We start from the raw sequence: 144,179 nt of genomic DNA, 5'->3' as shown, positions 1-144,179 counted from the left end.
CTTGAGCCACTGATGTCAAGCAATTTGATTTATGAAAAAGGTGTGGACAGAACCTAAGAACAAGATAAAGCCCTTTACATGCAATCTAGAAATAGAATACGGTTTTTAGATAAATGGAAAGAAATGCATGCAAAGAAATTTAAAATGGTCCATAATCTGGGCACCTGGGTGGTTCAGTCGGTTAAGCAGCCGAGTATGGCTCAGGTCATGATCTCATGGTTTGTGAGTTAGAGCCCCACGTAGGGCTCTGTGCTGACAGCTCAGAGCCTGGAGCCGGCCTTGGATTCTGTGTCTGCCTTTCTCTCTACCCCTCCCCCACTTGTGCTCTTTTTCTCTCTGAAAAATAAATAGACATTCATTAAATAAAATAAAATTGTCCATAATCCTAAATCCAAGAGCTAACCACTACGGACGCTCAGCCATATTTCTTTCCAGTTTTAAAAGTAACATGCATATTTGCACACTTCTGACCCCACAGAAATATATTGACAAAAAGTCACCTTCCACATAAACTCCTATCCAAGTGAGATGGTTATGTCGTGAATCTAAACAAACCCGTACCTTTCTGTCTAACTCAAAGTCACGTGTTTAGTATTGTCTTTTTTTGCCTCGATAAGTGAGTGGCCCCCAAAAGGAAAGTCAGGGTGAAGAAGCTGATGTAAGAGACCCATTTGCTATGATTATAATGGTACAGATGTGCGGTAGCCTGCACGGATCAGGTTAAGGTCACTTGCTTCCACTTAATTATTAATAGTTCTCCTGTTTCCTGTTCAAAGGTGTTCCAGTGGAGACGATAAATTATATGGTCATCGTACATAAATGTCAGCCTGCTTCTAATGCGTCCACATACTTTGCGTGGGAAGTTAACTGCTCACCTGGGTATTGAATTTGCTTATCCAGGGGAAAACATTCCTTTTCTCCTATGCAAGGTTTTGTTGGTGGTCTTTTGGCCAAATTGTCACTCCTAATTGCCTCTCCCTAGAGCAAAAGACCCGTTTAGTCAACTTTGCTATATTCAGTGGTGGGTGGTGGGACTGGGGGCTGGGGAAAACTCACCCTTACTTAATCCAGAAGAGCCTTCTTGAGGTGGGAGATAGGAGATGTGTGGGGTGGGAGGGACGTTTCAACCTTCAAGTATATACACTGAGAAATGCATGAACTGGGCGACTTGTTTTGGAGAGGTCATTTTTCAGTGCTGCTGAATGGGCTTAGTCTCTTAGCCCCTCTCTTACTTTTGTCTCCACTTTAAATTTTTTATGAATCAAGCCAAGGGTAATGAACCAGAAAATCCTAAGGTTATTGTGTTTTTGTTATGAATTCCTGATCCTAGGAATTTGCAACTCAGGTGCACAAAGTTGTCTGGACTTGAATGACTTAAAAATTGAGTTTGGAGGTTCAAACTTGGGGGCACATGTTTCCTGAGAGATTGCGTGGGTAAGAGGGAGGACATGAAAATGACAGGAAAGAGTGTGGTTTCTAGTCTTTTGAACTCTAATAAAAACAGTTTGGAAGAAGGTAACGGAGAAGTGCTAACCTATCACTCTGCCGCCCACCCCATCATTGTCTAAATCAAGTTCAAGCTAAAGCTTAATTTGATTCACAAACTTACTTTCATAACTGGCTTGTTTTTTCCTTGTTCCACTTCTGTCTTTCTGCTCCAAAAACAAAGTTTCATGAAAGAAGATCATTTTCTAAATGGTTCTCTGTGGTGAGACCATGCCTACAAAACTGTTTGGCACATGTTTGCACATTCACTGAATGCTCATACCAGCTCCAGCCGAGATTCTTGACATCTTAGAAATTATACTTAGTTTCCATTGTCTGGTATTAATCGCCTGAACTTCATCAATTTCTGCGCATTCTCTTGGTCTTCTGTGGGGAGGGAAGAGAATCTCAAGTACTGAATTAACTATAATCATTCTTTAATGACATCTCAGCACACTGAAATTCTGAATTTACGCCTGGCCAACCCTCTTCCACCTATTTACTTCTTTGTATTCATTCATTTAATATAAGAAATAAACTCCTGTGAACTGCTACCTAATCAAACACCTTGAACATATATGCCCACTAACTTATGTGCTCTTCATATCCAATCATGCAGGGTAAAAAAATGTATCATTTACATTTATTTGCTTCAAGGTATTATCCTGCAACGTTCCTTCTGGTGTTTGCTTTTTCACTTAATGTGACTGTTAGGAGCTGAACATGTATACCCTCCCCAAATTCACATTCTGAAGCTTTAACCTCCAAGGTGAGAGTATTAGGAGTTAGGGACTTTGGGAGATAAGTTCAGGCAAGGGCATGAACGTTGGAGCCGTCACAGTGGAGTCCAGCGCCCTTGTAAGATGCGGAAGACATACCAGAGCTTCCTGTCTCTCCGTGACATGCACTGAGGAAACGCACTGTGAGCTCACATCACAAAGGCAGCTGTCTGCACCCTGGAAGACCGCTCTCACTAGAAGTCAAATTGCCAGCACCTCGATCTTGGATTCCTGGTCTTCAGAACTGTGAGAAATAAAATGTCTGCTCTTCAGCCATGCAGTCAATGGTATTTTGTTATAGCAGCTGGAGCTAACACAGCGACTTCACAAAGTTTAATCTATGTTGTGCTATGGACTGTCATACCTTCATTTTCAATGCTCTGGAATGCTCTCTGGTGTGTATATGTCTTAACTTATTTATAGTTTTTCTGAATTGGACATCTGAGTTATTTACAGTTTTTGGTAATTAAGAAAAGAGCTTCTCTTGGTGTTGTGGTTCTTGATAGAACATCTTTGGGTATATTCCTGAGTGTGGGATTGCTGGCTCACAGGGTATGCAGATGTCCAATTTCCCAAAATAATGCCAAAACGTTTTCTATGGGGTTGTGTACTATGCCCTCCCAATAGTGATGTATAGTAAGCTTGCATTGATACACATCCTTTCCATCATTTGCTGTTGCCAGACTTCTTTATTTTTCTCATTTACTTTTTAAAAAAATTTTAAGTTTATTGATTTATTTTGATAGAGAGAGAGAGAGAGAGAGAGAGAGAGAGCTGGGGAGGGCAGAGAGGGAGAGAGCATCCCAAGTAGGCTCCACTGACAGCGTAGAACTGGACATGGGGCTCGACCCCCAAAAAACCATGAGATCATGACCTGAGCAGAAAATGAAGTCAGATGTTCAACCAACTGAGCCGCTCAGGTGCCCTGGTATTGTCAGAGTTCTTAACCTTCGTAAAGTAAAGGGGTGTTTAAGAGGACATTTTATTTTACCTTGGCTTGCATTTCTTTAATTAGCAACTGAGTATCTTCTTAACATCCTTGGGTGTTTTCTCTTCTGTGTAATGCCTGTTCTTGTGTTTTGCTCAGTTTTTCTCTCACATAATTTTTTTCTTGTTTTTTTTCTACAAAGTATCTTGGTGGGTTTTTTTGCACATTCTTAATACTGATCTTTTGTTGGTTTTAGGTGCTACAAATATTTCTCCTCCAGTGTGTAGCCTGTATTTAAGATTTCCCTCTGATAAACAGAGTAAAACAATTTTTAATATAATCAAATGTATAATTCTTTTTCCTTATGTTTGACACGTTATGTGTCATGTTTTTAAAAATATTTCTCTACCCAGAGGTAATAAAGCTGCTCCTTTATATTTTATTCTAAAGGTTTTAAGGTTTTACTTTTGACATTTAAGTTCTTAATCCATCTGGAGTTGATTTTTGTGTATGTAAGAAGCACCATTTTCATTTTTTCCCCATATGAATAACCAATTTTTCCAGCAATATTTGTTGAGCTATATTTTTTCCTTTACCAGTTTTGTAGTAACTTCACACAAAAAAAGTCGAGAAAAATTCCCAAAAGCTTTTGATCCCTAATGATTTTTAAAAAATAGGTAAAAATGATGGTTTTGAATCCGTGTGGGTGAGGTAGTATGTAGGGAAATGCATAGCGATTTAATCACAACAAAGTTATTGATTAAGTACAATATTTATCGCTATTTTATAGAGAAGTCAAATAGGGCTAAGAGATGGTAAATAGATGTTGGAATATAATAAAAAGATGTTAAATGTTTCCCAAGGTCCTGCAGCTGATTAGGGGCAGAGTCAGCGTTCTAGAATAGACCTAACTTTGCTTTCACTACTTTACTAGAAAGGGAATTAAATGGGGCCAGCTGTTCTCGTGCTCTTTCTTCAACATTAAAAGTGAAAGAGAAGGATTGGCCCACTGGTAAATAAGTAGATTCATGTAGCCCTTGGGGAAATGCTTTTCCTTATTTTTCACAAGGGTCAGACGTTGACACCATCAATTTCTCTCTTTGCTACCACAGTGCTGTGTACCACTGGACGCATTCCTTTTTCTCGGAATAAGAAGGGAGTATTAAAATTAAGAAATTAAAATTAAGAAATTCAAGCACTGGGTAGAGCATTGCCTCCAAAAGTTACTGGCCCTTCCCCTGCTCTCAAGGATCTTTGTAGGATCCTAAAGCATGGATAACTGGCATTTGTGTAAGTGGACTATTTCCTCATTCTTTGTTTTATATCATAGCAATCTCTCCTACATATGATCTGTGATATATATCACTGATTTTGAAAGGAAGGCACAACTTTCACAAAATTGTTTTACATTATTCAACTTTCACAAAATTGTTTTACATTATTTGCAACTTTAAAGATGACACCAGATGTCATGGAGCCTGAGATAACATAGAACCAATTATTTCCATGTTAACTAACTGCGTCGGTTTGGACAAATGATCCAAATCCAAGGTTGCCACACGTTTTCTGGAAAGGACCAACTAGCAAATAGTGTAGGCTTTATAGGCTCTGTAGCCTGTGCCAGAACTTTCTGTTACAGCGCAAAAGCAGCCATAGGAAGATACGTAAACAAAGAAGTGTGCTCTGTGCCAATAATACATTCTATAGAAATACTGACATTTGAATTTTGCTTAATGTGCTATGAAACATTATTGTTCTTTTGACCCTTTTCCTCATCTATTGAAAATGTCCACTTTTCATGCATGGGTCATAAAAAAACAGGAATGGGCTGAATTTGGCCCAAGACAATAGTTTGCTGAGCCCTGATCTCAACTCTCTTCAGTTGACTCATATGTAAAATTCAAATCATGAGAATTGTTCAAGGTATTAAGTCGGGAATGGTGGGAGATTATGGACATATTTCACTCAAAGCCAGACACAAAGAAGAAACTCATTATTTTTTTTAGTCTACAAATTTGAAATTATTATTATCATTATTAACTTATCTGATAAAAATTTATTGTGTCTTTTCATGTCAGCTATTCTAAGTGCTGGGAATACAGCAGTGAATATGCTACAGGTTCTGCCCTTTTCATGTTTACATTCTAGAAGGAGAATGACACTAAGATAGAAAGGTAAAGTTTATAACATGTCAGATAGTGAGAAGTACTAGGGAAAAAAAAGTATAAGGGAAAGAATTAGACAGTGATTTTAATTTTTTGAGTCATCAGCACATAGATGGAATTTCAAGCTATTAAGGTTTTGTGAAGTCATCAAGAGTACAAGTGTAAATCACAAAGGAACGAGGTCTAAGGTTTAAGCAGGGAGCTGCTCTATTATTTAACAATCAGGGAGATAAAGATACTCAAGGATACTGAGAAGTGCAAGGAAAATCAGGAGAGAATGCCCTTCTGGGAACTTGGTGTTAAAAAAATGAGAAAGCTAAAGGGAAATGAGAGATCTTGATAATATAACTCCTATTTAGTCCATCAGGATGAAGCCTGAGGAGTGGCTAGTGGATTCAGTAACACAGAAGTCACTGGTGGCCTTGATGAGAAATAACTTTGGTAAGATGGTTGGAAATAGAAGGGACTTCTTTGGTTCAAGAAAACAATGGCAAAGGTGCCTGGCTGGCTCAGTCAGTGGAGGCTATAGCTCTTGATCTTGGGAGTTGTGAGTTTGAGCCCTGCTTTGGGTGTGGAGACTTACTTAAAAATAAAATCTCTTTAAAAAATGGGAAAGAAAAAAATCCAGCAATTGAAATGAAGTAGAGACATTGCTTTGAAGAACTTTTCCTGTTAAGCAAAGATAGAAATGCACCAATAGCCAGGGGGGGAATTGTGGGTTAGGGTGAGGGGCTGGGATTAAAGAGCCTTGTTTGACTTGGTTTAATTTCTCTTTTATGAGTGGGATAAATAACGTTATTAATAAGCTGACAGGAAAGATTCAACAGAGAAGGTGAAATGAATGATGCAGTGAGTGGAGAGGTCAGCAAACTGTTGGAGTGATGTCTTGGAGTGAGTGACGAAGGTTCTGAACCATTGTGTAGATTGAGGGGTTTACCTTAACCAGCAGCCAAGAAAACTGGTCCATGGAAACAAGACAGCAGTCAGAGGAGACACAGATATTCACAGGTGGCCGTACGTAGTGGCAGAAGCTGATGGAAATTTTCTTTAGGTTATTTCTGGCTTCTTAGTGAAATGGGGCTTTGGCTGATAGTAATATGGGTGCCTAAAGCTGGAGAAGAGAATATCTGAATAACCACATATAATTATTGTATTGTGATAATTGGATGGGATATAGAACAGAGTTTCTTAGTTGGGGCACATGGATTCAATGTTCTTTAAATTATTTTAAGCTTATTTATTTTGAGAGAGAGTGTGGGCGAAAGTGGGGAAAGGGTAGAGAGAGACTCCCAAGAAGGCCTCCCACTGCCAGCATGGATCCCCACATGGGGCTTGAACCTATGAACTGAGGTCATGACCTGAGCTGAAATCAAGAGTTGGACGCTTAACCGACTGAGACACCCAGGCCCCCCTGGATTTAAGTTTATGGATGGCCTTTAGCACACCCATGAATCCCCTAAAACTATACAAGTGATTTTCTTTAGATATACTTTTTTTTTTTCTGGGAAGGAGTTCCTAACTCCTTTTAGATGATCTAATGGGTTCATGACTCACACAAGATTAGAAAACAAACCAAGACATAGTGAACCTACTGCAGACGGAGTATAGCCAGGGTGTCACATCAGGATTTCTGCTGCATCCCTGACTCTGACCAGAAAGCTGGTGCTCCTTCCTGTGAAGTAGTTTCCTTAATTGCAGCAAGGAAATGAATTACGGCTGAGGCTCATATGCTGGGTCCAGCTATAGAATTATATTCAAAGTGAGTCATCAGATGGAGACAGGCCCTGCGTGAATATCGAGAGAAGTCAATACAGGGGAAAAACCAGAAGTCGAGCTCTGTTGTTCTCCAGATACAAGTCAAATTCCTTGCCACCACCCCTGACCCTCCGTATAGAGCTTATCTTCAAGGATATTAAGCAATGGTAAAATCATTTTCCAACAAACAATGCTCAAAACAATTTGACTTCCTCACAGTTATGACATACATTTATTTTAAATATGCAAATCTGAAAGAGGAAGGAAATGGGGGTTCAAAATTGGAACAAATTTCCTATTTCAAGAATATAATGTAGTATTGAATGTAGTATTGAATCTCACTGGAATACTCAAATTAAGGAACGATTTGAAATTTTAGGTATTTTTGAAATCCCTTAATTTATTTAATTTTGCATTCCCAAAAGGTATGATATAAACGGGCAAGGCATTTTATGTGGAATACTTAGCATACAGATAAAAATACACATCCAAATTGTGATGAAAGCAAATTATGTCACGTATAAATCGATCATTTGAGGAACTTAATTTTTTTCCCTTAAACTGGAAAAAATATGTATTACCTGTTTGACGAATAGTTTTAATTAAAAAAATTTTAAGTTATTTTTTTAAATAACTTGCACTGATATTTATTTGACATTGAAATATATCTTCCTAACTTACTTCAAAGCTGAGGAGGGGGAAAGCAGCTGTCTCACCCGATTTTTGCCTTTGGTATTATTAAAAAGGCAGAGAAAAGCCTGCCCCAGGCTGAGATGTTATTTACCAAGTTAAAGGCTAAAGCCAATTATCAAGTCCAAGTTATAAAGTGCCTATGAAAACAGCAACTTATAATGGAAATTTGGACCCACCTAAGCTCTGGTAAGGCAACATGCTTCAACAATAATAATAATAATAAATCTGGTTTTTCTATATTCAAACTCATACCACATTCTTGCTGTGAGGAAAATCAATTTATATTTCCAGGGAGGAATTCCAAAGTAGAATTGGGTATTTATCATGACTGAACTGAACTGACAGCTTCTTCGCAGATTTTATTTTGCAGATTTTCTACATGTTTACATTTGTTAGTTTTAATGTCTTAATGAAAAATACTTCATGTGAACATTGACCTTTCCTCGGAGTCCTAAAGAAAGCTACCACCCTTCTAATTAAATTAAGGTATGACTGCAATTCATTTTATTAAATATTCCATTAGAAAAACACTTTCTTTCACAGCAAAGTATGCACTTGCTTTAGTCTTGGCATTTTCCTTTCGAGCTGCCGTCATTCCGTTGAAGCATTTACTTTGAAATGCCTGCCAAATATTTTTGCCCAATACCACAATAACAATGCAGCAATGTATGAGTGATTTATTCTAGCAAGTTTACAATGGTTGAGGCTGCGTGAACACTCTCTGGAGTTCAAACAGGAGATTTGCTTTTGTCTCCTAAACTGCAAGTAGTCCGTCCACCAGTGTGCCGTGGGCCACTGGGCAGTCCCTTTGCAGACGCAAACACGGCCAAGTAATTAACCTGCTGCTTTAACTTAAAAAAAAAAAAAAAGAGGCAAGAGCACATGCATGTATGCGGATGTCGTCCACAAATGCACAGATAATGTACAAACACACATCCATGTATATGTACACTGGCCATTCTGTGCTCGTTCTTATTAAGACTTTTATGATGGACATATTTTTATGAAATAAATGAAAGCATCATTTTCTTGCTCTTGTGTTGGAAAACCCCACTTTTGTTTCTGCCATTAATTAACATAAGCATGTCTTGTTTGGGTTGCCTAACGATTAAACTTCACTCGAAATAACCGAAATGAATGTAGTTTCAAATTTGTCTCCAGTTTTACTTCTGCGTGTGGCTTTTTAAAAAGATCCACAACAAAGGGAAAATGCTTGTATGCCGCAGTTCCAAAGGCTGAATGCTTATTTAGAAAGGTCGCTGTAACCAAAGGACAGATTGCCAGTTCTTTTGAATTTTCCTTACTTGCCCCTTCTATGGAAACAGAAAGAAACACGAATCATCGTCTGGGAGGCAAGAGGTACAGACCACCCAGGACCGACCTCATTTAACGTCTAGTGACCTTCTGTTACACATGCAGCAAAGCAGTGAGGAAAAAATCCAGACACAATTCCTCCAGAGTCCTGAAGTATTTTCTACTTCATCGTGCTCTTTAAAGGCTTAAAAGATGCATAAGCAGTTGATGATTTTAAAAACAAAGCAACACCGAACTGGGACTGGCCCTCCTGCGTGCTTCGGCCACTGTTCTCTGACCTCCTCCCTCTCACTTGGCTTGCCCTATTTCTGGAGGGCCATGATCTGTTTTCTTTTCTGAAAGACTTGTCAAGAAAGTGGTCTCCTAAAGCATTTGATCACAGTGGTGGACTCCTAAGAAATAAAAATGCATGTGTGCACTCATTACCCCCATGCTCCAGGACAGCGGTGGTGAAGCACGCTTTTCTGCTTGTGCAGACGAATTTATGGGATGTGGCTGTGGTATGCCCACTCGGACATGAGCAAAGTTATCTCCTGTGTTAAATTTAGAACCCCCAAGACAAATGGACAAGCTTGGTAGTGACATCAACTCCAATAAGGCAATTAATTGGGTCACTTCAAACACATTTTTTTAAGGCTGTTTTGCAGGCATTTAAAAAAATTTAATTTGCGGGCTCCTGGGCATCTCAGTTGGGTAAGCATCTAACTTTGGCTCAGGTCATGATCTCGTGGTTCGTGAGTTCTAGCCCTGTGTTGGGCTCTGTGCCGACAGCTCTGAAAGCCTGGTTTCTGCTTTGGATTCGTGTCTCCCTCTCTCTCTGTTCCTCCCCCACTTCCAATCTGTCTGTCTGTCTCTCTCTCTCTCAAAATAAATAAACCACTTAAAAATTTTTTTTTATAATTTTGCTGCACACATGTTTGTGTTGCTGGTAGTGGTTGCTTTGTATGCTCCTTCATTTCCTACATCGCTTAGTCAGTAGAAATCGCTGTAAAGGGCTGGTTTGGGGCTAAGGGTGAAGAATACAATTGTCCATAGATGCAGGATGAGGAGAGGTGATATGATGGCAGCAAAAACAAAGCCAAATGGCCAAGACGTGAAGTGACTGGTGGAACCTGGGGATGGCACATTTAGATAAGCAAGTTTAAGATCGACATTCAGGGGCGCCTGGGCGGCTCAGTCGGTTGAGCGGCTGGCTTAGGCTCAGGTCATGATCTCACGGTTCACGGGTTCGAGTGCTGACAGCTCAGAGCCTGGAGCTGCTTCAGATTCTGTGTCTCCCTCTCTCTCTCTCTCTCTCTGACCCTCCCTGCTCATGCCGTCTCTCTCTGTCTTTCAAAAATTAGAAAAAGTAATAAGTAAATAAATACATTTTAAAAAGATTGACACACATTCACTGGGTCAGTAGTATTTATTGAGTATTTTGCACTGGTCAGACACTGAACTAGGTGGTAGGAATTCAAAAGAGAAACCAAGGCCGAGCTCTTATTGTCAGTAAGCTGGAGTCCAATGGAGAAGACAGGTCTACAAATAAATAGATTGTTCTCTTTAACACAATTAACATTTTATTACCAGGCCTGGAAAATAGTAGGTAATCAGATGTTTGTTGAATAGATGAATGAGTTGTCTAACGTGATGGGGGTTTGGCAGGCAACTAATAAATATAAGTTTCCTAAAACAGTTCTGTTTTGTTTTGTAATTTTTTTCCACGTGTGTGTTAAAATGTTTTTATTATTCCTCCAACCAAATCACTTAGTAAATTCCCTGAGGCTGGGCACTAGGGTTAATGTTTCTGGTCTTCTGGTCTGGGGCTCGGTGTACAGAATGAGGTCTGGGGAGAGGATTGCATTGTGCAAGGAAAGAAATTTCTTCTTGGTTTCGAGGTCTGTCTTTAAAAAGTTTTGTACATTTTGTCAATATGACTGGTTTAATATTAACAACCATAACTTTAAAATGCTAAATGATTCCTACATTGTTGTGCTAAGCTTTCTGATTTTGGAAATTGGGCAGAATTAGAATATACTAACTGTAAGGTTTGATAGATGGAGGCAGAGGCAGGAGGAAAGACAGAGACCAAGTTATGGAGCCAAGAAGGCCTTTATCGGGAGTCTGCAATTCCCGGGCGAGGTTCCCTGACTCTGGAGCGGCGTCAGGGAAGTCACACCAGGTATGGGAGAGCAAGGTGTTTTATGGGTGCAGGAGTTCTGGGTTTGAGCTCAGGTGGGCCGATAGCCAAGTAGGGGCATCTTTGGACGGTGGCGGGATTCTATTGGCTGTCCACTTCGGTGGGGAGGGGGATGCTGGAATTCCATGGTGAGGCTTTCCAGTTTGAGACAGTCCCGATTGAGAGTGGGGGGTCGTCAGTCTTGGTGGCGCCTGGATCTGTTATCTGACCTGCAATAAAATGGCTGCTGGTGCTCTTCAAATGGCTCGGGTCATCCCAGGTTTGCAAGTGGGGGTTGTCAGTGCTCGCAGCTCTCCACAGCAAAGTGGCCGCTCAGTTGCCTTCCCGTGGCAACTCTTACACTAACATCATATGTATCTGACTCAGTCTCTGGGCAAAGGCTCATCTCTAATTTGATGTCACAATAGTTTCTAAATTCATACATATATCTGCAAACATACATGTTCTCCTACAGGCTCTTCAGACTCCCCAGGCTTCCCTCACAAAATCTCAGAGTGTGTGTCCCAGGCATCGTGTTGCCTTGGATTGGTGACTTTGGGAATTCATGGATGGAGAGCAGTGTTGGTGTGAAGGTAGTATGGGTCATTCTCCAGTCTGCTCTTAGATCTACTCTCTCTTTTATTTGGCTCTGTGTTCAGGGGTCTTAACTCTGCAAGAGCTTTTTTTCTCTGTTCCTTTGCCAACTGGAACCCATCTGGTTTGTGAAATGAAAGGCTCTAGTGTAAAACTCAAGGTTGGGAAGAAGGGAGATTCCAAGGATACACCCCCTAGTTCTGCTCTGCGCCTTCTCTAGCATGGTGTGTGTCCTCTCTAGTCCCATCTGTTGCCGGGACCCCCTGGCTCTGGGATTCTGGTCCCTGTACCATTCTCCCACTCTTTGTTCAGTCTTTGGACTACTGATTGACTCCTACTGTCCTTGTTGCTTTTGGGCGCTTTTCCAAATAGATTTATAGCTAATTCTCCATGTTAAAATCCCTCTGGTGAAATGCCAGACATACGCTCCTTTTTCCTGACTGGATATCAATCTAGTCCAACTAAGACTTTGTTCAGAAAAACTATACCAATACTTGTAACCATTTACTCTGGTATCTGGCAAAATGTTCAAAGAATTTATTTTACTCCATACTATTCTTTTTATTTTTTTTCTTTTTTTAGGAAATAGAGAGAGATCATGAACAGGGGAAGGGCAGAGGGGGAGAGAGAGCAAGCAAGAGAGAGAATCTCAAGCAGCCTCAATACTTCCACACTCAGCATGGAGCCCAATGCAGTGCCCAATGCCCCGGGATCATGACCTGAGCTGAGATCAAGAGTCAGACGCCCAACTGACTGAGCCACCCAGGTTCTCCCACTCCATACTATTCTATTTCATGAGAATACATTTATAACTATTCACCAGCCTGCTCTCTCTACCTCCTTATTAAACATTGATGAAATAAGAACAATTTGGATAAGGATTTGCATTGGTCTGTTTGAGCTACCATAACAAAGTGCTATAGATTGGCAGGCTTCAACCACAGACATTTATTTTCTCATAGCTCTGAAATCTGGAAGTCCAAGATCAAGGTGCCAACCAGGATAGTGTCTGGTAAGGATGTCCTCTTGGATTGCAGGTGACCATCTTCTTGCTGTGTGTTCCCAGGGTCTTTTGTCAATGAACACCTGCAGAGTGAGCTCTCTGGGGTTTCTTCCTTACAAGGAAGCTAATCCATTCAGATCTTCTTGCCTGGTGTTAAGAACTTAACATAATTACTTTCTTACTCCAAATATAGCCATATACAGAGGGTTAGGGTTTCAATATATGAATGCTGTGGGGAGACAGACATTCAGTCCATAAAAGCATTCATTCAGAAGGTTATTTTATCCAGAGAATTTACTCCTTTATATGAAAAAAAGCAAAAGCCAAAATTTGTACCATTTCAGATGTGTGTGGCCAAAAAGTAAAGGTAGCTTCTTAGGGTACCAGCTCTCATATGTGCTATAATTGGTTATAAAACTTATGATGCATAACTTACTCATTTAAAAAATTAAATGTTAATTAGAGAAAAAATAATCAGTAAAATGATAGAGAATATATAATTTAAAACGTTATACATTAAATGGATCTTATTGTTATTTATAGAACATTAGATCCAATTAAACTGCAGAGCACACATTCTTTTCAGATGTCAAAGAAATATCTACCAAGACGAACCATATCAACCATATGCAGAGATATAATAAGGATCTCAATTTATATCAAAGATCTCAAAACTATCAAAGACTGAAACCTTACAGGATATATTCTCTTGCTAAGGGAGGATTAAGTAAATCATTGTGTAAGATAGCTATAAAATATCTACATGGTTGGGAACTAAAAAATGTACTTTTTTATTGGGTTTTTTATTGAGTTTATGAGAATAAACTCACTTTTCAAAGAAGAGACCACAGAGAAATTTTAAAAGGTTCCAAGCTAATTGATGATTAAAAAAACATACTGTATCATAATTGATGGGATGCAGCTAAAGCAATTCTTACACAAATATTTGCAGCTTTAGTTGCCTCTATTAGAAAAAAATAAAATGTTTTACAATCAATTGACTTTATCATTCTTTTTTTTCTTTTATAATCAATTGACTTTAAATTTCTAAGTTAAAAACTTAAAGAAATCAAGAATAAAATAAACATAAACCAAGAAAAAGCAAAGAAGTAGTATACATTAGAGTAGAAATCAATGAAGTAGAAGACACAAAGAAAATTAACAAATCCAAAAGTTGTATCTTGGTAAAGGTCAATAAAATAGATATATCCCTAGCAAGGTTAATTAAGGGGGAAATAAAGAGAAAATGCATAATTTCTAGGTACAGGAAAGAGAGGATTCTACCAGTTAAAAGAATAAAGATAGAATATTATAAATAACTTGTTCAAAAGGACCAATTCCCCAACAGACAACACTTACCAAAACTGGCTCAAAACAAAACAAAACAAAAGACTAAGAAGATCTTAATAGCCCTCTCTCTGTTAAATTGAACCAATCTCCAAAACTTTCCACAAATAAAATTTCAAATCCACATGATTTCACTCATGGGAGAAAACAAATTAAGGAAGACGTACCACCAATCTTACAAATATTAATTTCAATTCATGACCTTGATACTAAGATAAGATTAAGAAATTAAAAGAAAAAAGACCAGAACAATTATCCTTGAGACCATGGATGTAATACCTCAAAAAGAATAGTGGTAAATTTTATTCAGAATTATATAAAAACAATATTAAATGCAGGCCAAACAGAATTTAATCTAGAATACAAGGTTGGTGCATTATTGACTATCAATTATATAATCAAATTAACAGATGTAGAAAAGGTATCATACAAACTTCAACACGTGTTTGTGATCAAAATTCTCAGCAAACTAGCAATCAGAGGAAATATTCTAAAATGATAAAGGGTACCCAGGAAATATTTACTGTAAACAACATTACACATAATATTAAAAGAAAAAAATGTTTTTTTTTTAAGTTCAGGAGAAAAGCTAATATTTCACTATCAATCCTTACCAGTGCAATAAAACAAGGAAAGGAAATAGAAAGCAACAAGAATTAAAAAAATAAAAACTGTCCTATTTTTTTAAAGTCTTGATTATTTAAATATATAATATATAATAACATATTATATATTATAAGTATAAATAATATTTCTTATATATAATAAGAAATCTATGAAAAGACTTCCAGAATTAATGGGGGAGGCATGAATATAGTAAACAAGATCGATGACAAAAATCAGTTAAATGTATACACATGCTAGCAGCAAAATTTTGGTAAATATGATTTTATTTTTTAAATTTTTTTGTTTATTTACTTTTGAGTGAGAGAGACAGTGTGTGAGCAGGAGAGGAGCAGAGAGAGAGGGAGACACAGAATCCTGAGCAGGCACCAGGCTCTGTGCTGTCAGCACAGAGCCTGATTTGGGGCTCAAACTCATGAACCACAAGATTATGACCTGAGCCGAAGTCGAATGCTTAACCAACTAAGCCACCCAGGCGCCCTGACAAATATGATTTTAAAAGGCTATTCATAATAGCTTCAAAAACATGAAAAAGTTTATAATAAACTTAACCAAACATACACAAACCTAGGTTGGTGAAAATACGTGATAGTGACAGACAAAACACTGTTGAGATTTAAAAAAAAAGATCTAATTAAATAAGTATAACTTGTTTGGGGCACATGTGTGGCTCAGTTGGTTAAGCGTCCGACTTCAGCTCAGTCAAGACTTCTGCCCACAGGTGGTGGGGTATGAGCCCCACGTTGGGCTCTCCGCTGACAGCTCGGAACCTGGAGCCTACTTCAGATTCTGTGTTTCCCTCTCTGCCCCTCCTCTGCTCACACTCTGATCCTCTCTCTCTCTCAAAAATAAACAAACATTAAAACATTAATAAAATATATAACATGTCTGTGATTTGAAATATTCAAGATTGTTAAAGAGGGCAATTGTTCCAGTTTGATTTATAGATTTAACATGATGCCAATTAAAATCTTCACAGCCTGTTTGACTCATTGATGATAAAATTTACATAGAATTCTGAAGACCTAATTTAGTCAAAATTATTTTGAAAAAGTAAAAGGATGTTAACGAACATACACCACTTGATCTGAGAGCTTAGTACAAAACATCAGAAATCAGGGCTTTGTTTTGGTTTCCACGATATCAAACAGGGCCTTAGTCCAAACCGAGGTGTGTTATTGCAGCTGGTGTCAACGCGCATCAGAATCTGAAGATCATGTGAAGAAAGGAATGTAAAATATTTCATTTAAAAAAATGCTTATTTTTGATAGATATATACAGAGAGAGCGTGAATGGGGGAGGGACAGAGAGAGAGGGAGACACAGAATCTGAAGCAGGTTCCAGGCTCTGAACTGTCAGCACTGAACCCGACACGGGGCTCAAACTCACCAATTGTGAGATCATAACCTGAGCTGAAGTCTGCCCCTTAACTGACTAAGCCACCCAGGCATCCCATCTCAGTGATAATTTTTATATTGATTATATGAAGAAATAATAATTTGTGGGGTGCCTGGGTGGCTCAGTCGGTTAAGCATCCGGCTTTTTGCTTGGGTTCAGGTCATGATCTCACGGTTTGTGAGTTCGAGCCTTGAATCAGGCTCTGTGCTGACAGCTCAGAGCCTGGAGCCTGCTTCAGATTCTGTGTCTCCCTCTCTCTCTGACCCTCCCCTGCTCACGTTGCCTCTCAAAAAAAAAAAAAAACATAAAAGAAAAAGAAATAATAATTTGGATATATTAGGCTAAATAAAACATTTTGTTAAAATTACTTTCATGTTGGGTCACCTGGGTGGCTCAGTCAGTTAAGTGTCTGACTCCTGATTTTAGCTCTAGTCATGACCGGATGCCGCATTGAGATCAAGCCCCTCACCAGACTCTGCACTGACAGCATGGGGCCTGCTTGTGTTCTCATTCTCTCAAAATAAATAAACTTAAGACATTTAATTTTGTTTATTTTTACTCTTCAATGAGGCTAGTAGAAAATGTAAAATTACATATGTGACTAACATTTATACCTTGTATCACAGTTCCATTAGATGGTGGTGGAATAGAGTCAAAAGTATGATCATCTGATTTTCAGAAAGTTATCAATTCTGTTGGGAAAGGATAGCATTTTCATTTTTTAAAAAATTTTTATTTATTTTTGAAAGCAAGGGAGAGACAGAGTGCTAGCAGGGGAGGGGCAGAGAGAGAGGGTGGGACACAGAATCCAAAGCAGGCTCCAGGCTCGGAGCTGTCAGCACAGAGCCTGACACAGGGCTCAAACCCATGAATCGTGAGATCATAACCTCAGCTGAAGTTGGGTGTTTAACCAACTGAGCCACTTAGGAGCCCCAAGGATAGCATTTTCAACAAATGATACTGAGCAACTGGATATATGTGGTTCAAAAAAAAAAAAAAAAAAAAAAAAAAAAAAGGACTCTGACCTCAGCCTCACACCAGACTCAAAATTTAATTTGAAATAGATAATAAAGCTAACAGTTTACACTTACTTCTATAATGCTTTTGGGAAGAAAAGAAACAAGAAAAAAATCTTTGCCACCTTTGTGTCATAAAACTATACAAAAAGTACTAATGACAAAAGAAAAAATAGTAAATTAAACTTCCTTAAACTTAAAACCTCTATTTTTCAAAACAGATTGTTGAAAAAAAAAAAAAAAGGAAAGGGCAAGTTAGAGACTGGAAAATATATTGTCAGTGCGTACACCTGACAAATAACTTGTTTTCAGTGTGTACAAAGAACAAAGAATCAGATAAAATGGGGAAACAAAAAGATTTGAACTGACCCTTATAAAATATATGAATGGCCCGTAAGCATGGAAAGAAAGGTGGTCAACACTACTAGTTTTTCCGGAAGAGTAAATTAAACCACGATGAATGGTTGAAATAAGCATGATTAATGACGCCACGTACTGTGGGAGGCGGAGCTACTGGAATACTCCGGAATCCTGTGGTGCAGGGCTGCACAAAGAAACAGTGCAACCACGTTGTAAACCAGTTTGGCAATTACTTATGACGAACAAGTTCGCTCCTTTATTTATCCAAGTGAAAAGAAAAGTAGTTCACAGAAAGAATGGTACATAAAAGTGTTTACCAGCTTCCTTCATAAGAGGCTGGGCACAATAGAAATGCTCATTAAAAGGTGAATGGATAAACATTAATTTATCCATGCTCTATTCATAGAGTAATAATATTTAGCATAGAATAGCAACACACTACAGATATATGTAGCAATTTGGGTGGACCTAAAGAACATTATACTGATTGAAAGAGTCAAGACGCAAAAGACACATTCTGTAGGATTTCACTTGTGGGAAATTTTCTAATCTACAAAATTAATCTTTTAGTCAGATCAGTGGTTGCCTCTGGGGGAGGTATTGAATACAAAGACATTGACAAAGGGGAGTTTGAGAACAACATAACTCTTTCATAGCTTGTTGAGATTATAGTTACAAAGTTGCATTGATTTCCAAAACTTATTTTACCAAACCCTCAAAATGGGTGCATTTTATTGAATGGAAATTATTTTTCAGGAAAGTTCATTGGATATGCGTCTAAAGCAGATTACGGACAGATGCATTTTCTTCATTGTACATCTCTGTCGAAATGGGAGAGCAGAATTAAAATCCTCCAGAAAGCATTTTCAGACATTGCCTCATCTCTGTTCATAATTGATCATGAGTTACGTGATTACAGATATAACGTATGCTGAGTGTTGAGTCACTAAATTGTGCACTTGAAAATAATATTACACTGTATGTTAACTAACTGCAATTTAAATTAAAACATTAAGAAAGGAAACAAAAGAAAGGAGCAAAAAGATTAAAAAGAAAGAGAAAGACCATTCAAGAAACAGTTTTAACCATAGAGAGCAAACTGACGGTTAGCAGAGGGGAGGTGGTGGGGGGATGGATGAAACTGGGAGGTGGGGGTGGGAATTAGGAGCACACTGGCGGTGATGAGCACAGGGTGAAGTACGGAAGTGTTCAATCACTATATTGTACACCTAAAATTAACATGACAAAGTATTAATTAAGTGGAACATAAATGAAAACTTAAAAGACCAAATATAACTAAAATATAGAGTCTCTTTTTCTAGAATTTGATACTTTTCTTTTTACGATTTGGAGAAAAAAATTGCCTTTAAGCATTAGCTATCTTATGAGCCTTGGACTGTTTGTGAGTATTTTATTTCTTAAAAGTCTAGAGCTCCAAAGGAAACCTCATAGATTTAAATGAAGGCTACTCATATTTGTAGCGATTACTTACTCGGGCTCAGCCTGTTAAAAATATGTGACAGAAAGATTATTTTTGCTTCTTCCTCAGCAAGGCAGATGTCCTGACACTTTATCTTCCACCACAAGCACAGATCCCTTTACAAAAATAACACCTTCCTCTAGGGAAATATTTGCGCATTTAAAATAATTCAGTAGCATTTTTTTGTGTCTTTGGGTGTTTGATCATCTACTGGTTTGTTTGTTTTGTCTTTCCTGGTTTCTGATCCAAGACCATCTGACGCGTGCTTTGGTTTGCTCAGTTGGAGCCGTGCATATGGAGAAAAGTACGAGGCATGAGCAAAACAGTTTCTCTTGCCCTTAAGATATGCCTTCTTTTAGAAAAAATAAAATCAGAAAGGACACACTGGAGACTCCGCCCTGTCCAGACAGGGAGTAACAAGAACCGGGCGGTGGAGAGATGCTTACTGGGAACTCGGTTCTGAATCTCCCTGGGAAGTTGTTTCAGGCAGGAGCCCCGCAGCCAAAGCTCTATCTTGTGGAATGAAACACGTCAAACCCATGTAGACCTTTCTTCTGGTCTGTTTCCTTTCATCACCTTCCTGACAGGGGCACATTCATTCTGCCTAGTTCTTAGAACAATTTTTTATTAGCATCCAGCCTCCATTCTCTGCCTGGCTCTGGAGTGAGCCCCTGTAGCATTGTGTTTTCTTTTTCATCCATAAAACCCTTTGTAAATCTGGCTCTCTGACTTTGATGTCAGTGGGAAGAGATGGCCAACTTGAGAAGAGAGACATTTTATTAGCAAACGTGCACTTACAGCAACCGCAGGCACATTCTGAAAAGCCGGGAGGGATTTGGAGTGGAGGTGAGAATCCCGCGTTTCTAACTCTACACAGAGGGTGATGCGTTAGAGGTCTTTTTCGTCTCTGCTTTAAATGTTTAGAATCAAGATCTCTTGGGCAGGTAGCAGAAACATTCTTTAGCTCCAAAGTATCATTTGAAATATGATATCAGTAAACTGCCAAGACAGCTATTAGCTTGAGCTTGGTACAGATCAGCATTGACAGGGAGGACTTTTCTGCCGACAATGCATGAGGAGTCTTGCAATTTTATAACCCTTGCTACCGGCTAGCGACCGTGCCACCTCTATTTGTGGAGAATGAGACATGGAGGTGAACTAAGTTGCCTAAGCTGCTTGCCAGTCATCGGTGAAGCAGGGCCTCTGACCTAGCTCCAGCATCTGTGTTTGCGACTATACTACACCATCTTGCATCCAAGGCAAGTAAACTCCATATAAACTTCTATTAGTTTTAACTGAAAAAACATAACAAGTCATTAGGTTAAGCCAAACTTAAAGCAGTTGCAGCAATCTACAGTAAAATCCAGTCACTAGTGTACAAAATTCTAAGGAGTGGATATACTTCAAACAAAGGATTCATAAGTTTTGGTGAGCTCATTCAAGAATACCAGTTAAAATAGCATGGTGTATGGTAAGCACTTGATAAATACAAGGTAAATGTAATGTTGATAAGAGGAAAAAAAACAAATCAGCACTGGTCATAAAAATTACCTCTTAAGATAGTAGAGGAAAGGGCATCAAGAAACAGACCTACTTGATGATAGATGTGCAAACAGGCAATTTAGCACCAAATCTGGAGGGCACAGTTGTTTTGGGTTTCAATACAGAATTAGTCAATATCAGGCTGTATAATCAGGACTTTACACAATAACAGAGGGTGAAATTTTAAGATGTAAAATGTGAAAACTTATTTTCCATGCTCTTTTTTTAGTCTGTAGCCTACAGAGATAGTCTGCAGAAAGAAACAAGAATAAAGCATTGTGGACAGAGAAGCCCAGACAAGACTAAAAGTCTCAATTTTATGGGGATCCAGGGTTTAGCTCATTTCCGAGATGTGGCTGTGTTCCTGTCATCCGATTTTTTGGAACACCCGAGCTTCTTTTCTATGTATGGGAGTCCTTCTCTGAGCACCCAAGTCAATTTTAAAATCTGTATATATATTTATATATGTAATATGTATATTTATATATACACATATATGTATATTTATATATAACATATTACATATACACATATATACACATATACATTATACACATACACACAGATATATATATATATATAAAACTTCTCTCTCTTTTTTGTATTATACTATATATTTATTTGTTTATTTTCTGAATCCCCCATAAAAGGTTAGGAGCTTGGCTCACTCCTCTATCGCCAGAACATGGGACAGTGTCAGGCACATAGTCAATGGTTTTTGAATAAATCAATAGTATGAATGGATTTTTCCTGTGCTTAAGCTAATTTCAGATGAGTTTATGTTTCTTACAAGTCGGAATTGTAGCCTAGCCACAGAAGCGCAGTTTGATTGAAATGCATGGACAGGGAAGATTACCCAGGCTGAGACTGTGAGAGGTAGGAGAGTGGGCAGAGAATATGCTGGAATAAGGAGTTGCACATATCTTGGTTGTTTGACCAAGAAGCATCAGATCCTGGATCTGCCCAGCACTGTCTTATGAAAACACCTGTGCCAAATAACGACCTGCATTCTGGTAAATGTGGGGTCCAGAAACAGCATGGTTCTGTTTCAGTAGACGTATTGGTTTATCTACCTATTTAAGTGGTAAATGGAAGATGCTTGTGGGGAAGAAGAGTCTGGCATTGGTAATCATTCACATTCTGCCTCTCTTGGAAATCATCATAAAATAAGGGCATGGCACCCATGAATTCTGATCCCAAGATCTGGGATAGATAGAGAAGTACAGCCACGTTATTGACTACACTATTTCATGCTCATTGATGGCATAACCCTGAGTAACTGAGTTTGGCTGACAAAGTCTGGAGCTTCCCAGATGAAATTGGAAACTGGCCCGAGTATATGGAGGGCAAGGATAGACTGAAGAAAGAGACAGACTACTCCAGATTGGTAGGTGTCAGTTCTAAGAAGGGAACTGATATATGAGGGTTACCTCAGTGGCTGCAAGACAAGTAGATTTCAGCATTTCCCCACTTGAATCTTAAAAGCTTTTATGGAGGCCTTAACTGAGTTCAGTCACATATTCTGTCCAGGGGGTCTAAACAGCACTTTGTTCTCTACATCCTTGAAATAGCTTTGGCTATGGGAATGGTAGGTGGAATGGACATCTCAAGGAGGAGGGAGGAGGCGAGGAGCCTCCAATTGCCTGGGTCCAACTTTTGGGTCAACCTGTGATCACTTCCTCTCCATGACCTCCTCCACCTCTGAGAAATAATGAAATCATGTTCAGCATCTGCTGCTTAATTAGGAAGTACATAAAAACTGGTAAAGAATTTATAAAAGAGTAAATTTATCAATGTGAATATTGTTGTATGTTCTCTAATACATTTCCATTATTTTAATATGGAAATTTCAGATTTCTAATTTCTAATATGGAAATGTATTAGATGACCTCCAAATTTTAGCTGGCCACATGATCATCCACCAAGAAAGATACTTCCCTTTTGCTCTTGTAGCTGAGTGTGGCTATATTACCATGTTATGGACAATATTATGTAAACATGGATGGTAACTTCTGGAAAGTACCTTTAAGGGAGAGAGAAGCCATGTCCTTTATCAACTCCTTTTCATTTCTATTTGCTGGAATAAGGACATAATGGCTCTGGTCGCCATCTTGGGCCGCAAAGTGATCTTGGGAATGAAAACTCAAAAAGCCTAGGTCTCTGACAATTCAAATCTTCAGTAACATCTATGGACCATCTTCCTTCAGAATAACATATGGATAAAATAAATTTCCAATTTTGCTCAACCCATTACTGACGCTTTTACTTGTGACCAAATCAAGTAGGGGAATTTATTCATTTGCTGAGGTTGCAAACAATGTATGTAAAGTATCTTGAGCACAATGAGTGTTAAATATCAATATTATAGTAATATGCTATTAGTCATCATTATTATTATAAACCATTACATTTGTAAAGTACTTTAGAGATGATCTAAATATGTAATTCTATCATATGACGGAATATTCTTTTGTTTCCCCATTCTTCGGAAAAGTTTGATATCCTCCTTCAACTTAGAATGTTTGCTATATACAAAGAGTCTGGGTAACTGGGAAGTGGTCTTCTATACTTTCCCTACCTCCACACTCTCCATGTATCATATCAGAACCCATGATTTTAGGCTAAGACTAAGAAGTCTGGAGGAGATGCCAGAATGTACAGTGACAATGGAAACTTGGAACCCAGAGAAAAGGCTAACAAGTAGACAGATTATTGTTTAATACACCAGAAAGCCAGGAAATTTGGATTGGAGAACGCAATCATGAGAACATAAATACAATTTAAAATGCATGAAAGAATTTAGGAATTTCTCTGAAAGTTATATTATTAGCCCCACATTGTGCCTAATAATGGACTCCATGTCCTTACAGATCTTGGCAACCTCAAGAATGAGTCAAGAATTTCAATATCCAAGATAAGCAGAAAATCATACAATAACCTCAATATAACATGAAAAACCTGTCTTCCAATAAGATAAAATCAAACAATAAAAATGGAACAGACTTTTGCTTCTTTTGTGGTTTATTTTTTAGAGATTTTTAAAATATTTTTTAAAAGTAATCTCTATATCCATCCAACATTGGACTTGAACTCTGAACCTTGAGATTAAGAGTCACATGCTCCACTTACTGAGACAGGCAGGTAACTTGAGGATTTTTCCTTCTGAGTAAGATGGAGAAAATAACAAGCAGCTCATCCCAACTCATATAGCAACTAGGAAGAAAATGGGTAAGTTATATTTTATTATATATATTAATATGTTAAATTTCATTATTTATTATATTAATATTACATTTGTAAAGAAACCAGAAAGAAGGAGAAAGATCTAGATGAACTAAAGTTTCAGAGACAGAAAAGCCAGTTCAGGTTGACAATTCTGAATCATTTTATTCCCGGAGGGAAACTGATTCTGGAAACAGACTGATGATTGGGCTCTGTAAAGGGAGAGGGACTCTGCTATGGAAAAGAGAAACAGACTATTTGATGGCCACGTGGCTTGAGGGAAGGTTTAGAATCTAGAAGAGTCCCCAAACGCATGTTTCTTTTTCCCCACATGTTTGCTAAGTTCTCAGGTAAGACATAATTCTGGGGAGAGCTAGTTGACAGAAGAAAATCTCCCACAGAGTAAAATCTCCCACAGTCTGATGTTGCTTTGGAAACAATGACCCACTTCAGGAAAGGGGCTGTAGTAAACAGATATCAGATCACCCCAAAAATTATTTGCAGATTTTCAACTGTATATTATGTGAGGCTAAAGCATTAAACTAAAATCTCCACAGGGCAGTAGCAAACTTTCTGCAATATTTAAGGGATGGGAAAGAAATATTCAACCTTCTCCCAATTAAAAACCTAAGAGGACCATACCTAATGAACAGGACAAGAACAGATGGACTGAGCCTAAATAAAACTTCAGCCTAGCCCAGCTCAGTTTCTAAGGGAACTGGGGTAATCATCCTCTTTCTTTATCTGTTTAATAGAGGAAAAGAATTCTTATTTGGGAAGAAAATAACATCATCTTAATGCTCTACAGTGATCTCACACAATGTCAGCTGGACAATAAAACGTTTAAGATTTGCAAAGATGCAGAAACAATGAGGACATTGAGGCCAAGAATCACGACAAGAAATAGAAAATAAAAGTAGAATCGCAGATGATTCTGATGTTGAAATTTGCAGACTATGAAGTATTTTATTAACCATAAATATCACCTGACTTCTTCAAAGAAATTATGAAAGTCAAAAGACAATAGACTGACGTTTTTAAAGGCCTAAAGGAAAAACAAAAGATGCCAACTCAGAATTGCATATAAAACAAGAATATTTTTTAAGAATAAAGGAAGAATAATGAAAATATAAGAAACACAAAATCTGAGGGAATGTATTACCAGTAGTCACGGTGCTATAAGAAATACTGAAGGACATCTATGGGGTTGCAGGACAGTGATGCCAGATGGCCATAGGGAACTGCTAGAAAGAAAGAAGTGTAGTACAAAGGGTAGGTAAATATGAGAGTGACTATGACATAAATTATTGTTTAAATCAATAATAATCCTTATAGCAGATTTATAAGTAAAAATGTATGCCAGCAATAAAAGAAAAGGCAGGAAGGAGATAGTTAGAATTGAACTGTTGGAATCAAGAAGTTATAAACTTTCTCACACATGGTAGACTGTAAAATGCGAACATGCATATTAAAAAAATACCAATTATTTGCTGAGGAACAGAAGCAACTGGAACTCTGATACATTGCTGTTGGGACTAAAAATTGATACCACCACTTCTGATAGTACCATTTTTAAAACCTGACAGCACTGTTATTCACAGTAGTCAAGATATGGAAACAATCTAAGTGTCCATCAATGGATGGATAAAGAAGAGACATAGAAAATAGAATATACAAGCCAAAACAAACCAAATGTCCTTCAACATGAGATAGGGTGGATAAAGTGTATTTCTATTATAGAATGCCACATAGCATCAAAATAGCAGACATTACTGTGGATGGATGTAAAAATATAAAGATGATTGAAAAAAATCCAGACACAAAAGTGTACATAATGTCCGATTAAATTTTAATGAGATTCAAGCACAGGCAAGATAAATAGAGGGCACTAAAGGGTAAATTAACTAACCTCTAAAAAAGTGCTATTGGGTGGGAAGGAGATTTGGGGAACCTGCTTGAGTATAAGAAATTTTGTCTGTTTTCATCAGAGTAGGGGTTACACCTGCTAATTACATGTAACAAGCCTTCAAGCTGTATTCATTAGTGCATGTTACTATAGGCATATTATACTGTAATATTTATTTTGAATAAGAAAAGCATATTTTCAAAGCATGGGGAATCCAGGATGACTAGGTAAAGTCAGTATTCAGCTAGGTAGTGTAACTCTATACACTTAAGAGATCACAAACCTGCAACTGATGTTGATGGAGTGGAATACAGAATCAGAATTCAAGGATATACAAAATAAGTAGCATCTAATTCTAAAAAAATAAACAAAAAAACACAATTCCTTGAATTTTTTTAATGTTTATTTTTGAGAGAGAGAGAGAGAGAGAGACTGACAGACAGACAGCATGAGCAGGGGAAGGAGCAAAGAGAAAGGGAAACACAGAATCCAAAGCAGGGCCCAATGCGGGGCTCGAACCCACTGACCATGAGATCATGATCTCAGCCGAAGTCAGACGCTTAACTGACTGAGCCACACAGATGCCCAGATTCCTTCAATTTTGTATGTGTAGATCACAATCAGAATCCTTTACATGGCCTGTAAAAGACAACCTTGTGGGGTGCTTGAGTGTCTCAGGCAGTTAAGCATCGAACTTGATTTGAGTTCAGGTCACAATTTCACAGTACTAAGATTGAACCCTGTTTTGGGCTGCCCACTGAACATGGAGTCTCCTTAAGATTATCTGTCTCTCTCTCTCCCTCAGTCCTTCCTCCACGTATGTTCTCTCTCTTTTTCTCTCTCTGTCAAAAAGAAAAAAAAGGCAGACTTGTAATTAGTATCCAAGACTGTTTGACTTAATGTTTATGTGACTTTAAATAACAACTGAACTTGCTTTTTTTCATGTTTTTTAAAATTTATTTTTGAGAGACAGAGAGAGACAGCATGAGCAGGGGAGGGTCATAGAGAGAGAGGGAGATACAGAATCCAAAGCAGGCTCCAGACTTTGATCTGTCAGCCGGAGCCTGATGCGGGGCTTGAACCCACAAATCGTGAGATCATGACCTGAGCTGAAGTCAGTCGCTTAACTGACTGAGCTACTCAGGTGCCCCAAAAATTGAACTTTCTTATAAAAGTTAGGTTGTTTCACACACAACACAGTACTAGTGTGGACTCAAAGCCTGGGGACTACAAGGTATCTTATCAACTCGCTAGTCCTACTAAAAAGCGAAGCTTATTACTATTATTATTTAATCAGAACTGAAGTTACAATATGTGATGAGTACAAAAGGCCAAATTTAAAGTAAAGGAAAGGGTTTAGGGAGCAAGGGACCTTTGAGAATTCTGACTTGAGATTTTCTTTAAATATTTTTTTGTTGTTTATTTATTTGAGAGAGACAGACAGACAGACAGAACATGAGTGGGGAAGGGGCAGAGAGAGAGGGAGACACAGAACCCGAAGCAGGCTCCAGGCTCTGAGCTGTCAGTACAGAGCCTGATGTGGGGCACGAACTCACAAACAGAGATCATGACCTGAGCCAAGGTCAGATGCTCAACTAGCTAAGCCTCCCAGGCATCCCCTCACTTGAGATTTTCTATTTATTTTTGGCTACAGTACCATCCCAGGTGAGGCACTTTTTATACCACAAAATTATATGTATTTTGGGTTAGATGATACCCATATGTATTTTTTACTGGGATATAGTATATCCTAACATGGCAATAAGAAGAGGAGAGTGAAGAGGTTGGTTTCACTCACATTTAAAAAATTGTTCACATTGGAAAAATGGAAAAATTCAGCAAACGAGATCCTTACTGGTTTTATTTTTGTTTGTCTTGTTTCCACCTTTTTGAGCTATAGTTGACATATAGCATTTCATAGGTGTAAGGTGTACAATGTGTTGATTTGATACAGTTAACATTGCAAAATGATTACCACCTTTACATAAGCTAACAGCTCTATCTCATCATATAATTACCATTTCTTTCCTTTTTAAAATTTATTTATTAATTTTGAGAGACAGAGAGTGCAGGGGAGGGGCTGTGAGAGGGAGACAGAGAGAGAATTCCAAGCATTCTCTGCACTGCCAAAATGGAGCCCAATGCAGGGCTCCAACCCATGAACCATGAGATCATGACCTGAGCCAAAATCAAGAGTCAGAGGCTTAATTGACTGAGCCACCCAGGTCCCCCTACTATTTCTTTTTTGCAGAGAGGATAGTTAAGATTTACCTCCTTTGCTACCTTTAATTATATAATTCAGTATTATTAACTGTAATCATCAAACTATGCATTAGATCTCCAGAAATTATTCTTATAATTCTTATAATAATATAATTTTGATCAACACTTTTCTATTTATTTTCCCCTCCAACCCTGGTGACCTCCATTCTAGTCCCTGTTTTGGGGGGGATTTTTTGGTTTTTTTTGAGTTCAGCTTTTTTTAGATTCCACACATCACTGATATCACCCAGTATTTGTTTGTCTTTCTCTGATTTATTTGACCTAGCATGATGCCCATAGGCCTATCCATGTTTCCATACATGCGAGGATTTTCTTCTTCCTTATGGCTGAATAATAAACCACATCTTCTTTATCCATGCCTCCATTTACAGATACCTAGCTTATTTCTATATCTTAGCTGTTAGTAAAGCTGCAACAAACATTGGGAGTACACATATCTCTTCAAGATCTTGTTTTCATTTCCTTGGTATGTGTACCTAAAAGTAGGATCTCTGGATCATATGGTATTTCTATTTTTAACACTGTGAGGAAACTCCGTATTGTTTTCCAGAATTGCTGCACCAGTTTACATTCCCACTAACTGCACACAATGGTTTCCTTTTCTCAACATCTTGGCCAACACTTGTTATCTCTTATCCTTTGGATAAACTCAATAAATGCCAAGCAAGACAGAGGCAAAAACAAAAACCAGAAAACAATATGTCTTGACATCATAAACAATGTGCTGTAAGGTAATAATGAGGTGCATATCATTAACGTAGGCTGTTTCACACAAAGATTCATTTCATGCAAGTAAACAAAGATAAGAATGACCACCGATCTCATGAGAAACCACACAATGTGCAAGAACTGAGTAACGTCCTTAATAGGAAAATAAAAATAACAGGGGTGCCTGGGTGACTCAGTCAGTTGGATGCCCAACTTCAGCTCAGGTCTTGATCTCACTGCTCGTGAGTTCGAGCCCAGCTTCAGGCTCTGTGCTGACAGCTCAGAGCCTGGAGCCTGCTTTGGATTCTGTGCCACCCTCTCTCTTTGTTCCTCCCCTGCCTGTGCTGTTTCTCTCTCTCTCTCTCAAACATAAAAATATAAGAATAAATAAACATGAAAATAACAAGAAAGGAATTGTCAACCAGTAAATTTAAATATAACAAAATTATTAAGAAACAGAAGAATAAAGATATTTTCCTATAAACAATATCTTAATAAAGTTGTCACCAGTAGATTTATCTTTAAGGAATCTCCTCTAGATTAAGAAGAAGAATTCCAAGTAAACCACAAATGCATGCAAGAGAATGAATACAATCAGAAATGGTATATTTGTGAGAAAATATGCAAGACTTATTTTTTCTGTTTTTTTAAGCTTTTTAAAAGATAATCATCTATTTACAGAAGAAATAAGTATGCTCTGAGTGATCATTACCATTTGTGGAAGTCAAATGTATGCAAAGGAAAAGTCCACCTCCAGATTTTCAGATTCAGTAAACATGAGGTAGAGATTGAGAATTTATATATTTTTTTTATTTAAATAGTTTATTACCAAGTTGGTTTCCATACAACACCCAGTGCTCTTCCCCACAAGTGCCCCCCTCCATGACCATCACCCTCCTTCCCCTTCCCCCCTCCTTCAGCCCTCAGTTTGTTCTCAGCATTCAAAATCTCTCATGATTTGCCTCTCTCCCTCTCCCCAACTCTTCCCCCCCTTTCCCCTTCCCATGGTCTCCTATTAGGTATTTTTAACAAGTTCTTTTTTTTTAAAGTAGTTTATTTTCAAATTAGTTTCCATACAACACCCAGTGTTCTTCCCCACAAGTGCCCTCCTCCATCACCACCGCCTCTTTCCCCCCTCCCCCTTCAACCCTCAGTTTGTTTTCAGTATTCAATAGTCTCTCAAGTTTTGCATCCCTCTCTCTCCAATTTTTAATGTTTATTTATTTTTGAGAGAGAGAGAGAGAGAGAGAGAGAGAGACAGCATGAGGGGGGAGGGGGAGAAAGAGAGAGAGGGAGACACAGAATCCAAAGCAGGCTCTAGGATCTGGGCTGTCAGCACAGAGCCCTACATGGGGCTCCAACACATGAACCCACAAATCATGAGCTGTGGGTAGACCTTTAACCAACTGAGCCACCTAGGCGCCCCTATTTTTTAGCAAGTTCTTAGGTGATGCTGATGATGTTTGCAAGAGACTAGTCTTTGATAACCACTGAAGCATAGATTTATCATTCTCACTATACAAATCTCAGCAAGCTTTTTAAAAATTAAATTGACAAACGAATTCTGAAGAGTTAATGAAAATTTAAAGAATATGAAATTGCCAAAAATAGAACAAAATTGGAGGACTTATACATTATCTGATTTCATGACATGTAAAATAGCCAAAAGAATCATGACATGATGATAAGGACAAACATGTGGAAACAGAAAATAAGTTCCAGAAATAGACAAATGTGCAAAGATAGGGTCAATACATCTTCAACAGACTTTGTCAACATAATTCAATAATGGGGGGAAAAAGCCTGTTAGACAAACGTTGCTAAAATAACCAAAGATATATACACACATATGTGTGTGTGTGCATGTGTGTGTCTGTATACACACACACAGACACACACACACACACACGTTTATATCCACATATGGAATTGAACCTTAATCCTTAGAATCATCCCATAAATTAAATAAGCTTGAAAAGGCACAGGTCTAGGGGTGCCTGGGTGTCTCAGTTGGTTAAGCATCCAAGTCTCGATTTCAGCTCAGGTCATGATCTCAGGGTCTTGATGTTGAGCCCTGTGTTGTGCTCCAAGTTTGGCATGGAGCTGCTTTTTAAGATAAGACTCTCTCCCTCCCTCTTCCTCTCCCCCTCCCCTGCTTCTTGCACTTTTTGCACTTTTGCTCTCTCTCTCTGTCTCTTGAAAGAAAGAAAGAAAGAATCAGAAAAAGAAAAATTCACAAGTCTAAATATAATAGATGAAACTACAGAAGTTCTAGAAAACAAAGAACATACGGATGATATTAGAGTAGACAAAAAACAAACAAGCCATGAAAGAAAAAAACATATAGAATAGATTTCATCAAAATGAAAAAACTTCTCACCTCAGAAGACATAGTTAAGAAAATGAGAAGGCCAGTTAATGGAAGGGCAAAAATAATCTTAATCCAAATATTTGATAAAGGGCTATTATCTAGAATAAATAACAAACACATCAATAATAAGATGGCAATAAACCTTGAACAGACCATTCTTGAAAAAGACAAGCAAATGCCAATATACACAGAAGAAAGAACTGTTCAGAATTACTTGCCATCAGGGAATTGTAAATTAAAATCACAGTCATATATTATTACATGTCACATAGAATAGTTAAAATTTAAAAGATGAGCAATACCAGGTTTTGGTGAGGATGTAGAATGACTAGAACTTATCTCCTGCATGGCTGGTGGGAACATAAATGATATCATGACTTTGTATTGCTTTTTGGAAGTTTCTTTAAAGTTAAATGAACACATACCATATGACACAACAATTGTACACATAGGCATCTACCTAGCAAAAATGAAAACACACTAGCACAAAAATTGTCTATCAATGTTCATAAAGACTCTATGAATAGATACAGTTTGAAACAGGCCAAATGGAAATAAGCTCAGTGGTTATCAACTGGAGAATGGATGAACAAGTTGTGTCATATTCATGCAGTGGCATACTACTTCACAATTTAACAACATCACAAATGTCAAAAACATGAGACTAAGCAAATAACTCCAAACAGAAGAGAGTTACACATCCTATATGATTCTGTTTATTTAAAACTCAAGGAAAGACAATTAACTTTGAGTGATGGAAGGTAGATTAGTCATTGTCTGAGGCCATGGATGAGGGAGAAATTGACTATTAGGAGATAAGAGATCTTTAGGCAATGATGGAAATGTTCTATAGCCAGATTTGCATGCTGGCTACATGGGTTTACACATTTGTCAAAACTTACTGCATTTTATATTGACAGTGGCTGTATTATATTGCAAGTAAAGTGTATCTAACTATAGAGGATTCCAAAAGACATTGTTCAAAGGGGTATTCGGGATTACCTCTATTACGTAAGACAAATACTGTAACACTCTTTTTTGACAAAATTTATCTTACTTATAATGTTTTTAGATGATTAATTGTAATACTATACCTTGAGGAATCTGTTCAATTTCTAATGACATACTTTTTAACATCTTAAAATCTATAATGTATGTACATCATTAGCTGTGGATATTTGAAGATAGATTGTTTATGTTAGTAATTTGCACATGAAATAATATGCATATGTATGTAAACTTGTACATAATCAAGTTTCTTACACTTGTAAATATATTAATAGTGTTTTATTATGTAAGTATAAAAGACTACCTAATCCATATTTTGATAATATTTGAATTCAAAATATCCAATAACAATGGCTTCCCATGACAACATTTTTATGATTTTGTCTAATCTTTTTGCAGCAAGAATGCAATTATCATTAATAATTTTGATCTAAAGGCAAAAAAAAAAGTCAGTCTAAAGAAAGGACTGATTTGTTCTCTGTCCCTATGATGTTCTCGGGTTTTTGGGGGGTTTTTTGTTTCAATTTTATTTTACCGTGGTTAAATGAAAATAGTTGATGGATTTTCATTTCATTTTATCCTTTTAGTTCTACAGTAAATAATTAATCTTTTATGATGAAATGTAGTCATGTTTAATAATTCTGTCATTGTCTTTCATTGTAGCCCTGATTCTTAAGACCTTTTGATCCTTAGATTAGGCTTCAGCAAATTTTCTTTTGACGTGCAGACAGACATCTTTCAGCAGATGTAGGATTAACCAGGATTAGCAATCTTTCAGAGACAGGGACACCCAGGATCCTATTTTCTGCAATGATCCTTTTCTGTGGATTACAGGAGGATGTAATACATGAACTACAGTGAGTTCTGCAATGTATGATTTCTTTAAAATGGATGAGAATAGAGAAAATGGGGGATGGGGAAGAGAACTGTGAAAACATTTTATGAGACCTAAAATGAAAATTAGAATCCTGAACTTTGAAGGAAGTAAAAATATTGCATGAAGTGGAAAGAGAGATAGGGAGAAATAGCATCTTTTCTGAAGAAATCACTGACATATTTTGCTTTCATGGGGCCTCTTGTCACTCATACAATTCTCCAGAATGAATTGTGAGAGCACACTTAAGGCCAAAGGAGTTCTTTAGGATTTTCCATGAACCCTCAGGAAAGAGGTGTAGGGTTTCCTGTACAATGTAATCATCCCTTTAAATCATTTGCAAATTAGTCTTGTAAATGGAGGAAGATCTTTCACAGAAATTGTCTTTGGAGTGGAAAAAGACCTATATATTTTATACTACTTTTGGGGGAGATTAAGAAGTCATTTCCAAACGCCTTGATGTTATCCAGTTTACCAAATATTAGCATCACTACAGTTTAAGCAGCATGGTACTAGTGTGTGTACACAGTAGGCACACATGTACACACACACACACACACACACATACACAACATGGCTCAACAGAAGAGAATGGGTAATCCAGACAGAAGTCCGATGATAAAAGCTCAAAGGGCATCTCCACTCACCGCACTTTCTGGTTAAATGAGCAACTCAAGTGATGAGAGAAGTCAAGGCGGCAAGCAGTCTCTGAAAAGACCTCTTCCTTGGGCTGAAGAGCTCTGTGTGAGGCCGGCAATGATGTATCTTAAGCTTGTCTCAATATAGGCATTTTGGACAAAGATGTACTTAGGTTCCAAGGAAGACCATCGTTACAAACTCTTCCCCTAATTTATTCGAAACCAATACAGTGCATGATCATCTACATTATCTACACGATGGGGAGGCGGTATCTGTGATGAATGAACGGAACGTGTCTGGAATGATACTCAGCTTGCAAATATGGTCCTCTCTCTCCTACATCAGTCCTGGGCTCTCTGTTAGCTCATTCCCTTTAGCATGTAATTTAAAGAAATTCTTTTACACCTGTTTTTGGTTCCAAGTTAAGACTCCATTTGGCTCCTCCCTTTTATTGCAAAAAGCATTCATACATACTTGCATAGGTGCATAAATGGAAGGATAACATTTTAAATTCTCAAACCAAACTGTCTACTTTTTAACCTCTCATCTCTTCTCTCTTTGTCCCTCCTTTTTTTCCTTTTGTTTAAAAAGTTTATTTCATTTTAGAGAGAGAGAGCGTGCACAAGCAGGCAAGGGACAGAGAGAGAGGGAGAGAGACAATCCCTAAGCAGACTCCTTGCTGTCAGCCTGGAGCCCAACATGGGGCTCAAACTCACAAACTAAGAGATCATGACCTGAGCCAAAATCAAGAGTCAGATGCTCACCCGACTGAGCCACCCAGCAACCCCGATTTGTCTTTTTGTTTTAAGTTTATTTATGTATTTTGAGCACACTCATGCATGAGCAAGGGAAGGACAGAGAGAGAGGGAGAGAGAATCCGAAGCAGTCTCCATGCTAGTAGTGCAGAGCTGGACGTGGGGCTCTCACAAACTGTGAGATTGTGACCTGAGCTGAGATGGAGAGTAAGATGCTTACCCGACTGAGCCACCCGGGTGCCCCTCCTTTATTTGCTTGTAAGTAACATAAATCTTATTTTAACTGGCTTCAAAGCTAAATATTTCTTCTAAAAAACTTTACAATTGTAGTGTTTATGGACAATTCTGGCTTTTGAGAGAAATTAAGTCAGCCCATGCAAAATTACCACACAAATGAACCAAGTACATGCACATATATTTGCATCCTGTGCCACCGTTGGTATCGAATGGGAGATAGCCAGTTCTTAGGATAAGCTACGAAGACATAAAAAGTAGATTGGTTTGGATCCTGTTTCAAACACACTGATTTTAAAATGATAGTTGCATATGGAATTCACATTAGGTAATATTTTGTTCGATGTTAAAATGTTATGGCAACTGGGCTAAACAAAATTTAAATATATTATCAGGAAATTTATGAGTGAATAAAATGATGTTTTATTTCTTAAGTTTATTTATTTATTTTGAGAGAGATAGTGGGGGTGGGGCAGAGAGAGAGAAAGAGAGAGAAAGAATCCCAAGCAGGCTCTGCACTGTCTGCATGGAGCCCGATGCGGGGCTCAAACTCTCTCGCTATGAGATCATGACCTGAGTCAAAATCAAGAGTTAGGCACTTAACCAATTGAACACCCAGGTGCCCCCAAAATAATGCTTTATAATACTTTAGAGAAAACTGTTTAGAAACATCGATGAAATAAAATTAGAAAACCACTGACAGTTGATGAATGTTGGTAACAGAATTACGAGAATTCATTATTCTGAATTCTACTTTGTTGTAGGTTTGAAAAACTCTAACAAAAATTGTTCTTATTAATGTAAGAATAAAGAATGCACTATTTTTCTCCATATATTTGCTATCAATAAAATTTCAAATGTGCACTTAATAATGAATAGCTGAATTCGTACTCAGCAGTCAGTAGTTAGTCCTACAAGGAACAGAAAGTGCCTATTTATACGAGGATTTCAAGTTGGCCATACAATGTTCAATATGGTACATATATACTAAACATAGAGAATAGGAAACTAAATGCCTAATGTGATATGATTACTTTTGAAGTGAGTTTTGCTATTTGACTTAGCTACAGAAGAATTTTAACACGTTAAATAAAATATACCTTAGATGAAATAGAAATTATACATAGCATAAATATTATATATGTTTGCATGCAGTCTTAGGTAGATTTGTAGACTTCTAAAAAGACTGCATATAAAATGGAATTCTCATTCAGGACTAGAAACTACATAATACTTATTATTTTTCAAAAGACCCAAGGAAACTGTTCATTAAACTGTCCTTAGACTCAATTTTATTTCAGATAGTCATAAATAAGGCATATATTGATTAAATGATGAAGCAAAGCAAATTTACTACCAGCTCATTTTATGATACTCACAGTCACTAGGGAAGATTTGTACATTCCCCCACCCCCGAAAATGGGGGGGGGAGTCAATTAAATTCCCAGTAGGAATCATAGGTGTGAATTTTATTTCTGAAATATGCATATCAGATTATATTCCACTCAAAGGATTGATATTAAAATATGAGATTTGTTTTAGATTTATAATTTCTCATCCTCTAAAGAATTTGTATCTTCCTAGACATAAGAGGAATGTTTAATAAAAATATAATCCAAGCTACAAATATAAATTTTCATTTTCTAGTGTCCACATTAAAAAGGAAGTGAAAGAAAACTGGTGAAATTAATTTTAAGAACATATTTTATATAATTCAATATATCCAAAAGACAATTTCAAGACAAAATCACTATAAAACATTTTAATGAACCTAACTTACTTTTTGTTATTCATATTGAGGTTTTGAAAACTATTTTTTTTATTTTTAGAAAAAGTTTTTATTTACATTTTAGTGAGTTAGCATACAGTGCGGTGTTAGTTTCAGGTGTATAATATAGTGATTCAGCACTTCCATGCAGCACCCCGTGCTCATCACAAGTGCACTCCTTAGTCTCCGTCATCTATTTCACTCATTCTCCACCCCCATCTCATCTGGTAACCATCAGATTGTTCTCTATAGTTAAGGATCTGTTTCTCGCTCTCTCTCTCTCTCTCTCTCTCTCTCTCTCTCTCTCTCTCTTTCTTCCTCTTTGCTCAATCTAGTGGTGTACTTTGTATCTATAGGACATTCCAATCTGAATGCTAAATTTTCATTGGAAATATTTTATCCATATTTTAAGTTCATAAAATTTATAGTTGAAAAAGTAGATTCCTATACTCACATTGTCCCAAATGTACCTATAGTTTTCAACAACTGAGAGCCACTTTTCAAATTTCAACGAAAACTAATCAATTAAAATTATGGTTCCTCAATCTCACTCACTGCCATCTGAGTATTTTTTACCCACATGTAACCAGTAGCTACCACATCCGCTCAGGTCTACTGTCCACACAAGCAGTTCAGGCAATGAAAGTGAAGAAGCCTGGCTGATATTCATTTGGACTGTATATTTTAAAAGGAAAAAGTGACAGGACTAAAAGTATTTTGGTCTTTTCTCCCCTCCAAAAAAACAGCAAGACACAATTTAATTGTTTTCACTTTATATTTTAGCCACAGATAAAAATAAAAACTTCAAAGTCGGTCTAGTATTCACCGTTATACTTTTAAAAAGTTTATTATCCCTTTGAGTATAAAATATTTGTTCTTGGATAAACAAACTTTGTAGTTATTTCTTTTAAAGATACAAAAATATCCCAATAATAAATAGCTTGGATCTTTGCAGGTTTATTTCCAAGCCCTGGGCTATGGGCTTGTTTCAGGCTATAAAAACTGATAGAGGGTAACTTTGAGCCACAGATGTCCTTCTAAATACAATTCCAATGACATTTAGATGCACCACGTTGCCAATGGCAATTTATTAGTTTTCCCCCACATGCATCATAACACGGACTTGCACTGCACCTCGGTTATTTTTTTTGACATTCCTTATATCTTTTCGTTCACTTTTTCCAATTACAACTTCATGCAGCTTAACACTGTGGCCTTGGATACTTCAAACACTACTGAATTCCAGGAATATAATATGGTTTTTAACCCAAATAATTTATTTCAGTATGATTATACAAGGTGAACACTTGTATAGCACATAAAATAGTACCCCACATTCATCTAGAAATGTTACTTGTTCAAGTCTGTTTCATCTTCCCAATACCCCTTGAATGTTGTATTAGTATCTTTTTCATTTATAGATGTGGGAGCCACGACACAGAGACCTAGGTATGTCACCCAATGGTATTCCCGAATCCAGGAGTCTGGCCTCAGTGTCCACATCCATCCACTATTCCCTATTGCTTCACCACAAAAGTCTTGGGCCCAACTTCTTGACAGTCACATCCTGAAGTCAACCTGTTTCTATGGAATGACATTTCATATCAGTTGCTGGAAACAGAAGCACAACTAATCCCTATGGAACCTGTCTTAAGGCAATGCAGAATCTTGATTGCAAGGTTCCTACTAGCTCGGACCACATCACAGAGACTACAAGGGCCACAAGTTCCAGCACTGTGCTGTCAACCACCTGAGCAACCCAGCTTTGGGTTCAGAGAAACACAGCAGTGCTCAGGACACTTCGAAATTCTTTTCATTAACTCTGGATTTCAGAGTCTTACTTCAATATTAGGATACAGGTAAAACTCTTCTGTCTCTTGGCCTCAAGGTACTGGAAGCACCTTGAATTTGACTCATACTGAAAGTAATCTCTTGCTCAGTGGCCTTTTTCTATCACTAATAAACTTATGTTTGCCCTTCTTGGAACAAATCTCGATTTTGACTACTTTTTTAGAAATTGGCCATTAATGCAAATATAGATGGAAGCATGCCTCTTTTGTCATTATTTGTTCACCTCAAACCAATTATTTACATTTTTCTAAAATGAGAGAGATGGCGACGAGCTTTTTCCTTAAATTCTGGATAGCAGTAAATTATTGACCTTTTTTTTAAAATTCATGATCCTGTCAGTCACTGATGGTTGAATAAATACCTCTAAAAACCTACTGCTTAATAGATTTGCATTTTTAAAGATGTATCTTTTTCTGCCTTCTATTTTTAATATGCTTTTTTTTAAACTTTACATTTCTTTAAAAAATTTTTAAATGTTTATTATGTTTTTTTTGAGAGAGAGACAGAGTGTGAGTGGGAAATGGGCAGAGACAGAGGGAGGCATAGAATCTGAAGCAGGCTCCAGCCTCAAAGCTGTCAGCACAGGGCTCAATGCAGGGCCTGAACTCAGGATCCATGAGATCATGACCTGAGCCAAAGTGGGAAGCTTAACTGACTGAGCCACCCAGGTACCCCAACTTTAAATTTTCTTTAAACTATCAGCATAAGTCAAGGCACCTGAGTGGCTCCGTTGGTCAACGGAACAACTTCAGCTCAGGTCATGATCTCATGGTTCTTTGAGTTTGAGCCCTACATCTGTGCTCTCTACTGTCAGCACAGAGTACACTTCTGATCCCTTGTCTCCCTTTCTCTGCCCTCCCCTGATCAAGCACCTGTGCTCTTTCTCACAAAGAAATAAACATTTAAAAACTAAAACAAAACAAAATATCAACATAAGTCAATGTTTCAAAATGATATTTAAGTTAAGTGACATTTTACCTGTCATTGTTTTGTCTTTCATCCAAATAATTTGGGTTTTCTTTATTTTCCCTTTTGCCTATAATCCTTCCACATGGTTCAGTTCTCCAATCATGATAGTGAATGAGTGTGTGGGTGTCTCTGATTGGTGTAAGTGATGGACAGAAAAGACGCAGGGGACCCAAGGGGGAGAAGAGACAGCTCCCTTACCATGACAAACACCTTATGCTTTTTTGAAACTATTCCAGTTAAGGTTTCATACTCACCCACCACACTCTGAAATCACCAAATCCCCCCCCCCCAAATCTTCCTGTGGCCAATCCTATAATTAATACGAATCCTCACTGTTTACCTTATCAGCAATATTTGACCAAGTTGATCACATTTTCCTTTAAAAGTGTGATGACTCGGTATTTAGGACACCTTACTTTCCTGATGACTTTTTTGTGCTTACCTTTGCTACTCAAGCCTCAGACCTGTTTTATTTTGTCTCATCATATTTACTTTGCAGGTGATCCCATGCAATCCTATGCTTTCAACATCTTCCATTCACTGATGAAACTCAGATTTTTATGTCTAGTCTTAGCCTTGAACCTGAGACTCACCCTTAAATATCCAACTTTCTACCTCACATCTTCACTTAGATGTTTTGACTTTAATACATCCAATATTGATTCTTGATTTTCCTCCATAATCTGCTTCTCCGAGTTTTTCTTGTCTTCATAAATAACAGTATATTCAGTTGTTCAAACACTTGGCAATCATTTTTTATTCACTCTTTTATCAATCTTTCATCACCCAAACAGGTGATGAGAACTGATAAGAAGATCCTGTCAATTTCAAACTGATAATTGTCTTAGCTTGGGCTGCCATAATAAAGTATCCTAGACATGTGTCCTAAACAATAGAAACTAACATTCTCATAGTTCTGGAGGCTGTAACCAAGGAGGTAGCAACAAAAGTTCATCCTGCAGTCTTTCTTCTTGGACTCTAGTGGCTGCCATCTTGTTATGTCCCCACCTGACATCCATCTTTTTTCTATGCATATATAAGAGAAAGAGCAAGCTCTCTGATATTAACCTAATCACAACTCCCAGTCTCATGACCTCACCTAAACTTAGTTACCCCCCAAAGGCCCTAGTTTCTAATATAACCACACTGGAGATCTTCAGCATATGGATTTTGGGGGATACAAACATTAATGCAATATAATAACATGTACATCTCACTATCACCATTGAGTTTCACTACATCCTTTGCAATACCCTCGATCAAACACCATCATCCTTCTCCCAAGTACAGTGACACCCTAATTGGATTCTCATGTTTCTGTTGCCACTTCACAGACTACATTTCATAAAGCTGCCAGAGAAATCTTTCAGGTTACTTGTACATTTTCATAGGCAATTCTGGTGCAGGGTAGCCTCCAATACATTTGGTTTTATCAATAGCCACGATTTTCTCTCATCATGAGGACAACATATTACAGAGTCTGAGAGCTTAGAGGCACAAGTCTGCTTGTCATTCAGAGGTGCAGTGAGGCTTTCTGTGAACTAGTCTCTTTTTTATTTTTTTAAGGTTTATTTATTTTTGAGACAGAGAGAGACAGAACATGAGTGGGGGAGGGGCAGAGAGAGAGAGCGAGACACAGAATCTGAAACAGGCTCTGAGCTGTCAGCACAGAGCCTGATGCAGGGCTCAAACCCATGAACTGTGAGATCATGACCTGAGCCGAAGTCGGACGCTCAACCTACTAAGCCACCCAGGTGCCCCATCCGTGAACTATTCTTAAAAGTCTGGGCCACCCTATTTCAACTCCCTGTGAGGTGATAAAGCAGTGTAATAAAACCTTGATCTTCCCTGCTGGAAAAAAAAAAAGCAATAGATCATATTTCTGGGCATATCTTACCACAAAGCAGAGACATTAAACTTGCAGTTTAGTAAAATTCATGGAAAACATAAGTTTTAAAAGGCACCAATACTAAAATCTAAAAACATATCAAGAAATATTTAGGTACAAATGTCACAAAGTATGATCAAGATCTGTACCCTTGAAAACCAAAAACACCAATGAAATAATTCACGGAATATGTAAACAAATATAGAGGGGTAGTATATATATCCCACAGTCCCTCCTTATTTGTCGCCAAAAACTATAGACTTTGGCAACATTTCACATAAATGGAATCACGATGTATGTGGTCTCTTGTGACTGATTTCTTTCATTTAGCATAATGTTTTCAAGGTTCATCCATATAACATGTACAATACCTCATTCCTCTTTATTGCCCAATAATATTCCATTATGTGAATATAACTTATTTATTTATCACTTGATATATATTTGCATTGTTCATACTTTTTGGTTATTATAAGTACTAGTATAAGCATTCATGTTTGTGTAGATATATGTTTATATGTCTTTTGAATTCTCACGTCTCTTGGAGCATATGCTTTCAGTTCTAATTAGGAGTAGAATAGCTAGGCTATATGACAGTCCATTAACATGTTGAGGCACTGACAAACTTTTTCATAATAGCTATACCATTTGTCATTCTTATCAGCAATCTTTAAGGGCTTCAATTTTTCCATATCTTGATTGTAGCCTAGATGGGTATACAGTGGTATGCCATTGTGACTTTGATGTGCATTTCCCTAATGAAGCTAACAATGTTGAGCTTCTTAAGTGCTTATTGTCCATTTGCAAATGTTCGAAAAAATATTTATTTAGATCTTGGGTTTTGTACAATTACTTTATTTTTTGTAATTGGTAGAGTTCTTTATACATTCTAGATATAAGCCTTTCATCATACATGATTTGCAAATATTTTTATTCTCTATGGTTTCTTTTCACACTCTCAATAGTATTCTTTGAAACACAAAAGTCCTAAATTTTGATAAAAGATGATTTTTCTATTTCTTTTTGTCACTTATATTTCTGGGGTTACATCAAAGAAAACTTTGCCTAACTCAATGTCACAAAAATTTATCCTGTCTTTTCTTGTCGGAGGTTCATTGTCTTAGCTCTTGTATTCAGATATATGACCTATTTTGAGTTAATTTTTGTGTATGGTTTGGGGTTGGGAATCAACTTCATTCTATTGCATGTGGATATTCAGTTGTCCCAGGCCAATTGTTGGAAAGATTGTTCTTTCCCTCACTGACTTCTTGGAACTATTGTCATAAGTCAACCAAGCATAAATGTAAGTTAGGGTTTATTGTTGACTCTCAATTCTATTCCACCAATCCATATTCCTAGCTTGACACCAGGAACATACTCTCTTGAAAACTGTTGCTTTGTCATAAGTTTTGAAATCAAAAAGTATGAAACTTTCATTTTTGTTCTTTTTTAGTTTGTTTTGGCTATTCTTGGTCCCTTCTCTTCTTAAAAAATAATTTATTTTAGAGAGAGAGAGAGATTGCAAGTGGGGAAGAGGGGCAAAGAGAGGAAAAGAAGGCTCCATGCTCAGTTTGGAGCCTGACCCAGGGCTAGATCCCACAAGCCATTATGCATTATTCCATTATTTGGGATAATGGCCTGAGCCAAAATCAAGAGTCTGAAATTCAACCGACTGTGCTACCCAGGCACTCTGGCTTCCTTCCTTTTCTATATGAGATCTAGGTTCAGCTTGTCAGATTCTGCAACAATACTGGCTGGTATTTTGTTAGGAACTGTGATCAATATGTAGATCAATTTACAGAACATTGCAGTATTAAGTCTTTTGATCTATGAACATGAGAGATCTTTCTATTTATGTAGGTTTTCTTTAAATTTTCAACAATATTTTTCCATTTTCAAAGGACAAATTTTTTGCTTCTTTTGATAAATTTATTTTAAACTAAATTTAATAAACAAAATACTTAAGAAAAAAGAAATAAAGTATTTTATTCCATTAATACTATTATAAATGGAATTGTTTTCTTAATTTAATTTTCAGATCTTTCATTAGTAGTTTGGAGAAATACAATTGATCTTTGTATTTTGATATTGTACCCTGTAATGTTACTGTTAGTTCTATGATATTAGTGAATTCCTTGGAATTTTCTATATACAAGATCAGGTCATCTGAGAGTAGAGATAGTTTTACTCCCTCCTTTCCACTTGGGATGACTTTTTCTCTTCGCTTTTTTGTCTGGCTAAAACCTTTTGTAGGAGATTGGATAAAAGTGGTGAGAGCAGGCATCATTGTATTGATTCTTATCTTAGGCAGAAAGCATGTCTTTCACGAAAAGATACTATGTTTGCTGTGGGTTTTTCATAGATGACTTTTATCAGGTTAAATTCATGCTTATTGAGATGATTGTGTTTTTGTTACTATCTTATTAACAAGATATAAAAACACCTTGCATTCTTGGGATTAATGTCACTTCATCATGGTGTATAACACTTCTTATATGTTACTAGATTACATTTGCTTGTATTTTGCTGAGGATTTTTTGCATCTATATTAATAAGAGATATTGTCTACAGTTCTTTTGTTTAATGTCTTTGCCTGATTTAGATATCAGGATAATATCAACCTCAGAGAATGAGTTAGTAAGTGTTTCAGTTCTTCTTTAGTTTTGGAGCTTTTGTAAAGGATTGGTTTTAATTCTTCTTTAAATGTTTCATAGAATTCACCAGTGAAACCATTTGATACTGGGCTTTTCTTTGCAAGTCTTTTGATTGTTAATTCAATTCTCGTTATACTTGCTTGTTGTTATACTTTCTTTGTTGTTCAGAGTTTTTATTTATTTTTGAGTCAGTTTTTATAATGTGTTTCTTGTAGGAATCTTTCCATTTCATCTAATTTATCTAATTTGTTTGCCTACCATTGTTCATAATATTTTTTTAATCATGTTTCTATAATGTCTGTATGAAATGTCTATTTCATTCCTGATTTTAGTAGTTTGAGTCTTCTCTCTTTTTTTTCTTGGTCAATCTAGCTGAAGGTTTGTCAATTTTGTCAATCTTTGTGAAGAACCAACTTCTGGTTTCTTTGATGGATCTATTAATTTTCTATCCTGAATTTCATTTATTTATGCTTTCAACTTTATTATTGGCTTACTTCTGCTTTCTTAGGATATTATTTGGTATTTTTCCAGTATCTTAAGATAGAAATTTAGGTTATTGATTAGAGATGTTTTACCTATATAAATATAAGCATTTATACCTATAAATTCCCTTCTGAATTCTGCTTTAGTTGCATCCCATAACGTTTGGTATGTTGTGTCTTTATTTTCATTTATCTCAAATTATTTTCCAACTTCCATTATTATTTTTTGATCCATTTATTATTTAGGAATATGCTATTTAATTGTTATATCTTTGTGAGTTTTCCAAATTTCTGTTATAAATTTCTAATGTTATTCTACTGTGGTCAGAGAACATACTTTGTATGATTTCAATCCTTGTAAACTTAATGAGTTGTTTTATGGTCTATTAACTCTGTAGTTCTGTTTGCACTTGAAAGCAGTTTGGATTGTATTGCTGGGTGAGGTGTTCTATAGATTTCTGGTAAGTTTGGCTTATAGATAGTGTTGTGCACATGTTCTATTTCCTTGTTGATCTGCTAAGTTTTTCTATCCATTATTCAAGTCTCCAATTATCATATCACATTATCAATTTTTCTCTTCAGTTTACTCAGACTTTTTCAGATATTTTGAGGAGTAGGTGGATATAACATTATAATTGTTATCTCTTCCTTACATATTTTTAGCTTTCATCATTATAAAATGTACCTCTTTGTTGCTCCTATCCATTTACTTTCAATCTATTTGTCTATGAATATAAAATGTATACAACACAAGTTAGAGCTCATATATTTTTTAAATTGAGTCTGACAATCCTTGCCTTTTCATTCAGTTTTTCAATTCATTCATGTTAAAATTTTTTTTAATGTTTATTTATTTTTGAAAGAGAGAGAGTGACCAGGAGAGGTGTGGATAGAGAGGGAGACACAGAAACCAAAGTAGGCTCCAAGCTCCAAACTGTCAGCACAGAGCCAGATGCAGGGCTTGATCTCACAAACCAGCAAGGAGATCATGACCAGAGCTGAAGCTGATGCTTAACCTACTGAGCCACCAGGTGCCATTCAGTTCATTCACATTTCATGTTATCATTGATATAGTTGAATTTACTTTTCACATCTTACTTTTTGTTTGCTATACGTGTCATGTCTTTCCTTATTTTACATTCATAATGTAAACATTAATGAATATTTTCTAGTGTGACATACTAATTCCTTTAATTTTTGATCTACATTTTTTTAGTCTTTTTATGAGTAGTTGTTCTATGACTTACAATATCTTACTAATTAATTAATATTAAATTCAGGCTTTCACTAATTTAATTCTAGTATGTTATAGAAACATTACTTCTATGTACTTCTATTAATTCTTCCTGTTTTCTGGGCCACCATTTATTCATAACATCTGTGTATGTTAAAAGCCCAAATATGCATTGGTATAATTATTTACTTGAAAATTTTATTCCGTTCAAGGAAAGAGAGCAAGCATATATTTATAGAGTTTCTTCTATTAACCTTGTTATTTTCCATTTGTTCCTATGATTTCACTACACCATTTGGTATCATTCCCTTACTGTAACACAGCTTTCCTTCCACCCATCATTTTCTGTACTGTTATTGCCAAAGATACTACGTATCTGTTTTTATAGGTCCAATTCCATCCATATTACTCTATTATGCTTTAAAGTAAGTTAATTATGCTTTGTTATGCATAATATTACTCATTATGCTTTAAGATAAGTCAACAGAAGAAGAGAGAAATATACAGTTATAGTGTTTTTAATAATTACCTTAATAATTACCAATGGCTGTACTCTTTGTTTTTCACATAGATTTGAATGGTCCTATGGAGTTTCCTGCCTTCTGCCTAAAGAGCTTGATAAAGTGATATGCTTCCAGTAAATTCTTTCAATTTTTGTTTATGTGGTAAGAGCACTGCCAGGTGTCCATATACCACTGGCTTAGATGAACAACCACAGATCCACTGAGGTTACCAAAGGAAAATAACCATTAAGGATGAGTTACCCCCACATACAAAAGGCAGAAAAACAACCAAGAAGAAAGATTGGTAAAGCAGAAAGGGGAAGGTAATCTACAAACTAAAATTGGAGAAATGGTAAACTTGGGGTAGACAGCAGAATGTCGATGTAAATGTAATAAGTGTGTGTTGATGAGAGTGGAGATTGATGGAATGGGGTGTTTACTGAGGTCACTTACATCCAGGAATAAACCTGGGAGAATTCGTGGAACATAAGCTGCCAGACTGTGTTTGTAAAGGTGAACAGGAGTTAGTATCCTAATAACCACCCTAGTAGTAGCAGCAAGATGAACAATGCGGTGTCATTAAATCACTTCAAATTATTCTCCTGGTCAATGACGTATTACTATTTTTGTCATTTGTTTGTTGTTTTATGTAAAAGAATGAGAAATTTGAGCTTAATCATCCAGATACTAAGAGGTCTATAAACACATGAGGTATTGCATTAGGCTTTTTATCTTCATCTACAGGCATTTATAAGAAGCTAAGTAGCCTTCTGAGTGAATAAATCCAACCCATCAGACATGGGTATGTCAGTGGGCAGGGAGGGAAACGGGCATGAGAGAGATGGCAGTCATGGATAATTTCAAAGTGGTTGGCATACACAATGGATAAATATGACAATTACTGGAGCTGGAAAACTGGAGAGGACAAGGAAAATCATATTGAAGGAAAATCTGTCCCGAGTCCACTCAGACTGTTTTGAGAATTTACTGAAATAAATAATAAGGCAAAGGGGCCTAATAAAAGGTAGTACAATGTACAAATATTGATGGCAATGATTGATTACTACCTTGCAGCCATGGGATTCCCTCTGCACAAATATTTTGGAACCGCTTCTATTACATTCAACTGCATATTAAACACTGCCAAATGTTTCTAGTTGTCTAGCCTATGTGTTGGCCCTAAATATAAATGTGAATGTTAATTCTTTTATACTCCTTGGCATCTCAGTCTTCAGTTTTTTCTAATTTCACTGGGATAAACATAGCCAAGTATTTTCTTCCAAAATACATCTACAGTACATCCAAGGGTTTTCCTACAGACATATTCCCAGAACACTGAGCAAAAGCTAATAGATGTAGTATAAACAAAAGCATCTCTATTTACAAAAATTCAACTTGAGTTTGAACAGAGGAAGAATGAGTCAACACCACTTACCATCAACAGATGTGAGAGGTCGTTGGAGTTGTTATTGTTTTTTAATCTCTGTCAGTTGTTGTTGTTTTTAACATGAGTGTTCATGAGATTCACCTGGTGAGCTTACTAAACTGAAGGTTCCTAGGACACACAGAAAATCTGATTCCATAACTGAATAAATCACAGGAAACTGCATTTTTAACAATAATCATAAAATAATGATGAGATGGTGCTGCCCATGGATTACACTGAGAGACTGCCCATCATTTTGGTCATTAATGTTTGGCATGCTTTCTCTCTCTCTCTTTCTCTCTCTCTCTCTCTCTCTCTCTCTCTCATTCTCTCTCTCTCTCTGCTTACTTTTGAAGATTACAACTGTTGGTAAGATTAAGCACACGCTTATACCTAACGCCACAGCTGTGCAAAGGCACTGTGCCTTCCCTGCATGTCTGTGGATTTCAGACTCGTCCTGCCGCTGTCATTGCTCCCACTGAGCACTCAGGCACTGCCTCGATGCGAACACAACTGCCTCGCAGAGAAAGCAACTGAGAAATGTTTCTAATTAGACAAATCTGATGATCAGTTATTTTGAAAACATTTCAGAAGCTGATTATCAGAGGACATGTACAGATTTCAATTTGACTTTATGATCTGTGTTCAGGGGAGTGTATGTCAAAGCCAAGTATTACATAATCACTTAAGATTTCCTGCTGTGTCGCTCAGTTATGACTTTTTTGTAGAAGGCTTTTCTGGGGAGAAGGAAAATATTGTCACAGCCTCAGTTTCCCTCTGTCTTATGCCTTATTGGTGGAGAGCTCTAAAGGGCACAGGTATCAAAATTACAAAACTGGGATTGTGTGAGAAGAGACACATTCGCTTTGGGAGATTGCAAGCATTAGACATGTCCGAAGATTTGAAGATGTATCTGAGCTGTTATGCTGGAACTCTCCAAGCCAGCAGAAGTAGAAGTAGATAATAACTTCTGAAAAATGAAAGGCAGTTTTAAAAACTATCAATTTATGATCAAATGGACTTTGCAAACAGTCTTTCAGAGTTTAACTTGTTTTTTATTTAATTTAAATGCTTCCTGAAAATTGATTTGTGCAGCGGGTTTCTTGGGGGACACGTTGCACAGCTAATTCGAGTTCTCAGGGAGAGATTCATGACTGTGGCACTTAAAAAGATGATACTCACCATCTCTTCTACAGCGGAAAAGGTAGGAGGAAGTTCTAGAGCTATGAGGAAACATTCACATATTTCAAGAATATGGGGAACGTAGCTAATAACTCTTTTTCTTTTTTCAGTTTTATTAACCTACAATTGGCAAATTAGACTGTAAGATATTTAAAGTGTACAATGTCTTATTTGTCCATTCATCTACAAGTGGACACATATTTATATGTATTAGTCGGCCATAAAAAAATGAATCTTGCCATTTGTGACATGGATGGACCTAGAAGATATTATGCTAAATGAAAGAACTTGGATAGAGAAATTCCATATGATTTCACTTATATGTGGAATCTAAGAAAACAAAACAAATGAACAAATGAAAGCAGAATCATAAATATAGAGAACAAATACCAGAGAGGAGGGGGCTGGGTGGATGGGCAAAATAGGTGAAGGAGTTTAAGAGTTCCAGTTATACAACAAACAAGTCATGGGAATAAGAAGTACAGCATTGGAAACACAGTAAATAACGTTGCAATAATATTCTATGGTGACATGGCAATTACTGAAGCTGGTGGGCAGAGCTTAGTGTGTAGACTTGTTGGATCACTCTGTGATTCTAATCACTGTGATATAATCACTCTGAAAGTAATATGACATTGCACGTGAATTATATACTTCAATAAAAGAATAATAAAATTTAAAAGTAAAGTATATAATGTGACAACTTGTGTGTACACATTGTGTACACATACATATACATTCCTTTCAGAAAGAGGTTTTTAAGTGTCAAGGGCTTTTCTTGTTTATTATTATTTAGTGAGTTAAATTTCCTAATTATTAGATTATTTTGATCGCTGTCTTCTATGAAAATATTTTTATATGTTCATCATTTACCTTATGTTTGAGTACTTCTATTATTCCAAATGCTTGCAACATATCATTTTTTTAATCAAAACATTTTTTAAAACACACATTCTAGTTTTCCTAGAGTTACCTTTCTAGCTAGGAATAGGATAGGATCTAGATGGAGAGAAAAACCATAAATAAGATAAATAGTGAATTTCATGTTATGGTAGAAACTGGTCAATATTATGGATAAAGGGGGAAAAAACACAGGGGAGTTCAGTGAGGAGAGTCAAAAGCACCAGACTGAGGAAAAATGAGGAAGCAAAGACTTGAAGGAGCTGAAGAAATGAGCCATGAACCATGTGAGGAAAGGACATTCAAGGAAGAGGCATTTGCTCTTGTGAAAGCTCTAATGTGGAAGGGTGGTGTTTCAGGAACAGTCAGGAGGCCCGTGCGCTGAGCGGCGTGGGGTGGGGGACTAGTAGGACTCCGGGGGTGTCATTTAAGGTCTTGTAGATTCGGTATGTTCTTTTTTTTCTCAAATCCCTCAGAACTCTACATCTTTGTGCTATCACTCTGGCTGCACTGAGAATAGACTGTAAACACAGACGACCAGTTGTGAAGCTATTGCCGTATTCCAGGCGAGATACAGTGGGGACCCGCATGCAGGTAGGAGAGCGCATCTTTGCTCTGGGCTATGACGGCTTACATTTTCATCAGCCTGACCTTCCCGGAACACTATGAAAAGCTAATAAAATTGATACAACAGCAACAACCTTCCGAAGGCACCACACAACTGCCAAGGTGCCTATAACTTGAATGACTGAGAAAGTCAGCGCTGGGAACGCATTGAGGTGAGTCTACCGGGGCTCACATGTAGGTGTCTGTCTATCCAAGCGGGGGAGTCTGAGAGGATAAGGGGAGAGCAGCGAGGACATTTCACAACTACAGAAAATTCACAAAAATGAGGAGACAAGGGTTGAAGCCTAGAGGTACCAGGGCAGCCTGGATTTGAGAAGAGTAAAGCCAGAAAAAAGGTCATCACAGAAAGTTGAGCCTGTTATCTTTCATGGAGGCATTTGCTGATTCTTAAGCTAAATGGGAGTGAGGGGAGATGGGAGGTGAGAGGCCAACGGGTCAAGCAGAACCACGGTGACAATTCCATGCAAATTAAAGCATGAAATTAAGCCTTTGGCAGAGAATGCCAACACCGAAGTTCAGGACAAGACAAAGCAGAGGGGTCATGTAACACTATGGGCTTTCGGATGAGGTCCCTGAAAGACTGTTTTCTAGGAGAAAGGGAAAATTAGAAATAGATTAGCCTTCCCTAAGAAACCCAGTTTGAAACATCTATCCTGGAATGGGTCAAGTTAATCTCTCTCTATTCTATCTTCCAGATAAAAGGAACTAACCTTTAGCTGAAGGATAATATCTGTCACGTCTTTATAGATTTGGACACAGTAGCCTCCATTCAGTCATTTATTATCAAGCTCTTAGGAGATAAAACCAGGTAATCACAAATTAAGAGAAAAAAATAGAAATTAGCAGCAGCTCACAGGTGATAAAGTTATTGGGTTAATTTCTTCAAGTAAATAAATGACAAGATGTGAAGTTTCTATCAGATAATGGGGATATGTTCAATGGAATCAAATGGAAATTATATTAACTGAGATCAGCAACACAATAAACAGTTTCGGCATCAGGCCAGACACAGGACAATGGGCAAGTAAATTGGAGGCTACATCTTAGAGAAAAGACTCTCTTATGAAGGATAGAAAGAAGCTTTAAAAATGAAAAGAAAAGCAGTACAGAAGTACATAAAAGATATTGTGAAGGATCCAAAATGTATTTATTCTCAGCTCCAGACAGAGAGAGACTGTGGAATAGAAGCAGTGTTTGAGAACATAAGAACCAAGAGAATTTTGAAAACTGATAAAAGACACAAGTCAAAGATTAAAGAAAAACTATGGGCCCCAAGCAAGTTAAATTAAAAAGGAAAAAAAAGCACGCATATCTGCACACCAGCAGCATAGGAAACCTGCTAAAAGACAAAGAGGGAAGTTGCAAAGCATCCAAAGGAAAATAGACGTATTACCCGAAAAGGAGTAACTGAGAGCTGAATTCTCAACAGAAATTACCTAAGCATGAAGAAAATGAAAGGACAACTTAAATGTGCTGAAAGAAAATAACTGTCAATCCAGAATCCTTTATTTAGCAAAAAAAATTGAAAATTAAGTCTTTTACATACACGGAAGCTGGATGATGTACTGTTATCAGACCTACAATGAAAGACACAATCAGGGAGTTCTTCAAGCAATAGGACAATGGAAGTACAGAAAGGAATGAAGAACAATGAAAAAAGTGAATATATGAGTAAATCTAAATGATTATTTCTCTCTACAAAGATAATAATAATGTAATATGCTTGAAAATATACATACAATTAAAGTACATGATATAAGTAATACTAGAAGTAGAAAGAGGTTGATGGAATTCATCCTTTGTGTTGATGAAGAAGTGATAAACATACTTATTATTTAGAGCAGCCTTACTCCCTTTAGGATTTATGTTTAATCTGTAGAGTAATACTAATAAGATTATAGAGAAGAAAAATGAAATAAAGAATAGAATCATAAATATTTGACTTAAGTGTTTCAATAGAGTAATAAAATAGCAAATAGTAGAGGATAAATAGTAAATATTTCATAGATGTAAGATTAAGTACATGTTTCAATTAAAAGACAAGGGTTTAAATTTTTAAAAATCTTAAGTATATGCTGTTATAAGAGATATGCATAATGTAAGAGATATATAATATAAGAGATATCATAAAATGAGAGAAATAAAAAATGAGACTACTTTGAATGCCTGGGTGGCGCAGTCAGTTAAACGTCTGACTTCAGCCCAGGTCATGATCTCTTGGTTCATGAGTTGGATCCCCGCGTCGGGCTCTGTGCTGGCAACTCAGACCTGTAGGCTGCTTCAGATTCTGTGTCTCCCCTTTGCCCTGCTCCTCCCCTGTTCTCTCTCTCTCTCCCTCTCTCTGTCAAAAATAAATAAACTTAAATTTTTTTTAAATGAGGTAACTTTATGACTGATTGGAGTTTAGAAAATAAAAGAAAATAAAGCATGAGCTAAATATATTATTCTAATATATGTTCTAATAATAATAGCTACTTCCAGAACAAAAATATAGCCTTTCCTAATTATCAGGACCTCATAAAGAAAATCAAACAGAGAAAGGAGATTGCATAGTATATGCAAATAATAAATATAAATCAGAAACCAAAACACATTGTTCATGGCAATAATATAAATGGGCTAAATGAGCAGCAATCACATGGTAAAGAAAAATAATTTCAAATTAGAATATTTCATGCTTGCCCAAGAAGCATGCCTAAATCAATGTGATTGGAAAGATTGTCAACCAAAGAATGGGCCAAGGCACACCAGATAAATACCAATAAAAGGAAACCAGAAGCTTCCAGTTTCTGGACCAACATGTAAGGAGCTTAGAAGCTGTGACTTTATTGGAAGTAAAAAGCTGAACAAAATAAAACATTGATAACTATTATATACACATATGTATATATATAATTTATTGCCAAGTTGGCTAACATACAGTGTGTACAGTGCACTCTTGGCTTCCAGAGTAGATTCTCATGGTTCATTGCTTACATACAACATCCAGTGCTCATCCCAACAAGTGCCCTCCTCCATGCCCATCACCTATTTTCCGCAGCTCCTTGGTGCCCCCTCCCCATCAACCCTCAGTTTCTCTTTGTAATAAAGAGTCTCTTATGGTTTGTTACCCTCTCTGCTTGTAACTATTTTTTTTCCTTCCCTTTCCCCATGGTCTTCTGTTAATAACTGTACTTAAATCTGTCAGAGAAGTGAGGTCGCAGCACACATGCCTGCTCCCCAAATGAGAGACAGATAGGCAGGGATAGAGAATCATCCCTTATAGGAACAGAAACCTCCAGGGACTCATGTGGGAGTGGCCGACCCTGAACTCTATGAATGGTGATTAGAAGAAGTCCAATGTTGACAAGTCTGAGAGGAAAACTCTCCAGGGAAGCCCAGCATTAGGGGCAATCTCACACTTTTATGTGAGCACCAGGTTTTTATGGTAAATATTATAGAAAAATCCCCTCATGTTTCTGGCAAGAGGAAAGACAAAGAACATATTTTAAAATAAGACAGAGCACTTGTTTTTCGTACCGAGGCCTGTCCTCAGGGGAAACTGTTTAGCCAGACTCAAACTTGCTGGGACTTGGTCAGAGGCTACCTGATGGAGGAAGGAAAATTGCCAATACCAGCTCCCTGTATGCTTCCATATGGGAGAAAGAAATAGCCAACTCCCGGCTCTTCTAACCATCCTTCCCCACGTGAGGCAGAGGGACCTGAGGAGTGCTGGTGAGCTTCAGGTAGGAACACAGGCTCACCAAGTGACCAGAGAATGCTCCTCCTTCCTGCACACCTTACCACTCTATCACCAAAGGCCTTCTTACTGCAGTTGCTTTTGCCCAGTACCTCATGTTCAACCTTCAACAAAAACTTAATGGTATGCTAAAACCAATACATATAATTTGAAGAAACAGAGCAAGTGTCAGAACTAGAGTCAGATATGACAGGTATTTTTAAAACTATGATTAATACACTTAGGGCTTTGATGGGAAAAATAGACAATATGAAAAGAGCAGATAAATAATGTAAATAATGAGGTGAAAATTCTAAGAGAATTCAAAACCAAATAATGGTTATCAAAAAGACAGTAACAGGAATGAAGGCTGCTTTGGATAAGCTCATTAGTAGACTGAACAAAGCTAGGGAAAAATATATATCTCTGAGTTTGAGGATATGACAATAGAAAGTTCCAAAACTGAAAAACAATGAAAAAAACACAGGCTGAAGAAAAAAACAACAACAGAATGTATAAACAACAGTGGGACATCTACAAAAGTTATATGCTTAATGGGAATACCAGAAAAAGAAAAGAAAACCGAATATTTGAAGCAACAATGATTGAAAATTACCTCAATTAATATCAGACACCAAAACACAGGTCTGGGAAGCTCAGAGAACTCCAAACAGGATAAATGCTATAAATTCTACACTAAGCATATCATATTCAAACTTTAGAAAACCAAAGATAGAAAAAAAATTTGCAAGAAGTCAGAGGACAATCTTACATGTATCTTATCTATATAGAGGAACAGGATGAGAATTACATATGACTTCTTCTCAGAAACTTTGCAAGGTAGGAAAGACTAGAGTGAAATATTTTGAATGTGGAGGAAAAAGCCCCCCCAACCTAGAATTACATAAAATCACCCTTCAAAAAGTGAAGGAGAAACCAATGCTTTCTCAGACAAACCAACCATGAGAGAATGTGCTGCCAGCGTATCTGACTTGTGAGAAATACAAAAAATTTTTTAAAAAGAAGGAAAATTATAGAGGCCAGAAACTTGGATCTACATGGACAAAGGAAAATCTTGAAAAATGAAATGAAAGTAAAATAAAAACTTGCATTTGTCTTACTCTTAGATAATCAAACAGGTATAACAGTTTATTCAAAATAATAATAGCAAAGGTATTCAATTATGTGGTATATGGATAAGTGAAATGACAGTGATGGTACAAGAGATAAGGTGAGGAATGAGGCATGAGTCTACGGTGCTTGCACTACCCACAAAGTGCTATCGTGTTTCTTGAAAATGGACTTGGATTATTTGTAAATAGATTTTGCATATTAGGGCAACCACTAAAAAGGTGAAAGAAGTAAAGTTGATACGCTAAGAGAAGAGAGAAGATAGAATCACACACTAAAATGCTCAATCAAAATCACAAATGTCAGAAAAAGAAAGAGAAAAATAGGAATGAATAACAAGGGTGATGAGTAGAAAATTATGACAAACATAACAGATATTGATCCAACTATGTCAATATGTCAACCGTGAGAGGGACAGAGGGAGGGAGACACAGAATCTGAAGCAGGCTTCAGGCTCTGAGCTTTTGGCACAGACCCGACACACGGCTCAAACCCATGAACCGCGAGATCATGACCTGAGCCGAAGCCGTATGCTCAACCAATGGAGCCACCCAGGCACCCCTATCAATAGACACTTTAGATGTCAGTGGTCTAAATACACCAATATATCAGTCATTTTCAGTCTGACTTATCTCACTTAGCATAATACCTTCTAGATCCATCGACATTGGCACAAGAGGCACACTCTCGTTTTTTAAAACAGATTGAAAATAGGTAAATGCTTAGCAGTGGTCTCATTTGATAATATGATGTTACTATTTTTAACATTTTGGGGGAGCCTCCATATGTTTCCACAGTAGCCCCACCAGTTAGCCTTCACACCAACAGCATCCGAGCATTTTTTCTCCACATCCTCACCAACACCTGTTATTTCTAGTCTTTTCTATTTTAGCCATTCTGACAGACGTACAAGGGTATCTTTGTGGTTTTGATTTGTATTTCCCTGATAATGAGTGACGCTGAGCATCTTTTCATGTGTCTGCTGGCCATCTGTAGGTCTTCTCTGGAAAAGTGTCAACTATATTCATATTAAAAAAACAAAAAAGACAGGTTGCCAGAGTTGAACAAGAAAAAGAACCAAGACCTAACTGTATGTTGTCTATAAGAAACCCACTTTCTTATAGACTAGACACGTATAAAGTAAACAAATGGAGAAAGATAAACCATACTTTCACTAATCTAAAGAAAGCTGGCATAGTTATGTTAATTTCAGAAAGAGCAGACTTCAGGACAAGAGAAATTATAAGGGATAAAAGGAAACATTACATAATGACAAAATTGTCAATACTCTAAGAAGACATAACTCTTAGTGTGTGCAACTAACTAACAAAAAAGCATCACCATACAGGAGGCAAACATAGAACTGCAAGGAGAAATAGATTAATCCATTATTAGAGTGGGAGAGTTCAAGACCTATCCTCAGGAATGGACAGACCCAGCAGGCATAGAATCAGTAACAATATAGTTGAACTCAACAGCACCATCAATCAACTGAACATAATGACATCTGTGGACTACTTCGTCCAGCCAGAGAGAACTCTCATTCTTCTCAAACTTCCATGGAATACATGCCAAGATAAATCACATTCTGAGCCATAAAATACATCTTAACCAATTTAAAAGAACAGAAATTGTGCAATGTCTGCTCTCAGAATACTATGGAATTCAACTAGAAATCATTAACAGGAAGATAGCTGGAAAATCCCCCAAATACTTGGATATTATACTACATATTTCTGAAGAACATGTGGGTCAGAGAAGAAATCTCAAGAGAAAATCTAAAACATTAAAATTAAAGAAATCTCAAGGAAAATTAAATGTTTAGGTCCAAACATTTGAACTAAATGAAAATGAAAACACAACTTATCAAATTTTGTGAGATGCAGTGAAAGCATTGTTCAGAGGTAAATGGATAGCACTGGATGCAGATATTATTATAAAAATTGTATTGACTAAGAATAAAGAGGGGCAGGGGCTACCAGTATTGGCCACACAGTGGGAGTGACCATAGCTCCCAGTGGCTGACTCTGCAGAGGACCCCAGCCCCCTTCAAACTGAAAACCTCAACAGCCCTTTCAGACGTCAGAGTATCCACAGATTTCATTACCGAGAACCTCATCGTGGACTCCAGTGGATGATCCAACAAAGATCCTTGGTGGCTTTCACCATGGGGGACACTGATAACCAGCACAACAGGTGCAGACCTGTGCATTCCATGCTAGGGCCCCACAGCTTTTTGTGCTCACAGACTCTAAGCCCCTGAGTCTCTCTATACCTCATCACAGAAGCTCCAGGTCCTAGGGTCCAGTGTGGCCACCACACCTTCGTGCAGCCAGATCAGTCCCCTGCAGCTGCTTGAGTGAATGCAGATGACCCTGCCACTGTGCCCATGCCCATGACTAACCCCTGAAGTGCAAGGCACACTGCCAGCTACGGCACCAGCAGCTGCATGTTTGCCAATAGTTGGCCTTGTCTCTAGCCCTTATCCCTTCTGGGTCCCTGTAGCCCACCTCTGCCACTACACAGGCACTTGGAGTTGACCCCCACAGTAAAGCATGTGTATACCACCAACTCCAGCCACCATTTTCACCTGACTCTGTCTCTCACTGCTGGACCTAGAGGCTCTGCTTTAGGTTCCACAATCCTGAAGCCACTGAGGATCCTCCCCAGCATCCAGTACTGAACACCATACCATTGTCAATATCATGGACCCCAGGTTCTTATGCCAGAAACACCCTGACTGCTGGCCCTACAAGTGCCACATGCCTCCATGGTGCCCCACACCACCAGATTCAGTGTGCTCTCATCCACATGTGAAGGCATTTCCCTATTAAAGTCAGTCCACATAGTCTGGAAGAGGAGAGTTTTTCAAATGCACAGACACTCATGCAAGGTTATAGTGATCATGAAAAGTCAGAGCAACGTGACTCCACCAAAAGAATACAATAAACTTCCAGTAACTGGCCCCCAAAATGGAAGATACAAGAACTATCTGACAAAGAACTAAAGTTAATAGTTCTGCAGAAGCTCCGCAGGCTACAAGAGAACACAATTTAACAACGTTGAGAAAACAATAGAAGAACAGGATGAGAAGCTCAAGGAAGTGAGGAAATAGGAAAAAGAATAAACAGAAATTTTGGAGCTGAATAATAAAGGAATAAACTAAAATAAAATAAATTAGAGAGCTTCCATAGCAGATTCAACCAAGCAAAAGAAAACCACCATACTCGGAGAGGTCATTTGAAGGTATCCATGGACTCCAGAGAAACCATAAAAGGAAACAGTGTTCAAGTTATGGGAGCCCCAGAAGAAAAAGAGAGGGAATGGGAAAGAAAGCTTATTGAAACAAATAATGGTTGAAAACATCCCAAATATGGGGAAAGATGTGGACATTGAAGGTCATAAAGTTCAAAGATGCCCAATCAGTTTCAATTAAAGGAAGCCTTAACATAGACACATTATATTACAGCTTTCAAAATCAAACTCAAGGAGAAAGTCTCGAAAGCACCCAGAGAAAAGAAGCCTGTCACACATAAAGGAACACACATAAGGCTATAAGCAGATTTCTCAACAGAAGCCTTGCAGGTCCAGAAAGAATGGTGTAACATATGCAAAGTTCTTAAAGAAAGAAGCTGACAACCAAGAATATTTTACCCTGTAAAGATAATATCCAGATTCCCATACAAGGAAAAGCTGGAGCCTACCACCACAATAATTGCCTTACAAGAAATGCTAAAGGGAATTCTCCAAGTTGAAAAGAGAGAACGCCAACTTAGTAAAATAAAATCATATGAAAGTATAAATCTTACTGGTAAAAGCAAATATATAGTCAAATTCAGAATACTCTAATATTGCAATAGTAGTGTATATGTCATGAATAACTCTAGTCAAAGTTTATAAGACAAAAAGTAACTATAGCTACAATAATTTAATGAACACAATCTAAAAGATGTAAATTATGACATCAAAAACATAAAATGGGATGGAATATAATCATTGAGTTTTTATACTCAAACTTAATTTGTTCTACCTTACAAGTATTTATGTAAGCCTCATGATATCCTACCCTGAAAACTAAAGGAATTAATATTATTAAAATGTCATTCTACCATAAGTGTTATACTGATTCAAAGCAATCTCTATCAAAATTTCAATGGTATTTTCACAGAAATAGAGAAAACAATTATGAAATTTGTTTCTAAACACCAAATATCTAACACAAACAACAAAAGCAATCTCGACCAAGGAAAATAAAGTTGGAGATGTCACACTTCCTGACTTTAAACTAGATTTAAAGCTATAGTAATCAAAACAGGATGGCACTGGCATGAAAAGACTTACAGATCAAGGAAACAGAAACACTCCAGAAGTAAAGTAATGCATTCAGTCAGCTGATTTTTAAAAAATGGTATGAAGGTTATGCAATGGGAAAGGAATAGTCTTCTTGGTAAGTTGTGTTGGGGAAACTGACTATCCACATGTAAAATAATGAAATTGAACTCATACCATCTAAAAAAATCAACTCAAAATGGATTAATTAGGAACTGAAGCCACACAACTTCTAAAAGAAAACATGGGAGGAAAAGCTTCTCAACATTGGTCTTGAAAACAATTTTGGGGGCCTGACATCAAAAGCAAAGGTAAGAAAAGCAAAAACAAATGTCAGGATACAATGAACTAAAAAAAAATTGCACAGCAAAGGAAGCAGTCAACAAAATAGAAAAGAAACCTACAGAATGAGAGAACCATTTGCAAAGCAAATATCTGATAAGGGGTTAATATCCAAAATATATAAAGAATTCATACAACTCAATAGCATAAATCCCAAATAACCTGATTTAAAAGAGGGTAAAGGGCCTGAACAGATAATTTTCCCAAATGGCTATTAATTGAAAAGATTCTTAGCATCACTAATCATCAAGGAAATACAAATCAAAACCAAAATGAGATATCACCTTCCACCTCTTAGGATAGTTTTATCAAAAAGTCCAAAGGTATGTATCGGTAAGGCAGTGGAGGAGAAAGAATATTATGCACACTAATTGCAGACAATAGATAAAGAAAATGTAACATATATATATAATAAAACACATTAATATATTGTTACATGTTATGCTATGCCATAAAATATGTTATAACACAATAATACTGTTATATTAGCATATATGTTATATATACATATATAATAAATAATAGCATATACAGCATATATGTTATATATAATGGAATATATTCATTATATAAAGAAAAAGAAACCCCACCATTTGTGACAACATGGTTGGACCTTGAGGGCATTCTGATGAGTGAAATAAGTCAGGCAGAGAAAAACAAATACTGCATGATCTCACTTACATATGGAATCTTAAACACACTAAATGCCTAAAAACAGGGAACATATTAGTGGTTAAGTTATGGAAATGATAGGAGCAGGAAAAGAGAGAAGTTGGTTAAAAGATATAAATTTCAAGTTATAAAATAAATAAATTTTGGGCATGAAATATACAGCATGGTGACTACTATATACTTGAAAGGTGCTAATAGAGAAACTCTTAAAAGTTTTCATCACAAGAAAGAATTTGTTATTATGTGTGTGACATGTTCACTAAATGTATTGTGGTAATCTTTTCACTGTGTATAAAGATAGATACAGATGTATAGATATACAGATAGAGTTACAGATATATGGATACAGATGTAGACAATCATTGTTACATTACACACCTTAAACTAATTCAATGTTATATGACTATATCTCAGTAACACTGGAAAAATATTGGAGACAAAAGTCACTTTTAAAGAAGTGATTATTCATTGTAGTATTGTTTATAAAAGCAAAATATAGGAACTCAACCTGCAAGGATACCAACAAGAGTCTGGTTAAATAAATTATGGTAAACAAAGAGAAATCTCTTTCAATTGGGGTGGAGGGACATACAATGAGAAATTGCTTTTAATTATTATATAGACTAGTCTTCAAAAATATTATTGGGTTTTTTTTCATAATATTTTATTGTCAAATTGGTTTCCATACAACACCCAGTGCTCTTCTCCATAAGTGCCCTCCTCCATCACCACCACCTCTTTTCCCCCCTCCCCCTTTCCATTCAACTCTCAGTTCATTTTGAGCATTCAATAGTCTCTCAAGTTTTGCATCCCGGTTCAGGGGCATCTGGGTGGCCCAGTCAGTGAAACATTTGACTCCTGATAACGGCTCGGGGCCGATCTCACATGATCTCACAGTTCATGAGATGGAGCCCCCCCCTCCCCCCATCGGGATCTGCAGTGACAGTGCACAGCCTGCTTGAGATTCTCTCTCTGCTCTGTGCTCTGCTCATGCACTCCCCTCCTCTCTCTCTCTTTCACACTCTCTCTCTCAGAATAGTTTTTAAAAACAACAGGTGCAGAGCAGTATATAAGGTATGCTACCGCTTGTGTAAAAGAAGAGGACAGAGGGCAATGACAAAAGGTGTACGCAGATTTCTTCCAGATGTGTAAACATTTCAGGACGGATTAGGGTCACCAGATAAAATATAGAACACTCGCTTAAATTTTAATGTGAGATAAACAATGATTTTATTTGAGTATTTGTGCATCCCGTGCAATATTTGGGGCATGCTTACACTAAAATGTGTTCATTGTTAATCTGAAATTTAAACTGAATCAGGAGCACTTTCGTTTCTTCTGCTAAATTTGGCAATGCAAGGCTGGAGAGGATATTCAAGCATCTTATAACAATGTTTAGCTACGGGTGTGAGAGTCAGGGGACTCATGGGAGGCAGGGGTTGAAGGAGGACTTTTTCATTTATACACTTTATTCTTCTTGAGTTTTAAACCATGTGTTGCCTATTAAAGGAACATACATAAATAAAAATAAGTATGAATAAAGCTGAATATTCATATAAGTGAACTACTGAAAAGTACGTGATATTAAATGAGATTTCTTTTATACTCTGTTTACAGTGAGACCAGGTCCTTATAATTTGTAATTATACCTTATAATTTTAAATTACAAATATTCATAATTCAGTAGTGAAAGTTGAAACATTCTGTGATTTTTACCAAGACCAAGCTCCCCCTAGGCTTCTTGTTGCCCGCTTTTAAGCAATGGAAAGAAAAAAAATACCAAACATCTGAGGTTTGGGATAGAGGATAAAAGTGTCATCAAGTATTATTCTTGAGAAGCAAGCTCAGCCAGGTTTTTAAAATCTTCCCAAATCTTCCCAGCCTTTTGACAGCTTCTCAGATAACTCAAATGGCCAGTCAGACATGCTGCTGGAGCAAGCACCAGGTGTGAAAAAAAATCAAAGGAAGAGTTCGACACAGACATGTTAGCTTGGAAGGCTGCGCGTCGACACCTAGGGGGGTTCATATACATGAGCCAGCGCGCGCGTGCACGTGCACGCTAACCCATCTGTAAAAGTAGTGTGAGATTTTCTTGATCATTAGCAACTTGGGTTCTCATTCTAATACAGTCACTATAATACTCAATGGGTGGGGAAAGTGAAAAAAAAATTAAGTAATCCTTGACTAGCTTTGGTATCTCTTTCAAAAAAAAATATTATGAAGTTACTACCATGAATTAACTTTTTGACATGAATAGCTTCGCTGTGTTCCTTTAACATTATCCTTTTTTTAAAGATGTGATGTATGACAAGGTTCCAATCAGAGGCCTCTTAACTGTTAATAATGTAGCTATTTTTTTTCTCTTAAGCACGTTTAAAAAAAAATTATAAGTAAATGATTTGTTTCTAGGAATGCGGGTAATATGAATTAGAAGAGATATTTCGAGCTGAAAATTTCTGAGGCCATCACTGTTTGGCTGAAAGGCTGGGTTTTCCTTGCTCACGATTTTGAAAACTGAATTTATGAAAATGTCACGGCCATAGTCCTAATCAGCTGAGATTCCCACCTCCAACATCATGCCAGCTGGCTCAAGTAGCCTCAGACATCTTTGGCAAATGGTCAAATACAACACACACTTTAAGCATCTGGATTAATCAGAGATAGAAGGCTATATTTTACTGCTGTGTCATTAGAAAACACACACTTTTATTCCTAATCAATACAATGATTCATGGAACAAAACTATAACTGAAATTTCAATTGAAAGATGTTATTAAAAGTTAAGGCTCATCCATTTACAATTATTTTCAATACATATTTTTCGATTCTTTTTCATTTTGGGTTATAATTTTATTTCAAAAGCAGAGAAAAAAAGGCAACAGTTGCCTTTCTGTCTTAATTGCCTGTTCTTAAAAATCAAAAGAGCAACACAGTACAGAATAGAAATTTCTGATAAATAAGACACTAGATGTCTTAGCTGAGTGTGCAGGGTTGATTTTTTTCTTTCTGTCTGAGATTATAATCAAAACAGTATTGGTCCTTCTTAAAATTTCACAGTCTGCATCATGATGATGTTTGCAATGTTTTAAATGAGAACCATATGTTCTTCCCTAACCTATTTAACAGTGGTAGCCAGATGTTTGAACAAATTATGAAGGACAGCTCTACTTGCTTAGCCTAACAGTGAGGCATAATGCTGACCACTTACCAGTTCTCACGATCTGTCCTCGCCTCAGCCAGCAGAAAGAAAAAGAAAAGTATGCCTTTAGTAGCAAATATGATCAGGACTCACGGTTTTGATCAACGTCAAAAGGTGACAAACCTTCCAAAAAGTAAACAAAAATACCTTTTAAAAATATTCACGGAGTTCAGAGGGATTGTAAATCCTAGCATCTTGCAAAAATACTAAAGTCGGCATGAAATCACAATAGTTTTATTATAGACTATGGCTGTGATGTCTCAGTAGACATTTTTTTGATTCTGCAAGTTGGGTAATGGGTTCCTTGGTGTTAAAGACTTTTGCTATTAAAGGGGCACCTGCGTGGCTCAGTTGGTTAAGCGTCCAACTTCAGCTCAGGTCATGATCTTCTGATTCATGGGTTTGAGCCCTGAGTCAGGCTCTGTGCTGACAGCTCATAGCCTGGAGCCTGCTTCAGATTCTGTGTGTCTCTCTCTCTGCCCCTCCCCTGATCTGTCTCTCTCTGTCTCTCAAAAATAAATAAAATGTTAAAAAATTAAAAAAAAAAGACTTTTGCTGCTGAAGCCATGCAAAGCAGGTAAAACAGATTAGACATTATCTCTTGAGGCAAATGTCTAAGGGAACCAACTCAACATGGACTGCGTCACTACCACTCCTTTCTGTACATAAGGATCACATTTGTTTGCAATTGTAACTAATTGTAACCAGTCACTTAAAACTATTACTACTTGGGGAAAGCATATGTATTTAAGGTATATTTTTAAAATAAGAAAAGAGACAAATACCTTTATACATGAACTTATAAACAGCTCTGGAAAAGCAAGCTAAATCTCTGGCAATTACTTAGAAGGATGATACATCATTTGAGTGTTGGTTACATATGATATGATGGCATGAATTTTTAAAAAACATTTCAAAATTGATTCACATAACTAACTATAGTAGGTGGTGATTCATTACAGTAAGAAAGTCTCGGTAAAGAAAAACTCTACTTCAACCTGACAAAAGCCATCTACAACAAAGCTAGAGCTAAATTATATTTAATGGTCAAACATCGAACACTCTCCTTTAATAGTTGGAGTGAATCAAGGATGTCCTCTTTTGTCACTTTCATTAGCATTTTATTAGAGGTGTAATGAGGCAAGAAAGAGAATCAAAAGGGACACAGGTAGAAAAGGAAGAAGTAACATTGTTTTTATTTATTTATTTATTTAGCCATTTTTTCATACTACTATCTTCGTGTTTTGTTTTGTTTTGTTTTCAGATTAGTTAACATAGAGTACAGTCATGGCTTCAGGAGTAGAACCCAGTGGTGATTTATCTTTTACATATGACCCCCAGTGTTCATTCTGAAAAGTGCCCTCCTTAATTTCCATCACCCATTTAACCCACCCCTACCCACTTCCCTGTCCATGAACCCTCAGTTTTGTCTCTGTATTTAAGAGCCTCTTGTGGTTTGCCTCCCTCTCTGTTTTAATCTTATTCTTCATTCCCTTCCCCTATGTTCATCTGTTAAGTTTCTCAAATTGCACATATGAGTAAAATCATATGATATCTATCTTTCTTTGACTGACTTATTTGGCTTAGCATAATATCCTCCAGTTCCATCCATGTTGTTGCAAATGTCAAGATTTCATTCTTTTTCGTTGTCAAGTAGTATTCCTTTATATATATATATGTGTGTGTGTACATGTATATATATATGTGTATATATATATATGTGTGTGTACATGTATATGTATATGTGTATATAATGGAATACTACTTTATATATATAAAGGGATACTATCAATATATAATGGAATACTTAACATATATAATGGATACACATATATACATATATATGTATCCATTCATCAGTTTATGGACATTTTTGAGTTCTTTCCATAATTTGGCTATTGTTGATAGAGCTGATATAAAATTTGGGGTACGATGTGCCCCTTCAAAATCAGCATTTTTGTATCCTTTGAATAAATACAATTCCTGGGTCATAAGGTAGTTCTATATTTAATTTTTCGAGGAACCTCCACTCTGTTTTCCAGAGCAGCTGCACCAGTTTGCACTCCCACCAACAGTACAAATGGGTTCTCTTTCTCCACATCCTCACCAACATCTGTTGTTTCCTGAGCTGCTCATTTTAGCCATTCTGACAGGTGTGAGGTGATATCTCATTGTGGTTTTAATTTGTATATTGTCTTTATTTTTAGAAACTATGATGGTATAAGTAGAATATCCTTAGAAATTTACAAAGAAATTACTGGAACTAAATAAGTGGTTTTAGGAAGGAGGAAAGAGGAGGATAAAGGGTATATCTCTAAAATCAGTTGTATGTCAATATACAAATAGCTCTAAAAATAACATGGTAACATAACTACCATTAAAATGACCATAATATCATGAAATATTTGAGGATAAATTTAACAAAATATATCTGCGCCCTGTCACTGAAAACACAAAATGCTTCTCAGAGAAAATGAGGGAACTAATAGTATACAACCCAACATGGATGAATATTAAAAACATTATACAAAGCACCAGAAACATTGTGTGAAAGAAAATAAACACAAATGACCACAGGCTGTGTGAATTCATTTATGGGAATCTCCTATTAGTCACACCTTCCAGCTCTTTTTTTTTTTTTTTTTTTTTTTTGGCATCCTTGGTAGTTTGTGATTGACTGTCCAATATTGTGAATGTTGTATTGTTCCCTGCTGGATTTTGTTGTATTCCTTTAAAGAGTGTTGGCTCTTTTACCTGACATATAATTATGTTACATGAAATCAGATTGTTTTTAGACTTCCTTTTAAGCTTTGGTAAGTCAGGACTAGAGAGGCCTTTAATGTGTACATCTAATTTAACCATGCTACTAAGGCATGTCTAATACAGTAGCCTTAGCACTCCAGTGGAAACACAAACTATTCACAGCTTTGTATGAATTCTGGGAGTTTCTCTACCTTCTCTTTTCTAGTTGTTTTTTTCTCTAGCCTTGGGTCATTTTGACTCATGCATGCACAGATAAGTACTCAGACCAAACCCCAAGGTTAACCTTCTGAAGCTCTCTCTGTAAAGTTTCCTCCTTTATGGTATTTTGCCCTAAAAATTATAGGTACCCTAGCTTCCCTGAGTTCTAATTTCAGTCTCCTCAACTCAGAGATAATGGCAGAATGTCTCTGAGTTCTTCTTGAAACTACCTCTAGGCATTTAGCTATTGCAACCATGGTGTTTTTATTTATTTCACTATTTATCTAAATTTATATTTGTTTAATTAAGTTTGAGTGCTTGTATGGGGAGCAGGAGGGCAAGGTCATTAAACCCAACTCTCTTCATCTTTTCTAGACTTACTTGATTTCCTTTTAAAGTAATAAAACTATAATTCTAGAACCACTGATTTCTATAAGTCAGCCTCTTCAATAATTCAGAACCATTTTAACCCACCCACAAATTCATAATTTTCATCTGTGTTTTTGAAAAGTAACATTATACTGTGTTAATGATAATGCTTTCCCCTTCCCCCAATATACTGATGTTTGACACCATATTCGTTTTGAACCTAGAACTAGGTTAAAGTTAAAAGTATGTATTATTAATTTCCCATAGACTTTCACAACTGTATATGCACACATACAAATGCAATACAGAACATTTATTACAAACAAAAACTCAAAGAAGTATATAATAGAATGAAGAAAAACATTAGAAAGACTCATTGGAGCCAACAAGTAACTGAACCACATAAGATGAAGTATAGCACATGTGCTCTATGATCAAGTGGGTTTTTTTTTCCACATCCTACATTTTCATTTCTAATTTGATGGTGGCAAGACCACCCTCTAGAGGGATAATGAAGCATGTTGATTGGCCAAATTGTAAAGGAAAGCAATGAAGTATTCTGCAGTATTTACTTCTCATCTTCCTTTATTTAAGAGATTTTACTTTAAATTTATTAGTATAAATTGGTACTTTTAAAGTTTTACATATTTTGGAAAGTAATCTTTTATTCTCATGTAATGCTCATGAAATGAAAAGGACAGGGATTAATAGCCTTATTTTATAGATGTTGAGACCATGAATTGAAATGGGTTTAACCTACTTAATCAGCTATATTAATAATTAAGTGATGTGATTAGCATTCCCAAGTCTGGTGTTAGGAGTAACTTTCGTTGTTTCATGAAAGCAGTTGTACACATTTCTACAGAGAAGGTTACTGATGTTCCTAGATTTTAATTTTTTTAATGTTCTAGTTTATTTTTGAGAGAGAGAGAAACAGCATGAGCAGGGGAGGGTCAGAGAGAGAGGGAAACACAGAATCTGAAGGCAGGCTCCAGGCTCTGAGCTGGCAGCACAGAGCCTGATGCTGGGCTTGAACCCACGAACAGTGAGATCATGACCTGAGCTGAAGTCAGACACTTAACTGACTGAGTCACCCAGGAGCAGGGCTGCTCCTAGATTTTTAACAACAATCATATTGTGGAATATCTATATTTTCCTTTTTAGTCCTTTTTAGTATGCAATCTTGATATTAAGGTTACTTAAGATTACTAAAATCATTACAGAGAAATAAAAACATCTTCCTAATTCATTATATGTATTTTAAAATTTAAAATAGCAAAACCAAACAGCATAGATATCTTTAATCCTGAAGTAAAAATTTCCAAGAATATTTGGGGAAAAAAGTTTCCTTTGTATGAAAAAACATCTATCTTTTTTACTGTATCAGTTTCCAGTAAGTACTAGAAAACCTCTGACTTTGGGGGTCTCAGAGAAATTCCTAAATATCTCTTTGGTTTTGTGGTGTGAATTTATTTAAAGTCTCCATTAACTTTATTTTGCTAAGAAACTCTTTATCCCCATTTATTTATTGTGGATTTTTGTCTTAGTGGCTAAGATAGACACAAAGTTCAACCCAATAACCTAACTTCTAATTTTATCTCATCACCTCAAAATCATATTTTTACACCTATTACCTAAAGGAGTAATTAGAGGGAGTAGTGGTGTGGTTTAGTGGTTAAAGGCAGCCTGAGAATGAAAGAAACTTTACTCCCACTCCTTGAGCTGACTGTATGTCATTGGTTAACCCTTTACATTCTATAAATGTAGGGTTTTCAAAAAGAAAACCAACACTTCTCCAGAGGTGATGAGGCAAGTATTTTCCAGAATAGAGCCATGTTGTAATTGTCTTGAATGACTGTAATTTATTTTGAGGTTTTACAATCAATGGTAGATTTTGAGCAAAGCTATTAAAAGATCATGAGCTGGAGTGAACAAAAGGCACACTCGTCTGGTGGCCCAGGTTTACTGTTGCATGCCAGAGAAGGAACAAGAGAGTCTGGAAGACTTACTTTGTTATAGAAAACAACCCAGTTACTAAAGAAGGTCACAACTATCAACTTTATTTTACATTTGACCAAACCGATAGTACTCTATAGAAAGTCGTACACTATTCTAGCTGCATTGAATCTGAAATACTAAAGCTTTCAGAGAGAAAAGGAAGAACAATATATATTTCCAACTCTCCCAAGTACACATTCCCAAATCCACTGAAAAGAAATACAAGAAAATGAAGATAATTCATTCACACAAATATTAGAATAAAACCCAAGTCTGTATCTTAAACTCCAGAAATTAACTAGTTAATTGTGTTTATAGAACAGTTTAAATCAAGGTGAGGGAGAACATGAGGAACTTTTCAAATATCACAGCAAGTTAAGTAAGTACAAAAATTTTGGACAGATTGTACTTGTACCCCCTGAAGAATTTTTAGATTACATGATTTACAGTCATGGAAATTAAAAAAAATTAACTATTTGTCACAGAATATAACACAGTAGAATGATAGAAATGAGACATGGTATATCTAAAAGACAAAATTTGGGGGAAATAATAAAATTTTAATACACACAACAAAGTACAGACAGAATTGACCCCGGAGGAAATAAAATTACTAACCGTGAGATATGAAATAATCAGAATATAAAGAAGTCTTACAACTCAACAACAGAGAGATACAACTGCAATTTAAAATGCATAATTTAAAGATTTGAATAAACATTTCCTAAAATAAGTGATATAAATGACCACAATCACATAAAAAGATGTTCAATGTCATTAGTCATCAAAGAAATGCAATCAAGACCACATTCTGACAGTTTAATCATGAAGTTGCCATATGACCCAGCAACTTCCCTCCTTGATTTACATCCAAGACAGATGAAAACACATGTCCACATAAAACTTTTACACAAATATTCATTGCAGCATTATTCACAATAGTCAAAAGATGAGAGCAATCCAAATGTCCAACAATGGATGAAGGAGCAAACAAAGTATAGTATATTCATAACAAGGAATGTTATTCAGCCTTCAAATCAAAGGAAATTCTGACACATGGTATGGCATGGTTAAACCCAGGTGACATTATGCTAAATGAAATAAGCAAGACACAAAGGGACTAATACTTGGTAATTCAAAAGAAGATCACATTCTGAAACAGGTGAATATCAATTTTTGAGGGACACTATTGAAAATCTAATCATTTTATGCTAAGCAATAATAATTACAAGAATATTTACATATATAATTTATTCCTCACAATAACCTAGGCGGTCATTACTATTAAATCCATCTTGTCAGATAAGGCAATAGTCATGGGAAATACATACAGCTAAGGATTAAGTCAGTATTTGACCCATGGTTAAATTTAAAAGTATTTGGCTATGCACTAGACACTGCTGAGCACATCTGGTTTGGCATATTTTTGTATATTTACTATCTTTTACTTACTTAAATAATTCTTCTACTTTTCCATTTATTGATTTATCATCTTCAAACTTTTAGTAATTGATTCGCATTATGCATTATTTTTAATTTCAAATAGTCATAATAGTGAATGTCTAACACATTAGGTTAATAATAAAAAATAGGGGTGCCTGGGTGACTCAGTGGGTTGAGTATCTGCCTTTGGCTCAGGTCATGATCTCATGGTCCATGGATCGAGCCCCATGTCAGGCTCTGTGCTGACAGCTCGGAGCCTGGAGTCTGCTTCAGATTCTGGGTCTCCCTCTCTCTCTCTGTAACTCCCCCACTCACAGTTTCCCTCTTCCTCTCTTAGAAATAAACATTTAAAAATTAAATAGTAATAATTATAATAAATGTCTAGTTATAAGATTTATACTTAGTTTTTATAATTATGTTTTTAATGTCAAAAATGATATCTGTTAATTTCAAAAAAAAAGATAAATAAAATCAAGGATGACAAGCACAATTTTTTATCTCCCTTACCCAGTGACAATCATTATTAAGACTTTAGGATAAAACTTCCTATTTTATACATAATTTCTTTTACTATGGAATCATATTTTACATACTTTTTAAGTATTTAATTGTAAAGTTAGAGATTTAATTTGCTTGTTCACTTCATTTGTTCACATATTCACTAACAGGTTCCTAGGTACCTGTAATCTGTAATGTGATGGGTGTTATGTCAGGCACAGGGTATGATGGTGAACACAAGAGCCCCTGCTCTCATGTGATGTACGGTCCGGTGGGAGATACATATTTTTAAAAATAATCATTCATATAAAGTGAAAGTAAGCCATAATGGGAAAAATGCAGGCAAAATGTGAGGGCAAGATGTTTCTTTTTTTTTAATAGTTTATTGTCAAATTGGTTTCCATACAACACCCAGGGCTCTTCCCCACAAGCGCCCTCCTCCATCACCACCACCTCTTTTCCCCCCTCCCTCTTCCCCTTCAACCCTCAGTTCGTTTTCAGTATTCAATAGTCTCTCAAGTTTTGCGTCCCTCTCTCTCCCCAACTCTGTTTCCCTCTTCCCCTGCCCCTGGTCCTCCATTAGGTTTCTCCTGTTCTCCTGTTAGACCTATGAGTGCAAACATATGGTATCTGTCCTTCTCTGCCTGACTTATTTCACTTAGCATGATGCCCTCGAGGTCCATCCACTTTGCTACATATGGCCAGATTTCATTCTTTCTCATTGCCATGTAATACTCCATTTTATATATATACCACATCTTCTTGATCCACTCATCAGGTGATGGACATTTAGGCTCTTTCCATATTTTGGCTACTGTTGACAGTGCTGCTATGAACATTGGGGTACACGTGCTCCTATGCATCAGTACTTCTATATCCCTTGGGTAAATCCCTAGCAGTGCTATTGCTGGGTCATAGGGGAGTTCTATGGATAGTTTTTTGAGGAGTCTCCACACTGTTTTCCAGAGCAGCTGCACCAGTTTACATTGCCACCAACAGTGTAGGAGGGTGCCCGTCTCTCCACACCCTCGCCAGCATTTATGGTCTCTTGATTTGTTCATTTTAGCAACTCTGACTGGCATGAGGTGGTATCTCAGGGTGGTTTTGATTTGTGTTTTTCTGATGATGAATGATGTTGAGCATCGTTTCATGTAGGCCATCTGGATGTCCTCTTTGGAGAAGTGTCTGTTCATTCACTGGGTTATTTGTTTTTTGGGTGTGGAGTATGGTGAGTTCCTTGTAGATTTTGGATACTAGCCCTTTATCTGATATGCCATTTGCAACTATCTTTTCCCATTCTGTCAGTTGCCTATTAGTTTTCTTGGTTGTTTCTTTAGCAGTGCAGAAGCTTTTTATCTTGATGAGGTCCCAGTAGTTCATTTTTGCTTTCATTTCCCTTGCCTTTGGGGATGTGTCAAGGAGGAAATTGCTGCAGTTGAGGTCAAGAAGGTTGATTCCTACTTTCTCCTCGAGGGTTTTGATGGTTTCCTGTCTTACATTCGGGTCCTTCAGCCATTTTGAGTTTATTTTTATGTATGGTGTAAGAAAGTGGTCTAGTGTTATTCTTCTGCATGTTGCTGTCCAGTTCTCCCAGCACCACCTGCTAAAGAGGCAGTCTTTTTCCATTGGATACTCTGTCTACTTTGTCAAAAATTAATTGGCCATACATTTGTGGGTCCAGTTCTGGGCTTTCTATTCTATTCCATTGGTCTATGTGTCTGTTTTTGTGCCAATACCATACTATCTTGATGATGACAGCTTTGTAGTAGGGGCTAAAGTCTGGGATTGTGATGCCTCCCGTTTTGGTTTTCTTCTTCAATATAACTTTGGCTAAACGGGGTCTTTTGTGGTTCCATATGAATTTGAGGATAGTTTGTTCTAGCTTTGAGAAGAATGTTGGTGCAATTTTGATGGGGATTGCATTGAATGTGTAGATTGCTTTGAGTAGTAATGACATTTTCACAATGTTTATTCTGATCCATGAACAAGGAATGTTTTTCCATTTCTTGGTGTCTTCTTCAATATCTTTCATAAGCTTTCTATAGTTTTCATCATATAGGTCTTTTACATCCTTGGTTAGGTTTACTCCTACGTATTTTATGGTTTTTCATGCAATTGTGAATGAGATCAGTTTCTTGATTTCTCTTTCTGTGGCTTCATTTTTGGCGTATAGGAATGGAATTGATTTCTGTACATTGATTTTGTACCCTGCAACTTTACTGAATTCATTGATCAGTTCTAGAAGTCTTCTGATGCAGCCTTCATCTGCGAAAAGGGAAAGTTTGACCTTTTCTTTGTCAGTTCTGATGCCTTTTATCTCCTTTTGTTGTCCGATTGCTGATGCTAGGACTTCCAGCACTATGTTAAATGACAGTGGTGAGAGTGGACACCACTGCCGTATTCCTGATCTCAGGGGGAAAGCTCTCAGTTTTTCCCCATTGAGGATGATATTAGCTGTGGGCTTTTCATAAACTGCTTTTATAATGTTTAGGCAAGTTCCTTCTAATCCGACTTTCTCAAGGGTTTTTATTAAGAAAGACTGCTGTATTTTGTCAAATGCTTTTTCTGCATCTACTGACAGGATCATTTGGTTTTTATCCTTTCTTTTGTTAATGTGATGAATCACATTGATGGATTTGCGAATATTGAACCAGCCCTGTAACCCAGGAATGAATCCCACTTGATCATGATGGATAATTTTTTAATATGCTGTTGAATTCGATTTGCCAGAATCTTGTTGAGTATTTTTGCATCTATTTTCATTAAGGATATTGGTCTGTAGTTCTCTTTTTTGCTGGGTCTCTATCTGGTTTGGGTATCAAGGTGATGCTGGCTTCGTAGAATGAGTTTGGAAGTTTTCCTTCTATTTCTATTTTTTTGGAGTATTTTGAGAAGAATAGGTATGAGTTCTGCTTTAAATGTCTGGTAGAATTCCCCTGGGAAGCCATCTGGCCCTGGGCTCTTATTTGCTGGGAGATTTTTGATAAAAGATTCAGTTTCTTCACTGGTTATTGGTCTATTCATGCTTTCTACCTCTTCCTGTTTGAATTTTGGCAGTGCATGTGCATTTAGGAATTTGTCCATTTCTTCTAGGTTGTCCAGTACAACTGGACATATAATTATATTATATAATATTATTATATTAATAATTATATTATATTATATTATTATATTAATAATTATATTATACTGGCATATAATTTTCCATAGTGAACTCTAATAATTGCTTGTATTTCTAAGGGATTTTTTGTAACAGATCATTTTTCATTCATGATTTTGTTTAACTGGGTGCTCTCTCCTTTCTTTCTGAGGAGCCTGGCTAGAGGTTTATCAATTTTGTTTATTTTTTCAAAGAACCAACTCTTGGTTTCATTGACCTGCTCAACTGTGGGTTTTTTTTTAATTCTATATTGTTTATTTCTGCCCTGATCTTTATTATTTCTTTTCTTCTGTTGGGTTTCGGGTGCTCTTGCTGCTCCCCTTCTAGTTCCAGTAGGTGCTCTGTTAGACTTTGAATTTGCGCTTTTTCTAGTTTGTTGAAACAGGCCTGGATTGCAATGTACTTTCCTCTTAGGACTGCCTTTGCTGCATCCCAGAGATTTTGGATTGCTGTATTTTCATTTTCATTTGTTTCCATATATTTTGTAATTTCTTCTCTAAATGCCTAATTAGCCCAATCATTCTTTGGTAGGGTGGCTTTTAACCTCCACATTTTTGGAGGTTTTCCAGACTTTTTCCTGTGGTTAATTTCAAGTTTCATAGCATTGTGATCTGAAAGTGTGCATGGTATGATCTCTATTCGTTTATACTTATGGAGGGCTGCTTTATGCCCCAGTATGTGATCTATCTTGGAGAATGTGTCATGTGCACTCAAAAAGGTGAATTTCCTAACTTTAGGATGCCGAGTTCTAAATATATCTATCAATTCCATTTGATCCAATGTGTTGCACAGGTCCATTGTTTCTTTAGTGATTTTCTGTCTGGTTGATCTATCCATTGCTGTCAGTGGAGTATTAAAGGCCCCTGAAATTAGCACATTCTTATCAATAAGATTGTTTCTGTCTGTGATTAATTGTTTTATGTATTTGGGCGCTCCTGAATTTGGCACATAGATATTTATAATTGCTAGCTCTTTCTAATGGAGAGACCCTGTAATTATTATATAATGTCTTTCTTCATCTCTTGTTACTGCCTTTCCTTTAAAGTCCAGTTGGTCTGATATAAGTATGGCTACTCCGGCTTTCTTTTGGTTTCCAGTTGCATGATAGATATTTCTCCATCCCTTTACTTTCAACCTGAAGGTATCTTCAGGTCGAAAATGAGTCTCTTGTAGACAGCAAATAGATGGATTTTGTTTTTTTACCCATTCTGCTACCCTGTGTCATTTGGTTGGAGCAATCAGTCCATTTACATTCAGTGTTATTGAAAAATGTGGGTTTAGGGTCATTATGTTCTCCGTAGATCATGTTTATAGTGGCATCTCTGGCACCTTGTATTCTTTGCAACACTTCCCTCATAGAGTCCCTCTTAAGATTTCTTGTACAGCTGGTTTGGTGATCATGAATTCTCTCAATTTTTGTTTATTTGGGGACACCTTTTTCTCCCCTTCAATTTTGAATGACAGGCTTTCTGGACAAAGGATTCTTGGCTGCATGTTTTTTCTGTTCATCACATTGAAGATTTCCTGCCATTCCTTCCTGGCTTACCAAGTTTCAATAGACAGGTCTGTGGCCACTCGGATAGGTTTACCTTTATACGTGAGGGCCCTTTTATCCTGAGATGCTTTCAGAATTCTCTCTTATCTTTATATTTTGCCAGTGTTACTATGATATATCATGCCAAAGGTCGATTCAAATTATATCTTAAGTGGGTTCTTTGTGCCTCTTGAATTTGAATGTCTATTTCTTTCTCCAGATTTGGGAAATTCTCAGTTATAATTTGGTCTAGTATCCCTTCTGGACCTTTCTCTCTGTCTTCCTCTTCAGGAAATCCTATGATACGGATGCTGTTCCATTTGATTGTATCACTCAGGTCTCAAATTCTCCTTTCCTGCTCCTGGATCAATTTCTCTCTCTTTTTTTTCAGCTTCCTCTTTTACTATAACTGTATCTTCTAATTCACCTATTCTTCCCTCTGCCTCGTCAATCCTTGATGTGGCCACCTCCATTTTATTATTCACATCATCTATAGACTTTTTTTTAACACATCACACCTATTTTCAAAGTTCCTAGTAATTGTTTCAGTTGCTTCTTTGATGCTTTAGTCAACCCCAGCGATTAATTTTATGACAAGTTTTTAAAATGTTTGTTCAGTGATGTCGTTTAGGTCTGTGTTGAGCAGTTCTGTGGCTCTGCCTTCTTCCTAGAGGTTCTTCAGGGGAGAGTTCCTTCGTTTTGTCATTTTGGCTAGTTGTCTGTCCCTTGTCACTTTTAAAAAGCTTGTTGTGTACTGTGCACCTGTTGATATTGCTCTGTTAAAGGAGGCTTATTGAGTGTCCAGAGCCTGTCGTTTCAGGAAATATTCTTTTAATGGTTTCTCTCAGTTTCTTTTGTTGTCCCTTTGAATATTTTATTCCCCTACTCAGCGATATTTGGGACTTTCCATCATGCACACTTTGGCTTGTTTCTTGGGGTAGCCCTAAGAAGGAAAACAGACAGACAAACACAGAGGGAACAGAAGCACACAAATGCACTGACAAATCAAACAAACAAACAAATTAAAAGGGGGAAAGGAAGGAAAGAAGATGGAGAGGAAAGAGAAGAAAAGAAGAGAAGAAAAAAAATAAAGGGGGGGGTAGAGACAACAAAGGACAATGGACAGTCTAAAAGTGTATGACCAGTTGAGGGGAGAGAGAAGGATGAGACATGGGAGAATACGTCTGGATTGCAAGAAAGAAAGAAAAAGAAGAAAAAGAGGGAGAAAGGGAAAGGAAAGTAAGGAGTAAAAATTTTAAAAAATTTAAGTAAAAAAGGTAATAATAAAAAACAAGTACAAAGAAAGAAAGAAAGAAAGAAAGAAAGAAAGAAAGAAAGAAAGAAAAGCAGCAGCTCTCCCTCACAGATAGACGTGATTTGGTGTAGTAGGTCTAGGGCGGCTGCTCTCAGAGGCCCTGCCTTGGTGGCCGCAGAGAGTATAATGGCGGTGCTCCAAGCTCCGCTGGAACTTAGCACTGTAGGCCACTCTAATGAGTCCGATCTCCTTGTGCCACAGCTGAGTCAAGTTGTATTTTCCAGGCCCGCCTCATTTCAAATCCTAGTCCATGAACTTTTATGATACCACAGATGAGATGTACTTGCTTTGGTGGCTGGCTTCTTAGCCAGGATCTCACAGGGTAAGGGAGCAGTTTCTCTAGGAACTGGCAGGGATTTGTGCTGCTGCTGCCGGAGGCGAGGTGCAAGCCCTCACAGACACCTCTGCCGACTCCCAGCCCCCAGCCAGGATAGTGATGGTGTAGGGGGAGGGATCAGTTTCTCTTGGTGCTGGCCAGGACTTGTGCTGCTACCGCCTGAGGCAAGGTGTGCTGCCTGAGATGAGGTGTGCAGCAGGAGGAGAAGTGCACGCCCTTACAGGCGCCACTGCCAACTCCAGCCCCCAGCCGGGATCATGATCACGTTGGGGGAGGGATCAGTTTCTCTTGGTGCCAGCTGGGATTTGTGCTGCTCTGCCTGAGGCGCCAGGCGCTGCTGGAAATGAGCTGCACTCTCCCGCAGCCGGAGCACATGCCCTGGCCTCCACCTCCACCAACTCCCTGCCGGGATCACATAGGGGTGGGGGATATTTTTTCCCTGTTGGCACCCGGGATTCGGGATTCACGCGGCCAATGTTGGGGGCGAGATGCACCGTGGAAATGAGATGCGTGCTCCCACTCCCACAGCCGAGGTCTAAGTGAGCACCCCTGGCATTGCAGCCACAGGCACCGACCCCTGCTGGGATGGCACAGGGCTGGAAGCTGTTTTTGACCTTGTGCCACCCAGGTTCAGGATTTGGGCTACCCAGCAGTTATATATGGAGTGAGAGTTTTTCTCTCCGTGTGGGGCTAAACGTTCTTTATCTCTTCTCTAGAGACAGTACTAGGAGCGTGTTCAGTTTCTCTTTCTCTTCCCTTTGTTTCTCAGGGGCTCCGTGCATTGCCCTGTGTAGGGCTGGGGCTCCTACCTCCCCTGCCCTTCTCGGGCTGACCCATTTTCCAATCTCCCCAGTTCGCACTCACTCACTCAGGCATCTTTGAGGTTGTCTTCTTTCTGGAGTCTGTATTTTCTCCTTCCACTCTTGCAGATGAGAGTAATGTCCTTCTCAGTTTGATAGATGAGGCAGATGAAGTTTAAAGAGCTCCCTTCCTCCCCACCATCTTGGCTCCTCCCCAAGGGCAAGATGTTTCAAATGGAGAATACATCATGTGCAAAGGGCCTGAGGTACTGTAAGTGCTCACTATATTCCATGTGTTGAAAGATCCACTAGTTAAAGAGAGTTTGTCTGGTTCTGAATCTACTAGTTATATGAAAGATGGTCCAGTAGCTTCTTCCAAGCAACATTTGATTCACCCTACTGTGGAGAAACATGACTACTTGATGACTTTTTATCACTCCAAGAGTAATTCTGAAACCTAAATGAAATGTATAATTTCAAATCTTTCTTTCACTGAACACTTTTTCCTAACAGTAGATTTAGTAAGTAAATTTTAGTAGATAAATAGATTTGACTTCTCTTTGGTCCTTGATTCCAACACAGTAGTGAGAGGAATAAATTAAACAAGAAATGGACAAGAATGAGAATTCCAATGATAAAGCAAGAAAAGAGTTTCAGGAGGGATGGACAGGATTGCAATTTTGTTAAAGTAATCAGACTGGCCATCTCTGAGAAGGTGACATGTACATCAAGAATTGAAGAAATGACATCTCAGACAAGGAAAAATAAATGTGGAAACTTTGAGGCAGGTGCTTGCTTGAGACAAGCAACTTTAAGAGAGGCAAAGAGCAGCAACAATAAATGAAGATGAGGTCCTGGAGGTAGGAAATGAAGGGTATGAAGCCAAGGATCACTTCTATGTAATGAAGACTATGAAGGAAGATAAGGTGAAAGAAACAAAGTTGCATAAGTAAGAGCTTTGTAGGGTTGTTAAGGATATCTTGAAAGTTACAGAGAATAAAGGGAAATATGTTTTGGTATTATTACAGTGGTATATTATATAGTTAGTCAGCATTTTAGAAAGAAAGACCAAACTTCTTTCTCAAGACCGCAGATGAAACTTTCACTACAACTTTCTCTAGGGGCAAAATGCTAAGATAACACAGAAAATAATTTTTAAATTGGCGATCTCCCATTAACACAAAAGGGAAACCAAAGGCTGTGATGAATCTCTGTTGTACAATAAACAGAATCAGCCTGGAAAATGAAAACCATTGAAATTGTGCATGAGGCATTTGTAGCAAAACCAAGTACCACAGCAAGATGGAGAGTGTTTCCCACCCTGAGCAGAGAGATGCCAGAAGCACTAGGGGATCCAGCAGAAATCTGCAGACAGTTTCCTGGAGTAACTACATCGGCAGTTATGAGACTATTCAAACTCTGCACTGCTCCTCTCCTCACAGGTTTGGGTAGGCTGCAGTGATTAAGAAGTCCACCTTTACCTGGGACTCAGCAAGTCAGAAAGACGCATGGTGGTCATACTAGCTAGGTGAAGCTTGGGGAAGACACGCAACAGATTTGTCACTGTAGTGCCCTGTTAGATGGCCCATCGAAAACTTCCATCTCCATACTCTGCATTCTTTGCGGGCTATACAGACACAACAGAGAAATGAAACACTGCATCTCAGCTTCAACACTCACAGTGACGAGACAAACTCAACAAACTAAAGAACTGACACCTTGAAGAAACAAAATTTATAGAATGGTGAAACAGAGCTTCAAAATAACGCATGTCTAGGGGCGCCTGGGTGGCTCAGTAGGTTAAGCATCAGACTTTGGATTTAGGCTCAGGTCATGGTTTCCCCTTTAGGAATTCACACTAAGATCCATCCAATCTAAGCATGGATCCTGCTTAGATTCCCTCACTCCCTCTCCCTCTGTGCATGTGTTTTCTCTCTCTGTCTCTCTCAATAAACATAAAAATAAATAATGGATTTCTAAAAGCCAGAGGATATTGAGAAAAATGCATCAAAGAAAAATGGACATCAGAGAAAAGGTGTTTAGTGAGATGAAGAATTAAGAGAAAGAATTTTCCTAGAATGTTGTACAAATGCATAGAGAGAAATTATAAAAGGGAAATATAGAGTATTACAAATTCTATATTTGTAGGTATTGTAGGTATACAAATTCTATATATTGTTGGTAGGGGGAAATGTCAAGAATAAACATTTAAAGAATAAAGAACATTTGTAATAATGAAGAGATTTTCACACTGAAAAGGCAATCAGGTTCTAAGCTGAATTTATAAAGCAAAAAAACCAACCTCCTCTACAAACACAGGAAAATTTTTAAATTTCCCAATATTTCCAAAATATTTATAAAGCAAAGAGGAACAGGTGGATATTAAGCTTCTTAGCAACAGTAATTACCAAAAGACAGTGGGGTCATACTTTCCGTATTGAGGGAAAATAACCTTGAATGTAGAATTTTAAGTCAAAACTAACATTCAGCCAAGTTCTCTTTAAAGGGTGAGAGTAGAGGCGACTGGGTGCCTCAGTTGGTTAAGTGTCAACTTCAGCTCAGGTCATGATCTCATGGTTCGTGAGGTCAAGCCCCACATCTGGCTTCTTGCTGTCAGCACAGAGCCCACTTTGGCTCCTCTGTCCCCTCCTCTCTCTTTCAGTCCCTCTCTTGCTCATTCTCTCTTTCTCTCTCCCTCTCTCATGTTCTCTTTCTCTCTCTCACTTCCAAATAAGTAAATAAATCTAAAAAAATTAAAAATAAAAGGTGAGTGTAAAATGATAACATTATACATGCGTAGAACAAAAACTCTATCAATTACTGACTCTTCTAAAATATGTACCAAGAGATGTATTTCAGGAAGAAGAAAATAAATCCTAAGTAAGATGTATACAAAAAATAGAGATAAACAAACATGTATTATTAAGCCAAAATGTGTTGGATATATGTGTCTATCAGAATTAAATCTGGAAATATTATAATGCATGCAACTTTATACTCCTATTTCTAAACAGATTTTATTGACATGAAATTGACAAAACACACAAAATTAATCATTTTAAAGTGAACAATTCAGTGGCTCATAGGGTTTATCAGGGCATTTGGATATGTTGTGCTTTCACATTCACTTATCTCTATTTTTTTAATTCTAATTTCTCTTGTGGTTTCCTCTTTAACCATTGGTTGTTTAAGACTATGTTGTCTTAAATATCTAAATATTTTAACATTTTCCCCAGGATTGTTGTGGATTGTTAACCTTAGGATGTTTTTGAGGACTGCTCAGTGCTTTTCCACTCCAGTGAGTCATGGGATCCTTCAGACAGGTTAGAACAGACACACATGATTATTTGTGACTATGATCTGCAGTTCTCTACAGAGTCAGGGATCAGGGTTCCACACTAGAAGCATGGGCTGCCATCTTCAAACTGCTGTGAGGGGCACCCAGGTGGCCCAGTGGGTTGAACTTCCGACTTCAGCTCAGGTTATGATCTCACAGTTCATGGGTTCAAGCCCCATATTGGTCTCTATGCTGACAGCTTGGAGTCTGGAGGCAGCTTCAGATTCTGTGTCTCTTGCTCTCTCTGTCTTTTCCTCACTCACTCTCTGCCTCTGTCTCTCAAAAATAAATAAACATTTAAAAAAATTGCTGTGAGCCTGAAAGGAGTGGGACAAAGGCAATTAAAAACCCCATAAAGTTTTCCTACTATTTTCAAGTTGCCTACTCCTTGATTCAGGATTCAGTTAGATGCTATAAACCTTTGACCATTTTTCAGAGTTCTAGCAAAATTGGTTCTGACTACTTCTGCTTGATTTCTTGATGTTTCTGTGGAGGCATGAGTGCTCAGAGACGCCTCCTGGGCCATTTTTACTGATTTCGTTCTCCTACACCCATATATTTCTACCCTGTGGGGAAACGGTACACTTTCCTGGGAAAACGTCAATTATAATTATCTTGAGAAAAGGTAGATAACTGAAGTATGACAGGAAATAAAGGAAACACTGAAGTACTAATCAAGATCTGACCCACAGAATGGAACAAGGTTCTGGAGGTTTTGTAGTTGATTTCAGTGAAACTTCTAGAAATAAATAACCCTGAGCATATAAGACATTGAGACTTATTCATTTCCCATAATTGCTTTTTGCTAATGTCTTTAAAGAATGATGAAACATGGCTAGGAAAGTTTATCATGAATATAAGGATCTTGCAATAGTAGTCTATCAATGCTAGTCTATACTAATAGAATTGATGATAAGAAAATCAACCACTCATATAGATGCCTAAATGACAGGTGATAAAGTTCACCACCCAACTGCTGGCTCAGAACTTAACTAACACACATTTCCTTCTAAAGTAAACAGAAATTCTTATTCAGTGTTTTATTAAAACATGAAAAAATGCATATCTGATCTGGAAGAAATAAAGTGTAATATCCGGGTGTCAGAAAAACAGAAGGAACTTGTAACTGAAGATTAAGCCAACAAGTTAGAGATTCAGTGGTCCCAAAGGATAGTTGGAACCTGGATATAAATTCACTAACAGTGCTCATGTAATTGGTCTGATTTTCCTAAAAAAATTTCAGCATAGAGGAAGAGAAGGACATGCAACCAAGGCTTACACAAGATTTTGGCCTCTGAATTATAGGTTTGCCACCGTTGCAGGCTGCAGTGGCAAATCCCCAGGTCTCAGAGGTCAGGCAACATTCTTTGCAGCAGCTGAGTGAAAGCAAAGGCAATGGGGGAACTAGAGTGAGCTGAGGAGGGCGGCCCATATACAATACTTAAAGTCAAATTTTAAGAAGTAAATACTGCTGGCAAACAAAGAAACAAATCAGCCTGAGTTGAGTAATTCCCTGGCCGCCTTCAGCTTCCGCGGGACCTAACTGTAATGGTGAGGGGGAACTCACATCATTCCTTAGTGGGTTTTTGGTCAGTCCTGCTCAACATTTTTACCCACAGCCAAATGAGGACTCCTTACACTCTGCTCCATGGCAGCAAGCTGTTCATGTCAATCATCAAATTAAAATAAGTGTTCTCAGCATTCCCTCACAAGCATAGATGTTTAGGCAAACCACATTACAATGGAATGTAAAGAATATCCATCTTGCCTTGTTTAAAACATTGTTTGAGCACTTTAGCATATTTTTTAATATGTACGCTGATTTCCCTGATGTCACCAGTAGGGTTTCAAAAATTGTTTAGTATTTATTTAATCCCTACAGAAGGCAGAGGGTAAAATGGGAAACAAAAATGAGATGTAAAAACAGCCATTGACCAATGTAATTGGAACTTATGGTAAGAAATATAAAGGCAGTTAACAGAGCTCATTAAAATAGAAAAAAGAGCTGTATATGTGGGCTGTGAGTGTATTTGAAGTCAGAAACTACTTTGGATAAGTGGGTGGTCATGAGAGGCCCCATTGACACACAGAGCCTACGTTCAAGGTTGATTTATGTCTTCTTTCACTGGAGGTCAATATGGTGTTTAAACTTACCTGATTGAACATGTAATGTTGTTATTAAAGGTACCTAATTAGAGTATGCAAATCTAACACAATTTCATCTATAATGACAATAATATTTTTGAACCAGATTGTTAAAATAAATATTCTGAACTTGCTGATAAATTTTTTAAAAGACTGCCCATAGACGCTTGCTCTACCCCGTATTAAGATGTATTATAAAACTGCAGTAATGAAAGCAGTGTGATACTGGTAGAAACAAATCAATGGAGCAGAAATTCATAAAAGCTATCCAAATTATTGGAAGCTTATATAAATGTAAAAGGTATAAATGGTTATTCCTGTGTGCTATAGTCACAGCCATAATCACTTCCCACCTTTTTTCTCTTTGTGCTGATACATAATTTATAGACCACAGCAAGGAGCTTCCTTGAATAAGGCTTTCAGTTGTGAGAAGCATAGCAGGAGATTAAGGGTAGGGGGTGGATAGTGAGTTTGGAGTATTTATTTTTGCAGCTCCCTTGCTGCTATGTTTTGTAGGCTTGATTGTACCCCTCTACAGAAAGCCACAGTTCTTATCAGGTGGCATTCTCTCCAGCTGCTCAGTGTTGTTCTGGTATCCCTCTCTTCCTTTGCTTCTCTAAGTTATGCTAAAGGTTGTACTATTGCTAATGGTCAGGGTACTTCACTTTTCTTTATTCATTTTCCTTATCTGCCAATATCTTTGGAAATGGTACCTTTATTAAACTTCCTTCAATGGTTTTCTGTGATTGTTCTATCTTGTCCTATCAGGGCTCTAACCGATTCATCAGAATGGGCTTGCATTTGCCACATGTTCAAAGAGTGGAAGGATAACCTCATTGCTGGGGAGGTGGGGAAATACCTTGTTAAGTCATAAATATCTTGTAAATTGGTTATTCACGAGACACTTTGCCATCCATGGGAAGAAGTGCTATCAGAAGACATTGGGACCAGCAAGATAGTAGGGGAAAGAGCTGACCCTGTTGGTTATAGAGACCGTACTCTGTGAAGAAGACAGATTGAGTGCCTTGAATTACTGGCTTATAACTTGTCTATGGGTGGGGGAGTAAAAATCAGACTCTATGATATGCTTGAAGGACTCTCTTCCAGTGGAGTGGCACAATTGCAGAGTTGGGTTGTTGAGTCCCACCAGGTTTCTTGTCAATGCCTGGGACCTAGGGATTCTGAGATGTGGGAGGAAGTACTCTGGGTAGATACAAATAAGCTGAGAACTTTGAAAGTCCTGATCTCCTGAAATTCTCTTGTTGATTAAGGGGCAGTTCCATCAACTCATCTGGTAGGAGAAGTTACTTCCAGAAAAACATCCTTAAGTAACTACTTCAGAGGTGATTGTCTTTCAAGGGATGCTGCTTGTTTTCAGAATTCATTCTGACCATTCCTCCCTGACTGCAATTTCGTAAAGAAACATGTCCCAGATGAACCCAGACCTAGGAAGTGTGAAGCAGTCTTGAGAAGACTCCTAAGACCTAGAAAACTGCACCAGTGGGAATCTGGAGAACAAATATGGGAATAGAGGCTTAAGTACTACCCCAAGGATGATATAATGTTGAGTTTTATTTATTTATGTATTGATCCGAAAAATTAAAATTATTGATGTAAATAGATTCACCTGAAATTTGGAATTTCATGTATTGATTTAAGCCCCTTGGAGTGGCTAAGTTTGCTTGTAGTTGCCTAGACTCAACTCATTGGCTTATGACCAATGAGATTCAATGCTGGAACTTTGCTAACATACTACAGAGGAAGCTGTGTACTGGCTCAGGGAGTTAAGAATGTTGAACTGAAAGGATTTTGTGCATACTTCTCAAATTCACCTATCGTGTATTTTTAAAAAGGCCTGGAGAACATTCATTTCTCTCCATCATTGAGAAATGCATTAGGAAGAGGTTCACTGAGATCCTTGAAAAGCCCTGTGGTGATGCCCTCTCTGGGACAAAGATGGTGGTGGAATATGAGTCCAGGCTGACGTCTTGATTTCTATGGAAATGATGAATCCTAGAGTGGGAAATGCCAGAAAGGATCTGGTGCAGTTACTTACAATAAGGCCCAGTCTTGGAGTCATAACAGACATTTTGACATGCAGGGGTCTTTGGTAATAAAGTACATGGGTAACGTACAAAGATTTTGCTTTATATAGACATTTTCTGAACTGTGATGGGCAGAAACATAATTTGGTCCACTGTGGAGGACGTTCACATCAACTTACCCAGTCCCCAGAAAACACAGTTTAAAAACAGAGCACCTCAGATGAGGAGGAAGCCAAATCCCTTAACGGAAGAGCCCTCAGCACAGGCACCAGTATATACAAGTGACCCTTGGAGCAATATGGGGGTTAGGGAAGAGAATTCCCCACATAGCTGACACTATGCATATGATCTCTGACCCTTCCAAAACTTAACTGCTAATAGCCTACTACTGACCCAAAGCCTCACTGAAAACATAATTAGCTAATTAACTCATATGTTGTATATGTATATTTTTCCCATAAAGTGAGCTAGAGAAAAGAAAATGTTAAGAAAATCATAAGGAAGAAAAAATACATTTACAGGGTGGTACTGTAAAAAGTCCACATATAAGTGGACCCGTTTAGTTCACACCATGTCGTTCAAGGGTCAACTATACTCTGAATTGTCTCGCCACTTTTTCCAGAGGGATCTGCAGCCATTTGCCAGTTTGCACCCAGGAAAGGGAACACTGGTCTTCTTGCAGGTTGTCGGAATGGGACTTTAAGAGACAGCAAACTCCTGGGGACTCACAAAGTCACTGTGGCCTCAGGTCAGAGAGGAGTCTTGGCCTAGGTCCACCTGTCTCTAAGGCCAGTAGAACCATTGCCCTAATTCTAGGTCTCTGTTGTAAATGTCCTAAGGTGATCTCAGTGGCCCCTGGCCTTCTTGATATTCCACTGAGGATTCCCTTAATGCCATTACACCACCTGGCCATAGGTGCAGGAAGTTCCCCAAGCATAGCTCTGGGTGCTTGGGCTTCTCCACTGTCTGTCCTCTACAATGACACGCTTTCCCAGACAGCCTTACGACAAACTTCTCTGCCTGTTCGGTCTTTACCTAAATGTTTCTTCTTCAAAGAGACTTTCTTGTTTACCTTATTTGAAACCCTATTCGATGCTGTGTGCTTTACCAAAACCTGTTTAATGTTATACACATTTAAATAGGGGCTAATATGGTAATGGGAACGGAGAGAAGGAATATTAAAGTGAAACAGGAGAACTGGGGTGCCTGGGTGGCTCAGTTGGTTAAGCATCCAGCTTTAGCTCAGGTCACAATCTCATGGTTCATGGGTTTGAGCCTCGACATCAGGCTCTGTGTTGACAGCTTGGAGCCTAAAGCCTGCTTTGGTTTCTGTCTCTCTTTCTCTCTGTCCCTCCTCCACTCATGCTCTGTCTCTCTCTCTCAAAAATAAAATAAACATTTAAAAAATTAAAAAAAATAAGAAGGGGGCTCTGTGTGGGCTGATGACACTAACATACCATAAGTTATGGGACATTTATCTCACTCTTGGCACCTAAAACTCAGAAGAGAAAAAATAAATAAAAAGACATCATGCATATACTGTAAAGCTATGTATAGTCATCTATTTTATTTATGCATAAACATGTATACAGTAGGTATATAACATAGTTTTTTAATGTTCACTTATTTATTTTAAAAGAGAGAAAAGGAGATAGAAAGGGAGAATTGCAAGCAGGCTTTGCACTGTCAGCATGGAGCCCGATGCAGGGCTTGATCCCACGAACCACGAGATCATGACCTGAGACGAAACTAAGAGTCAGACACTTAGCCGACTGAGCTGCCAGGTGCCCCATACTAGACATATAAAAATAAGACTGCAATCTTTTAAAATAGGGATGTCTTTGGGAAATTTGAGAGAGAAGAAATGGAAGAGAGTGTGTTTATAGCAAATGGAAAAACCGTAGTATCTGTCCAGTCTCTATGGCCGATTCAATAGTTTCTACATCCATGTCTAAGTGTCATTACCTAACTTTTTAAAGTTTGTTTATTTATTTTTGAGAGAAAGAGACAGAGAGAGAGAATCCCAAGCAGCTTCTACTGACAGTGCAGAGCTACACGTGGGGTTAAAACCCATGAACCCAGAGACCATGACCAGAGCCAAAATTAAAGTCAGATGTTAACTGACTGAGCCACCCGGGTGCCCCATTACCTAATTTTTTGTAATGAGGCAGAGGGGTGTGGAGGATGAAAATGGAAGGTAGACAAGGAGAAGCTCATGAAGGTTCCTCTACTCCATTCTAGGAGTTTTAGACTTTGTCCTATGGGAAAAGGCAAGCCACTGAAACTTTCTTGAAGTAAGGAAGCAGACAAATCTTTCCTTTTGTGCAAATCACTCTGGCTATCATATAAAGGAATAAAAAATGGGAGTCCAGTGCAAGACAGCAAAGAAGAGTGCCTCATATGTGGGGAAGCAGTGGGAAGGGATAAAAAGAGGGAGTGGAAATCAGGATCCTCACGTTGTGTTGATTGGCTTATCATGGCATAATTCAGTATGTGAAATAGAACTGGAATGATTAGATCCAGTTCTGCCTCCAGCCTAAATCCCCAGGCTTCACACAACGTAGAATCATTCTGCTGAATTAGATGCCAATCATCATATCGAAATGTGGTACAGGATGATAATGAATGTCCAAACAATGTTGTCCAGCACTATATCTAAGTGAAATGAAATATTTCTTATTTGTAAGGTCTCAAGGGAAAAAATCTGTTTTAAATGATTCTTCTTAATTGCTACCTAAAGTCCATAAAAATTTAAGAGTTGCCACCTCAAAGTGGCGGTTAACACATGCTTTGCATTTTCTTAAAACTGTAAAAACTGAACTTCTATGAAAATAAATCAGTAATTACTCACGTAAACTTTTTTGAATCAACAACCATCATTCTATAGGGCTTGACTTATAAAAATCCTATATAAAGTAGATCAAAAGTATAGCAAAATTATACATAGTTAAGAATACTGAATGAATATCCTAATGAGTAACAGAAAACTAAAAGTAGCATTCCCATAGTTTCAAATAACAGTTTTGGTAACATTAAGTAAATAGATGTCAAAGAAAATATCTAATCCACACCATAATAATCAATCAAATGGAAAGGTCAGAAATATTTACCAAAGTGAGGTGTGAAGCTACTGGTTACATAATATATTAAAAACCCTAATTTCATTTTTCTTGGTTTTTACCCATAGAGTTCACAGAAATAGAAAATCTAACATATAGAAAGTATGTACACATGTATTTTTTTTAATTAGTCCCAAAAGTCATACATGCAAGTGTTTGGTTTACAATCCATGCATATATAAAGGCCAAAGATGTTGGTACAGCATTTTAATTAACCCATGGGTCACCAAGGTTCAACAGAAGCCCAGGAGAAAGTGACAGAGACAAATTGAATCTTTTACAGCTCATTATATTCTGCTAGTGAAAATCAAATGTTCATGGCTAATATCCTGTCTAGAAACCTGTTTCTATACTTCTTTCTCTAGATGCACTGCAAATCAGTATTTCATCAAACTTTGAGAAAAAAATTAATACATCTCTTTGAAATATTAATTCCTATGACTCCTGATTTCTTGAGTAGAAAAAAAGGGAAAAATCACATTTAAGAAAATAGTCCTTTTCTTTTTTTTTCCTGAGGATCTCTAAGCACGATTCATGTTTTCAGCATTTGGTAACAAATGAGAGATGAAGCGCGTCCTAAAAATTTTTCTAATCTTGACTTGTACTTGAAGGCAGAGGGATAAGGAGGGAAAAGTACAAATCATGAATATTCACAAGCCGGTCCTTTGAGTCGTTCTACGGAAGCCGCCTCCCAGGAAGCCACCGTCAGGTAAAGGAGTCCTGGTCCCTTAGCAGGTGGTGCTGGGATTCTTAGAGGTGGCAGCTTCTGTGCCCGTGGCTGGATTGAAGGTGTGCAGCCAAAGCCTCAACCCAGCATTCCCTGCAGCAGGTGTCTCTGGGGCCAGCAGCCTACAAAGCAGAGACACAGAAGCAGTGAGTTACTCCTTCTGGAATGTTGGAGGAGCTCCTCAGAGGGAGCACAGCACAGCCTCAGACATGGCCATCCTCAGCCAAGACAGATTTGAGGGGCTGGCAGTAGTCCTGGTGGTCTGTTCTTCCTCTTCTCCCATCTGCGGGACACAAAGAACACCAGGGTGCCCTTCTTCTGCTGCTGAGCTGTGCGCTCAAAAATCTGCGCTCCCCCAAGCTGGGTGGTATGGGGGAGCCCACTGAAACATGCCACCAGCCCTTCTATTTTCTCATCTCCTGAAAGAGCACACCTTAAACCTTGCACGTGGGGTTCAAGATGCCAGCTTTGAGACAAAAGTCACCCTGCACCCATCATGCCCTGGGGACCCATGGCTGTGGCTTGATAGAAAGGCTGTTTAGTGGTTGTCACTCTTCTTTTTGCTAAAAAAGCCTGTGCCACCTCGTGCCCTGCATTCCCCATGCAGAGCCAGCTTCCTGAATGCAGGAACTCCTGTGACCCAGAGAAGCCATCTCTGTGAATCCTCCTTTAGAGGAGCAGGGCCAAATTGCGAGTCTCAGGGAACAGGCCAGGTTGGTTGATCTGAGTGCCTCCCTCTGTGATCCTGCGTCGGTTTGCATAGCAATATGTTGGTCCCAGACATGAAACTGTCTTCCTTTACAGGGGAACAAACAAAAAAAGCAAACCAACACACAATTTTTAAAATAACTTAAAAGCTCAACTGAGCATGAAATTGAGGTTGGGAAAGACCTTGATAATTGTAATAAATATTGCAAGCGATCCAGAATTGACATGTGGATTAAGCTAAAAAAAATCAGTTTTCATTGTGGAAGAGTCAGCGTCATTCTGCTTAAGGCTTCATCCAAATGATCCTTAAGCAGAAAGCCCTGCGGCTGGAGCGTGCCTGAAATCGACCCCACAGGGTGGCGGGCGATGGGGGCTTCCTGGGGTGCTGGCGCTCTGCACTTGCTTCCAGAGCAGGAACACAGACACCCCACATCCCTGCAGGAAGCAGGAACAGGAATCGAAAGACAGCTACCTGGCACCAGGCTGGCACAATCTGTTCAAGGGACTTGTCTGCCGGCATGGGGTCAGCGTGAGAGAGAAGGACCAGGGAACAGACTTTTCCTCCAGCCACAGAGTCTCCCAGAGACGCTGAGTGATTGGCGCCAGGTTTAGGGCCAGAAGGAGAGCTGAGGGCTGCACCCCCCTTCAATCTTATTATCCATGCAGAAGATTATTTTTATGTCCCAGATACTGAGGATCTTCATTTTCATAAAGTGGCATGTTTGAGGGATGTTTGCACTCAGTGGCTTCCCTCTTTGTCTTCTCTTGATGATTATATTAGATAAGGAATTGTTAAATTAGCCAGAGTCAAGGCAAGAGAGAAGGAAGAACAAAACATACAAAAACAAGACATCAGTTAAAATGCAAATGAGAGCCCAGGTGGATAGCAATGCAGTTAGATTTCGTTTTAGAAATCCAACATTTCTATTTCTATTTTGGGAATCCAACTAACATACATGATTCTAGGTATAGTTTTATGTTGTTATTTTGGTGAAAAACTCAGAAAGAACCTTACATGTATGACTCTAGACATGATAACAAGGGGTCTATTGAGTAATCACAGAACCTTCCAGCCCTGATATCAGCCTTACATGTTTCTGAAATGAGACCTGAGACTAGGGCTTTAACCTGCTGGTATCTCCGCAGAAATACAGCCTCTTGGCCTCTCTTTGGCAAAAAGAGAGCCGATGTGTAATTTTATAACAAATACATGAATTTTACATATGGCAGGCTAAGGGGGGACAAAGATGCAATGACTCAAAGACCGGTTTAAATAGATCCTTCTTCTCAAATACCCTTCACACCTACCTGTGCACAGGTGGTATGATCACACAAACAAGCACATACTGAGGCAGCTAATGGCTACTGCATTCGGACTCTACTATCTGCCCCCAAACAACCACGAATGTTCTTATGAGTTTGAGAGTCTACTATGTACGAAGCATAATGATGCAGCAATTACCTATGTTAAAAGAAAATTTAGGGAGCTTTACTTGATATGAACACTTTATGGAGTGATAAGCAGACTGTGAACAGTGCTAAAAATGTGAACTGTGAAGGTTTCAATCGGGAAAGTGGTATGAAAGTCAGAGTCCCGAAATTATGGGCTGGTTTGTAAAATGAAAATGTTTAATTTCATAATGGTTGCATAAAACAATGGGCATTTCCAGGCAGCAGGGGATTGGTTAAAAGTGATTATCTTATATCATTTGGTACAACAAGTTCATAGTTAAAATCTTATATCACTTTAACAAAATGACTTAAGTTTTGTTTATGATTTTCAGAGGCATTTGCAAGAGAGAAGTTAAGGTTTGCTTATATTTATGAAATAAGCTAGCTTACATTTTGTTACATGACTTAACCAGTCTTGTCTGTTTGGGGGATTTACAAAGCTGGGTTCCAATTTATTTCATTTCATTCAACAGTAGATGAAATTCCTATCTTTCTAGATGAACAGATTGAAGCTTTATATTCATTTAATGTAAATAGGCCTACCTGGAGAGGAGTCAAAGATGTTTTTATTAATTTGTATGAAATGTAGATATAGTATGGTCTTATATTATAAAACAGAGGGTGTATTAGCACCTGTGCTAAAAATGTGAACTTTTACTTGGGCGAGACTTTTGCACACCAGAGAGCAAGGTGAAAGAGACTTTTTAAAATCTTTTGAATTTCATTTTTCTCTCTCATTTATTAGAACATTATCAGAAATCAGGGTAGATTATAAACAAAATGTAACAAGCCTAAGGGACAACATTCACCAAGAGGTTATTATTATTAACAGTGAACAGAAGCTGAACAAGAGATGTAGATGACTACTGAATTTTACAGAAAAATTAGACTTTTTGCACCACTGAAGTCTAACCAAACACCACCAAAGACAAATGCTTCCCTACTTTTCTTGTTGTAGATGTTCTTTTGTTTTGTTTTTCAAACCTTTATCAAACTTGTGCCTTTAACCTCTGATAGGTCTGAAACAAAAAGAGAATTAAAACTTTTGACATTTAAGTGAAAGTGATAGGTTTTAGACACTGCCTGGTGAACTTGAGTTCATGAGGAGCAGCCAGTCCCGTTCAGGTCACAAGCAGGTACAGATAACAACACGTTGGCACATCTGTCAGCAAAACAGGTTTTCAAGTTCCAAAGACTACGGTCCCTCTGAAGTGCATCCAGGATGACAGCTTCTATCAGAGTGCTGAATTCACCATGATCACTTTCCGAGTGAAAGAAATTGCACTCCAACACAAAGTTTGGACAGTAAATAATCTCCCGTTTTCCCCCTTAATGTTCTGCGAGATTGTGGCTGGTATAGACATATACCAAGTTCCCAAAGCAAAGGGCAAAAAATAGACAAGATGTTTTCAAGGATTCCAAAACTTGGGATTGAAATTCTTAGTGCTTTTGAAGATAACAGCATATAGAAGCCAAAATTCTTGACAACTCAGAGTCAAAATACTTTTGGAGATACCACGGAAAGTTTGGACAACTCCAACCATAGACACGGCCGCATGGCAGAGAATCCAATGCTATCTAAAGAGAAAATTTCCACCTTTTGAGAGAGATTTCACCTTTCCTTGATCTCTGATTTCACATAGTTGAACTTTTGCTCTTATCTTTTTTTTTTTTTTTAGTATAGTTGACACACAGTGTTACATTACTTTAGATTTAAAACATAGTAATGCAACAAGTTTAGGTCATTTGATTTTAATCGATTAATACATAGATTTAGCCCACCAACAAGAGTTTTAAAAAAACACAAGAAACTTCCTATGAAGCATCAAGAAAAGATCACTCCCCATGTCAAGGAACTCAAGCTCTTTATTTTCCAAGTGAAGCACTGAGTGTATAGAAATTTGAATTAATGATATCTAGAGCCAATCTTATCCACAATGTGCACTTGATATAAGTTGTATTTGGGAAATATGTTCTCTCTGCATCCTGGATTAAGATGTTGGTGAGCAAGAGCAGATCAGAGTTTACTTTTGACTAAGGAGCATCATTGGGCAAAACTCACCACTCCACCACTCTTTTCTGACAGTGGAATCAAGGGGATAGAATGGATCAGCAATAGACAAACTTTTCTCTCTCTCTCTCTCTCTCTCTCTCTCTCTCTCTCTCTCTCTCACTCTCTTTTAGTTTAGGAAATGTCTTACAGGAGAAAATTGTTTTTAGGAAAACAGTAAGGATACACTTATGAAAGCAACATGTGAGGGCTTGGAGGAAAGGCGATCACAAAAACTTTAAAGTTCTCTTAAGGTTCATGATGTGAGCTTCCTCAAGCCCACTGTGCTCCACTCAAAGGTGGCTTATATTTGAAATAGTTTAGAGGTTTTATTACTTAACACTGCAAGAAAAGATTTTTATTTAAAGTTTTATGATTTGCTCTACACATTTCAGTGTATTTTGCCAGCGTTTTACATATTATACATATGACCTGACACAAATACCTAGTAGTATGTCTGCATACATTAATTCTAGTGAATAATACACACCCACATGGGAAAAAATACATAGTTTGTGAATTTTGATTTTAGACATAAGAGAGAAACAAAGTCATATACTTCAATAACTCATCTGGGAAGCAACTCTTCATTCTAAACCCCAACTGAATCATGGAACTGATCACTGGTGAGAAGCTTAACAGCTCATGATGCCCAGAGTTCACTGTCATAATTGGCAGAAATTCAAGCTGGTCGAGATTTACATAAGATTTCATATTTACTTTACACCTTTAAGACATTTCTTAAGGTAGATGGCATAATACCCTCTTTATGGATAAAAAAAATTACAGGAACAAAAGATTAATTAATTTGCCTATATTCTTTCATTAGTTTGTTAATGGTACTAATGATGAAAATTATGAGTCTTTTGATAATAAGTTTTTGTTGTTCTTCTCTCTAGACCAGTGTTTTTCAAAATACTTTTGACTAGGATCTATATAATCAAAATTACATTTCATAAACAACACAATAAAATATACATCAACCAACACTAAAAATGAAATAGATTTATGAAGCAAAACTTAACATTTCTTTCTTCTTTTTCTTTCTCTTTCATCTCTCTCTTTCTCTCTCTCTCTCTCTCTCTCTCTCTCTCTCTCTCTCTCTCTCTCTCAATTGCTATTCTGGTCACGTAGTCTACTTCTTTTCTTTCGACCAGATATACAGACTGAAAAACACTGCTTTAAATTTTATATCATCACATGCCGTTTTTGTTGTAATTTTGCTCTATTATTAAGTTTTAGAAAAATAAAGCAATCAGAAAGGCCCATGTGCTTTGCTTCTTAAAACAAGGATGATATTATCTCAACAATTATTCATGTTTTTTAACAACTTATAAATAATTAAACAGCTGTCAATTTTGTATATGCTCTCTAGATTTTATTTGTTGTTGTTGTTTGAAGTTTTGGTCAGTGTTGAAATGTTTATGTCTGTTGATATTTTTAGGTACTTGAAATCACGATGTCTGAGAACTAGGAAAAATGACCCCATTATCTACCTACTGCTAGTTCTGGCTCTTACGTACTTCTGGATACGTAACTAGATCTCTAAAAAGCTGACTTTGCCAAGAGAATATGGCTGTTTTTCAAGAAGAAACAATTATTTTGCAGTTTGGAAAAGCAAACTTGTCTGATGAATATCCAGCACAAAGAGGCTTACCTTACACAGCATTTTTTTTTTTTGAGGGAAAGGTGTTACTGATTTCTTTAAATCTACTGAATGCTGCCAACCTGTGCTGTCCGAGAAGACAAATACAAGCCATATGTGACTACTGAGCATTGAAATGTCAACAGCATGACTGAGGAACTGGAATTTTAAATTCATTTAATAACAATTTTCATTTAAATTAAAAAATGAGGACTTACCTGGTTAATGGGGGAAAATCACTGTGGGAAACCCTAAGCATATGAATCTATTTTTAATAAAATCTAATTACACATCAAGTATTTCCAATGAAGATAGAGCACACTTGAACTGAGATAAGCTATACGTGTAGAGCATACCCCAGAATTCAAGGACTTAAAACAAGCGCACAGGGAGGAGTTGAGATGGCAGACCAGCACGGGACCCCGGGCTCGCCTCACCCTCACACACAGCCCCGTCAAATGAAATCACCTTGAATGCCTAGGACACTGATCTGAAGATTGAGAGAACAGTCTCAGGGAAAGAATGTGGCAGGTATGTGAAAGGAAAGAAAAGCTAAGCTACTGTACCATGGAGGGTTAGGAAAGCTTCTCACAGAGAGAAGAAAGAGAGAGGGCGAGAGAGAGAGCAATGCATCAGGTTCCTGTAAGAAAACACATCCCCTAAAAGTAGCTAGAGAGAAAGAATGGAACCATGTGCACAAGAAAACTGCTCCCCAAAGCCACTGGCAGGGGAAAGGAGAGAGTTTCAGTACCTCTAGTTTTTTTATAAACAGCAGAGCACAAAGTCTGGGGATTCAGAGGTCAGTGCCAGGCAGTGTCCTGATGAGTACGCAGGGCAGAGCCCCGGCAGGGCTGACGACCCCCGGGGTCTCACAGATTCCCCTGCTTGAGGTACATTTGGTAGAGGAGATGTGGCCACTCTGCAGGCCGAAGGCCCAGCAAACACCGTCATGCCGCCCGTTCACCCATATAGGAACAGACCCGGGGCGGGGCAGCAGACCCCGGTGCCCATTGGGTGTTGCAATTTACCATGACCTCCGAGCTGGTGCCACTGCGCGGTTTCGTGACCGTCTCCTGGGACAAGAGCCTCTCCCGAGGCTCCGCTGGGGTCCAGGCCACAGGGGTCCCGAAGTGTGAGGTTCATAGCTACACCCGAGGTAAAACCCAGGACAGAGGCACCACCTGGCAGGTGAACAGCTTGGAAACAGACAAGGTGAAGGTGAGGATCTGACAGAAGCTGGGGCAAAGGAGGGGTGACTGTGCCTCTGTGAGAGGGCGAACTTCCTGCTGCAGAGACTAGAGAGTGAGGCTGAAGCCATTTTTACCCCATCCCATCAGCATTGATCCACCTACGTGAACTAATTAGAAGTTAAATACAGAATTGAAAAATAAAAACAAAAAAAGAATGCAAAATCCCGCTAATAATTCTTTATGTTGATTTCATGTCAAAAGAATAATATTTTTGATATATAATTAAAGTAAATGTCACAATTTCTTTTTACTTTTTTAAGGCTACAAGCAAACTTATAAGTGCGTATGTGGTTGTGTCTATTGATCTATCTGTTGGACAGCACTTTTATAGAACTTTCCCGTTCCCCATTTTGCGCACATGCCCCAATATCAAAATACTTCATGTAATTCAGGATTAATAGATTCTTTGAAGCCTAATCATGAGCTTTGTCCAGGTATTTCAAATAAAAAGACATGTCTTATTTCTGTATCCATTGTAGAAATGGAAACTGGATCTCTGGGAAGTTTAGTGACTTAAAGTAGCTCAGCTAGCAAGTGTTGAAGCTGGAGTAAAACTAGGTTTGATAGCTTTCATTATTTTCTCAAAATTTGCACTTAAGCATGTAAATACTATTCTTAACTGCATGGCTCCTTTATTAGTTTTTCAATGATTTTTTAAATGTTTATTTTGAGAGAGAGAGTGCACAAGCAGGGCAGAGGCAGAGAGAGGAGAGAGACAATTCCAAGCAGGCGCTGTGCTGTCAGCGTGGAGCCCGACACAGGACACAATCCCACACATCATGAGATCATGACCTGAACCAAAATCAAGAGTTGGAGGTTTTACCGATTGAGTCACCCAGAAGCCCCTTTAAATGATTTTTGTATGAGAAAGATAAATATCAGACCCCATGAAACTTTAAAATGATGTGAAGACTTTGAAAATGATTATTTATATTTGAAATGTACCATTACAATGGCTACAGATAGCAAATTTAAAATATATAGAAGTAAATGAAGACCATACTTTATTTACCAAAAAAGATCATGTTTCTTAACTTGTAACTTGGCCCTGAGATGGGCAAGGTGGGAAGCAGTAGAGGCCCTGAAAGACCAGTGCGGCCGGAGTACAGGGGAGAGTGGACGGATATCACCTGGAGAGGTCGAGGAAGCCACACTGTTATGTGGTCTGTCATAGACAGTTTGTCCCAAACCCAAGAAGAAGCCAGGAAATACATTTCTGGGTTAAGACTCCTTGGGTTCTCACAAGAAAAATGTGGTGGCACTTAGACTAGTTCCAAAGCCTTTAAACTTGCCCTCTACTCATTTTATAGATTACCACAAGATTACTCTTCCCAGAGCGTCCATCCACTTGGAATGCCTGTCCTTCTTTGTTTGTATATCCTAAATACTGTCTTTTTAGGTCTCATGCCACTTCTTACGGAGACTTCTCGGACCCCACAGACAACAATAATTGTATCAGTTTTTTATTTCATAGAAAGTTTTCTTTATTGTTCTTATAATGTTTATCATATTCTTGCTTAGACCAACATTTTCTTTTTCTAATTTTGTTTTTAATGTTTTATTTATTTTTGAGAGAGAGAGCGAGAGAGAGCATGAAGGTGGGGTCAGAGAAAGAGGGAGACACAGAATCTGAAGACAGGCTCTAGGCTCTGAGCTAGCTGTCAGCACATAGCCTAATGCGGGGCTTGAACCCAAGAACCACGAGATCATGACCTGAGCAGAAGTCGGACACTCAGCCAACTGAGCCACCCAGGCACCCTGAGACCAAAGTTTTCAAGTTGTGAATAGTAACCCATTTATAACTCACATGAACATTGGGCTCAGGGCTGACAGCTCAGAGCCTGGAGCCTGGTTCAGATTCTAGGTCTCCCTCTCTCTCTGCCCCTTCCCTGTTTGTGCTCTGTCTCTCTCTATCCTTCAAAAATAAATAAATATTTAAAAAATTAAAAAAATAAAATAAAATAAAATACAAGAGTGCATTTTTGTAATAATTTGTGTATATTATTTAATAAAAGCACAGTATTTTATACAGTATTTCATGCTGGTAAATTTTAAGAAACACTGTTAACTAGAATGTATTTTTTCTTGGACATGTGCTCAATCATATTTATCTATTTGTAAAAAGTGTTGAGCAGAGTACAAAGCATTTAAAGATGTTTGTTCAATGTGTGCATCATAGTGTTCTGTGTTCCTATTATTTCCTTGACTAGACTTAATAAGTCTAAATACATCAATCACAAAAAATGTGAATGTGGTAAATCACTTATAAAAATATAAAATAAATGAGTAACAAACATTTCTGTGCATTTCTAAGAAGGAATCAGCATTTATTGACTGCTTTTGGTACTAGACATTACTCAAATGCTGATTCCTTAATTAAATGTATCTAATTTGTGTTCTAATTCAATATCTACATAATCCTGATTGTCCCCACTTTACAAATGAAGAAACTGACCAGGCCAAATACCTTAGGTTGGTCCCCCCAGGAAACAAACAGATTCTTGTCTTGGTGCGGGCTCCTATAGCAAAATATCATGAACCGGGTGATTTATAAACGACAATGTATTTCTCACAGTTCTAGAGAATGAGAAGTCCAATATCAATTGCCTTCAATTCTGCGTCTGGCTGGGGCCTGCTTCCTTGTTCAAAGACAGCATCCTCACATGCTGGAAGGGAAGAGGGAGCTGTCTGGAATTTCCCTTAGAAGGGCACCAATCCTATTGATAGGGCTCCACCCTCCTTCTCTAATCACTTCCCAAAAGCCTGTCTCCAAACACCATCACACCGGGGTTTAGGCTTCAAAATATGGATTTGGGAGGGATGCACAAAAATTCAGTCTATAGCAACTCTGAAGCAGAGATTGGCCTCCAAGAGGTTTATTGGCTAAGATCCCGTGGGCAGGAAGAGAAATCCACATTTCCAGTATGGGTTGATTTTGGGCAGATTGGATCACTGCTCCCATCACAGTAGGGAGTATTTAATGAAACAATGCCATACTTGGTGCATGACTTCCATTTCTGTTGGTGGCAGTAATAATAGACCAGCTTTGGGCAGTGGGAATCCATGTTTGGGTCAAGGCATGGCCTCCATTCCTGAAATCATGGCTAATTATTTCCTGAATTCATTTTGGTAGACACTAACAATGGCTGGCTGAGTCATTTTGTCTACTTCATTGTTTAGTGCTTCTCCCATCATGGGTGCTCGCTAATTGGTGCTGATACATGATGAAAGTGCTCACACTTTGTGCCTGCTTCCATAGATCCATATACACGCTGCTTCTCCGATGTTCCTTGCCCTCCAGCTTCTAGGCCTTTGCCTAGAAATCAACGACATGAAGCATTTCCTGTGAGTCTATGTATATTCTTACCTCAGCCCATTTCTCTTTCCACACAAAGCAGATGACCAAGGGTAGTGTCCAAAACTTTGTCCATTTGAGGCTTTCCTCTGAGCGTTGTCTTTCAGCTTGCACTTATATATTTAGCTAGCCCATTCATGAATGCCTTGATCTTTTCCCTTTTTGTCAAGCAAGTCATAAGAGGCCACCTGTGCAGCTGGAGGTGTCAACTGAGAAAGAGACAATAGTTAGCCATGGTGGACACATGAGGAGCTGGTTTATATGCTCATGAAGTTTATTTGTTCTCTCTGACTTGCTTGTTGCTTGTACACAATCCTGCATGTACTATGCCATCTTGTTTTTGTTGGGCTTCACAACCCAACTCATTTTGGACATCCATCAGTGGCTGCATCGTCCCTTGATGTTCTGAGGTAAGATGCTCCATTTCTACCAGCCTAGTGGCACAACAGGAGCTGTTTTTCTAGTGATATTTAATTATCTGCATTATCTGGCATTATCTGGGCATGATCCAAACCCCCAAAGATCTAGATTTCTAATACCATAAAGTCTACTAGCTTATATTGCCCAAACAGTGGGGCTGTTTCACTGCAACCAGGACCTACTGTAGAACTCTTTACTGTTCTAGACTTTCCTCAAAACTGGCAGATCTTCATCACTCCTGGTATGTGCTGGGACCATCTGCCCCCCACACCTACGTAATGTAACATTACGTACAGGGCTTTTACACGGCCAGTGTGGCTCAGCAGCTGGCAGTTTTACTTATGCACTACCTCACCTCTGTAGGATAAGAAACTAAATATAATGACTTACAAAACAGAAGTATATAAGAAAACAAAAAATGAAAATGCAGTTGTAGCACTCTTTTTTTTTAAAAAAAATTTTAACATTTATTTATTTTTGAGAGAAAGAGCATAAGCAGGAGAAAGGCAGAGAAAGAGAGGGAGGCACAGAATCAGAAGCAGTCTTCTGACATGGGGCTCGAAATCACAAACTGTGAGATCATGACCTGAGCTGAAGTTGGAAGATCAACTGACTGAGCCACCCAGGCACCCCGAGATGTAGTACCCTTAATAGTAAGGTAAAATTTAAGACAACATATTAAAAGAGATAAAGAAACAGTAATAATATCATTAACATGAAAAATACACTGAGATATAACAAACATGAGTCTTTAGATACTAAACAATACAGCTTATAAAGCAAATTAGGAGATGCCTTTTATCTAGTCTTCCATGTAAGGTGCCCGTAGTCTCCACTTCATCCTGACAATTAAAAAGTTGAACAAAGTGAAAAATTGACTCATTTTAGATCCATAGGAGAAATGAGATCACAGTGCAAACTGCCCCCAAAGTTGGAGAGACAGACAAAATATAGAAAATTATAACTACTGGAGCAAAAATCCCCAACTAGAAACCTCTGTGGGAACCAGTACCAAAGTATGATAAACATGAATTATAATTGATAAATTTCCAGAGACTCAGTCTAGAAAACTCGGTGCATTAAAAACGCCAGGGATAGAGAACACCCTTGTGAGTTTTAACTCAGGGAGCTTTACCAAGTTTTAACAGCGAAGATCAGAGAAGGATCCCCTCTTGCTTCCATCAGGGAGAAAGGGAAAAAGAAATATGCCAGAGGGTTCTGTAAGCCTGCCCTCACAGGGAATTATTTAACCAGAGTTTAATTCCTGAATTTTTATCAGGGCCTACCTGACCTGCGGGAAGGGAAATACTGAACTCTAGCTTCCTCTAGCCAACCTGTCCTACCTAAGAAAATCCTTGTGAATTTCATAGCCAAGAGGCAGAGATTACTGAGAGATTGAAGTTAATCATAGGACTATAGAACACTTCCCCTCCCCCTACACCTTACTCCCTTATTACTAAAGTTCTATTTATTGAAGTTTCTTTCACCCAGGGAGTGAAAATACCTCACCTCTGGCTTTCTTCCAAAAACTGCAAGGCATACTAAATAGAAAACCACAGTTTTAAGACAGAGTAAGCATCAAAACTAGACTCAGATATGGCATGAATGATGGGTTCAGAACATGAATTTAATGATGACAAATATTCTAAGGACTTTAACAGAAAAAAGTAGCCTGCAGGAATATATAAATGGAAAGTATTTCATGTTTATGAATAAGAAGACTCAACATTGTCAAGATGGCAATTCTTCCTAATTTGAGCTATAAATTCAACCCAAACCAAATCAGAATCCTATTAAGTTATTTTGTGGATATTGATAAACTGATTCCAAAACTTATATGGAGAGCACCATACCTAGAATCTTCAACTGGTATTGAATAAGAAAAACGTCAGAGAACTGACGCTACCTGACTTATAGATGTACTAAAACTATAATAATCAAGAAAGTGTGGTATTGGTGAGAGAAGAGACAAATTGATTAGTGGAACAGAATAGAGGGCCCAGAGATAGATCCAGATTCATAGAATCAACTGATCCTTAACAAAGGAGCAAAGATAGTCTTTTCAAAAAGGGTGCTGGAATAACTGGACATGGTATGTCAAAAAAAAAATCTAGACCTAAACTTTACACCCTATACAAGTCTTACTTCACAATGAATCATTGAAACAGTCATCAAAACCTGAAAAATAGCAATATATCCAAGAAAGTAGAAAGATGTTATTAATAAACATGAAGAAGAGAAGATAGCAACATTGATTTTTAGAAGATTTTTGATAACTTCAAAGACATCAAAATTAAAAATTTTTTAAGTTTATTTATTTTGAGAGAGAGAGAGAGACAGAGAGCACAGGTGGGGGAGGGGGAGAGAGACAGAGAGACAGAGAATCCCAAGAAGGCTCTGTGCTGTCAGCTCCATGGAGGGCTCAAACTCAGAAACTGTGAGATGATGACCTGAACCAAAACCAAGAGTTGGATGCTTAACTGAATGAGCCGCCCAGGAGCCCCTGAAATTACACATTTTAAACGGCAAAACCTCCATAAATTAAAAAAAACTTAAAAAATAGTTTGTGGAAAGGAATTTGTTACATAAAAAGAAAAAATGTTGCTTTATTGCCCACATTATATAAAACACCTATAACTCAGTAAAGAAAAATCAAACAACCAAATAAAAGGAGAGACTGACCATCTGGGAATGCACAACTGGCAGTAGAGAAAGACGAATAGTTGGCAAGTATTTTAAAAGCTTCATGACCTCCCTAATAATCAAGATGATTTAAAATTAAATCAGCAATGCCATCCTTTCCCCACTCACCAGATTACTAAATCCATGTTTAATAAAGTCAAATATTCGAGATGATAAGTGGCAACTGGTATGCTAATGCACTGCCTAAGGGCATGTAGTTTGATAAAGTTATTTCTAAAGGGTTATTTGGACGTATTTATTTAAAAGTGTTGGAAAACTGTGTTATCTGAATCAATAATTATTTTTTCTATCCTAGAAAATCACTGGCAATCACACACCTATGTATTTCAGTTTTGTTTATGGTGAAACAAAATAGAAAACAATTTAAGTGTCCCACAGAGAAAATGGTAATTAAATCATTATCTTTGTAATAATACAGTGAAATAATATGCCGTGGTAAGAAAAGGATAAGTTAGATCTTTGTATATTGACTTAAAAAGAATCTCAATACAATTTGCATTAGAAAAAAAAATGGATATTGCAAAGCCAGGCTTATATATGGTATGATATACTGTAAAAATCTGTAGGAAAGTTATACAGTACTAGATTGTGGTGGGAAATATGTGGAAAGTGATGCATTCAAGTGATGATGGTCACCAATGAAAGAACTGGGTTGGGGGAGGTCAAAAGAGTATATTTTATTTGTAGTGTATGAATTTTTTACATCTACCCATGACTTTCCAATATATTTAAAAATAAAATGTAATGAAATTTAAACTAAGGAGAAATGAAAAAGAAAACAAAATAAAAATTTAATTTTGTTTAAAATGAAAAGTAAAATGTATTGTTTATATATTAAAGCATTTTTTCAAGTGTTTTTGCCAATATTAGCTTATTTAACAATCCTCATACTGATTCTGTGGATCAGGTACTATTTTTATCCCCATTCTAAAGATTAAGAGAGGCACAGGGCATTTAAGTAGGATCAAATCTGGGGCGCCTTGGTGGCTCAGTTAGTCAAGCATCTGACTTCGGCTCAGGTCATGATCTCATGGTTCGTGAATTCGAGCCCCGCATCAGGCTCTATGCTGTTTCCCTCTTTCTCTGACTCTCCCCTGCTCACACTCTGTCTCTCTCTCTCAAAAATAAATAAACACAAAAATTAAAAAAAAATAAGTAGGATCAAAGGAGCATTTTATGCTCTTCATACATTTAAGAGGGAAAGGAGTTAAAAAGTAGACAGAGTTAAAGGTGGGCAGTTTCTTCTAAGGAAATATTTATTCAGGGCCACCCCTGAGAGATTTCTATAAACCGTATAGGAGAATATCTGGTCCAAATGGAAAACTCCAAAATAGACCTGATGATATAAAACTTAAAATTTGGCCCAGCTCTAATGGTAAAGGAAAGATCTAATGTACTTGCCATAAACTGCTATGTCCTCATTTCATTATATATTCTTTGGATTTAGCTGGTTTAGGACAAATCAAGAAGCCTCATGATTATCCTTACTTTTAAATTACAGTCATTTCTAAAATTGTTTACTTGCATCTGTCTGCAAAAATTGGGAATCCACTTCCCTCCACCGATCTGGTAATAAATGTGGGAAATTCGTCTAGAGAGCTTTCTAGTGTTAATCAGTGGCCCTAGATGGATCACATGGCAGGCCCAACTGAAAGAAGAGTGGGGCACACACCCCAGAGCCATAGGTACCAATGTCACCCCTCTCTGCTCCTGCTTTTGCTTCGTATTCCTTTCCATTGTCTTTACTTCCTTTCAGTTAATCCCCCTTTCCAGATCTGGTTCATCAGTATCCACTCCTGCTAAACCTCCTGCTTGGAACACTCCCTCTACTCACTTGCCTTCACTACCCCACTAGTGTCTCTTGAATAGACTCTGTGTGATGTACCTTCTACAAAATGCTGGTAGAGTGGACAAGCACATAGAAATTTTACCAATCTCCTCCCTGACCCAGCCTTACCAAGAGAGTCTCTTACAGAAGTTATAATTGTTTGTGCTGTACCTTGGCTCACCTGCTAAGCAACACGTACTGACATTCTCCTTATTCAAGGTTTACTGTAGGTGTGTATAAGGAAAAGAAAAATTTTTAGATCCTTGCTATATCTGGCGAATGAATGATGGACAAATATAAGAGTAAAAACACGTACAAAATCACTGCTATACAAGGCAGACAGTCAAGTGCATGAATAACATGAAGTATAATCTTCTTAAAATCAGCAAAATGTTCCCATTGTGTCCATATTTTCCATAATCACATGTTACTCTATAATTACACTTTATTACACATGGTTTCTCAGAATTTTATAAATTTGTAGGACAATAAATAAACAAGAAAATAATTCAGCAAGGACAAATAAGACTGTGGTGGATTTTTCTCTGGAATGTACATTTACACCATTTTTCTTTCCAAACCACATTGTGCATTTGATTCTTTTAAAAATGTGTGAAGGAGCCAAAATGACAGGTTAGTCTGGATATGATATTGCTCTTGGAGCGATTTATGTGACTTTTTTAACTCTTTGATCTTAAATCAAGTTCACCAACCATAAATTCTAGAACAAAACTAACAAGGCAAGAAAGGTTTCATGGTTGAAATACATATTGATACTTCCTAATGTCCCAAAAGTCATCTTTTTTTCTGATAGAAAACTTTTTAAAGATAAAAATTAAAATCCAAGAATTGTAAGTGATTTGTACCAACATATTCTTAGTATACTTGAAAACTAAAGTCAGGGAAAATGATAAAATGGGTGAAAATGTTTAACAATCAACCTAGTTTAACATTTTGATCTCAGTTGTTGAAAGACCAAATACACTTTCAAAATAGACCTGGTAAGCATTGTGGGGGGTGCAAGTTTGAACAAGGAAGGGTTAGCAACGTTATTCTTAAAGAATCTCCAGAATCACCTAGAAAAAAATCTGTGTCCAGCTGGTATGTGACAAGAAAGCAAGTTCAGTGTTACCAGAAGGATGGTGCATGGTTAGCATGATTGAGAGAGCGTTAGAACAGAGGCATACTTTGGATGGGTCTCAAAGAAGAATCAATTGCACTTTGATAAACAAATACACCAAAAATGACTAAATAAATATATTCTCCATGTTAACATTAAATATGAAGCATTATTCCAAGTGGACAGAATAGCAGGGTAAAGCAGCACATGTCTACAGAGGGTTTTAGGAACGTAAAACTGAACATAGCAAATTGGGGCACAAATGAAGAGGCACCTGGGTGAGCAGAGGATTCAGCTTCCTGAGACTGAAGGTCTGCTTTAGGGAAACGCTGACGGTTTATTAAGAGAAAATTAGCACGATGAATGTTATGCTTTCGGAAGACTAATATCATAGCCCTGCAAACTGGATGGAAAGAAGACAACGTTTTTGGGAAAGACGCCATTTTGAATGGCGACCGAGGCAGCCTATATAGTAGTGTGATCAGAGCGGATGTGTGGCAATGCGAAAGTTAGGCGTCTGTAAAGGAATCGGAAAGAATATTTGACAAAATTTAGCACTGCCGAAGTCGTCTTCTAGTTGCTACTTAACAGCCCAATTCACATCCTGTTTGCTCCCCGTCATCTTCATCATGTGTAATCTTATTTATCAATGGCCTTTAACATCTTTAGCCCCATCCACTGAAGCTATCGTCTTCTCTAGTCTCTCTCTAATCCCAAATAAGCAGCAACCTACTTTTACTAGATTTGATTTTTACCATGCCAGCTAAGTCGCTAGGTCTTTCCCTAATCTGCTCACCTCCCTGCATTCTTCGGCTCCACTAAAATTTGCAGATACATTTCCTCAGATTACTCCTCCTTCCTTCCAATTCAATAGCATTTGCTCTCATCTATGGTTGCAGTTGCATTTGCAGGCATTTGTTGGTGTTGACTGTATATTTAACCTTTATTCCCTATCCTATTAGTTTAAGAATAGGGCGATTTTTAGTAACTAAAGCATGAACAAACTCCCACGCGCATGTCTACTATGTGGGATAAGTGTATCTTTAGCTGATAAGTGGGAAATTGTAAGGCTGAGAGAGCAATAGAAGTATAAAACGTCGTCACACTTGTATGTCTTTGAATCTGACAAATACTGTGTTTGTCAGGTCATTCAGTGCTGTGCTTTGGGGAATAACACATTCAGAACCAGATGTGAGGAACTGGAACTGTGGGTCTGAAAGTTGAAAAGGGGATTCTATTCTTAGAGAACTAAAATGCATTTGAAAAATCCCTACTTTAGCATCCTTCCTTTTGGATATGAGATTCCATGACTGATCTATAGATTTTTTATAGAGATTTGAATTTTGTTCCTTCAAATGAACACTGAAACATTGCCTTAATTTCAATAAGTATCCAACTATGAATGAATATTCTTTTTTGCTTTTTGCATACTTTATGATGTCTACATTTGCCTCAGTGATGTTGCTGAAGCAATCTGTTTCCCACTAGGGTTGGCATTTTTAGTGTTCTGCTCCACATATTTTTGTATATATAATAATATTAAAGAAAAAATGCAATGAAGTTTCTGATTAATTGAACAATTTCAATTTGATACACCAATATGGTAACTGCACTTTAACAAACTATAGGTTGCTAGACATCAAGCTTTATGGAGGGGAATAGTCTTCAAAATCTATAAAAGTTCTAATTTTGTATAAGGAAAGTGCCTTAAATATATTATATATAACACCAAAAATTCAGGTTGTTGAAACTGAATATACAAAAAATAAGCCTTCTCTCTCAAAAAAGTGGCACACACATTGTCTTAGAAAAACGTGCTACCTTTGTATCAAAGCACAACAGAGCTATGAGGGGTTTTAACAATGATCTTGCACAAAAGCCTGTTTTGCGAACGAATCAAGTGAGGCCCAGAGAGGTAGAGAGATTGGCACAAAATAATGCTCCTTGTAAGATACATAATGGAAATGTGCTACAGTAAGCAGTGAGGAAAGAATGTGCATTTACTTTTTTATATGAACCAACCTTGCACCTTTAAGCTTTTAAATTTGACGTTTTAATTGTGGTAAAACACATCATGCAACTTTGGCCATCATAACCGTTTTTTTCTAGATTTCATTTTAAGCATTCATATCTTGGGTCTCTGCCGTAGCGTGTAAGAAACAGCTTGGAAGTGGGCACCGGACCTTGCTACGTGGACTACCACTGGAGGCGGGATGTCTTTAACAGATCAGAAAGCTTTAGGTTTCATGAATGTCAACATCATTTTCTTTCAGTTCTGATCCTGCTTTTGGTGTTGTATCTAAAAGTCATCACGATGTCCTAAGTCACCCAGATTTTCTCCTATATTTTCTTCTATAAATTTAATAGTTTTGAAATTTGCATTCTGTTCTATGATCATTTTGGAGTTAAATTTTGTGAAAGTTTGAGTACTGTGTCTAGATTCATTTTTAGAAAATATGAATGTACCAGCATCATTCTTAAAAGGATAGTCCTTTCTCTATTGAATTTCAGCTCTGCTCCTTGGTCAAACATCAGTTGACTATATTCATGTGTGTTTATTTCTGAGCTTACTATATTGTTCCATTGATCTGTTTATCTAGTCTTTCACCAATACTATACTGTCTCATTACTTAAATGTTATAGTAGTATTTAAATCTGATAGTGCCAGTCATCCAACTTGGTTCTTAATATTGAGATAGATATTTTAGGCATTGTATCTTTCATTATGAACTTCAGATTTAGTCTGTTGACGTCCACAAAGCAACTTACTAATATTTTGATTGTGCTGACTCTAATAGATCAAGTTGGGAAGAACTGACATCCTAATGATATTGAGACTTTATTTACATAAACAAGAAATTTCTCTCCATTTATTTAGATCTTTAATTTCTTGTATTTTGTATTTTACCTCATATAAATCTTATGCATTTTTTTCTTAGATTTATGTCTAAGTATCTTGATGTGTCCCTCAAGTGTGTTGGTTTTAATTTCAAGTTTCCATAGGTCAGTGCTGGTGTATAGGATGTATGTATGTATGTCTTGTAAATTACAACTTTACTATAATTGTATATTAGTTCTAGGATGGTTTTTGTACCAGGCTTTGGCATGTTCTACATTTATCATCTACAGGATAGTTTCTTCTCTTATTTTTATTATTTGTCTTTTATACTCACTCTATGTATAAATTATTATTTCCCTAACTCCCCAAGATGAAAGTTTGATTACTGATTTTAGGTTTTTCTTTTTTTCTAGTAAATGTATTCCATACTGCAAATTTCCCTCTAAGCAAAGCTTTCATTGCATCCCCAAAATTTTGATAAGGTGTGTTTTAAATCTTGTATAGTTCAAATTTGCATAAAAAACTCTCTTGAGACTTCCTTTATCTATGTGCTATATAGAAATGAGTTGTTTAATATCTGTATATTGGGGATTTTCCAACCATCTTTCTGCTATGGGTTTTAAATTTAATTCTAATTGTGGTTAGAGAACATACTTTATATGATTTCTATCCTTTGAAACTGGGTATGTTTATGGCCTAGAATGTGGTCTATCTTGATGTTTGAGAAAAATTTGTACTGTTGTTGAATGTAAAATTCTATAAATGTCAATTAATTCAAGCTGATTATAGTGTTATTAAGGTCTACTGTGGTCTGATTATTTTCTGTCTGCTTGATATATCAATTAATTAAAGAATAATGTTGCATTCTCCAGATACAATAGTGAATTTGTCTATTTTTACTTGCAGCTCTATCATATTTTGCCTTATGTATTTTGATCCTGTCTTGTTAGGTGCATATACATTAAGGACTGCTACCATCTTATAGAACTGACTTTTTTAAAATTAGTATGTGGTGTCTCTCTTTTTACCTCATAATTTGCCTTGTGCTTAGTCTGTTTTGTATGAAATTAATATTGCCATGCCAAATTTCTTTTAATTAGTGTTAGTATGATACATATTTATCCAGCTCTTTTCATCTATGTCTCTATGTTAAAAGGGGGGTTTCTTATAAACAACTTACAGTGAGACCTTTATTTTAAAGGCACTGTAACAACCTGTCTTTAATTAATGCATTAAAACTATTCACATTTAAAGTGGTTATTGACATAGTGGGATTAAGTCTACCATGATTGCAATTGGTTTTTATTTATTGTTCTTTCCTTATATTTTTTGTTTCTCTGGATTTAATTTACCATTTTATGGGATTCTATTTTTTCTCAGAATGTCAGTTATACTTATTTCAAAATATTAGTTTCCAAAAATTTGCAATATGCACTCATAACTAACTTAATTTTGTTTTCAAGTAACACTATACCATTTTGTGGGTATCACCAGTGTCTGATTGCAAAGTGTCCCACATCCTCCCTCTCATCATCACTTACAAAATTGCTCTCATTATTTCCACTTTACCATATGCTAAATCACGCAACACATTGTTATTACTGTGAGCAAAAATTTATATATTAATTCAATGAAGAATAAAATAAATAGGGGTGCCTGGGTGGCTCAGTCGGTTGAGCATCTGGCTTTTTCTCAGGTCACGATCTCGTGGTTCCTGGGTTTGAGCCCCATGTCAGGCTCTGTGTTGACAGCTCAGAGACTGGAGCTTGTCTTTGGATTCTGTATCTCCCTCTCTCTCTGACCCTCCCAGCTGCTCACACTGTCTCTGTCTCAAAAATAAATAAAACATGTAAAAAAATTTAATAAAGAAGAATAAAATAAATAAAACATTTTACTTTACCTTATTTCTTCTCTGTCGTATCCCGCGCTCAGGGTCGCGTTCCTTCACTGAGCCCCGCGTTGAGGCGCCAATTGTCATAACCCGCGGGCTGGGGCCGCTCGTCCTGGCATATGCACCTGTTTCGTCCGCCCAGACCCGCAGGGCGGAGAATCCTGCGGGTCCTTCTCCTGAGGGAGGGAGAGAAAAAGGGGGCAGGAGAGGGAGACGCAGAGAGTAAAGACAGAACTCACGGTTCTCTGATCAGGCGAAAGAGAGAGCTTTATTCAGAAAACTGTCTTTTATATAGGTTTCAAGGTGAGAAAACAAAGCAGCTGACCAAGGTCAGTTACCAGGTAAACAGAGTCAAATGAATATCAAAAGAAACGCCCAGCTTTGCCTCAGCAATGCTGGGAAGGGGGGAGTTAGCACTGAATAATCCAAAATACGGTTTTGATCTTTTGTGCAGCTTGGCCACTCACGTCTGGCCCAGCATGACAGACGCCAAAGTTATTTTGACCAGGAAATGGCAGTCTCCAGCCTCTAGATGCAAATCTTGTTTGCTGGTTCACTCTCCGGAGAGTGATAATCCTTGCCTGAGGCAGACAGAAAACTTGGCGGCCCGACACTTCTCCAATGCTTTTCTGTCTCTCTTCCTTTTTAAAATGTGGATCCAAGGTTCTGACCTATAACATTTCCAAGAAGATTTTTTAACATTTCTAGCAGGGCAGGTCTGCTGGTGGTGAATTCTTTTAATTTTTATTTGTCTGAGGAAGTCTTTACTTTTCCTTCATTTTAAAAAATAAACTTTAATGTTTATTTAGTTTTGAGAGGTGGAGAGAGAGAGAGAGAGAGAGATTGAGAGAGAGAGAGAGAGAGAGAGAGAGAGAGAGAGAGAGAAAATGAGCAGCAGAGGGACAGAGAGAGAGAGGGAGATGTAGAATCTGAAGCAGGCTTCAGGCTCTGAGCTGTCAGCACAGAGCCTGATGCGGGGCTTGAATCTACAAACTGAAATCATGACCTGAGCTGAAGTTGGACACCCAACCAACTGAGACACCTAGGAGCCCCTACTTTTCCTTCATTTTTGAAGATTGATTTCTTTGTATATAGAATTCAAAGTTAATGGGCTTTTTTTTTCCCTTTCAACATTTCAAATAACACCATCCCATTTTCTTCTTGCTTGCATAGTTTCTGATGGGAAGTGTGCTATAATACTTGCCTTTTTCCTCTATAGAGAATGGGTTTTTTTCCCTCTGCTATCTTTCAAAAATTTCTCTTTGTTTTTGGTTTTTCTGCAATTTGAATATGATGTGCCTCAGTCTAGGTATTTTGGTGTTTATTCTGTGTGGTTTTCTCTGAGTTTCACTAATCTATTTTTTGATATCTGTCATAATTTTGGAAAATTCTTGACTGTTTTTTATTCAAATATTTCTTCTCCTCTTTCTTTTCCTTTTAATATTCTAGTTATGTGTATGTCACATCTTTTGAAAATATCTCACTTTCTTGGATATAATGTTATCATTCTCTTTATTCTCTATCATGTTCTCATTCTCCTTTATACTTGTATTTCAGTTTGTAAAGTCTATGATGACATTTCTTCAAGTTCACTAATCTTTCCTTGGCCACATACAGCCTATTGATGAGCCACTCGGGCATTCTTTATTTCTGTTACAATGTTTTTGGTTTATAGCATTGCCTTTTGATTATTTCTTAGAGTTTCCTTCTCTCTGCTCACATCACCCATGCATTCTTGCATGTTGTCTACATTTCTGTTAGAGACATTAGCATATTAATTAGCTATTTTAAAATATTGACATGAAATTTCCAAAATCTCTTCTGTTTTTGATTCTGGTTTGCTGTTTTTTATTCAAATATTTCTGCAAACTGTTTTTGTCCTTGAGAAGCCTTGTAATTAGTTGTTGAAAGCTGAACATGATACATAGAACAGAGGGAACTATGGTAAATGGGTCTTTAGTGGGAGATTTTTCACTCACCTGATTAGGACTTGGGCTGTGCTTACCGTTTGCTGTAGCTGTAGGTGTCAGAGACTAACATTTCCTGTGGTGTCCATGGTTTTGTTTCCTCTATTGATTTTGGGTTTCCATAGAGACTCCTTATTAAACAGAGTCTACACTTTGTAGCTGTTTGGTCTGAATACACCCTAATTATTCAGGACCCTGTGAATGTGACAGTAAGGAGTGAGGGAGTGGAAGCATTCTATAATCTTATAATTAAATTTCAACTTTTTTTGTTTCCCTCAGCTCTATTTTTCACAACCATTTCTTACCTTGTTCTCTCTCCCTTTCTTAGGTGAGACAGAAAGGTTAAAGTTGGCTGCAGTTGAGTAATTGCCCTTCCACCTATGTAAGATAATGCTCTGGTGACCCTTTTTTCACTGGAGAGTAAGCTCTTCTTATAGAGAAAAGAGCAGGCATATTTCAAAATAAATAGTGTTTTCCTCATAAAAAAAAAACACGAGATGATTTTTCTTGGTTTCTGCATGAGAACTTGCTGGGGTCCTTTCAGTTAAAATTCAAGAAATTATGGAGGCTTCACGAAGACCAAAACTCTCAGGGATTCCTTACTATTGGTCTAGTTCAAACCTAACCTCCAGCAATTCATCAAATCACCCTTTCAGTGCACCTACTTGCTTTCAGGGGGTTTTGCTCTGGGTGAACTGACCTTGGCTGTATTTCCCTGATTTTGCTTGTATCTCAAGATTTGGGGGTAGCAGTTGGTCTTGCAAACTCAGTTCTCTGATGGGTTCAAGAAAAGCCTTTGATTTTTTTTCCCAGCTTTTCTCTTACTGTGAGGATGAGAGCAATGATTTCCCAGCTTTTTACATATTGCTGCTGAAACCGGAAGTCTTTTGCACTTTTTTTATGTGGCATTTTGCAAAAAGACTAACATTGTGGTTGACATATGGTTACTAGATTAAAATTTTGTGGTTAGAAAAATATTTTTTAAGGTATAAGGCTGAGCAGTCAATCCATGAAGCGTTGCGCACGCGAACGAGTGTTCCACGGAGCGGGACCCCTCGAGCAGTTTGGGAGGGCGCTGTCAGTCCCATGTCTTGCAGGTAATATTGTTCGTCACAGCGAAAAAGAAAACATATCATCTAAACAAACCACTTCCCTATTGGTTGAGTTAACTGAGACGACACGATCTACTTATAACGACACTTACTTATCTTTTGAGGCGCAAAACTTGAACAAGGAAGGCCTTTGCCTAAAGCTCAAAATTTTGAGACATCAAACCATTACTAATCACAATTCAATAACATTTTATTGCAATATTTTAAATAGAGATGAATGGGAAAATTCACACTAAACAAAAGACCAAAGAGCATTTATTTTTGTTTATTTTTTAAAATGTTTATTCAATTTTGAGAGACAGAAAGAGACAAAGCACAAGCGGTGGGGGGGGGGGTCAGAGAGAGAAGGAGACACAGGCTCTAGGCCATAGCTGTCAGCACAGAGTCCAATGCGGGGCTCGAACTCACAAACCAGGAGATCATGAACTGAGCCGAACTCCGACGCTTGACTGACTGAGCCACCCAGGTGCCCCATCAAAATGTATTTAAATTAAGAAACAGTGCAATACAGAGTCATATTGGAGCCTAAGACAAAAGGTAAAACCTTTATTGCTAACTTTTTGGTCCTTAACTTACGTGCCCTAGGTGTCTTACCATTGTCCCAGCCCTCGTGGGGAATCTTCGGTCATTAGACACCAGAAAGAATTATGTGTATATTAGAGATGAGAAAATCAAAGTATTTTAGAGACAACTAAGCTTTCTTCCCTACATAGTTTCATATCATTATCATTGAAATACAATCTAGCTAAATGGGAAAAAAACCTTTTGTTGTTTTCTTAGGTAGAAAGCTATTATTTCATACAGTAGATCTTTGCAAATTGAAAATAATATGATGCTAAACATACATACATATTCACATACACACATACAAGTATTACAACAGTAATCAGAGATTGAAAAATCGACATTCCACCAAGAGAATTTTCTTTGGCTTACTTCTCTCTGAAGCTTCTGGTTTACCCATGAGAGCAATATTCTTTTGTCTCTTTTTATCATGTTTTATTAATGTCTTATAAGCTGGATGTTGGCTTTCTATTTTCATGAAATGTTGACCTTGAGGCAGCTGAGGCTCAGTCAGTTAAGCTTCCAACTTTGTCTCAGGTCATGATTTCGTAGTTCATGAGTTCAAGCCCCATGAGGGGCTCTGTGCTGACAGAGCCTGGAGCCTGTTCGGATTCTGTGTCTCCCTCTCTCTCTCTGCCCCTCCCCCACCCTGTCAAAAATAAGTAAACATTTAAAAAAATTCTTATTTTGAGTTCAATTTTGCCATTATGGAAAACAATAAAGGAGGACTTCAGTCCTACACATAATCTCATTATTTAGGCATATGAATCATCGAACATGTAAATAAAAATATCATCACCATGTATAAAGACAGGGAACAAAGACCTACATTCCAAGTATTAAATTTCATGGTTTGTGCCTTTATTGATCATAATCCTTTCAGGATTCTCTCCGCAAGTTGCAAAAATGACCAAAAGATGGAATGTGAGAGACTAGGAGAGAAGCAGAAAAATTAAAAAGGTAGGCATGAAATAAAAAAATAAAATAAAATGAATAAGTGCAGGAAGGAATCAGATCCAGAGCAGAGGCTTTTTCACTTCATAAATTATCATCTTGATGTAAATTCAATACTAGCAAATTCAATACACAGGCAATGCAGAGAATTTTCGTGGGTGGGGATGGCTGAGAGAAGGGATCGAACAATGGTGTCAGTAGCTCTGGGGAGTCTCCTGGGGCCCCAGGTTTCAGCACAGACTGAAATACATTTCTCACATAGCTTTGCGCACCCATGTCTCACAGAGAAGGTATAATCATTGTGCTGTTCTTGTGTCTAAGTGGAATCTTGAAAGATCTTTCTAAGTAAAATGCTGGCAAACATATAGACGCATCACTAAGTGTCCCTGTCATTTTGTCTTTTAAGTGATTTGTTGCAGATGTTTCTTTGGGGAAAAAAAAATGCTTCATCTTCTTTGTCGTTCCTCTACCATCAGTTCACACTCAGAGTCCAGTTGGGAGAAATATTGAACATACTACTTGGCTATTGGGATCTAGCTTTTAAATGTACATTTTCTTATCTCAACTTACTGGTGCTTATTTTGTGAAGGGAAGGTCCAAGTGATTTTAGATTATAAAATAAGTTAATAATCTTAGATAACTTTATATCATACACACACACAAATAATGTCTTATATCTTAGATAACTTTACGGAACATGAGATTAAGCTTTAACACATTTTTTATTCAAGTACAAGAGTTATCAGATATACTCAAATCCAAGACCAAGTTTCAAAGTAGATCTGGACTGGCGCAGCATGAATACTACTTAATCATACCTCTTAACAGAAATACAAAATGAAGGTAGTAAGAACTGGGTGCTTGTGTAAGTGAATAAAAATCTAAGACTAATTTTTAAAAATATTCATAATATATACCCGGAAAAGTTACTTGTAAAGGTGCTCTATTACTTATACAGCATAGATCGATGCATAGCATTTTGATATTCTATATGAAATACCACCAACAAACAAGGGTTGGCTTTTTTGTTGTTATCGTGTATCATTAAGAGTTGTAAAAGCAGGGATGTGTTAGCATAATGTGATACACTGTTTTATTGTTAGTGATGTTTACATATTCATATTATTGTATAGTATGATTATTAATTTACCAAAAAAGGTGCTAAGTATACTGGGAGAATGGAAGGGGGTGGTTTATGTGAGTTATGGGTAGAAAAGATTGTATAAAATAGATTAAGTCATTAAATCGATTAAATCTCAGCCTCAATAATAGGAAAGTAATAGATATCACCTGAAAGTTAAAAATCAAGAAAAAGCTGTCTAAGCATTTTATTTGGCAATATGGTGGTCAGTTACACTAGAAACCGCTGAAAGAGGTGAATGAATAGTGCACAATTGGGACAATGGGCAGAGTGCCATCACTTTTTTCTTAAACAATCGTGTATTTGATTATCCGAATATATGCATATTACTATTTTGATAAAATAAACACTTAAAATTTTTTAATTAAGTCCTTCTATTAAATTTTGTTTTGATGTGAAACAAATATTTCCCTTCAGTTAATGTAGCAAAGTGCAAATGTTAATCAGCCCACACTGTTATTTCTTGCCAAAATATTAAAACACCATCAAGGACAATCAGAAAGAAAGAATATAGGCTGCAATCCTGCCTCCCCAATAGATAAAACTATCTTCATAGTCTTGTCTAATCGTGTAAAGACCTTTAGCATATTGATCAAGACTTGAAGCTTTGAGTCACACTGTCTTGTTTCAAATCCTGGTTGTACTTCTTATTACATGATTTTGAGCAAGTTAATTAAACTACTTAGTGACCACACATCACTGAGTTACTTAAAAGTTAAATAAGAGAATGAATGTAAAACACACCTTGAGTGGTTGGTACGTATTCGGGTTCCATAACTGTTAGGATTTCTCTTGTCCATCATTGAAATCACAACACAGGTACATTTGCATCTTACCATATGAACTCCAATCATAACCCACTTCCTCTTCTGATGTTGTAATGCCCTGTCACACCGGCCCTGTGTTCTGTGAACTCCTAGCCATTCTCTAGAAATGCCTTCGCTAGTTACTACTCTGTAAATCAGATTGTTTCTTTTCTGTGTTTATGCTCTATAGCATCCGACTTATTTTCTTAATAAAACTTACTGACACACAAAATAAACACTTCTGTGTGTAATTGTTTGTTCCACATTAATTTGTGTCTAGTAATAGACTTGAAACTCTTTGGGGGAAGAGACTATTTCTATCTCAATCATTATTATATCCTTAGCTCTGAACACAGTTTTTGACACATAGTAGGTGTTCATGATATCATTGATTCAAAGAGTGATTGGATAATCATTACTATGGTTGCCTAACTTTCCTTTAGGTAACTGAGCTACTTCTTCCTTAATTGTCTTACTATTCGAATGCTTCCAATTTTCAGCTACCTCCACTTGTTCATAGTGCCCTAATAAGTACTTTAGGATTGGATTAATACATGTTTAACTAATATGCCCAAAGTGTGAATGCTTCTGTCTAAATTCTCAGATCATATTTATACCACTGTAGTATAATAGTATACTTGAATAGACGATCAATATATATTTGAATGTGTAAGTGAGCAAATGAAAGAATAAACGAGTCAAGACTACCAAGCACACAGTTAGGAATGTTCCTGATCTGAGCTCTACATTATGGTTTTTTTTCTTAATACATCTTACCAGGGGCCAAATATTCTGCACAATTGATGCTTCATCTTTTGAGAGGGAAATAGTACAACATGGAGTACTCCTGTGGTTTTTCTTAACATATTGATCATTCTATCTCAATGCTCACATACTTCATCACTGTGATTTGATGCTTTCTTACTGAAAACCAATGTCAAAAATCTTCTTTTGTTAGTCACTTTTTTAGAGAAGCCTTCCTTGGTTATCTAAGCTGATTTAAGTCCTGACCCCCACCCAACGATCATCAGCATTGTCATTATCATCATCTTAAAAAAATACTGAGCGCTTATGTGCATGGCATTATGGTAAATAATTTACATATATGATCTTGTTTACCTGGACAAAAACAAGCAAATCTCTGATCATGTCCCTATTACAAAAACTAAACCTCTAAACGATACATAAGGCCAATCAAATTATTTGACTTTGACCCACTGTTTCATTTTAGCCAGTAAATAAGATTGTCTTCCTTTAAACAGATGTGGAAACTGAGCCTTGTAACATGGAAATGGAAATAATTAATACAGACTCACAAATAGAGAACGATGGGTCTTCTTGTCTCCAAAGCCTACATTCCAAGCCTGCATACCACAAAGCTTCCATACGCCGTTTCCGCTACTAGATCAACCATTTGCTATATCCGTCGTTCCCGCGGGAGCCTTGTTCATGGTGGCGTATTTAGCGCCTATCACAGAACCAGCAGAGAAAAGTCATCAGTGATACTGATGTTTACTCCATGAGTAAAATTTATTTCTACCCACCATTTTGAATGGGTTCAACCTGAGATCTTATTAAAAAAAAAACTCTGGCCCAAAACAAATTCTACTCTCATAGTTCTACCTTTCATTTGCACTTTGCAAAAGTCATTTAACTAACCTAACTACTTTTTGTATTCTGTTTTTATTTTAATTTCCTGGTCTGAAGGCTAAATAGCATGGTTTCTCGGTTCCATTTGAAATATCAGAGAAAGAAGATACATCTTTTTGTTTCCCTGTTTCTCTATTTATACTTTTCTGTGTGAGGCACCTTCTAAATCTAAATAGTTAAATGAATAAACATTAAAAAATTTTTTTCAAAGGGGTCTTCGGATATCTCAGTCAGTTGAGCATCCCACTTCGGTTCAGGTCATGGCTCAGGTCACGACCTCATGGTTCGTGGGTTTGAGCCCCATATTGGGCTCTGTGCTGACAGCCCAGAGCCGAAAGCCTGCTTCAGATTCTGTGTCTCCCTCGCTTTCCCCCTCTCCCACTCATACTCTGTCTCTCTCTCTCTCAAAAATAAACAAACATTAAAAAATAAATAGTTAAATGAATATCAACCATCTGAAGACACAAGGAATGCAAGAGAATGGCAAAACCTTGGCATTGTAGATTCCTAGCAGCCTGGATCTAAGAGGAAAAGTGCTTTATTTAATTTGTAGTATTACAACACAAATGCCAACTAAAGTCTCCCTAACCATTAAGATGTAGCTGAAGCTGGCTCGAAACCCCGTCTCTTCACTCCCATGTTCTCCCCAAATATCTGTGAATTCCTAGTGTTCGTGTGTCCTCTGATTTTGGCTGTCATTCCTATTATGACTGACATGATGCTGATGTAAAATAGACCTTGCTGGAGATTTGGGTAAATAGAAACCAGAGATTTCCTTGCCATAACATTGGATAAAGAACTTAAATTTGAACAATAGTTGTTCCTACGGTCTTTTGACAACTTCTCACCAGCACTAGGGCAGGCTCGTGTCCTCCAGCTCAACTTCCCTCTTCTCTCCTCACCTCCTCTCTTCCTAGGCTCATTCCCGCAGCCTCAATACCTTGGGTATTGTCCTTGAGGTCTCAACATCTCACACTGCTGCGTCTCTGTCACAGGAGGCCAAGGACTCGTCAAAGTGTTAAACCAAAGGAGTTTCTCCTCTAACTTGTTTCTCGGAAGTCCTCTGATTGCCCCTGCAATGCTGTCTGCCCCCAGGCCTGGTCAACTCAGGCATATGTGCCCATCCCTTTCTTTGCAAGGACACATCTGAGACTTCTGCTCAGCCAAGCAGTGGGAACAGATGCGACTTTTGGGTTAGGCAAACCAGAAATATTAATTAAGGTGTCCTCAAATCTCACCTGAATTATAAGCTATTTCTTTTCCATTTTGGTGGAAGCATAGAAACCAAATATTAGTTTTCTCGTACTGGATTAAAAAAATTGTTAATCATTTCTTTTAGAGAATTTCACATCTAGAATGTCAGCTATCAATTAGCTTCTATACACAGATTCCATATACATATACTTATATAGATTAAACATGTTATAATAACTATATTATTATTTATGTGATATATAAATCATATAAGTACTATATATGATCTTTTATTAATGTTAATTGATAAATATTATATGAATCCAATGTATATAAAACTATGCATATACTAAGTCATATATACACATGTACATATATATTGATTTTTATGTATTAAATTTTATATAATTATGCAAACACATACCTGTATTCAATGTATATCTCCATGGCCGTCTTATGGAATAAGATATATATCTAATCTATCTCATATCCTGTTTAACTCACCTGCAAGGCACACTAAGGACAGGAACTTTATCTTGTGTATTCATACACCCATTCATTCATGATTCAATGAATGCTGTCATGAGACAAAGATGCATCCAATCACGACTCAGTGTCAGGTGCCTCCTGTGACTCTTGTTGGCTACTGGTTTCAAGGTCTTGGAAGGAAATGATGGAAAGTTCTGGGGTTTATCAAAATCATACATTTAACACAAAATGACTTGGATGTGAACATATACCATGAAACCTCTGTTACTTGTTATATTGTAGAAAGTTCTTGCCCTCCTTGAGGACTCATACAACATCCTTGTCTTCTAACATCACTCGAGGGTCCCTTTTCTCAAAAACTGATCATGAACAAGCATATGTGTATTCAAGGTGATTCTGCCATGAAGCAGGTTAGATATAAAAAGAACCTAAGATTGCAATTGTTCCCATCTCTCATCCTTTTGGAAGCTTTAATATTATTTCTATACATGTGATTGTTCAAAGCGATAAATTCCTCACTTATTCATTTTTAAGTGAGATGTGATCAGGAGATGGAAATACATAAATGTTAATTTTATGGGTTTTTTTCCATGTTACCATAGCCTACTATTCTATTATAAATTGTCATCTGTTGCCCAGTCAAAAGAGAATGGGGAAGAGAAGCTTATTGTTGTCCAACGAATATTCCTTTTTGCATGAATTTACCAACTTTAATAGGATGTAGGCAAACAGAATCAAAGTTCTCAACTGGCTGGACTGAGTGGGAGAGGGACACATTTCCCCTCACTCTGCACTGCCTCTCCCTGACTCCAGTATAAAAATATCTGACTTACAATATGTGTGGCAGTGCACTCTGCCATCAGAAATACATCTCCTGTGACTCAAGTATATTCCTTCTGATTGTTTTATAATTTCAAACTCAAACTCAAGTTTTCATGGGTTTTTATCCCTGATGAAGATAGACCACACCTTGTTCAGAATGTATCTTTTTTCCATAAAAAAGCCAATAGACAAACTAGTTTCAGTAGAACTATTTTACTCTAACTGTCTCTCAATATAGTTCAACATTAGGTGGCCAGAAAACTGATAACAGGAGTTTCCAATCTTTTGTTTTGGTGTCTTCAAAGTGAGAGGAGTCAGATTTCACAGCTTGAAAGACTTCTGTGATGATTCTAGCTCCCTTTACTAGTGTAAGATCTTGAGGGAACTTCTTACTTTTTTTTTTTCTTGGTCTGTTTTCTCATCAAAATGGCAATGCTCCCGTTTACTGCAGTGGTTTCTGCTGATGCTTTGAGGCTTAAAAAAATAAAGTCTTTATGTCACACTGTAAATAAAGGACTATCAATTACCTATACATAGTATCATCAAGTATTATAATGCCTTGGTTTCCAAACTAAGTTTGAATCATTATTTTATTTCTTAATGTTTATTTTTGAGAGAAAGAGAGAGCACAAACGTGGGCAGAGAGAGAGAGAGGGAGATACAGAATCCAAAGCAGGCACCAGCTGCTGACCGCTCAGAGCCACACACAAAGCTCGAACTCATGAACTGTGAGATCATGACCTGAGCCGAAATCAGACACTTAACCAACTGAGCCACCGAGGTGCCCCTGAATCATTATTTTAATATCTTTCAGGACTCCTTGAAGAAAGGGTTGATTCCAGGATTCCGGCAGATTAAAATAAGACAAATCTGGAGTACACTGAGCTTCCCAAAGGTGAGAAAATGCTCTAGAGAGGGTGGTAGCATATTAAAAGGACACAGTAGACAACCCGAAAAACACTCCCGATGGTCAAAACAGCAATAATTTGAGGGGGAAAATCAACAGAGTACTAGAGTAGAGTCCACAAATAAATATCCATGAACCTAACATACTGGTATAAGTCAATGATTGAAAAAATTAACAGAGAAAGGATATATGAATTGATGATGTAGAAGCAAGGTGGAAAATATAAACATTGAAACACCACAGTAATAATTGTTGCAGGCAAGATATACAGAAGGATATGAGAGAAAATCTGAGAAGAAGCGGAACCGTTGCATAGTCTCAAAGTATCTTTCCCAAGACAATTATGAATTACAAAAGAAAAATAGCATCTTTAAGAATGGAAAAACCCACAGGGGCACCTGGGTGGCTCAGTATCGGTTAAGTATCCGGCTTCGGCTCAGGTCATGATCTCACTGTTCATGGGTTCTAGCCGCCTGTTGGGCTCTGTGCTGACAGCTAGTTCAGAGCCTGGAGCCTGCTTCAGATTCTGTATCTCCCTCTCTCTCTGCCCCTCCCCTGCTCATGCTGTCTCTCTCTGTCTCTCAGAAAATAAATAAAAAACATTAAAAAAATTTTTAAAAGAATGGAAAAACCCACAGACAACATTTTGACTAAGCAATCGAGGGAAACATCACAGGCAATAAAACATCTAGATATTATATACCTTGACATGTTGCAGGGAGAAAGGCCCATTATGTCTGCTATCTTCTTTAAAAACTATCTACCTTCAATCTAATAATGAAAAAATATAGGATTAACCCAAACTGGAGGAAATTCTATAAAGCAACTTACCAGCAAACAGTGAATCCCAAAGTTGTGAAAGGCAGGGGGAAATTACAGAAACAAAGATTGAGAAGTAACTTCAGTGTGAGTTCCCGCACTGGAGATGGAACAGAAATACGGTTGGTGGAAACATACCAATGTTAATCTCTCAGCTTTTGTAATGTGCTCTGAGTGATGTAAGATATTAGCCTTATATATTAGCACATTAATAATTCTGGAAGGGTGTCTTGTCACCCCGGTGAGGACATTGTACAGTAAGGATTGAACCCAGGGGTTGACATTAACACAACCCACCACCGCCTTTCACTTTGCTGCACTTTTTCTTGCACTCACGTTCATGCTGTATTCACTTTATAGAACTTTGGCACATGTATGGTGTCCTATCCCCACCCCTACCTCAATCCTCCAAACCACCAAACCTTAGAACCCACTAATCAGTCTTTAATTTCTAAAATGTCACATTTAGGTTTTTTATTTCTATTAATTAAGTAGGCTCCATGCCCAACATGGGCTTGAACTCCTGACCCCAAGGTCAAGAGTCACATGCTCCTTCAACTGAACCAGTCAGGTGTCCCTAAAATGTGTTATTTTATTTATTTTTTTAATGTTTAATGTAAGATATTGACATTATGGAAGACTTGGCAAAAGGCATATGCAACTGTTCTATAAGTCTAAATTTATTATAAAATTAAAAATTAAAAGTATTTTTTAAAACCTAGTTGTTTTCTTTGGGAATGTATCCAGCAATAACAATGAAAAAGGCTAACTTCTAATTATATTACCTATACTTCTGAAAATTTTTGAGAAAAATTCTTTCAATATGTCCCTGAGTACATGCCTGTTTTCAAAACTAAATACTTTTGTTGTTCATCAATAGTATTTTTTAAAATTAATTATTAGTTTATTTTGGTAAAGTAGCTTGAACTCAGGCTTACTGAATGATGTGGAGGTAAGCAAACCCAGAGAACACCATGAATTAGAATCTCAATCCAGAAAGGATATCCAGAAATAGTCTGCAAATTTCCAAAATTTATTATATTTTTCAATCTCTTCGTTTGAGAGAGCAAAGAGATTCAGGATGGAATGAATCACCAAATTTTATCATTCTATTCTTCAGACTCGTCAGGCCTATTTAAGGAATGAAGAAGCACTTGATTTTTTTTCAGAAAAAGCATTTTGTAAGAAGCATGCTAAGTCAGGGAAAGCGTCAGACTTCCAGAGATGAAGACAATTCTTGTAGCCATCAGGAATGTAATGGAACTATCAACCGAATGTGAAATAGGGTTTAGGTATTGATAACTGGTACAGGTACATTTATTGCAAAATGATGCAAAAATTATATACTTTTTATTAAAATTAAACACCTAAAAACACTTTTTATTTAGATGATTCCAACATCTAGTCTTAATAGTTATAGAGCTGTGGGTTCAAAACTATGAAAATTTTTCAAAACAAACTGAGACTTTGCTATGTAAGTCAAAAATAGTTAGATTATGATTCATTGTAATTTAATTAAAATAGTCACGTGTGTGTGTGTTAGCTAATTGTTTTATTTCTTTATTTTTTTTAACTTTTATTCAGTTTTGATAGATAGAAAGAGCACAGAGAAGGGAGGGGCAGAGCGAGAAGGAGATACAAAATCCAAATCCGGCTCCAGGCTCTGAGCTGTCAGCACAAGAACCCAAGCGGGGCTCCAACTCATGAACAGCGAGATCATGACCTGAGCTGAAGCTAGCTGCTCAACCGACTGAGCCAGCTAGGCGCCCCATTAGTTAGTTTGTGTTTGTTTGTTTGTTTTAATCTTTACATTCCCGGGGGGCTTACACTCACAATCTCAAGATCAAGAGTCACATGCTCTTTCAACTGAGACAGCCAGGGACCCCAATAGCCATGTTTTTAAAATGATATTATTTTTGCTTTTAATTATATAAAAATGAATGGGATTTCCAGTAGAATTTAAAAAGATGTGTGCATGGTATTGAAGTGCTAATTTCAATTTTAATAATATTTAGTATTGCTACTCATGTCTGTGTATCTCTTATTCTGACTTCTCAGGAGTAGTCTCATTTACCCTGGAAGTTTTGATAACATCTAGTATATAACTCCATATTCTGTTGTGGACTCATGACTACCAGAAAATTAATGGTCGAACTGGTGTTTTACATAGGATGTCATATAAAGTCATTTAAGGTAATTTTATTTTTAAATAATGAAATCTAAGAGCAAAATAATATCTTTTATAACATGTGAATTCTTTGAAGACCTAGGATATTATAAGTTAATGTCTGGATGATTAAAAGGAATCTTCTGGGGGAAGGGGGGGCGGCAGCTCCATTCCCAAACTCTCCCCAAGCATAGAGACACAATTGTGATGATTTCTCTCTCTTCATTTCCAATTACCTAACATGTTCTGTCTTCCTTCCTTCCTCCTTCTTTCCTTCCTTTCTTTCTTTCTTTCTTTCTTTCTTTCTTTCTTTCTTTCTTTCTTTCTTTCTTTCTTCCTTCCTTTCTTTCTTTCTTTCTTTCTTTCTTTCTTCCTTCCTTTCTTTCTTTCTTTCTTTCCTTCCTTCCTTCTCTCCTTCCTTCCTCCTTCCTTCATTCCTTCCTTCCTTCCTCCTTCCTCACTTCCAATTATCTGACTGTTTGTTTTCTTTCTTTCTTTCTTTCTTTCTTTCTTTCTTTCTTTCTTTCTTTCTTTCTTTCCTTTTTTTTCTTTCTTTTTCTTTCTTCCTTTCTTCCTTCCTCTCTCCCATTCTTTCTTTCTTTCTTTCAGTGTTTATTCATTTATTTTGAGAGAGAGGGCAGGGCAAGGCAGAAGCAAAAAAATCGATGGAATCTCAGGCAGGCTCCACCCTAGCAGCGCAGAGCCCGGCACCCGGCTGGAACTCAGGAATCGTGAGATCATGACCACGTCAAGAGTGGGACACCTGGGGCGCCCGGGGGGCTCGGTCGGTTAAGCGTCCGGCTTCGGCTCAGGTCAGATCTCCCGGTTCGTGGGTTCGAGCCCCACGTCGGGCTCTGTGCTGACAGCTAGCTCAGAGCCTGGAGCCTGCTTCGGATTCTGTGTCTCCCTCTCTCTCTGCCCCTCTCCTGCTCACACTCTATTTCTGTCTCAATAATAAATAAACATAAAAATAAAGAATGGGACACTTAACCAACTGAGCCACCCAGGCGCCCCTGCATGTGTCCTTTGGCTTCAGAGCAGTGATCCTCAGTCTTTGGGGATGATAAGCACCCTCTCAAAATAGGATGAGTTTTGCTGCTTGTGAGAAAAAAAAAAAAAGTGTCTATATACAAATGACACCAAACTTTGCCTACTGACTAGGTGGCTCCTAGATCTGGGAATGTTCCCTCCTGGGCTTTAGATTAACATCTTCTGAAAAGCAATTTTACTGCTAAAATGATTGTATATTAGGCAAAGATCCAGGTTGGACACATATGAAGCAGAACAATTAGTAGGAACTGCAACCCTGTCTCTCAAGGAAATTACCATATAGCTGGGGGAGCACACATTCATTTATAAAAACAAGAATTATTCATTGTTGAGTATTTGTCACGTGTTTAACATGTGCTATTTCATTTACTTCCCCAAATAATTCTCTGTATAACTGGCTGTGTAATTTGCAGACAGGTGCAAAATGAAAATGTGGAGCTCTGTGTTTAAAAAAGCATGAAAATAGCGCCTATAATGGTACTAAAATATAAAACTCTCTACTTTCTTCCACAGTCTCTGTAACGTTTGAGGCGTTATTTCCGTTCTCATGTAACGTCGCACTCAATCATGCACAAGGATAATCAAGGAGCATGTGCAGATCCACAGGTGCCGGTGCCGGTGGTCACACTAGGAACGAGGTCTTTCTGGAATCTCCTCCTGCCCACTGTCAGCCCCCGGCTCCGTGGCGGGCCGTCTGTACCGGCTGGAAGGCGTGAGCTCATGCCAGCCATCTCTACTTCCCAGGGCCTGCAGGTCCAACCGACATGGATGAGCAGCCCCTACAACTAGTGTCCCTTCCGTGCCAGGGTGAGGGTGTGCTGAATGACTGGCATCCCTGTGGACTCACTCTTGGGGTGGGCAGAGGCAGGGCCCGAGGATGGCTGTAGCAGTGACGCCTGGGTGGGCCAAGGAGGGGAAGGCCAGGTGTGCCTCTGGGGAAACCCTTGTGGGGGAGCAGACAAACCTGTCCTGGGGAAGTGGGGGAAGCAGCGGTGGGGAAACATTGTGTGAGCTGAGGCCCCAAGCCCCACACCCCCCTTCCCGTGCTCCACTGTCCCACTGGACTTCACTTAGAAACACAGATTCAAAGATGAAATTATTGAAATATAAAGACGTTAGAGGTAATGAGGATCAGGGCATTTGAGGAGCTGACTGAGGCACACTGAGCTCGTGATTGTGGAGCTGGGGTCCAAACCCATGTCTGCAGTTCCAAAGCCAGCACTTAAGAACTATGGCACCCGGTGAAGTGATGATGACAGATATAAACCAGCAGGGCACTCACTCTAACACACAAGAGGACAGTGTCAGCCCAGGAGAACACCTTGTTAGTGCCAAGCCATGGCAAGGGCCTGGAAGAAACCAAGATGAAGGGGAAAGGCACCCTTAGGTGGAGTATCAGGTTCTGAGAGGAGGGGCAGGGACTGAGCCAGGGCTGTTGACATGTCTGACGCTTCAGAGACCTGCACCAAGTCCATTGGGAGATGGGATGGAGGGCAAAGGAGGCAGTTGTCTGAAAGGCCTTCTGATGCGTGGGTGTGAAAAACAAGGAAAGAGACTGAGATTTGATATAAGAGGCTTCAGGAAGGTACTGGGGAATCATGAGGCAAAGTTTTCTCTGGGTAACCAACATGCAATTGACCCTTGAACAACATGGGGTTAAGGATGCATACCATCCACACTGTATCGTATTTATTGAGAAAATTGACATATAAGAGGACTTGTGCAGTTTGGACCTGTGTTGGTCAAGGGTCAACTGCAAACTGTGGCTCAAGGCACTGGATCCAGATGTCATGAGAGCAAGGGAACATTCTAGAAGTTTAGCAGTGAAACAAAAAATAGAATATCAGGAATAGGCACAGGAGACACTGGAGTGAAAGAACCAACAAGTCTGGGTAATGGATTATGGTTTAGAATCAAAGACAAGAGCAAGTCATAGTCAGGGAAGGATGGATGAGGTCTTTGAAGAATTTTCGTAATATTCCTTTTCAAGCCATAAGGCTCATCAGACCTCACTGAACCGTATTCATTCAGATATAACTTCTATACTGACTCTACAGATATGGACCTGACATAAGCACTTTTCTTTTCTTGCAAGCCTTACATAATTTTTACAGCCTTCAACCAAGATTCTTGTAGAGATTGAGGAAGAGAGTAGAGATGCAGAGTCTGGTACATGACATGAGACATCCTGCCTGATTTACAAAGACCTTCAGACATAGGAGTGCATTCTTGCTTTTTGCTGGGCTTCATGTTTTTGTTGGTTTCACTAGTCCCACATCGGCATCTCAGTAAGGCTTCCTTGTTAGCCACTTTGCCCCAGACAGATTTAATAGAAGAATTAAATCGGAGGCACCAGGGTGACCTAAGTGGGTTAAACATCTGACTTTTGATTATGGCTCAGGTCATGATCTCACGGTTTGTGGGTTCCAACCTTGCACCAGGCTCTACCACAGAGCCTGCTTGGGATTCTGTCTCACTGTCTATCTGCCCCTCTCCCGCTTGCTCTCTACCTCTATCTGAAAATAAATAAAAATAAACTTTTTAAAAAAGAAGAATTAGACTCAACATTGTTGGGTTTTTTACAGGAACAATGCCCCAGGCTAACACTGGCATGGCAACGAGGTGGCCAAGTCAGAACAGCTGGTTGACACACAGCCTCTATCTCTACCCACACACATTCATCTAAGCACTGCGCGATGATCTCAGAATATAAAAGAGCCTAACCGTGGCAGTGACTGGCAATTTTTCTGCATAGGATTTATTTGGTGGTTCTTTTTTCTTAGTCACATTATCTGGGTGTGTAATGTCTCTAACAAGGTCTTCTGGATTACCGCTCATCACACCAAAGAGTTCAACATTGCCAAGTCACATGTACTCATAACAGTGACTCCACCAAAGTTAGCTCATTGGTAAGAAAGTCATGTCTCTGCCTGGAAGACTAGTTGGTTTTAAAATAGAACTCTGCACAATAAAACAAAATAACATAACATAACATAAACTAGAACTCTCCATTCTACAAAGCATGCTAAATGCCTTTCTGCACCAGGATACTGTCTTCACAGTTCTCTATTGATCACGCTCCGGCCCTCTGCCCCTTGTAGAAATGGAAAACATCATCACACTGTTTGCAGCCAGATCCCACAGGAACAGGCTGGAGTTCAAAATGTTAACCTCAACTCTCTCTCATTAGAGAGATAAATATAGGCGCTACTCTTTATAAAGTGTAACTTAACCATCCATGTGCCACACATACATATAGATACAGATAGGATAACCAAGGAAAAAAATAAAGGAAAGAAATGCATGTTGGTTTCAAAATCTTTTTGTGCACATTTCAGATAATGAAATCAAGTTTATCAGTCCGTTCGTTGGGCAGCCCTGCCATAGCAAATTCGCACAGACTGGGGGTCTAAACAACAGAAATTCTTTTTTCTTTCTTTCTTTCTTTCTTTCTTTTTTTTTTTTTTTTTGTAGTTCTGGAGGCTGGAGGTCCATAGTCAAGATGTTGCCAGGATTGGTGCCCTCTCTTCTTGGCTTACAGATGGCCATTTTCTCTTTCTTCATATGTTCTTCCTTCTGTCCGTATCAGATTAGAACGCACCCTAATAACCGCATCTCACCTTCATCATCTCTTTAAAGCCCCTGTTCAAATGCAGTCACATTCTAAGGATTCCAACATATGAATTTTGGAGGGGAAACACTTCAACCCATAACAGTTAATAACTCTACTTTGTGAGACACAAAGTCCTGATCTGAGTCAGTTCCAAGTATCACATAAATAGTTCAATCGTGTGTTTCAAAAGCCTGCTTGATTCAACTTCACATAATACTTCACTTTGGAGAAAAGACTTTCATTTGTTTTTGTTTTCCATCCCACAGGTAAATCTTAATTTAACATCCATTAAGTATAAAAATCTGTTAAGTATGCTATGAGGAGAAATGGGTTCAAAGGCATGGGTAAGACATGGTCCCCACTATCAACAGTTTCTTTTTTCTATTTAATTTATTTTAATTTATTTAAGTTTATTTATTTATTTTTGAGAGAGAGAGAGTACAAGTGGGGAAGGGCCAAAGAGAGAGAAGAAGATCTGCAAGATCTGATCAGGCTCCAGGCTCTGAGTTGTCAGCTCAGAGCTGATGTGGGGCTCAAACCTATGAACCATGAAATCATGACCTGATCCAAAGTCAGATGCTTAACTGACTGAGCCACCTGGGTGCCCCTATCAACACAGTTTCAAATCTTAATGGATAACTAATCAGGTTCTATGATTGGTGTATGATGAATCTCAAAATATAAGCCTGCCCTTTAAACAGGGCCTAGAATATAGTAGACATTCACTAGATGTTTTGAGTAAATATTACATGCATAAGATAATTTTTTAGCATTTATCTTTGGTATCTGGGAGGGATAAAAGGGAAACTGGGACCATAGTCCAGATAATTTCTTCACGGCATTTTCCCAGTGACAACTGAGTCTTTGGGAAGGAAGACAGGAATGCCTTCAGTGAATCTAAAGTAAACACCTCAAACAAAACAAAACAAAACAAAACAAATAAACACTTGACAATGGCGGTAGACAACTTGTGATGCATCATTCTAGTTCCTTATGTGGGGGACAATGTCTGAGAATTTCCTATGAAAATACATTATGGGGAATTGATAAGAAAGATAGGCAGAAAGTTTCAAAATAGTATAAAATTTTAAAAAGTCATATGTAATTTGACCATATGTCAATTTTGGTTAGATTAATGCATTTACTTTGTCACAGTTTACAGATCTTTTTCCCCTTAAGACCAGAATTCTACAATTTTATGGTATGTCTTGAAAAGAATTTTTCTCCCCTTTGAGGAAGACTGAGTCAAAACAACAATGTATGCCTTTTTTCCCCCTTCAAATGTTATGAACAATACTCTTTCTAGACTGATAGCCAACATATCATGCTTTAATCCTTCTGGACCTTTATTTATGCCAAATTAGAAACCTTTAAACACAGTTGTTAACAGTGGCCTATGTGGATGGACTTTGAACTGCTGTCACACACTTATTGCTGTAATTTCTGCAGACTCGAAGGTAACACTTGGGTTTGCACGGTGTTGTTATGATCCTGGGTGTTAGTCATAAAGAAGTCATAAATAATTCCCGTGCAAAGCTCTCTACTTTTCATCTGTCTTTTAGACTTAATACAAAGGCGTTTTAGAAGCGAGTCTTATTACTGTCTGTGAAACAATGCAAGACTGCGGTAGGTCTATTTGAGACAAGATTTTACAGCTACGTCATAAAACATATCTGAGTAAAAACACATGGTTGCTTGATCATTAAGATTTTTCCAATTGCATGGGCCAAACTTCACAATACAGCAGAATTTAGTTTTTGCTTTGATACCTGTAATGAATGACCAAGGAGTCCCAGAAGACCTTGAATTTTAACAAAAGATTAACCATTTCCTAAAATCTAGTGCATGTTCACTGAAGCGCATGAACAAACCCCTTTCCCGATTCAGCCCGGAATAAAACATGCCCAGGTGTATGGGCTCAAATCCATTCAATTTTCTCCCAACAGCTTCTATCTGTTGATGTCAATGCTGATTTCCTGACCCCCAAATCACTTATTGATGATCAGGAAAATCTTTTCTCCAAAAAGATACTGATAACTACCTGGAAAAAGAATCAAATAGAAGAGTAAATCCAAGAAATCTCAGGTCAGGGAAACATTAACAAAATTATTTCCTGAAATTCCTGCTTTTAACTCATTATAGAGAAACCCTGTTTGCTTACACATTGAAAAGATTCTGGCTGTTAACAGAACACCCACCTATATTTCAGATTTCAGGTTAATGGCCCAAGTTCAATTTGGGTTAAAGAAAACTCAATGCACCTAGCAATTATTTATCCCTCTTTAGAGTCATTTTCTTATTGATTTGTTTTCTGAAACAGTTTCTTCTCAACACACAGAACGGCTGAAATATTTTGAGTGTCCCACTCTTGTGACAGCCCGCTATTCCCCAAACGCGACACTGGAATTGTGGCTCCAAAGAGCATGCATGCATTAGTGCAGGGAAAGGTGTTATCCCTGTGATTTTATCTCCCTGTGGAGAGCAAAACTCCCCTCCCCCACCCTTGCCAGATCCCAGCTTTGGCTACAGAGTTTCAGATTCAGATAAGTTCCGGGAATAAACCAAAGGATGGAATCATTCAGTTAGTCCCTTAAACTAAGTGTTTTTAATGCCACTTGGCTTATTTCGGGTTCTTAAGTTACAGTCACTCCCAATGAGTTTTCTGGCCGTGGGTGGCCTGGGTAAGTCACCAGCAGCGCAGCTCCGGTCCACACACACACACACTGGTCTCTGACAAAGAGACCCTCCACCCGTTCCTTCCTTAGTCACAGGGAGCGAACAGGAGAGTTTGTTCTTTCAAAGCATTAAACACTTTCCTAAATTGGAACTCAGTTTCTATAACATACTCGCATTCCACCTAAGAGACCAACCAAAATAGTTTGATGACATTTTACACACACACACACACACACACACACACACAGCAAAGCAGAATGATTAAAAAATTACTCTTTAGGTGATTTTGAGGAAGGAATACATTATGCCCTTATTACTGTTCATCAGTAAACAGAGTTGATTTAGGATTCCATTAGAATATTTTCGATTTTATATATCTATGTGGCCAAAATTTATACCTGGCTTGAACACATAATTCATTAATTGCTGAACAGCGTTTGGGTTTTGTGATTGAAATAATAATAGGTATTAATATATATTGACTTAGTATTATCTAGAAGACATAGTGCTTCCCTTTTTTAAAAAGAAATTTTTTTTTTTTGAGAGACAGAGAAAGACAGAGCATGAGCAGAGGAGGGGCAGAGAGAGGGAGACACAGAATATGAAGCAGGCTCCAGGCTCTGAGCTGTCAGCACAGAGCCTAATGCAGGGCTCGAACCCACGAACTGTGAGATCGTGACCTGAGCCAAAGTCGGAGGCTCAACCGACTGAGCCACCCAGGGGCCCTTATAAGTGCTTCTGCTAATCCACACAAGAGCCCCATGAGAGAGATAGGGATACTGAGGCATAGAGAAATTATGTGACTAGTCCCAGGCCTCTTGCTCCAAAGTAGCTGACCTTGGATCTCACCAGAAGTCTGACTCTACAGAGCAAACTGAGACCAAACATACAATATCCTTTACAGAGTGTTTAGAAATCAGCAACTGCTCAAAGCACGCTTCGAACTAGTAGTGTCACTAAAATTGCAGGAAAATGGATTATCGCTTCTACGAACAACTAATTATTTTGGCCAATTCCTACGTGAAGAAACAGACTATTCAACCTATCTCAGTTACATAAGTGAGTGTCGGACATGTTTTCTGAATCATCTTCCCCTCCAGTTTCATTAGCTTCCAATTATGACATTGCCCTTCTGAAAGTCTGAACCTCTAGGCTTATAAAAGGTTAAAATATTTTAAGTTATGGGAACTCAGGGAGAAAAACCAAAGTGAACTATTTATGAGGGCTAGTTGGGCAATAAGCTATTCTTATAAGTAGACACACTCAGAGTTTTTCAGGTCTTTAAACAAGTTTGGCAAAGGAAGTTGTCCAATATCAGAATCTGTATTAAACCTTTATTGACTATATGTAAATTAAAGAAATACACATCAGTACATAGCATTTGCAACCATCAGAGAAATGTTTTATATGCAACAGGAAGAGAGCCTTTAAAACACCTGCCAGACACCAAAGGTATTGCCTATTGCAAAAATCGTAAGCTTCGGGCCTGACGGGGCTGGATTTGGGTTTCTCATTATGGACGTATCCCCAGGAAGGTTTACTCAAGTGCCTTAAGTTTCCATGATCTCATCTCTGAAAGTGTAACTGTGTGGCATTCGGGGCACCACGCACAGTCTGGCACATAGTGGCACTTTATATATATAGTGGTACTACATAGTCCGATATGTGGTGCTTTCACATCATCCTTATATATGTGGGGTAAAGGCCATTGCCTTGAGCAAAACCCCAGCAATGGTTTGTCTTTCTAGGTTATGTTTATAGCATTTGTTGGTCAGGAGCATAAGTTCCCAATTGTCTTTCATTGTCATGGACAGGGGCAACTGTGGGAGAAGGGTGTGCATGTTGAGCATGGGCTAGTGCATCCATGAGGTGGGCAGGTGAAGGGCACTGTGAACGATGTGACCTGGGCAGCCTGGGCCCTGGGTGCCACAGAGCAGAGGCAGGGGGTGATGTAGGTGGATGCATTCGAGGGACTTGCTCCCCAGGCATCTCCCGGTGCCTCTTCACTCCTTCTCCTGCTGCCCCAGGGCTGTGTGTGTGCATTTTTCAGGGCAGTCCTGGACTGCTCGGAGTTATGAGCAGACAGACAGAACACGATCAATGTGCCAATCTTCATTAGGATTTCTCATCACTGTCTCCCTACACCATCTTCCAGGCACCCAGCCTCAGGTTAAAGGCTGAGAATGACAGGGTGCAATGGAGACAAGATACATGTGGCCTGTATTTTCAACATGTGGTGGTTGAAAATAAAGACAGAAAACACCCATCTCTAGAGAAGAGGCAGCAGGGAGCAAAGTCCTGGGGATGGCTCTGCAAACCACGTCCCTGCACTCAGGCTTCCTCCTGACTTGTCTTTCACTCCAGCTTTCCAGCTACTTCTCAGGATTCCTCCCAGAATTCCCACTAAGAAATCTGTTATGCACCCCCTGCATGTAGGTGACTTCCTCAGTCACAAACAAGTACCTCTTAAATTGTTAATAGTTTCACTTTTGTTTCTTTGGATAAAGCAAGAGATATTGACTGTGCTCCTTATGGCAAGGGGAAATCAAGATTTTGCTGGAAATACAAAGATGGAGGAGGTATTGCCCTAATGATCTAGGAGCTGGGGGTCCAGGGAGGGAGTCCATGTCAAAGGTAGAAGTAGAGCATTGTGGGAAAAGTCTGAGAATGCTGTGGAAGCAGAGAGGGCCTTCCAGTGTCAGTGAGAGTGGTCAGAAGGATGTCCTGGCCCTCTCTGTTGAAATTTAAATAAAGGAAAATTTTCAGGGGGCAGGAGCGTGCCACTACTTAGATCATTCTCTCTCTCTCTCTCTCTCTCTCTCTCTCTCTCTCTCTCTCTCTCTCTTTTTCATTTAGTGTGGAGGTTATTATAACATACTTGATGGGCTTACCAGAAGGAAGGGAAGTGCAGAGAAGACAAACACAGAGTAAGAGAATAATTTCCAACACAGCTTGTCCAAAGTGACACATGGCCATCTGCTTCACGGAGACAGAAATCTCAACTCTGGTAGTGACCACAAGGTCCTGCCCACAATAAATGAGTCCTTAAAAAAAATTTCACTCTCTGTGCACCACCCCTTTGCCCAATTAAAAAGTGGCATTTGTTTGACAGATGCCATAGTCTAACTGCCGTGTGCCCCTGCTGTGTGCCTTGGTGGCGGCGGCTGAGGGGGTGACAGGCTCCTGAGCTCTCTGGGTTCCCATGGCGTCCAAGCCTTGGAACACTTAAGCATGAGGCCCTGAAAGGAAATTTACTTTTAAGCCCAAAACCAGGGTTGTAAGTTTTCTCTGTTTCTGTTATTAGTGCAGTTTAATACATTAAAATATCTAGAACCAGAGCCCACTTTTTATTTTTCTAATACTTTCAACCACTGTGTATTCTAACACCAGCCCTAGAATAATATTACACGCCAACACAGATGTACCACAAGAGGGAAGTTGCTGTAAGCCAGTTCCACTTTCCCAATGATCTTTCAGACTCCCCCAAACCCCAAGGCTCCTCCCGGACGCTTAACTGTATACAGACGTGCATGTGTGTGTGTGTATGTGTATGAATGTACATAGATGCATGCATATATATAATCATAACGTGTGGTATAGTTGTGTTCTATCTAAATGTAATAAATTCAACATTATTTAGAGACGCTCTTTGATTAGTGCCTCAACCGTGAGACTCCAAATCCTCCTAGAATAAAGGATTAGTCAATTTCACAACCAGGAAATTAAGCCTAAGACTTTGTGTTTCCCCAAACCACCCTCGAGGTGGATTTGGGGATAGAATTAATGAATTTTTACTCTGAATTTCATCTGCTTGTCCCTCTGTGCCCTGCAAAGTTATAAAAAAGCAGAGGAAAGAGATCGTGGTCTCTGATACAGAAGTGTATTTTCTAGTTCTTCTTGAATCCCAAGCAAAGCTGGTCTGTTCAAAGTCCCTTCTACAATAACGATCACCTAGATTAGGAGTAAACCCTATTGAAGACGTGATTCTATTTCCAGAGAGAAATCCATCTTGTGATGTTGACATTTTTGTTTCCATTAGAAAAACAACAGCTCGTGGCTATGAAAATGGCAGACGGGATGGTTTAATAGTGTTGTGTGGGCTCCTGATAAAGGTGCCATTAATCTTGGCGTCACTCACACGGGAGCAGACGTACGCAGGTCATCTGCCGTGTCGAGAGTGGGTTTATTTAATTACTTTTTAGCCGTCCCTGATTAGATGGGAGGCAGTGCAGTAACAAATGTCACCTAAGGTGACCTTTCCTCCATAAATAACCGCTGGCTCCTTCCGTGGACAGCTCTCAGGCTCCCGATCAGCTCCCTGGGTCTCCGGCACATTCGGGCCGGGCTAAACTCTACTGCATGTGTGGAATAGCCTTGGTGACGCTACTAGAAGCAAGGAGGTGGAGTGGGTCCAAAGGGTGTCTAGTTCCGCGATGGCGTACTAAAGAGGGAAGGTATTTGTACTTTTGTTCTCTCTCAGTCCTTGGAATTTTTCATCAATTTTTCAGTCATCCCGAATCTGCTCTGGAATTCAAGAAACTTAATAATGATGCCGATGCCATGTAAAGGAATTACTACAGATGTCTACATGATCCTTTCCAAATAATCCTTTACATTTTCAAAAAATACCTTCCTTTGAAGAAGAGATGCCCATAAGACCTATTGGTTCCTACGGACCTACATACTTTTGATGTCCTAATACTTCAAGCTCACTTTTGGCAATCCACCAGGAGTTTGGAGTAAGAAAGCTTTGAGTTAGATAGTTTCGTACAATAAATTTTATCCGACAACTCAAGCCCTCACTTATGACATCTCATTTTCCCAGACACACACAATTTACCAATTCAGAGGGCCCACCCTGCTCCACACCAAGGAAAGTCACGGGCTCTTCACTAACCTTTCTGTTCATGAGCTAAAATGAGACTATGTTGCCAGTTACATGTCACATAGAAAATATAGTTTTTTCAATAAATGCCTACCCATTTATTTATATGACAAACATCACCAGTGAGATTCGTAAGTCCAACTTTATACCATTCAAACTATCAGTAATTGTTCATTGTTTTTTTTATAAAGTACTATCTAACAGTTTTTCTCTTTAAAAAAATTGTTTTAATCTTAATTTATTTGAGAGACAGACAGACAGAGTTCAAGTAGGGGAGGGACAGAGAGAGAGGGAGACACAGATTCCAAAAGCAGGCTCCAGGCTCCGAGCTGTCATCACAGAGTCTGGCATGGGGCTTGAACCCATGAACCGTGAGTTCATGACCTGAGCTGAAGTCTGAGCCACCCAGGTGCCCCACATTTTTTTCTTCTTTTAATGTAAATACAGTTGGTGAGGAAGAGCCGAGCCTAAGGTGCTTTAATTAGTTGAGCAACTTAAAAACGGTCCCCTATTAGGTAATTCTAAGCATGAAAAGCTGTTTTGTCTTATACTCTGAACACAGAGAAAAGGGCTGTTAGTGTTTTCTTTATTGCAGCGGCGAACACAATTCACATCGCGGGCTACAACCATAGTTCAGTCCACAGTCCTTAGAGAGATGGAAAATGCATATTGTCTGCTGTCAGGCAATCAGGGTTGTGTCTGATGGAATACCGAGTTAAAACAGCAAACTTAAAACCATTGACGCCTCCACTAAACTAGAGCTGTAAACGCGTTACCTAGAAATTCCCTCGGGTTTTCAACAACTTCTCCAAACCCCATTGCTGTTTTTCTGAACTCTTTTTTGCTCCAGAATGAATGTGGAGGCGAGTCGGCATCTGCGCACCAATTTTCTTGTGTTCATTCATTCATTCATGTAATAAGGAAATACTTTTTTATATCTTACATATTTTTTAATTTTTTTAAATATTTATTTTTGAGATAGAGAGACTGAGACAGAGCACGAGAGGAGGAGGGGCAAAGAGAGAAGGAAACAGAATTTGAAAAAAGCTCCAGGCTCTGAGCTGTCAGAACAGAGCCCGATACGTGGCTCAAACCCATGAACTGTGAGATCATGACCTGAGCTGAAGTCGGATGCTTAACCGACTGAGCCGCCCAGATGCCCCAGGAAATACTTCTTGACTTTTTGGCCTGACCCAGACCTTATTTCAAATGCCACACTGAACAGAGCCATGCATGTGGAAATCCTACCCTGATCACTTACAAATGATAAGATATAGAGCAGGACTTGACTTAATCTGGGCCTCATTTTCCCCATCTGTCCGAGAACTGGGTGGTGCTTACCTCATGTGACTTCAGACATTGGATGGGGAAAGAGGCTTCACCTTCCAGTAAAGCTGAAACGCAATAACCACACTTTGATATTTTCCTGTACGACACTTGAAGCTTTTTCTATGCGTGTCCACATACACGATCTCATTCAATCCTCATGCTAGCTTCGGGAGGTAGTATTTATTATTTCAATTCCCTTCAGAATTGAAGAAACAGAAACCAGACAAGGGGCCACAGGTTAGCTGAAGGTTCCTGCTCACTTAATGGCCCCTAGCACACACGAGTGCTCCTGGATAACGCATTGCCTCACCAAGTTTCTCTTGCACACGATCATGTACTGACAAAACTATGCTAAATTCAACAACCATCCATTTGTAGCCTTGGGATCATAGTTTAATTTTTCTGTTGTAGAGAGTTATCTGTGGGCTCCCTGAATCTCCTGGCAAAATACAAACCCACCGATGTCAGAAATCCCAATAATAACACCCCATTCCCTGAAGGTAAACCTGGACCTTTCCCATAATGTTTATCAAAAATATACACAGCCCTAAACGTGGGAGCATATTCAGTCTATAATACTTCACACTGCATGCTTCATCAGCTTTGTGCAAAAAGCAAAAGATCGAGGCAGAAAGAGAGATCTGGAGTCGGGGGGAAAGGAGAGCCCTGTGAGGAACGGAAAGAACAGAAAGCAGTTGAGCCAGCCCTGTCGCCGACAGCGTCTCCTACACGTGTCGGCCTGAGCCCTGGGAGCTTCTCTGCCAGCGTGTGCTGCCCGGAGCCAGAGGGGACGGCAGAGTGCCACCAGCCCATCACACCAGACCCGGCTCTCAGGCTTCGCATCTGACCAACTCGCGCTGCTGAATCCAATTTACACATGCATTAATAAAAGCAAAGTTTCTGCCCTTCTGGCTGTCTTGATAAACCTGTTTGCCTCTCCATTGGGGCTGATCCTTTCAGGATAGCACCTAAGGAGGCATGAATTCCCTTTTTTTTTTTTTTTAAGTTTTAACAAGGTGTTAAATATGCAGTTTAATTATAAGCTCTGAAATTCCCGTGATGTCAATGACTTTGCTGCTGAGGGACAGAACCACGGACCTGGAGTGAGAATCATTCCGTAGGAACATGTGGGCTCAGCACACAGGCATGTGAGAGTGGCAGAGAGGAGCCTTTTAGGTAATGTCTAGGAATAGCTGGCTTCGGTTCGAGATTTTGTGGAAAGAGCAGGTGGGGGATAGAAATTTCTGGAAAGGGGGAGAATCGTGGCTCAATAGACACAACATGGGTTATGCCTGCATGTACAAATTCTCTTCTGCTATTTTAAACTAGGGTCACGGAAAAGTCCAACAGACAGACCAATTATTAATGGATTCAGTGCATTCCAAACTACATACGGAAAATTTTTCTTTAAGAAATGAACAAAGTATGTATTTTTTTACATAGAGAGGTTTTTACAAAATTGTTTTCCATATTCCAAAACCTAACATGTTTGCCATAGAAGAAAAAATAAGGCAAAAAAACAAGCATTGATAAATTATCAGTTTGTGGACATTTATCATTTAGATCCATATTATATATTTTAAATTAAAATTAGAGCATTTTTTATTTTGTAATGATCTTTACCATTGTAATTGATGATTAGTATGCTAATTTATGAGTATTTCACGATCTAGTTTTTTTTTAAGTTTTTTTAAAATGTTTTTTATTTATTTTCGAGAGACAGAGAGAGACAGTGTGAGCAGGGGAGGGTCAGAGAGAGAGGGAGTTACAGAATCTGAAGCAGTCTCCAGGCTCTGAGCTAGCTGTCAGCACAGAGCCTGATGCGGGGCTCGAACCCACAAACCGTGAGATCATGACCTGGGCCGAAGCCTGAAGCCAGACACTTAGCCGACTGAGCCACTCAGGCGCCCCATGATCTAGTTTTTAAAGTACTAATATGGGGCCTTTGGCTTATTAACAAATTGTTTATGCAGATGAAACAAAGTTATGAACAGTATATTTAAGTCACAGTATCATGAAACATAAATTTCTGGAAGGAAGACTGCGCCATCCCAAAGCCAGTTTCCAATGTCCTGAAAGTACCAGCCACAATTGCAAAATAGCTTTCTACAAAGTCTGTAATGATTAATAATTAATGAGAAATGTTATAAATAAGTGTCCTCCTCTTTGCAAATTAGATAGGAAAAACTGATATTCTTTTTAAATTTGGAACAACTTAACCATATTCTTCAAATTGCTTACTCGTATCTTTTGCTCACTATTCTACTGGGTGGTCAACATTTTCTACATGCAGTTTTTTAGCACCCTCATGCTTCCAGGTGACCTTTGAAATCAGCCAGTGATTTTAAATCACTTTGAAATATTGAATGGGATTTTGTTAAATGTATAGATTATTTGGCGGAGAAGTATATTTTTGTATTCAAATTTTTAAGTCTTTTAGTGTGGTGGTTTATGATGGTATGCACTTTTGAAATCTCACCACAGATGAGGCGCCTGGGGGGCTCAGTCGGTTGAGAGTCTGACTTCGGCTCAAGTCATGATCTCACCATTCGTGGGTTCAAGCTCCGTGTTGGGCTCTGTGCTGACAGCTCAGAGCCTGGAGCCTTCTTCGGATTCTGTGTCTCCCTCTCTGTGTCTCTCCCCCACTTTCACTCTATCTGTCTCTCAAAAATGAATAAATGTTAAAAAAATTTTTTTTAAATCTCATCACAGGCTTTTGTTGAATCCATTGCCAAAGCAAACTTCATTTGGTCCCCACAGTTTACAAATGTTTATTCCCAGTTAAGTTATTGTATGTTATTCTACATATCTTCTGCAACATACGATGGGGTTATGTTCTCATAAATCCATAGTCAGTTGAAAGTATTGTAAGTCAAAAATGCATTGAATACAGAATACACCTAACCTTCAGAACATCACAACTTAGCCTAGCGTGCATTCTGCTTACATTAGCCTACAGCTGGGAAAGGTCATCAAACAGCAAGCCTGTTGTATACTAAAGTGCTGAATGTCTCATGCAATGTTCTGAATACTGTACTGAAAGTGACAAACAGTGGCTGCCTGGGGACAGAATGGTTGTTAGCTTGTTGGCTGTTGATCCTCATAATCGTGTGGCCATCTGAGAGCTGCTGCCACCACCCAGCACCATGAGAGAGAAATGTCCCACTTACCACTAGCCTGGGAAAAGATCTGAATTCAAATTTTAAAGGATGGTTTCTACTAAAGCACATCTCTTTCATCCAATAGTGAACTCAAAAAATCCTAAGTTGGACCATGGTAATTCAGGGACTGCTACTGGGGCCAAGACCATTCTGATGTTGCTTTTTCCTTTTTTGTAAGTTTTGATTGATTTTAATTATGAATTTTTAGCCCAAATAGATAAATGCATCATCTAAAACTAATTACCTATTTGTCCCCATCTTTTCTCTTTAGTTTTATTAGCTATGATCACATAGAGCCCTTTTTTATATTTCAGACTCTCACATTTCACTATTTAACATAAGTTTGACTTTTTGGCATTTTATTTGGTATATCCTCCCTTCCCCTGCTCATCAGTGTTTAATCAGAGTATATATTCAATTTTCTTAAAGTATATTTAGAGATTTTGATAGGTTCTAAGCACTTTATTATACCATCTATTGTCTACTTCAAGCTTTTAGAAATAGAGTCCCCCATACTTCAACCAGGCACACAACTACCAAAAACTAAAACATAGTTATCCTGGCTTTTCATGAAATTACATTATGTGGCTAATTTCAGGGTAATGGGACATGAGCAGAAGTGAACTGAACAGCATTTGGCTTACTTCTTCCTATAAAATTTGTTCTTTCTCCAATGTAGAGATATAGCAACAACTAGAATAAAACCTTAGAAAAAGAGTTTTTGAGCTTGATGTTTCCTGCCTACCTGACCCAAAGTTTGGATTATCTCTAGAATCAGCAATTTACCAATCAAGACCACGATCTTCTTCTAGACTGCCATGTAAAGGAAATATAATGTATAATTTTACTCATAAATACATATAAACATACATAAGATATGTATATATATATAATTACACAATTGATTTTAAGGAAGTTGTTCAAAGATGTTAACTTCTTTTCATAAATCATATTTTATTTCACTTCTTTCATGGATCTTATTCTAGAACTGGCTTTTCTTTGTGATGATCTCCCCTAATTCATCACTATAAGGCCAAGGCTACTTGAAATTTCCTATGTGCCTGAATGAAAGTTTAAAGGCATATTATGGTAATATTTGGAAAAACTTTATGCCAATAAACTTAACCCTATAGATGAAATTGAAAAATTAATTGAAGAAAGTTATCAAAGTGACATAAGGAGATATGAAACATCTATGAAGTCCTTTATCTATTAGATATATTGACTATAAAATAAAAAATCTTTCCACAAATACTATAAATACAATTTAATTTATATGTGGAATCTGAAAAAACAAAACAAATTAACAAACAAAAATCAAACCAACCCTTAAATGCAGAGAACCCTTAAATTCCCAATTGGTAGTTGACAGGGGGAGGGCAGGTGGGGGGGATGGAAGAAACAGATAAAAGAGATTAAGAGACAAAGACTTTCAGTTATAAGAATAATGTTAGAGACTAAAAGTACAGCATAGGGATTATAGCCAATAGTATTGAAATACCATTGTGTGGTGGCCGATGGGGACTTCGCGTACCGTGGTGAGCATACATAATGGACGGAATCTCCATGTTGTGCATCTGAAACTAACACAACATTGTGCTCCATGCTGACAGCACAGAGCCTGCTTGAGATTCTCTCTTTCTCTCTCTGCCCCTCCCCTGCTTGTGTTCTCTCTCAAAAATAAATAAATAAACATTTTTAAAAAAGGAAATAAAACAGCATTTTTTGAAAGATGGTATGATTGTGGACATATGAACATCTCAATAAAAATATAAAAGAAAAGAAAAAAAGCCACCACTAGGGGAGCCTGACTGGTTCAGTGGGTGGAGCCTGCGACTCTTGATGTTGGAATTATAAGTTCAAGCCTCATGTTAGGTGGGGAGATACTTAAAAATCAAATCTAAAACAAACCCAAAAACCCTACTAGAACTAATAAGGGAATTTACCAACCTCACAGGATTGAAGGGTCGATATATAAACATCAAATATATTTCTATATAACAGTAAGGGAAAATACAAATGTAAATTTTTAAAAGAAATTGTAATTTAAAATACATTAAAAATCAACATGTAGAGATGAATCTCACAAAATGTGCAAAAGAAGATACACAAACACCCTCTAAGCAAATATAAAAGTACTCAACATTTTTAGCCATCAGGGAAAAAGAAGTCAAAGCCACAAAAGATGCCATATTTCATACCCCACAGATGAAACATTTGCGCTTTGGGCTTTGATGTGTCTTTTCTGATGCCTCAGTGAGTGTAAGGACATGAGGGAGGCTGCTTCCAGAGGGCCTCAATGCAA

The sequence above is a fragment of the Suricata suricatta genome, chromosome 4, assembly GCF_006229205.1.
Source record: "Suricata suricatta isolate VVHF042 chromosome 4, meerkat_22Aug2017_6uvM2_HiC, whole genome shotgun sequence".
NCBI classification, from domain to species: Eukaryota; Metazoa; Chordata; class Mammalia; order Carnivora; family Herpestidae; genus Suricata; species Suricata suricatta.
This window is presented reverse-complemented; position numbering follows the sequence as displayed.